Source organism: Urocitellus parryii, chromosome Y (assembly GCF_045843805.1).
Source record: "Urocitellus parryii isolate mUroPar1 chromosome Y, mUroPar1.hap1, whole genome shotgun sequence".
NCBI lineage: Eukaryota > Metazoa > Chordata > Mammalia > Rodentia > Sciuridae > Urocitellus > Urocitellus parryii.
In genome coordinates, this window is record NC_135548.1 from 21,705,101 (window position 1) to 21,849,279 (window position 144,179).

The 144,179-nt window shown below is 36.8% G+C and overlaps 2 protein-coding genes and 1 pseudogene across 2 annotated transcripts; 2 read left to right on the forward strand and 1 right to left on the reverse strand.

Moving 5' to 3' along the window:
- Positions 1-5,362: 5,362 nt before the first annotated feature.
- LOC144250970 (isocitrate dehydrogenase [NADP] cytoplasmic-like) lies at positions 5,363-16,319 on the reverse strand (annotated as a pseudogene).
- Positions 16,320-33,407: 17,088 nt separating this feature from the next.
- LOC144251052 (1-phosphatidylinositol 3-phosphate 5-kinase-like) lies at positions 33,408-72,054 on the forward strand. Its single transcript, XM_077794179.1, is given in 14 exon segments — positions 33,408-33,577; positions 34,911-35,062; positions 39,623-39,652; positions 46,398-46,400; positions 47,909-47,937; positions 47,939-47,995; positions 48,900-49,062; positions 56,198-56,405; positions 58,314-58,403; positions 66,020-66,158; positions 68,443-68,600; positions 69,743-69,854; positions 71,191-71,338; positions 71,876-72,054. Coding segments are annotated over 14 exon segments (1,638 nt in total).
- A 7,931-nt stretch (positions 72,055-79,985) lies between these two features.
- On the forward strand, positions 79,986-115,797 carry LOC144250971 (1-phosphatidylinositol 3-phosphate 5-kinase-like). Its single transcript, XM_077794123.1, is given in 20 exon segments — positions 79,986-80,129; positions 82,765-82,872; positions 86,342-86,468; positions 86,716-87,225; positions 87,228-87,868; positions 89,341-89,441; positions 90,770-90,841; positions 91,499-91,670; positions 93,566-93,744; positions 95,635-95,748; positions 96,143-96,251; positions 96,375-96,529; positions 97,562-97,574; positions 97,576-97,653; positions 98,098-98,103; positions 100,860-100,914; positions 101,747-101,884; positions 102,757-102,877; positions 103,577-103,672; positions 115,752-115,797. Coding segments are annotated over 20 exon segments (2,985 nt in total).
- The last annotated feature ends 28,382 nt before the right edge of the window (positions 115,798-144,179 follow it).

Here is a 144,179-nt window from a genome sequence, read left to right on the forward strand (position 1 = left end):
AAAAAAAGGACAAGAAAGATATGAAATAGCTCACATAACTTAAGTCAATACTAAATGACACCGAATGACTTTTTGCTTTTTGTCCCCAGAGATTGAAACTATGCCACAAAAACTTGGCAACAGAATGGATTCTATCTTGGGCACATCCTTAGATGACCTCTATCTCTTGGTTGGTGTGTACCGTAAACATACATTCTAAATATAAATGATGTTTCTATTGAGATGTCCACTCCTCCTGAACCCCAGCAATAGTAACTTTTTTTTTTCTTTATCGGTAAAGGCCTGTAGAGTCAAAAGTACCTGAGATTGCTAATATGCCCCTGGGGTCAAAGGATGTTCTTTCATGGATATTCTATTGCCTTTGCTATTTTGGAATCCCATTATTGTAATACACAACATTATAAAAGGGCTTAATTCTCTTTTTCCAATGTATCATAATGTGTTAAATCAAGGTATTTTTAAAGGTTCATTTTTACTACAATCATTTATGAAAAAAAATTATAATTACCATAATTTCCACTATGCTTTTACTTCCTGAAAAAATAGTTATTGTCAGTGTCTTTATCAGTAAGATCGGCAGACAGCCTTTGGAGGGAAGGAAAGGCAGAAGGAAAGGCAGAATTAATGAAGAGCTAGGGGTCCAGAGACCACCCTCAGGGCTAGTGCCTGGTCAGAAATCAGGATGGCCCATTTCCCCTAAAGATGCTGACTATGGCTGTCTGGAAGGGCAGGCATGCACATTTGCTATAGAAGCCCTCAGGCAGCATTTGGAAATGTACCTAAAATTTCAGACTCTGGAAAATACCCAATCATTAACTATTAGATTCTGGCCTATGCCCCTGGTCTGTTATATTTTTTGGAGATTGTCTAGGAATCTAGATTTACCATGGCTGACTCAGCTCAAGCCAATCTTGCCAGTAATATTTAATCCCTAGATAGAAAGAAACAGAGAGAAAATTGATAATTGGTGTCTGGACAGGGGGAAAGTTAAAGAGGGATGCTAGGGAAAGCAGAGATCTAAATACACACACACACACACACACACACACACACACACACACACTCCAATAAACTTAGCACTGCTTCAGGGAGACATTGTTATATTTCCTGATTTATTTGTGGTTAATGGCCTTCATGGTTTTCATATGTAAAGTGGCTTTGGATGTGAATAAGCATATTACCCAGAAGATTCTAGGGAAGATGTCACAGACTTGCCTGAAGACTACCAAATATCTTGGCAGCTGCAGAATCCAAAACTCCTGACAACAAATCAAAGGATTCTGTTTTAACAAAGGGTCACAGCAAGCCCTGCCACTCCCTGAACTCACTAGTGGAATTCTTAAAGGAATAACAATGACACCAAACCCAGATTAACCATTTGAGGTTCTGAAATGGAAGAAAAGCAGTTGAAATCAATAGCTTAGCATAGTGGGCCTAAGAAAAAGTCTTCTACAAACAGAAAGTTGCTGATGTTAGCAAGGAACAAATTAATGATACAGCTTATTGGATGGTCTTAGATTATATGCAATAGAGAGATTCCTGCAATTCATCATCATCATTGTGTTTGTCTGCTTCACTGTGACCAAAATACCTGACAAGAACAACTTACAGGAGGAAACGTTTACTTTGGGTTCACAGTTCAGAGGTTTAATTCCAGGGTGGGCAGATCCCATGGTTCTGGGCCTGAAGGTTAGGCAGAACTTGCTGTTGGAAGGGCATGGCAGGGAAAAACTGCTCCGCTCAAGGCAGCAGGGAAAGAGAGAGAGGTTAGGGTGCCAGGAACAAGATATATAATCCCCAAGGGCACACCTCCAGTGACCTACTTCCTCCAGACACACCTCTCCTGCCTACAGTTACCACCCAGTAATCCATTCATTATTCATCCATCAAATGGATTAATCCACTGACTAGGTTACAGCCCTCAAAACCTAATCATTTACCTCTGAACTTTCTTACATTTTCTCAGACAGGAACCTATTGGGGGACACCTCATATTCCAGTCATAATAATCATCCTCTTTTTAAAACAGCTGATATTAGCCCATCAGGACTTTATGAAAAGTTATTACATCTGGTAACTTCACCTTTCATGGTTCTCAAACTTTACCTTTCCTAAAAATCACTTTGGGATCTTGTTAAACTGGTGATTCCTGGAGCTCTGCCCTCAGAGGGATTTAGTAGATGGAATTCAGGAATCTGCATTTGAATATCCAATTGGAGGTTTCCAATTGAATTCTCTAATTGAGTGCTCTGCTTATCCCTGGTAAGTCTCCTGTAGGTAGCCTTGGTTCATATTTTGGAAAGATTTATCTAAGATGCATTGAGAAAACGGCAGCTTGATCTTTGTTTAGCTACTTAACTGATCCTGAGTAAAACATTTCTATTCTCTGAGCCTGTTTCCTCCTGTGTAAACTGTAGTGATGGATTGTGGAAATTAAGTGAAAATATCTGTAAAGGACTGCATGCCTACATGTGGTTTCCCTCAACCTTTACTTAGAAACTGAAGACTTTCTACATTGCTTTTCTAAGAAATTATGTATAAGCCCTGAATAACTGAAGTCTCTGAACTTTGGAAACAGTTTAAAAGTTTGCACCAGTAATCTGTATAAGGCTAACCTTATTTACAGATCATTTGTCCCCAAACCAATTTACCTTTTAATGCTATAGACTGTCTGCACAAATGCTAAGGTCCTTAATTTTACAGAACTCAGACTGTACTTTTCCATAACTTTAGTTTACTTAGTAAAATCCCACAGAACTTAGTCTGTACATTTCCATAACTCCAGTTTACTTAGTCTAATCCCAGTTGTATATCCCCACCGCTCCAATCTAAATCTAGAGTTTGTCACCCTTTCTCCATCTCAGCACTCTTTAGGCACTTATTCTTCCCTTTTCTTCCTGTTTCTCTCCTCGTTGACCCTCCCCCCACAGAGTGTTATTAACTAACTTATTTTCTATGAGATTTAAATAGATCTGATTAAGAAAACAGTGCTGAGGACATTGATGGTTCCTCAAGGTTTATACATAGCAGATGAAGAAAATAATTTTAAATATATTACCGTTTGAAACTAAAATTTTAAAAGTTCCTACACACATTACATCTGAATAAAACTGAGTCTCTTGGGAATAACTGATATAATTGTTGAAGTAGTGGATTTCATTTGATTTACAAATGTTGCCTGTATAATTTATGTACATGGTCCCTGAGTGCTGATCCAGAATGACTGCAACCTTGCTAGTCTGCTTCTTTTTTTGGTGACATATAAAAGGTATAGTATTTAACTTTGAGGGGCAGAAGCCAAGACTGATTTATCACAATGTGCCAATTGGCTAGGCCACTGCCCAGCACATATGGACCGCACCCATCCCAAATATTTGTTGAGTAAATGCATAGGTTTGGAGTTTCAGTAGGAGATAAATTTCTCTTAGATCTTAATCAATTGTCTACATGATATTCTGTATTTTGTTTTTTCACTGATAATGATTTTATTGCTTTTGTTAAGGGTGATTCCTAATCAAAGACGGTGAAGAGGATCACTCCAGGAGATGGGAAGGTGACTAGCTTCATATAAATGAGTCAAACATTTATTTTAAAAACTTACAATTTTAATATAGTGTCTCCTGTCACATTTCTTCAATGTCTGATAGTGTGCTCCACCTAGTCCTCTCTGTCTCTTCCAGTGTGTCATGTTTGATCACCACCTTTTGACCACTCATGTTCACCATGGAGCAAGGCTGGCCCATTACAATCGTCTCATATTGAAAGTGCACTCTTCCTTTTATTTTGAACATAAACAATGAAATCTGCTGAGTAGACAATGTAGAAGCTACCATACTGTCATTTTAAAGACATCCTGATTCTTAAATCTCTCCCCTGTGCCATGAAGAGAGTTTATGAGGCTGCCACATTGGGCCAGATATTTTCCAGTAACTGCCTGAGGAAACATAAGTGCATTCATGATAAGGCACCTACACCACTGAACTTCGCCAGTTAGTCAAGAATTAAAGCATTCATAGTACTGAAAAAGATATTGCTTAGCCTGCTTTAGGACATTTGAAGAATGTGTTCATGGAAAACATAGACCCATGTTAATTCCAAATACATTTTGAAAGGCATTCCCACTCTAAAAATAATCACACTCAAGCCCGACAACGGCCCCACTGACTCGGAATCCATAACTGTTTGGAACTCAGCACTGGTTCAACTAAGAGCACCTGCTATGGTCTGATCTGAAAGAGAAGAGTGTAGGTTCTATGGGACACTGATTTCCCATGAGAGTGTCATGATGAGAAGACATACTCAAAACTATTTGTTGGATGATTTGGATTCAAAGACATAAGAAAGGAAAAACCCTCTCCCATAAAGATGGAAAAAAACATACTCAAAAGTTTGGCTGAGATCCAAGTTATAAGTCTTCATGGAATAGTACAAGGATAGGGCAACTAATTTGCAGGAAATAAGTCACCAATGTCCAGGTAAATACAAATAGAAATATGACCAAAAGAAACACGAACTCACTGAGTAATTCTACTAAAAGGAGTTGCAACTGGAAACCATGGAAATTTTTAAATAGGCAAGAGCTGCTCTAGGACACCAGAACAAAAATGCAAATTATCGTTTCTGTCATATAGTTTAGACATTTTGTAGTGTACTTGGGGCATTTTTAGCATTGAAACCATGTAGGACTCAAAAATTCTTGCAGTAGGAAAAGCATGAGAAAAATTTGGAATCTAAAAATTTCATGTCTTGAAAAATAGGAAAATTCAGTTCAGTTAGAATATATCTTAAAGCTTAACCTCTGAACATATAAATAATGTTCAAGACAATTTTTTTCCAGACAAAACAAAGCAAGGCCAACCAGGAAAACAATTATTCTTATTCAGAAACCAAACGAAAGATTTAACCCCTAATGTTTCTAACAAGAAAGCATCAAGGCTTCCCCAAGGTGAGGAAATCAAGGTCCATAAAACTGTATTTAGCACTTTGGACACATAAGAAAGGAAAAACCCTCTCCCATAAAGATGGAAAAAAACATACTCAAAAGTTTGGATGAGATCCAAGTTATAAGTCTTCATGGAATAGTACAAGGATAGGGCAACTAATTTGCAGGAAATAAGTCACCAATGTCCAGGTAAATACAAATAGAAATATGACCAAAAGAAACATGAACTCACTGGAGAGTTCAGAATGCAAAATAAATACTTCCTAGAGGTTTATCTTCTGTATTTGTCTTTTCTTCCTCCTCCTCTGGCCTGAGGATTTTGCTACCCTAAATAGCATTTTATCCATGTGCAATAATGTAAACTGTACCTTTTTTGGACTTTATTAAGCATGTTAAAATAGCTCCTATTAGTAGAATTCATTAGCTACTTGCTGATGACTTTTCACACAAAACACTGAGTAGCCTAAGGAATGTGCCTGAGTTCCTCTGGAGATCTCCTTTGGAGAACACTCTCTTGTCAGAAATCGATGTAGGAGTAGACACCATCTTACCAATAGGATTGGTGGACGTCTCCTGTCCTTTCTGGTACATGCAGTAGTGGCGTGTTACTGTCCCATGGGCAGCCTCTGCTTCTACTGCCTTGCCATCTGGACAAATCAGCACACTAGTCATCATGCCAAGGGAGCCATAACCTGTAGGTGGCAGAGCATTAAGTACTGGTCCATCTGCGAGAAGACTGGTCTCTCAGCATTGAGAGCAAAAGACTCAATCTTGTCAGGTCTTGGTAAGCAAAGTAAGCATAAGCACATGGAGTCATTGGTAGCTCCTCTGTCTTTCAGAAAATGAAGTTTCCAGATCTCAGAGTCAAAGGATCTGGAGAAGCTGAGCTGTTTCTCATTTATCTCTGGTACCTGCTTCATGATGCAGGGTTTGGGGTCTGACTGCCTGTTTTTCACCCTATTCTGTGACTTCATATCTGCTGTGACTCAGTTTTCCTACCTATAAAATGAGAATAATAAAAGGACCTACTTTACTGTGTTGTTGTGGGATTAGATGAATATACATATAATTTGTGAATATATATTCATATTTCTTAGAAAAATATCTGCACAGTAAGAGCTCAATATCTTGTTGTTATTATATGCAGATACTCTGCTATTCTGAGGAAATAAGGATTAAAGAGTTATCTCCTGCCTTCAATTTACTATAAACTCATGGGGATGGGAAAAAGGCTCATAAATACAGGATGGGTTAGATCCAAGAACATTCTAATTGTTCTTCCTTGTTCTCTGTAATACCCTCAACAAAACAATTCTTTTCCATGGTTTCCTATTCAGAGAACCATATTCTAGCAGTTAAGTTAATTCACTTATTTTTTTTAATGTACACTTTTTCACTTGAATTCAAGGGACCCTTTCTCCATTTGTGCCACCACCTATGAGTTCTCATTAAGTTAATAATGTAAACTTCCAATAAATAAACAAATGGCTACTTTTGTGTGGGCAGAGATCAAGTGGATCTACTCTAATTTCATTTTAGTTTTTGGTCATCTTTAAGCCCAGTTAAGAAATTTCTGTGTGGAATTAATAGTTTCTTCCATATCCCTTTCTTTGAGGCTTCATAGATACTCAAATTAAGTTGATTAGAGAATTCAGGACCCTACCATGGGGAATTTGTCTATTTATTAATATTAGGATATAAGCTTATGCCATTGTCAAAACTGAGGACATAAATGAAATGGCCTGAGTCTGAAGTAGTTTGTGTCTCTAGAGAAGAATGAACAAAAAGATAGCTGGGCTGGTTTTCATCTATTTAGCTGAGATCACCTGATCTACCAGACTCTGGTCTTGAGTAGGTCTCTTACCAGGGCCCATGGTACTTCAGATCTCTTGCTTCATAGTCCTTTAAACTTTTATAACTGGACATTTACATCTGAAATATTTCTTTTGATACTCTCTTCTTATTGCCATGAGAACCTTTAAACATGGAATAACTTTGGGTCCCTCTCCCAGAACTCCGATGACAAGGAATAGCTCTCCTCATCTTCTGTGGAGTCACCACTAAGCAGTGCACCTTTCTGTATGTACTTAGTACCAACCACCAAGGATCTGGAGACAGAGGAGATGGGAGTGGTGGTGGTAAAGAGTTGTGTAATTCAGTTATCTGATATAAAAGTAATCTTGGGGCTGGTCTACTGATTTTCAAACTGATTAGAGATGTTTAACTTTCAAAGAGAAAAAGTAGTACTTCCTGGGAGAAAATAAACATAATTAAAGCCTATGCAAACATTCATCTGGGGAGAATCAAGTTCCTACAGCTACCAAGAGTAACTGAAACTGAGCAGCAACTTGGTGCTGAGGAAAACAGGGAAAGGGGAATTTCTGTTGATTTGGCCAATTCCCCTGGCATGAAGTACCTGGTTCCTGGAATTTCTGTGAATGACCCTGGACTTCTTTGCTCAATATTTCTTTGTACAATCCCCTTTGTTAAAAGCTAAGCAGTAAGCTTAAATTAAAAAAAAATATATATATATATATATATATATATATATATATATATATATATATATATATACACACACACACACACACACACAGAGACATAAACACATACACATATATATTTATACACACACACACACACACACAGTAACAAAGCAGCCTGATTCAAGGATGGCAGTAGGGGCATGATCAGGATCTGTTGCCAGGTGAATGAGCTCCTGGAGATACTGCTCACAGTTGCCCGACAACCCAGGCCACTCACTTTATTGCTCCTTCTTGCCTGAGTACACTTGGTTTTCATAATATCACCAGAGGGAAAATGAATGCAGGAAAAGGGGGTGACTTCTGGACCAGGTAGTTGGCTACCTGTTGGACATTTTAAAACTTCAAGGAAAAAAAGGATGAGGTGAGTTTAACCTAAGACTGGAGCCAGCAGTGTTAAACCCCTGCTTATTTCCTCTGTGACCTTGAATAATCCACTTCCCCATCTAAACTTAATTTCTTTATGCGTCAGAAAATGAATGATGGATCTGGGTGCTTTGTAGCACTACCATTTCATAGTTTTACAACTAAGGACTACGAAATCCCTCTTCCCAAACTATAGATCTACCATGGAATGACCTCAGGGCTAGCAGGCTCCATCTACCTCCACCTGATGCTCTGGCTCCTTACCTTGGGCCACAGAGTCTGACTGCACATCACCATCATAGTTTTTACAGGCCCAGATGAAGCCTCCCTCTGATTTCATAGCTTGAGCCACCATGTCATTGATGAGCCTATGCTCATACCAGATCTTTTGGGTTTCAAATTGGGATTTGTACTGCCTAAGAAACAAGAGAAAAATTAGAACAATTAAAAAAGAAGTTGGCTTTTCAGGGCTGTCATCTGCTTCTCCCAAAGGCTTGGAAGGGGACAGGGAGCAGCCTTTTCAGTAGACGGAGCACAAATGTGGGACTCTAACACAGGCTAAATCTCTTCTCAAGCATTCTCTGGCTATGAAACCCCAATTTGGCCACCTGTCACACCTTGCAGGAAAGGTGTGATACAGTAGGCTGACCCAATTATTGCTTTAATTTCTAATTTTCAATATAGTACTGATCACATTCTTGAAACTTAGAATCTTTTAAGAATGTAGCAAAGGAAGCTGAGTATAGTGGTCTATTCCTATAATTCTAGCAACCCAGGAGGCTTAGGCAGGAGGATTGCAACTTCTCAGCAATTTAGCAAGACCCTCAGCAACTTAGCAAGACCTTGTCTGAAAATAAAAAATAAAAAGGGCTGGGGTATAGGTTATTAGTAAAGCACCCTTGAGTTCAATCTTGGTGCTGAAAAGAAAAAATAATATAATAAAGGGAATAAAAGATATTCCAATGACATGATATCATTCAGGAAACTAGATGTACTATGGGACAGTTTCTAGGCTTAGTACAGATGGATAGTTGGAAGAGGGAATCAAAATGCCTTTGGAAAGATTTTTTTATCCAGAAAAACTGCATCTGAACTGAAGAGTTAACACAGGCTCACCTCACAGGTTGTTGGGCCCGAGGTTGTTATAAATTTATACTTAAGTTCAAAAGACCATGTAAGGTAGAGTTTCAATCATTACAATGATTTTTAGAAAGAAGAAAATGGGCCTGACTCATAAACTGACATATTTGACAAATCAGAACTTTCTATCACTAACAGGGTTCTTTAGTCAAATACTAAACAATCCTGGCTCTGTGAAAAATTAAGGATGGGCCCTGTTTTAGAACATGTTTATTTTCCAAAAGCAATTTAGAGTGGTTTTATTTCACTCCTGCTAAATCTTAGTTTTGCTCTTATCTAATTTAAGGATTATTGAAGATTTTCACTTGATTTGTCACAGAATCAAAGGGATAAGGAAATGCAAATTCTATACCATAAATGCCAGCTTACTTGGAAACAAAAGAAAGAAAAAGGAATAAAGAATGGCAGTTACTTGTCATATATCTCCTGAAAGATGTCTTTAAAGCACCCAACATATTTCTTCAGAACAGTGTTTTTGGTGCTCAGATACAAAGGCCAACCCTTAGACAGAGCCATTTGGAAGGAACTGTGTGCAAAATCTTCAATTGACTTGTCTTCATTGTACATTCCCATGGCAACTCCACCACCCACTGCAGGGAGCAATGAGAGAAAAAAAAGAAAGTAAACGTGGGATAGCTGGAACAAGGTTAAAGGAATCTCCACAACCAAAATACCAATTCTTGGCTCCCCTGGCTGAGCCTAGACTTCAAGTCCCTGGCAGTCTTCCAAACTGAACAATTCAGGAGATTTCAAGGGACAGGATAGGATGAAAATCAGTTCTAGATAAGAATAGTCTAACTTGTTTTGGAAGGACCACGGAAATAAGAAAATCATATGGTCTTCAGGATCCCAAAGATACTGAAATACCAAAAACTACTAATATGGGGGCTGTGGCTGTGGCTCAGCGGTAGCACACTTGCCTGGCATGTGTGAGGCACGGGGTTCGATTCTCAACACTGCATATAAAAATAAATAAAATAAAAGTCTAACAACAACTAAAAATATATTTTAAAAAACCTGCTAATGTGACAGAAATATACTCACAAATGGGCAAATAATTTTGAATTTGTTTTTTATGTACTTTAACAATTTCCAACATGTATTTTGAACTTAAGGGTGTACTCAGCCCATAATTATTGAGAGAGATTTGCATTTTAAATACGAAATGAAAATTCTTGTAATTTCCAGAAGGATACTGAGCATGCCTACTGCAATTGGTGGAAATAATTACGCTACATGTAATCATTCATGTTTCACAACTTTTATTAGTTGAACTCTGTTATTACTGAAACTTGAACCCATACCAACTCCCAGGGTGCTGAAACTCACAGAAGTAGATTCTATTAAGATGACATTATTTAAAGGAGGTAAGGAAAAAAAAAGATATATAGGTGTTATCTTTTTTAAAAATTTGTTTGTTTAAATTTTTTAAATTTGTTTGTTTAAATGAGTGCTTTCAGCAACTTTTGGGTGGGATTGCCCTAATGAAACTTTGAAGCTGCCAGGGAAGAAAAATCAAAAAAACAAATGTTTCACTTTCACAGGATAAATTCCCAGAAGGGCAAGGAGAAAATCTTAGCAAATAATGCAACCATTTCTAAATACAAACCCCACCAGAGCAAAGGGCAGGATTGCATGACAGATGATTTGGGGCTATTAATGTTTAATTTATACCATTTGTGCATAAGATATTCCTGCAAATCTTCCCTCCATATTTTAAGACAAATGCATAAATGTCTCCTTGTCATTGCCTATATGCATTTCCAGTTAAGTGACTAACCCCTTCATGCCTTATTCATGCCATGGGAGGGTATGGAACCAACTAATTTTTAAGTTAGATTTTTGGTCCGTAGAAGTGTAGAATTGGGTTATATTTTTAGGCAGTCACATACTAATTTTGAAAAAAAAAACAGTAATAATGTTTCTAAATTATTTGTTTTTTAAAAAAAGAAGATGTACCTTATGATGGACTCATACATACCTTCAAAGTTATGTACCAGGTATGTCACCTTCTGGGTTCCATCACTTGGTGTGTAGGTTATCTCTACTTTTCCAGGCCCAGGAATGACAAAATCAGTTGCTCTGTACTATATAAGTAGGAAAAAGGTATTAAGAAAAGAAAAATATCCCAATAGGAATTATACTGAAATATATATATATATATATATATATATATATATATATATATATATATATATATATATCTGAGAGAGAGACAGAGAGACAGAGAAACACACATGAGCACAAGAGCACACCAAGATAAACAAGAGAATATAGCTTGTCCTTTTTTTTGTTGTTATTAGGGATTGAATTCAGGGTGCATAACCACTGAACTACATTCCCAGTCTTTTTTATTTAATTACTCTGAGACAGGGTCTCCCAAGTTGCTGAGGCTGGCCTTGAACTTGGGATCCTCCTGCCTTAGCTTCCTGAGTTGCTGGGATTACAGGCTACCACATCTGGCAGATCTTTAAAGAGATAGAAACGAAGATAGTCCAGAGTTCCTCTAGTTAGTGGTAATGCACATTAAAAAGTCAGTCAGTATTTATTAGAAGGTTACCATGTATGTGACAGTATTATGGGAACTGATACAGAGAACACAGAGAATAACACAAAATACTTTCTTTAGGAAGCTTACCAACCTAATAAAGACAATACTAAGTGAGAAGTGACAGAGAGTTTTCAAATGTCAGAAAGAGTCATAAACCTATAAATCAATAAAAATGCTGCAGGGTGATGAAGAGATACGACCTGGCCCATGGGCTGAGGAAGCTGTCCTGCAGGGAGGATTATAATACTACTTGTGCTGAAAATGATGATAGAGCTGATGCTTTGTCCTTACTATGTATCAAATGCCTTAAGATGATGTCATTTGATTCTCACATCAATCTTACAAAGATGTCAGTGTGATATAATGAAAATAATGCATCCTGAGTCCAGAGACTTGGGATCATTACTTAGACTTTCAGGGCTCAGTCGTTCCAGTTATCACTTGTCCACATGAAAAAAATCATCTGGAAGCTGCTGTGACAGTTGATGAACCCCCCCCCCCCAAATCCTGTTCACCTCCCTCATGAGCATAAGCCATTCCAGTGGAGAAATGTGCCTGGTACACATGAGGTGTTCACAAGTCATTCATGCACTGAAACTTACTCAAAGACTTGGGTTAATTGGGAGACTTGGAGTTAGGAATTAACAAGCACCACCCACACCTATAGGTTTATAGTAATACTAACAGTAGGTAAAAGAGCATTCAGATAACAAAAAAGATTAAATATCTATTCTACAAAGAACACTTATGACATATAAAGTCATTCACTATGGGTTGCTGATTTGTTTCCATTTCTCAAAAGGAAGAACTGAGACATCAAGGCACTATAAATGCTTTGCATAGGGTTTATGCACATTTACACAGCAAATCAACCTGGCATTTGAAAATTTTAATCTTGACTTTAAACAACAGAATGTCCATTATTACAAATGACTGATGCTACAATTAAAAAAAAAAAGACAGACTGAATTGGTAAGAACTGCCACCCATGCATCCTTGCTTGGGACTCTGGTACCTGTGTGGGGCCTGGCCAGGATGAAGGGACAGTATGAACCACAGGGTGGAACAAAGTTAACCAACTCCTTAGGGACTGAGCTGGCAACCCTGTCCCCAGAAATATCTTCCCTGGCCACACCGTTTACAGGGATGACTACATAGAAGTGTGGATTTTGGATTTTAGCATTAGGGAATTCCTGTTTTTAAGGTTCTTGTAAGACATAAGCTTCTTTCTATGAAAATCTGAAACCTGCCTCAGCACATTTTGGAATTTGTTTAATTGCCAGCTTTTCTGCTTAACTTGGCAATGAGTCTATTTGTATAGAAATACAGAATCCATTTTTGGTTTTCAAGTAGGAAAAAATGTTCTAACTAGATTGCTTTTGAATACTAAGCCAGTTATCATGTTTAATATCATATTTGGTGGTTCTCAACCCTATCTGTACATTAGAATCACTTGTGGAACTGATTCAAAAGCCTGAATTCAGATTTCAGCTGGTGGAGATGGGACTCAGATATTAGACAAAAACCAAAAAGGTAAAGCTAAACCTAACCAAACCAATGAATCATTCATAAGTGGATCTTATTATGCAGCCAGCATTGAAAACCACTGATCTGGTTGGATCATATGATACTACTAAAAAATAAAAAAAATAAAAAACAATTGGCCATTTGTGTGATATAACTAACAAAAGGATAAAGAAAGAAAAAAACATGTTTGGCAAAAATCATGTGTTGAGATGGGTATCTACAGTAAGTTTATCTGTATTTACCTCTACCTAAATGTGGGTAAATATACAGCTATACATACTAGAATTTCTAAATGTTGCAACTTTGCTTAATGGGTGTAGACACCAAACGATAAGGATAAAAACCCATATAAATCAGAATTGCTGGGTCATGTAAAAATATATGGAAAATTATGCCCAAATGACTTACTTGGTCCCCATAAGCATGATGGCCTATGATGATGGGTTTTATCCATTCCACTCACAAGTCGTGGGATATTTTTGCAGATAATTGCTTCCCTAAAGACAGTGCCACCCAGAATATTTCGGATAGTGCCATTTGGTGATTTCCACATTTGCTTCAACTTGAACTCCTCAACCCTCTTCTCGTCAGGGGTGATAGTAGCACATTTGATGCCAACATTATACTTCTTTATAGCTTCTGCAGCATCCTTGGTGACCTGGTCATTGGTGGCATCACGATTCTCTATGCCTAAGTCATAGCTAGAAAGGGAAAAATGTATCAATACTTCAGGAAAATAAATAAGTTATAATCCATGACCCCACTGGTGACAGTCAGAGGTTGCTATGCAGAACATAAAGGCCTCAAAGACACCTAAATCTGTCAAGTTTTAGCACTGATGTATCCTAAACATAGAAGATGACTGACAATTCAAGAAGGAAGTAAAGAGTCAAGAGAACTAGGCTAGTGGGCAGCTGTCTATCCGGAAATTGAATGGAAAACAACGAACTCTGCCAAATTGCCCCCTATTTTTCACCATCTTAAGGCAATAACAACACATGAACAACCCTTTGGCATGGCTTCCCTCTATATAATTAGCATACAAGTTAAACCTAAGCACTACCTAATTTTCCCTTAGTAAATATTGTGCTTGAAAAATAAAGGGGTGGAAGGCTTAAAGGATGTTTTGTATTCTGACATTAAAGTGGTGAAGGGTATAGAGATTACTGTTGTGCAAAAAATACTAATGACTGCTTCATTTATGCCAGTTAGTCATAAGGTGAACCTTCCCCTAATTCTTGGGCAAGTCTCTATGTTCTGGAAACAAGCCTGCAGTTTATTGGATAAGTAGTAGAACCCATCAACAGTTTCATATGCACCAGAAAGTTTTAGCTCAACGTACACCAACACCCATACTGCAGGTCATGCCGAGCTGAATGAATGTTGGCCGTTCATGGAACACAAAAACATGATTTTATGGAAATTAGTAAAAACAAAATAATAGAATAACTTATTTTGTTCTCTAAGAATTTAAAGTTTTTCAGCTCTCAAAAATTGCTAAACCAAATAGTCTCTAGATTTCTGTTCTTAGTTTTCACATCTTCTTTCCTTAGATATCCCAACTGCTGATGCAAACACAGAAATAGCAATCTTGATTGATTCTCAAATAAAAAAAATGTCTAATGCTTCAACTTTAGATAATTCACATAAATCTAACAAAGCCACATACTTTCTTATCTTCCTGCATAGAAAATGCTGAATATAGACAACGTCTAATCCCAACTCCACAAGATGGATGGCCACAGTTTCATGTTCCTAAGTATGATTCTCATCAGAAGAATCTACCAGAAAATTAGTGGATTTCCTGCTTCCGTTAACATTTCTAAAAGAAAAGAAGAAATAAATAGCCAGGACCACTACTGAGTCTTCATAAAAACAACAACAACAAAAACAAAATCAAAAATCAAAAAACAAAATCAAAAACAATCAATCACTACACTTCTTTCAAAAAGAAGCAGAAATAACAGCAATTTTGGAACAACTTGAAACTTATTTGAACTTGCAAGAATTCTTTAGTTTGTAGCCACTGACTTTTTTTTCTGCCTAGGCATAAAGACACCCCTTTAAAAGGCCGTATGAGTCTATACTAAAGAGGCTAGCATTATTATTCTGGACCCTGTAAACCCCTGCAAGTTCACATAATGTCATGCAAAGTTCTGAAAAAGGAGAGAGTTTGTGAAATGCTTCTTCAACCCACTTGGAAACTGTTTTTATGCTCTGTTCCCTGTATGTTTTGTGGACTCCTACAAGCACAGTCTTTACACCACATGGTGGCTGCAATACAGACATTATCAGCACCTTAATTTTAGAACAATTAAAAAGGGCGTCTAATGACAGCATGAGAACTGAAAGTCTAAACCAAAGCAAGTTAACGGGTCCTCAGGACACATTCTGAATACTTCTGGATGGAGGCAGACACTTAATTGTTGCCAACAATTTGTCTGAAACGTGTTGCTCTATATTGTACTCTACCAGGCTTTAGCCACTTCACCTTTTTAAACATTCTGCCTCTACTTAGTTTGAATGCTCAAAAAAAGAGCTGCTTATAAAAGACACAAGGAAAAAATGAGAGAATTACGAACATACTTTCACATCTGCCCCCAAACACTGTAAAGACGGGGCAAAGAGACAAAGATGACCTAAGGGAACTGGGGCTTGAGGTGGGTGTCTCAGAGAACCATGAGGGTTCTTTCAGTGCAGCAGCTGTATGAAAGGGTGAAAGGTCAAGAATGAAAAGGAAACATCCACTGACTGATTAAGAGAATGATAGAAAATTGAGATTGAAAGGATAAAATTTACTTTACTATTTTTTACATCCTCTCGTTTTTTTCTCTTCCACAAGTAATACATTGTGCTACTCATGGGCACTGATTTATTACAAATAAAACCATCACTGGAATCAAGGTAAGAAAGCCCTCAAAATTTGTTCCCCTTATGATTCTTGAGTTCTAGATAATGATAAATCCAGTTTTTCTACTAGAATGTTAAATTAGAAGGTTCATTAGGTATATTTAAGCCTGATCACAAAACATGGCTACATCTATTTTTAAAAGCCAATTGCACCCTGAAATAACTTAGATTAAACTTTCTGAATCTGCTAGCTTCATGGACGAATAATTCATTTACCTATGCAGATCCAATTCCACATAAGGAAAAATGAGTTTTTTTTTTTTTTTTTAATCAGTTCCCAAATGATTCGTGTCATTTCATCTCCTTGCATCTCTACCACAGAACCACCATAGATTTTTTGGGATATTTTTACTTCAATAAATCTAAAAAGAAGAACAGATTGGATATATGCCTTGTCATTATTTCATTATAAAGTGGAAATGAAATATAAACAATCTCGTGACTACTAAAAGAACAGTTCATAATAGTTCTTACATGCAAAGCAAATAACAATTATATTTACCATCAGAATCGAGAATTTTCTCTGTATAAAGCATTGTGTTGTGTTCTTTATATGTGGTTTGTGTCAGCCCTATTAGCCCTATAAGATGGAAATTGTTTAACCATTTTACCTTTAGAGAAAACTAGCTTTGCCCAAGGCCACCTTGCTAAAGGGTAGGGGTGTCTGACCTTGTACATGTCCTTAATAATGCAATCACTATTCTCAACTATTGGTTTGTCTTATGAAATGAGATTATTTTCACAATATCATCCTATTTGAACATATTTATCCAATTCAATTCCTCATTTTATTGGGCCCATAAGATGAGCAGAACAGCAAGTGCTAGTATTTCTCCTAAAAGGCTATTTTGGTGAAAATACCATTGAGGAGATTCAACTGGTTCTTATGACCCATATTCCAGATAACTTCAGAAGTGCAAGACAAAAAAAAAAAAAAAAGAAGTGCAAGACAAAAAATTCCTGGTGGAACTGTGCAAGATAAAGAATTCCTGGTAGAACTCTGCTTTCCTAGAGACAACACAGGCTTCAGAGATGTGAAGCTAAATACAAAAGTGACTTCTCAATTAGAGAAATCTGAATAGGAAAGGTCCCCTGCCTAGGACCCAAGCATGTCCCTGTCTTGTTTTTCAGTATTCTAACTCCTCCATGGTTCCTCTGGCCCTTCACAGGCGAGGATAAGCTACTAGTGGGTGGGATGGGGGAAACAGCATTGTTTTAGGGAGGCATGGCCCTTTAAAAAATGGCATGTGGGGGTACAAAATACCAATTAATCTAATCCCATAAAGAACAAAGCTGGATCCTTTGGAAGAAATGAAACTGTGAGCCTTCAAAGAAGACCATGGTTTACACTTATTCCCGAAGAGACACAGGCCTTGAGCCTGCTAAAAGAATCTGTTCCTTCTCATGACACTTTAATAGAAACTTTGCCCAGCAACACAACTGCAAATTACTTTTAACCCCTTAAGTTAGAATGAGAACTGAAAAGTCAGGAGAAATCAATTGAAAAAAAAAATAAATTCAAAAATAAATAAGAAGATTAGATCAGAAGCTGAAAAACAGTCTCTCTTGAACAGTTGAGCTAAAGCATTCTGGCCTTTAAATAAAAAATTTTAATACTTAGTAAGCTGTAAACCTTAGTTTCTTGTGATAAATGAGGATATAATCCCAACCCCAGGCGCACTTTCACTTCTCAAATTTGTAGTTCTAGATTCCTGTTTATTAGTATTCAGGAGGCTCCCTATATCTTACCAGGGAACTTAGAACTCAACTAGAATAAAAGAAATGAGCAAACTTGTGGATGAGTTAATTACTTCTATCAGTAATTTCAAGAACATTTTATAGTATAGCTTTAAGTGTATGAATCTGTCATGCTTAATCCTACTTTCATACCTGTCTTTGCTTTAAAACATAACAAATAAAAGCAGCGGCAAGCTTATCTTGGTTTTGATAGTACATTTTCATGGCCATGTTCTTACACAGTATTATGCAATAGTTAAGACTGGGCTATTTTTCCTTAATGGCAAATACAGTTAATAGATCAGACTCTGTACTTATTTTAAAATGTCAAAACTAAGTAACAGTTGTTTTTTTTTTTTTTTTTAGTTTCCTTCTCAGTGAATGCAAACATACTCTCTGCAATAATTTTTCTATGTGTTATAATGCATTACTGAACAATTTAAGTTTTCCCTGCATTAACTATCTATTAAATTTTTACCATCTTTCAACAACAACAACAACAACAACAACAAAGAATTATTGTTACTACAATGTAAGGCATTAGTGTGTTTCTTCTGGATTTGATTTTAATGCCCTGGGCTTTAGATCTCACTGGATTCACTGAATTCTTATACCTCTCTGGTTTTCTGTCTCCATCCAACCCCAACTTCTGAAAGAAGGGCTGTTTCAAGCCCAATAAATGAACAGCCACCAGTTCATTTATTGAATCTGAAGGTAGTTGAATTCCAATCTCCTGACATACTGGTGTAATTCCAGAAAACAAACTTGGAATAATAATACAGGGTAGTTCAAGTAAAAAGAGCCACTTGCTCTATTTTATTTTTGTTAACCTCAAATTTTTAGCCAATTTTTAAAGGCTATGTTTAAGAACTACAATAATTGCTGGCCAAATATAGTCTCTTGCAGATCAGAGAAGACGCTAGGCTAAAAGAAATAAAGCGGTTTCAATTTATCATTGGAAATATTCTTGACTCATTCCATTGCAGTATCTTAGCTTGCCCTCAAAACTAAATAAAGGCAGGATCGCCACATCAAAGAAAGTACAGAAGAAGAGAAATTATGAATTCTCACCTTTACAGTGAACGGACTTCTAGTCACACCAACTCCTCTCAATCTTGTGGACTCAACTGCAGTTTATCTCCTAAAACACAACAAAACCGGGAATAGAAAGTCTTAAAACACACACACACACACACACACACACACACACACACACACGTCAGGAGGATTTAGCTGTTTTTAATACCAGTCAGGCTGCCTGATATATCTGGTTTAAAGTACAGTGCTGAGTATCCAGAGGAGCAAAGGGCAGCTTTGGGTCCACGTCCACCTTCCAAATAAAGGTCGAGGGAGTACAAATCTTTCTACGTGCACACATCTGAGGGTGCGTCCGAGGGTGTGTCCCTGGTCCGTAGTCTGTTAGCTGGCCTAGGGGTTTGTAAGTCCTCGGGTGACGCTGTGAGCTTGCAGATGTCCCTGTGGACGTTGTGCAAGAGGGCTCCAAAGGAATCTGGACGGGTTCCTCTTTCCAGATTTCCACTCTTGATGTTCCCTATCGGGTGCCCGGACCTTAACACCCAGACACTTGGAGCTGGCGGAGTAACGCCCTCCTAGAACTTGAAATCCCTTCTCAAGGGAGGAATGCTTTCCCGACCCCCACCGCGCCCCGGGTGTCCTAGGGAACAGTCCTCGGATCCAAACCAGAGCTCCGCCCCCTCGCGCCCCCAGGCGGACGCAGCCTATGTGCCACTGCCAGTCCCTCGCAGCCTGAGTTCGCTGTCCACTCCCAAGTCCTCAGCTTACACCCTTCTTTGCACCCAGTTCCCCACTGTCGCATGTTTTCTTCCTATTATATCCAAGACGGTCTTCTAAGCATCTTTGAAACCTCCTACAGCAAGATTTTCCTTTCCGTATGCAGATCTGGTCTTCCACTTGTCACTGCATCCAACTTCCTCAGCGCCCAATTTCTTTCTCCCATGCCCGAGAGCAGGTTTCCCTACCTCCAGCACCCTCTTCTTCCTTTTTTCCCTTTCCCAAGCTGAATACCTGGATTTGTCCCTACTTGAACTTAGGCCTTGCCGCTAAGTTCCTCCCTCCAGAGCCAAGACCCGAGCTTTCTTTCTTTTCCACATTCCAGCCTTTTATGAATTAAAGCCTCCCACAGCAGCCAGGGACCCGGGCCGCCCCTGAAAGCCTGAGGTTACCTGCAGGGGAAGGTACGTTGGCGAGCAGCCGGAGGCGCCACAGTTATTCACACGGTCAAACTCACACACACACACACAGGTAATCCTCACTGGGCCCAGCTGTTTCAGCCTGTGACACCACCTCTGTACAGATCCAGGGACCAGTGGGCGGGTCAGGGCTTTTCCTCTTCCCGGCTTTTGTCCCCTCCCAAGCCCCACCTCCTCAGCTCACCTCCCGGGGCCCCGCCCCTGTCTCCAATCGCCACCTGCCGACTCCTCGGTTTTGGCTGGGCCAGGGCCTAGGGGCTGGCCCAGAGAAGCTGGGGCTCAGTACTTGGGGCGACCTCCGTGTCCTCCTGGTGGAGGAAGGGGCTTCCTTGCAGCTGGGATTCCTCTCCAAGCCCAGCTGCGGAGGAACGTGAATGCCACCTGCAGGCCGGGGAGCTGGCCGCGCTGAGGCTGCAGCAGCCCGGCCATGTACCAATCTTGAGCACTGTGAAGCGTGTTTTCAGGTCCGCAGTAAAGGCACCCAGACCAGCACCTTGGCGGGTTCCCTACTCGCTGCTGCCGGTTGGTCTGTAGATTGTAATGTGCCTTTGGAAGGAGAGTGTTCCAGCCAACATGGGGTTGCTTTGGGGATGCCAGAATGCAAAGGATGCAACAGATATAAAAGCAACCCTACCTGCCTCAGTAAATAATTTCCACCACAACCAATAACGAGATCTTTAGGGTTTTATGCACCTATAATTTCAGTTATTACCATATACTATAATAAGCCGCATTTACAATTTGCATTAAAACATAATGAAAAAGATGATTATCCGGGTTCCAAGGTAGCTGCTCTAAAGATGTGAAGCCTTAGAAAACAGTGGAATTTTTTAAAAATTCCATTTCCTCCAGAGATTCATTTTTGTATGTGTATTTCTTAGTCTAGAAAACATGGGAAAACAGTATTTTATATTGCTATTTGTAGGATAATAGCATGACCAAGAGTCAATGTTCGAAATTTTATTTTTTAAAATAATCTTTCATTGGATTATAATTGACAAGCAGGGCAAAATGCTCAAGGTGCATTTTGGACGCTAGAGGGCACTAGCATTTTTCCCCGAGAAAAGGGAGAAGAAAGCAAAAACCCAGCCAATTTATTAATTTTTAATTTTTTTTTTATTGTTGGTCATTCAAAACATTACATAGTTCTTAATACATCATATTTCACAGTTTGATTCAAGTGGGTTATGAACTCCCAATTTTACCCCGTATACAGATTGCTGTATCACATCAGTTACCCTTCCATTGATTGACATATTGCCTTTCTCTTGTCTGATGTATTCTGCTGTCTGTCCTATTCTCTACTATCCCCCCTCCCCTCCCCTCCCCTCCCCTCCCTTCCCCTTTTCTCTCTCTACCCCTTCTACTGTAGATCATTTCTTCCATTTGTATTATCTTGTCTTACCCCTCCTTTCCTCTTATATGTCATTTTTGTATAACCCTGAGGATCGCCTTCCATTACCATGCGATTTCCCTTCTCACTCCCTTTCCCTCCCACCTCTCATCCCTGTTTAATGTAAATCTTCTTCTCAAGCTCTTCGTCCCTACCCTGTCCTTGTTTACTCCCCTTATATCAAAGGAGTCATTTGGTATTTGTTTTTTAAAGATTGACTAGCTTCACTTAGCATAATCTGCTCTAATGCCATCCATTTCCCTCCAAATTCTATGATTTTGTCATTTTTTAATGCAGAATAATACTCCATAGTATATAAATGCCACATTTTTTTTTATCCATTCATCTATTGAAGGGCATCTAGGCTGGTTCCACAGTCTTGCTATCGTGAATTGAGCTGCTATGAACATCGATGTTGCAGTGTCCCTGTAGCATGCTCTTGTTAGGGCTTTAGGGAATAGACCGAGAAGGGGAATAGCTGGGTCGAATGGTGGTTCCATTCCCAGCTTTCCGAGAAATCTCCATACTGCTTTCCAAATTGGCTGCACTAATTTGCAGTCCCACCAGCAATGAACAAGAGTGCCCTTTTCCCCGCATCCTCTCCAGCACTTATTGTTGTTTGACTTCCTAATGGCTGCCAGTCTTACTGGAGTGAGATGGTATCTTAGGGTAGTTTTGATTTGCATTTCTCTGACTGCTAGCGATGGTGAGCATTTTTTCATGTACTTGTTGATTGATTGTATGTCCTCCTCTGAGAAGTGTCTGTTCAGGTCCTTGGCCCATTTATTGATTGGGTTATTTGTTATCTTATTGTCTAATTTTTTGAGTTCTTTGTATATTCTGGTAATTAGGGCTCTATCTGAAGTGTGTGGAGTAAAGATTTGTTCCCAGGATGTAGGTTCCCTGTTTATCTCTCTTATTGTTTCTTTTGCTGAGAAAAAACTTTTTAGTTTGAGTAAGTCCAATTTGTTGATTCTATTTGTTAACTCTAGCGCTATGGGTGTCCTATTGAGGAATTTGGAGCCCGATCCCACAGCGTGTAGATCATAACCAACTTTTTCTTCTATCAGATGCCATGTCTCTGATTTAATATCAAGCTCCTTGATCCATTTTGAGTTAACTTTTGTGCGCGGCGAGAGATAGGGATTCAGATTCATTTTGGTGCAAATGGATTTCCAGTTTTCCCAGCACCATTTGTTGAAGATGCTATCCTTCCTCCATTGCATGCTTTTAGCCCCTTTATCAAAAATAAGATAGTTGTAGTTTTGTGGATTGGTTACTGAGTCCTCTATTCTGTACCATTGGTCCACCCGCCTGTTTTGGTACCAGTACCATGCTGTTTTTGTTACTATTGCTCTGTAGTATAGTTTGAAGTCTGGTATCGCTATACCGCCTGATTCACACTTCCTGCTTAGTATTGTTTTTGCTATTCTGGGTCTTTTATTATTCCATATGAATTTCATGATTCTTTTATCGATTTCTACAAGATATGCTGTTGGGATTTTGATTGGCATTGCATTGAACTTATATAGGACTTTTGGTAATATCGCCATTTTGATGATGTTAGTTCTGCCTATCCATGAGCAGGGTATATTTTTCCATCTTCTAAGGTCTTCTTCTATGTCTTTCTTTAGGTTTCTGTAATTTTCATTGTATAAATCTTTCACCTCTTTTGTTAGGTTGATTCCCAAGTATTTTATTTTTTTGGGGGATATTGTGAATGGAGTAGTTGTCCTCATTTCCGTTTCAGAGGATTTGTCTTCCGTTTCAGAGGATTTTTTAATATGGATTAACGGATATTAGCATCCACGTCTACTTATTCCTGAAAAAATGGTTATAGAAGAGTGTAAGGGTGTATCTGCATCTCAAATCTCAGGTCTTTGGTCACCTGAGATTGTAAATTTTACTCCATATCACATCTGGTTCACGTGGTTTATTATCCCTTGCTGATTATTAAAAGTAAGCAATCATACCCATTCTTATTCAGGGCATCCTTCAAGTTACCTAAAATATACTTTCATAAAAAAATGTTGGTAATGGGCTGGGGTTGTGGCTTAGTGGTAGAGTGTTTGCCTCTCACGCATGAAGCCCTGGGTTCCATCCTCAGCACCACATAAAAATAAACAGGGCTGGGGATGTGGCTCAAGCGGTAATGCGCTCGCCTGGCGTGAGTGGAGCCCTGGGTTCATCCTCAGCACCACATAAAAAAAACTAAATGTTGTGTCCACCGAAAACTGAAAAATAAATATTAAAAAATCCTCTCTCTCTCTCTCTTTAAAATAAATAAATAAAAATAAAGGTATCTAAAAAATGTTGGTAATATATGAGAAAAATGAGGTAAAAATAAAATAAATATAGGATATTATTCAAAACCACGGTGAGTTTAATCATAAAAATATTCCATTAAATCATAAACATTTGCTAGAGAAGGGCTGCAAATTTGTCTCAAAGTCAATGTGATAGGAAAGATGACATGGGAATCTCATAAAACAGTGTTTCTTAGGCCACTAATATAGGAATGAGTAGATTTCAGGTTTACTTTAAATATTATTTTCTTGTAGATTTCAGTTTGACTTACATTAAAATATTATTAAATATATATTGAAAAAAATTAAATGTAATGCACCATATGCTGATAATTCTTACACAACTTTAAAATAATAAATCTATAGACAAAATGGTTAGAAATAAAACTATGAAACAATAAATTACCATTAATAAAATCAATTAAATTTAACAATGGATGTTTGACTGAAATTAGATTGCTGATAGAAATGTGAATATGAAGCTCCCTGTTTACATGCAGGCTCTTTTGAATTGAACTGGCCTATTCTATTGGATGCCACATTATGATTAATTTAACCCACCACTTTCCCCAATTTGGTTATTATTGCATACTTTGACATCATTTGCCTTTCATTTGGTCAATAAAAGAATCTAAATATTTTAATAATATCTAACGCCAAATACTGTCATAAATACAAACTGAAATCTGCGTCATGAAATCTCTGTTAGGATTTGGTTATGAGACTATCATTAAGATAATGAGATTCTTGTAAATATTCAAAAGGTGTTATTTTTTCATTTTGCTGATCTTAGAGAATCTCAATATGAGTAGGGCTTGATCACTGCTTATTCATGAAGATTAAGGGAGAGACAACAGTGAAGGTGACTTCCTGATTTAGAGTTTGGGTGACAGGATACCCTTCAACAAGGAAGAAATAAAGATAGAGTTACAGATTTGATGACCAATATAATGAGTTAAGTTTAAAGTTTCTTGAATTTGAAATGCCTGTGGGACAGCAACATGTTGATGTCTAGGAGGCAGTCATCTATATCTGGAGTTCAGGAGGGATGTCTGAGTTGAAGAGGGAAGGAAATCTGGTAATCTTTAGCATATACTGATAATAGCTGAAAACAGCATATGAGATCATTCAGGAGTACAGAATCAGAAGAAAGCCTATCTCAGTGAGAACTGTGAGGAATACTCACATTTTTAAGGGCCATATAGAAGAAAAGGAGTTCCCAAAGTAAATGGGAAGAAAAATCTGGGGGGCAGTAAGAGAATCAGCAGAGTTTTCATGTCATGCAATGTTTGCAAAAAGCAGGAAATACCACAAAGAGATAAGACAGTCTGAGAATAATTTTGGCAAGCAGAAGGACCTCATTAATGCACATTTAGTAGAATGATTCTAAGAGTGATTTTGATAGAAATCATAATAAAAGACTTTAAAGTATGAATGGGAGGTATAAAAAAGGAGACACAAAAAACTTTTCAAGGAAGTTGATTGTGCCACTTCTATTCAAAATGCTTTATAAAGTTTTAGTAAACATAATTTTCTGTTACCTATATTACTTACATATCATTTGTCTTGGTTAGAACAGATTAGATCATCTTAATTTCTTGTCATTTATGTTAGTTGTGTTGTTTCCTTTTATTTCTTCATTTTATTGTTTAAATAACTATGACAGATATCTTTAACTTACCTTTTTAAAAACAGTTGAATCATTTCTTTAGGCTACATTGCTAGAATTGGAATGAATGGATAAAGGAATTTTTAAGGCTTGTTAGATCTACCAAATCATTCTATAGAAGGGATATAACAATTTATATAGTTATATAAAGGGTAAAAGGGAGCTAATTTTATTATATCCTAGCCAGAACTGAATTTCATAATTTTAAAAAACATCTTTGCAGCTAGGTGCCATGGTGCATGCCTGTGATCCCAGTGACTTGGGAGGCTGAGGAAGGAGGATCCCAAGTTTGAGATCAGTCTCTGCAATTTATGGGGACCCTATCTCAAAATTTAAAAAAATAAAAAGAGACAGGGTCCCATTGAATTGCTTAGTGCCTTGCTTTTTGCTGAGGCTGGGTTTGAACTTGCAATTCTCCTTTCTCAGCCCTCCCCAAAACAAACAAACAAACAAACAAATAAATATTATAAATAGAGCTGGGGATGTATCTCAATGATTGCACTTCCCCGGCATGCACAAGGCTCCAGGTTCAACCCCTAGTACTGCAAAAAACCAACAAAAACATCTTTGCATTACCTATTGAAGTGAGTTAGAGCTCTTTGTACAGAACTGACCGACTCCAGGCCACTGGACAGGGAAGTTCAAGATAAGCCTATTGGTCAAAAATTAGGAAGTGCTTTCAATGACAAACAACAGCTGACATCATACTCAATGGTGGAATGTTCAAAGCTTTTCTTCTAAGATCAAGCAAGAATGCCTACTCTTGCCACTTCTATTCAACATAATATGATAGAGCAATTAGGCAAGAAAAAGGAATAAAAGGCACCCAAATTGGAAATGAAGACTTAAATTGTCCTTCTTTGCAGATGACTTGATTTTACATGTAGAAAACCCTAAAGATGACATAAAAAAACTGTTAGGAATTATGAACAAATTTGACAATATTGTAGGATACATCAAAATACAATGATCATTAGCATTTCTATTTACTAACAACAAACCCTCCTGAAAAGAAAATTTAAATAGTCTCATTTATGACAGCTACAAAAAATTAAATACTTAGGAATGAATTTACTTAAGAAGATGAAGGGCCTGCACACTGAAAACTACAAAACATTGATGAAAGAAATTAAAGAAGACACAAATAAATGGAAAGACATTCCATGTTCATGGATTGAAATATTTTAATATTGTTAAAATGTGCATATTACTTAAAGTGATCTATAGAGTCAATCTATATCAGTCAAAATTTTGATGACTTTTTTTAAAAAACAAAAATAGAAAAACAAAGCAATGCTAAAATTTGTATTGAACATGGAACCATAAAGGCTCTGAATAGCCAGTCATCTTGAGCAAAAAGAACAAAACTGGAAGCTTCACACTACCTGACTTCAAAATACACTACAGAGTTGCAGTAACAAAACAGCATAATACTGGCAAAGGAGCAGACACAAGACCAATGGAACAGAATAGGTAGACCAGAAATATATGACTTTGGATGTTTAGTATTATTGATGGTAAATGGGTTATTCAGAAAGTTGCCAAGAACACACTATGGGAAAAGGGCAGTGTCTTCAATAAATGGTATTGGGAAAACTGGAGGTCCATATGCACAAGAATGAAAGTAGGCCAAGGGGATTAAATATCCAAATATAAGATCTGAAAATGTAAAACTACTAGCAGTAAATGTATGGGAAAAGGTCCATGTCATTGGCCTGGGCAATATTTTTTTTTGGTTATGACCCCAAAGTTTAGGCAACAAAAGCAACATAGACAAATGAGCAACATATGAAACCAAAATGCTTCTGCAAAGCTAGGCAAACAATCAACAGAACAAAAAGACAAGCTACGGAATGAGAGGATATTTGCAACCTTGCATCCAATAAGGTGCTATTATCCAAAATATACAAGGAACTTAAACAACTTAATAATAAAAAAATGAAAAACACAACTATAAAATGGGGAATGTATGTGAATAGAATTTTCCTAAGATAGCATACAAATGGCCCATAGATATGAAAAATGCTCAATATTGGGGCTGGGGATGTGGCTCAGTGGTAGAACACTTGCCTATCATGTGTGAGGCACTAGGTTTGATTCTCAGCACCACATAAAAATAAATAAAGGGACATCAACAACTAATAAAATATCTTTTAAAAAATGCTCAATATAACTAGCTATCAGAAAAAAATACAAATTATAACCACAGTGAGAGATACCACCTTGCACCTGTTAGAATGACTATTATCAAAAGATAAGAAGCATTGCAGAGTATGAGTAAAAAAGGGAAGCTTGCATATTACTAATGTGAATGCAAATTAGTACACTCATTATGGAAAACAGTATGGAAGTACTTCAAATAATTTAACATAGAACTACCATATGATTCAGCAACCCCACTTTTGGGTATATGAAATCAGTGTATCAAAGATATATCTGCATTCCTATGTTAACTGTAGCATGATTTACAATGACCCAAATTGAAATCAATCCAAGTGTTCATCAGGCAGGGATGGATAAAGAAAAAATGTGGTATATATGCATAATGGAATATCAGTGAGTCTTAAAAAAATCATTGTGATAATAAAGATGAACCTGGAGGACATTAAGTGGAATGAGTCAGGCACAGAAAATTGATTAGCATACATATTGATAGTAATCAATATAAAGAAAAAGCTATTTTCAGCAAAATGCAACTAATATATGGGGAGAAATATAAATATAGTACTATAACAATAGTCAATTTATCAAGAATTATAAATGGAGGCTCAGATGAGTTTTCTGGGAGGATATTTACACAAATCATCTCTCTACAGATAAAATTCATCTGGAATGACTTTGGATGTTTAGTATGAGGTCAGAATCTAAACTGATTTCTCTCCCCACCACCAAAAGGTAACCAGTTTTTCATGTTTTTTTCCCCACAGATTAAACTGTAAGTGAATACAGATATTGGACTGAAAAACTTATTGAGGTCATGGACTATAATCATGTTCATAGTTTGATCCCTAGAGTAGTGCCTACTTAACAACACACATTGTTGGTGACTCAAAAAATGTTTGTTACAGGGTCTGGAGGCACATGCCTAGAATTCTAGGTATTTGGGAGGCTGAGGTGGAAGGATGGAAAATGAGTCCAGCCTGGGCAACTTAGTGAGCTCCTATCTCAGAATTAAAAAAAAAAAAAAAAAACATTATAAGACTGGGGATGTAGCTCAGTGGTAAAGCACCCCTATGCTGGGGAAAAACAGTTTGTTGAATAGATGTTTTATTATTATTTTTTTTAATCATACATGGAGTTTCTATATACATTAAGGTGTTCTTGTCTAGAATGACTACTTTATTCATATGCTCTCTGGGTCTATTTTGTACTTTATTTTAGGTTTATGAAATATTAATATATGGTGGACTGATTTAAGAAAGTTTTTTTTTGTGTGTGTTTTTCTTCCTAGAAGGCAGAGACTTGAGCATGTTCATAGGCTGAGAACAAAGAGTCACTGGGAAAAGATTGGTTGAAGATACAGTGCAAGATACCAGGAACAGGAGAGTAGATTGGGTGCCAGGAGGATTGAACTGGGAAAGAGCAGACCTCTCTCTACCAGAGAGGAGGGATCCAGGTAGGCCAGGGTAGAAGTGGATATGTGGATGCAGGAAAAAGCTGTGGGAGGGGAGGTTAGGTTGTTAAGGATTGCACCCAAAGTAACCTTGGCTTTTTCACTTGGTTAGATAAGATTCTCTAGAGAATGCTAGTCAAGGTAATGTGTGTGTGTGTGTGTGTGTGTGTGTGTGTGTTTGGCACCGCAGTAATGAAGAATGACAAGGGGAAGCTGAATATACTCTCTAGAATGATTGCTGAAGGGCCCAGTTGAGGGTAGTGACCAGGTTTTGTATTAGGACAGATTTCTGTGGTACTCTCTAGCAGCTGAAAAGATCATCTCAAAGAAAGCTTGAATGAGGATTTGCCAAAACTCTCTGAGGAAAAGAATCCCAAGAATTGAATAAAAATAGAACCTCCCTTTATATTTCTTTCCTTTCTGTGCTCCTCTGCCAAGCCCCACAATTTCAGTCAGCAGGTTTTGGTATGTTTTCTACCGAACCAAAGTGACGATCCAGCTAGCCTTAGCATCTGCAACTCAAAACCTGAATGAAAAGCTTAGAGCCAACATCACTAACTCTGGGTCAGGCACTCTGCCAACCGCTTTTCATGAACTGTTTTACATAATCTTAAAAAAAGAAGTATGTGAAGTGGGTACTGCTATTATTAACTCCATTTTACACACCAGAGGTCTGACGCCTGAAGAAGTTAGCAATTTTTCTACGGGAATATAGCTATGGTCGGAGTCCTGCAAGTCTGACACCGGCGTCTTCGCTCTCACCCACTGATCAGCGCTACATAAGTCAAAGTCCGGGTCACGAGAACGCCCGAGCACTGTAACCCATTAAGAGTGCTCACGGTGTCGAACACATAGGGTTACCGCGGCCCAGCCAGCACCCTTCTGGTGCCCAGGACACCAAGCACGCATCCAGTGACCCACACGCGTGACGCTCAAGTGCGCCTTGATCCTGGCTTCCTCAAAAAAGGCGGAGGAGGCCTAGCTTTGGCCAAGTGGTCCCAGACGACACTCTCTGGCTGGACTCTTTCTGCCTGAGCGTCTGATCCGAACGTCGTGTGGGCGGGGAGGAGGGGGCGGAGTCTGCCCCCAGGAAAGATTGCGGATTGGTGGGGAGGAGGAAAGGGGGGGCGGAGCCTTGGGGGGAAGGGAGACGCCGCATCTACAGTGTAAGCATCTTCCCTTCCTGCCGCAACAGCCAGTGATGGAGTACCCCTTCGATGCGCTCCGCGGCGGGCTCCCTGCACCTGAGCGGGGTGAAGCTAGGGTTGGGGTGGAGGGAGGCCGGCGGGGCCAGGCGGGAGGCCCAGATAAAGGAGAGGCCTGGGGTGTGGCCAGCTGGGGCTGATAGTGGGAAGAAGGCCGGCTTGGGTGCTGTGCGGGCCAGAGCGGTGGGGGAAAGCTGAGGTGAGGGCGAGAGATGGGGCTCCTTCGCTGGCCTGTGGCTGGGCCAGGAAAGGCCAAGAACCTGTCCCAAGCATTAGCTGGTCTTCCTAATTCCAGGCTGCCCTAAGTCTGGCGAGTGGAACGGGAGCAGAGTAGGGCATTTCTTGAAGAGGGTTCCTTGAAACATTTGAAGTTCCCTTGCACCTCTTTTAACCCTCATGCCCAAACTTATTTAGGAGGAGGAATGCCCACTCCTCTTCCCTTTGAGTGGACGAGCTCTGGTCCATGTGTCAGAGGTACATCATTAGGCTGGAAAAGAAAGTTCATAAGCTACAGAACTGGTAACAACATTGGGCTTTCAAATATGCGTATATCTCCTTAAAAGCTTGTTTCTGCCATTAAAGGCGATTTTATTTCAACTCAAAGTGTTTTGGGAAGACTTGGTTTCCAAATTAGTACTTCCCTTTCTTAAAGAATGTTCTCAACAAAAGGATGAGAATGAAGTGGGTGGATACTTTTAGGAATATGGGGTCTTCTGCCTAGTTTAGAGCTTGTTGTTATTAAGACATTCAAGAAATATGAAAAATGCTAGAATTCTGTATCAAGCAGAATCGGTTATTTCTGTGTATCTGTGTATAATACGTTAAATTATTAAGATGTTAATTCCGTGCATTCATTTAGTAAAAATTAGTACAATGACAATACAGATAGTATTTTGGCATATTTGCAGTATTTTATTTCGGATTTATTTGAATCTCATTTTCTGCCTCTCCAAAAGGTCCTACTCTGTCATTCTTACAAAAAATATTCTTAGTTTTCTTTTTCTTGAGTTTGGGCAGGTTGACTCCTCTGAGAGGCAAGACTAATTTCCTGGGAACTGCCTCTTTCTTTCTGGAAAGAGTAATATGGATCAGTTTTGGTATTCCTTTAGTATTTTTGTTGGCAAAAATTGAACAACAACAACAAAAAAACTCTTTGTTGGTGGAAGCCAACACTACTAGTATTAAACTGTCCTGCATTATTAGATAAAATTTGAGTATTTAAAAAAAAAACTACTTAGAGATGACTAGGCTGATACTTGGATATTCTAACTAAAATTTTGATATTGGCTGATAGAGCAACTTATTTCCTACGTTTAATACCCCATAGCCTACTGATTAGCTTTACTAACAAGGTAATATGTGTATACTACACTAACCTTGAAATGGAAAGAGGTGGAGTGCTGGTGATACATCAGAGGTCTTTGAGTAAGTAGATAAATACTTCTAATTACCTGTCAGGAAGGAGTCCTAGTTTTTATAATAAGCAGTTATTGAGTTGTCAAAAAATTAGAGTTGTAATGTAGTTTTTTCAGGATCCCAATATCATGTAATTATTATTGATAACTCCATGTGATTGTATTTATGTTGTAGAGACAATACTTGCTATATTTTAATATTGTAATTTTTTATCTTCATATCTCCAAAACCTAATAAAAGTTTCATGTTTAGTTGATCTTTAGAAGTAATTCAAGGTAATTCTAAGGCTCTTTATGCAGGTTTTTAACTCTGCTTCTGATATTACTTTTGTGAAAGTAGAATATAGGTTGTTTTCTGAGGTCTGAGGTTGCTATTGTCATCATGTCCTTCATCTCTAGTACTCTTTTAAAAAATACAGAACAAAAATTTGAGTTTGTACTTAATCAGTCACCATCTTATTTTCTAAGTCTTGAAGCTGGAATATGGAGTGTCATGATACTTTGGAAGGATTATTAACTACTTTCCCCAATAGAAGATGATATTAAAGACTTTTCCCTTTTTCCTTCCTCCTCCTGTTCTCTCACTTTCCCCCCTTACTCTTTTTCTTTTCCTCCCTGCCCCAGCTTCTAATAAATATTTATTGCCAAAATTCTGTTTAAGTTAGTGGTTTCATTTGTGCTTTAATTAAAAGTCAATTAAATTATAAATAAAGCAAAGTCTTGAGTAGTCTTGAGTAGCTAGAAAATAGCTTATAGGCTAGACTTGGAGGTCTGTGAAAAGCTACAAAAATAATTTCAATCTAAAGAATTTTGTGGTGAGATTAGATGCAGGTTCCCAAACTATCTTTGTGACCTCCCCCCAGGAAAGTTATTTTAGATTCAGAGTACCTTGGTTGCCTTGAAGATAAAAATGTAATGAGGACTGCTTTGTGTACCTTCCAGGATTGTAAAAATAAAATGAGATGGTGCATATGATTTCAGAGAAGCAAAGCATTTACAAGAGTGTAATGTCCTCTTTTTAAAAGTGTAAATTATATTAGAAACTAAAGCATTTTAATGACTAACTAGAGGTATGCATGGTTCTTCTGGTTGAACTATAACTCCGAATAGCAAAATATAAATCGGTGCTTTTTTGGTAAACTCTGATGTGGAGATTTACTGCTTTGGCTGAATTATGATTTTTGGTAATTTAGGGGAAAAAGTCCTTTAGGAAGATCTTTATCTTAATATTTATATAGGGTTAAAGGGGAAAATAGCAAGTTCATGTTCCTGGGAGGAAACATGATGGAGCACAGCTTATTGATTTGAATAGTTGTCAATATTCAAATAAGGTGTAACTTGAGCTAATTGTTGAGTTTATATAGAAATGTTTAAAGGATGACTATTTTATTTCCTTTCTTTAGGTAGATAATTTTTTGTTATATTTTTAGAGGGAAAAGCTGAAATAAGTAAGATGGAGGAATTTATATGTTGGCATAAAACCAGTTTCCCCCTATAACTTTAAAAAAATATTAAGTGCCTTTTTTTCCCAAAATTTTACAGATACGAAAATATTTTTCTTCTTTGCCTGCTCACATTTATGCCTTACCTGCAAATTTTTTAATTTAAAAATTTTAAAATGATTTTAATAGTAATGTTTGAAATTAGGTTGACCATCAGTTTTAGGTGTTGAGATTTGATTTAGCCAGCAGTGTTTTTAAACCTTCACTTGAGTATGCTAAGCTAAATTCACTGACTCTTTGGTTTTCATAGGTAAAAACTCTCACAGAATAGGATCTTCCAGATATATGCATATTGTTTGAAATTAACTTTTGGCTTCTGAAACAGTAACTTTTTTTTTTCTTTTGCAGACTCATGAAATGGCCATAGATGATAAGACTTCCTCAACACTGGACTCTGCTAATGATTTGCCTCGACCTCCTACCAGTCTTTCTCATCTTACACACTTTAAACCTTTGACTCCTGACCAGGATGAACCTTCTTTTAAATCAGCATATAGTTCTTTTGTAAATCTTTTTCGATTTAACAAAGGGAAGACTTACTCTTAAGCATCAGAAAACTTACAGTTTTGATTCTTTATAGTTCCCTTATTCAACTTTCATGATGTATCTTTGTGAGAAAGTGAAATATTAACAAGGTGCTTAATTCATATATCACCAGATTTTTCTGCTTAAGAAGAAAAAGCTAGATTTCTTTTTTTTTTTTTGGGGGGGTACTGTTGAACCCAGGGGTGCTTAACCACTGAACACATCCCCAGCCCTATTTTATATTTTATTTAAAGACAGGGCAAGAGCTTGTCTTGCTGAGTTGCTTACAGTGTCACAAATTTCCTGAGGCTGGCTTTGAACTTGTGATCTTCCTGTGTCAGCCTCCTGAGCTGCTGGGATTGTGTGCCATTGAGCCCAGACTAGGTACAATTTTTTTTTAAAATATTGTTTTTAGTTGTAGGTGGATACAACACCTTTATTTTGTTTAACTTGTTTTTATGTAGTGCTGAGGATCGAACCCAGTGCCTCACATGTGCGAGGCAAACACTTTATCACTGAGCCACAACCCCAGCCCCTCAGTAGAAATTTTGATAGTTCTAATTAAGTTTATTAATGGTTAGGTTTAAAGTACTGTAAAAACTTGGTACATTTTTAAGATGATAATTTTAAAAAAATAAGCTTTAATTTTTAAAACAGTTTTATTAGATTTATAGAAAAATTGGAAAGATAATGCAGAGCACTTAGTTTACCCCTACATTCAGTTTCTGCTATTATTAACATCTTAGGTTAGTATTACTATACTATCAGTATTACTGCACTAATGTAAAGATTTTACAATTTTCACTAACTACTGTATGTATTTTATTCAGAGTTTTAAAATTTTTACATAATGTCCTTTTATTGTTATAAGATTCCATCTAAGATATTATATTATGTAGACTCTTTATAAGATAATACTCTATTTATTTAGTAAACGTTTATTGAGCAGCTACTATATTGGGTGCTGTTTCAATAGTACAAGGAATCTCTTCCATAAACACAGCAAAAATTCTGGGCCTTTGTGTAAAAAGCTTGCATTCTATTTCCTCAAATTTCAAATGAAAAGTAAAACAGAAAATCACATATACCAAGGGTGTGATTATTGGCTTATAATTTTGCTCTTCTCTTTGTATTTCTTTCTTTTAAAAAAGTCCAAAAGCCTAATTTTAAATTATGCATGTAATATATACATACATATATGTAAGTATATATATGTATGTGTGTGTGTATGCATGTTTATATATAATATAGTTGTCTGGAAAATTTCATGTTTTCTCTTTGCTGAATTCTTGTGTCTCAATTTTTCAAATAATGTCAACCTTTCTTTTGCTCTACAGAGAGAGGAGAAGGGAGCCAAAAAGAGCACCCTTATTCCAGTGGAAGTTGGTCCAGCCCTCAGCTCCCTTCAAGGACACAATCAGTGAGGTCACCTGTTCCTTATAAAAAACAGCTTAATGAGGAACTTCAGCGACGCTCTTCAGTGTTAGGTAAAACAGTGTTCTTATTTCATTCTTCTAAGATTTTTCCACAGTCATTGTTTCCCAAGTTATTTATTGACTTAACTTTCTTGTTGTTTGGAATAGTCAGGTACTCTCCAGAATAAATAAAACTATTACTTAATTAGTGAAAGAATTTGTTGATATCTGAATAAAAGCTCTTAAACATGTCACTAAACTTTGATTTAGGCAAACAACAGACCTCTTGGCTGCTTTTTGATTAATTACTTGCTTGAGTTTCAGCAGAGAACAATTTGCAGCATCCCCAGGAGAACACAGGTTAGTTTCAGTCTTGTGAATGAATTCTGCGTCTGTATTTGGGTGCTAGTGAAATGTGATGTGCATGCCTCTGGCTGCAGAATTCTTCAACTCCATTGCTGGGCTACCACTTGCTCTTGGCCTGTGTCCTTTGTGGGGTGCAAACTGTCAGTGTGGCTGTATAAGCTGAGCTCTTCTTGCCTGTTTATTCTCCATCCTGGTTTATTACACAGTCACCTCCTTCATTTTCATGCTCTTCTAATGAGTGCGTGCTAGGGATCAGTGAAGTGAAGAAACTGGAGAGAGTAAATATTTTATGCTTTATTTCTGGTAGATTGCTAAACTCATTAGAATGGTTTGCCCAACCATCTATCAAGGTGATAGAAGAAGGCAGTGGGAAGTGGTGTAATAGAGGCAAAGGGATACAGCATTGAGAAATCAAGTGTCCCTGAATACCAGATCCTGTCGGCCCTGGCCAGTCTTCCCCATGAGAATGAAAAATAGATGAAAGCAATGGTGTTTGGCAGAAGGATATTTTATTGCTAGCTGAGATTTGGTTTAGTGGAAGAGGCAAGAGAAATCAAGTCAGAAGAAGTACTGCTGAAGAACTGGACCAGAGCTGGCTGTGTCATCTTTACAGGACTTCTAAGGCAGTGAGCTTTAACCCCTGGTTAACAATTGGAAGGTGGGCAAGGGAAGAGAAAGAAAGGAGTTCTCCTTTTATTTTAAAACATCTCCACTTTAACCTTTAACCTTAGCTCTTATACCTGGCCCATGGCCAACAGCCTGTTTTTGTTGAGGGAGCCCTTCTGACTAAATAATATTGAATGAAGACATTATTGTCTGAAAATTTCACCTACCACCTTTTCTTTGCAGAATTATTGAGTCTTAGTTTTTCAAAATACCACGCTTTCCTTAGCTACAGAAAGAAGAAAAGGAGACCAAGGAGAGCAGCAGTCTCCATTTTAAGCATAGGATTTCCTCACTTGTTCAGTTGAGGAGTTGGAGTAGAAACTCATCTTTTAGTAGTGACAGACTGCCTAACTTTGCCTGTCATGTTATGATACAATTGAATTTAAATATTTTTAGATGGAGCTTCTAATGTCTCATTTGTTGCAGTTTCTATATTAAAATTTTTTTTAATATCTTTATTTTACTAATTTAGTTTTTTTATGTGGTGCTAAAGATCGAACCCAGTGTCCCACATGTGCCAGGCAAGTGCTCTACCACTGAGCTACAACCCCAGCCCCTCTACCTTTTTTATTGTCTTTATTCTTGGATTCTACCTTAGATGCATTCGAACTTCAAAAGCCTGGGACTGTTTGGCCAAATAAGTTCCTTTCTTCACTAAAGAACTGTAATTATGTACTGGCTTTAGACCTTAGGAAAATAATTTAATTTTCTGGTATCTCTTTTATAAGAAGCAGCTAAGATTATTTGCCTAAGAGCAAAGAGCTAGACTAGATTTTCTCAGTGTCTGTTCGTCTTAATTCAAGGGCACTAGTGCTCATGGTTCTAGGAAGAGCCTCACTCATCCTTTTCCAGTGGATGATGTTATTAATACTATCTTGTATTTCTAAGTAGCTAAATGCAAGGGGCTTCACAGTTTGTTATTGCCAGTATGCGGAGCATTGCCATTGTAATTCTCACAGCTTTGTCTCCTTTTTCAACTTATAATTCATGGATAGTTGCTTTATATTTTGAGACTCAAGAATAATTTGGTCTTTCTAATACTTACATTTTAGTACCACTTCTGAGGTATTACTAATGCTAAATTAAGATAAAAAGTTTTCAAAGTGTTTAAAAATAAGTGCAGTTTAGATACAGTGATTATTTCATTAAATTGATTTAGGTAATTCTTTGTAAATTTGGATTTAGATATCAACCTCTCATTTCTTTGTAATCTTTTATTTCCCACCCAACTAAAACAAAGCACACCTAATATAAATCTGGCAAATAGTGAGTTTGAGGCAGATTTTCCATTTTATTTTTTAAATTATTATTATTTTGTTGTTGTTGTTGTTGATGGAGTTTTATTTTATTTATCTGTTTGTGGTGCTCAGAATCGAGCTCAGTGTCTGATGCATGCTGGGCAAGTGCTTTACCACTGAGCTACAACCCCAGCCCCAGATTTTCCATTTTATAGTAGTTCCCATTATCTGCAGGGATATACTCTAAACCTCCTTTCTTTTCTGTACCAGTAGAGGCTTGAAACCACAGATAGTACCAGACCCTATGTTTTTAATCCCCATATGTACACATCTGTGATAAAGTTTAACTTGTAAATTAGGCATAGAAAGAGAGTAACAAAAATAAATATGACAATAAATATGTTAAAAATCATGTGATTGTTGTCTCTTTCTCTTGAAAGAATGAAGACAAATGTTAAAATTTTTAGACTGCAGTTGCCTGTGGGTACTTGAAACCTTGGAAATAACTGCAGTCTGTTTAGGTTAGTGGGAGCTCCATGGGTTATAAGACTAGAGTGTTTAAGCTAATTGGATGTTCATCTTTTTTGTCAAATCACCTCCTATTCACCCTTAGATTTTGAAACAGCTGGAGTGTCTTAACTTTTTGTCACTATGACCAAAATACCTGATAGGAACAACTTTTAAGAAAAGTTTACTTTGGGTTCATGGTTTCAGAAGTTTCACTCCGTAGTCAGCCAACTCCATTACACTGGGCCTGAGGCAAGGCAGAATGTTAGAATAGAAGGACATGGTAGAGGAAAGCTGCTCAGCTCTTGGCAGTTAGGAAGTAGAGAGAGTGAGTAGCTAGGAACAAAATATAAGGCCTAAGGATATACCCCTACTGGCCTCCTTCTTCCAGTCATGTCCCAGCTGCCTATAATTACCACCCAGTAATCCACTCAGATTATTAATCCATTAAATTGATTGATTCACTGATAAGATTATAGTGTCCATAGCCTAAACATTTCATCTCTGAATATTCATGCATTAACTAATTTGAGTTTTTCAGGAACACCTCATATCAAAACCATAACACTAATCCAGGAATAGAAACTGCAGTAGTTTTGGTCCACAAGAAAAGTACAGTTACCTACTAGTGGCACTTTTGGTGGGCATCTACCATTCTGGTTACAAAGCTAGAATCTGGGCTTGTTTTATTATAGATAGATTTATGTTTAGTATTGCCATTTCAGTGAAACAGCTGGAGTGTCTTAACTTTTTGTCAGTATGACCAAAATACCTGAGAGGAACAACTTGTAAGAAAAGTTTATTTTGGGTTCATGGTTACAGAGTTGTCAGTCCATAGTTAGATAACTCATCTTTTTTGTCAGATCACCTCCTGTTCACCCTTAGGTTTTGAAACAGCTGGAGTATCTTAACTTTTTGTCACTATGACCAAAATACCTGACCCTTTCAGTTTGGAACTACAGGATTGGGTTGGGTGCAATAGAGAAGGATAGGACTAGAGTTTTAGCAATTCTCTGGCAGTTATAATATGCTTGGACATTTGTCAGATTTTATCATGGTCAAATCTACTCTCTTGGATGTTTTGAATTCTATCAGAATCTTTTTAAAAAATATATTTATTTTTTAGTTGTAGCTAGACACAATACCTTTGTTTTATTTATTTTTATGTGGTGCTGAGGATCAAACATGCTAGGCAAGTGCTCTACCGATGAGCCACAACCCCAGCCCTCTATCAGAATCTTTAGGGGTGAGTTATTTCTTTTTGATGATTAGCCCCAGAAGTGAACCATTTGATCCTATTGCTTACCTATTTGACTATAGAGACTAATATAGAGACTAAGCTAATATAGAGACTAAGCTAAACTAACCACATATTTTTAACCTAAATTCTTAACTTTAATGTGGTTTATTAGTTTTTTTTTTTTTTTTTTTTTTTTTTTTTTTGCTCCTTTTATGGCTAGTGTTTAATCCTCTGGAGTTGCTTTTTCTTCTGTTAAATGTCCAGCAGGTATTTATTATAGGTTGGGACCAAAGAGCAAAAGAAATCATTACTGAATTCTGACCATGTAGATGATGCTGCTGTTTTAGGCCTCCAAACCATCAGCTCAGATAGTTCTTCTCTTAGATGGCTTTTACTTGCTTGTGAAATAGTATTTTACATGGCAATAAGAAATACTTTCAACAGTCTGTTACCCTTATAAAGACCACCCTTAACTCTCAACCTATGTCACTGGTTGGGAGAATACAAGTAATAAAAGCACTTCACATCACATAGATGCAGTGTTTTATATAGACACAAGGAACCGTTTACAAGATTGCCTTTGTTGTTCTCTCTTTTTTTTTTAATATGACTCAGATACAAGAAGGAAAGCAGAACCTACCTTTGGTGCCGCAGTCTGGCTGGGCACAATTCAGGAGCCACTTGTCAAAAGAAACAAACTTTATTTTTAAAACTACAAACGCCAAACAAAACAGCTCCTCAGGAAAAACCCTCAGAGCCCAACTGCCACCACCGGCTTCCAGAAGCCTCTCCCCACACACCAACCAACCACCTCCCACAATCCTCCTGCTCTTGAGGCCGATTGGCTAGGTCGCGTGGGCGGAGCCAAAGAAGTCCCCCAATGAGCAGTTCCGTAGTCTGAAGGGCAGGGAAACAGCCCAATGAACATGACTGCAGAAGAGCCAATCAGCTAGATGTTGCTGGGGCCACTGTGAGCCAATCATCAGCTGGCAGCTTGAAGGGCAGGGAAACAGCCCAATGAACATCACCGCAGAGGAGCCAATCAGCTAGATGTTGCTGGGGCCACTGTGAGCCAATCATCAGCTGGCAGCTTGAAGGGCAGGGAAACAGCCCAATGAACATGACCGCAGAGGAGCCAATCAGCTAGATGTTGCTGGGGCCACTGTGAGCCAATCATCAGCCGGCAGCTGGAAGTTTGCTGGCAGCTGGAAGTTTGCTGGGGCCCCTTTGGCTGTGGCTCTCAACATCTCCCCCTCTCTGTTTAAACAACAAGCATGTGGCTTAGGGACTGTGCCTGCCTTAGGTTGTCCAATACTACATATGGTCCTTACCCGTCTTCGGATGAGCTGACCTCAGGGCGTCAGCCTCCTGTCTTAGGTTGGTACCATTGTAATTGGATCTTACCCGTCATTGACTACCGGTCCAGTATACAGCCACACCTGTGAAGAGGTACCAGCGGGGGGGTGAGGTTCTTTGCCTCACCTCTGTTGGCCCCCAAATAGCTGAACGATCATTACAAGCAGAAGGGAGGAAGATATACCAAATCAATACTCCAATACTACCACAAGTCGCTGCACCAACAGATAGTTCACAATGCATACAAGTGAGTTCACAATGCATACAAGTGACACATAGTTTAGGCAAGTTCTGTAAGCGGTTCAGTGATGGCTATTGCAGAGACTGTAGATTAGTTTTATCTTTGTCTTCACCGGCACAGGGATGAAGATAGGAATTCTGGCAATAATGGCTAAAGAAAAAATTATATAACATTCTAGAAGGTACTAAAAGAAAACAATTTTCTTAACAATTTACATTGTCTTCACCGGCACTGGGATGAAGATAGAAATTCTGGCAATAATAGCTAAAGAAAACATTGTGTAACATTCCAGAAGGCACTAAAAGAAAACAATTTTCTTAACAATTTACATTATCTTCACTGGCACTGGGATGAAGATAGAAATTCTGGCAATAATGGCTAAAGAAAACATTGTGTAACATTCCAGAAGGCACTAAAAGAAAACAATTTTCTTAACAATTTACATTATCTCCAAAAGAATTATTAAATATAATGAAAAGGATAGGTGAAAGTAAACAAACAGATCTGTTAACCTTTTTTTGTTTACATATTAAAACAATTCTTAACAGTTATTTACCCAATTTAAATTAAACCATTTAAATCACGTGAATAAAAAAAAAATTTTGGATCCATTTTTTTTTTTATGAGCGCTCATCATATATGATATATGGACATATGTACATTCAAACACATAACACAAAACACAAGTGTGCACACATAATAAATACATACAACACATAACATAATGGTAAAGGCCTTATAACTTTTTACAGGTGAAATCTCCATTGCAATGTTTAAAAACTCTATAGTAAAAAAAAATATATAGAACTGATTAACAAAACATTAACCTAGGTCTGTATGAGCTCAAAAAACAAAATAGAACTTCATGATATGGGAAAGGGCAATAATAAAATAGATATTGAAAAAAGCATCTTGGTTCTGTCGCAGATGTAAGGATAGCCAAATTGGAGTTTTGGATATCAGCTATTATTGATTTGAGCCAAATCATCTTCTTTTTGGTCTGTAGAATTCGCTTTAGTTAATCTCTCTGGAATCCAAATCGGCTGCTGTTCTCCCTGTGGAAACACACAAACAGACCCCCGACTCCAGACAATCACTGGGTCAGGATTTTAGTTAATCTCTCCGGAATCCAAATCGGATGCTGTTCTTCCTGTGGAAACATATAAACAGGCCCCCGACTCCAGACAATCACTGGGTCAGGATTTTAGTTAATCTCTCTGGAATCCAAATCGGCTGCTGTTCTTCCTGTGGAAACACACAAACAGACCCCCAACTCCAGACAATTACTGGGTCAGGACCTTTCCATTGTCCTGTTAGAATATCTTTCCAAAGTACCTTGGGCTTATGTACATTTTTTGGACACATATGCCTTTCTGCAGCATTAAGTCCTGATGAATCCAAATTTAAAAAGTTTAGAGTAAAAAGGGTTATTTTAAGTTTATCTTTGGGGAATATATACCCCTTCCCAATTCCATCTTTTTGCTTTAATAAGTACATTTTAATTGTTTGATGAGCTCTTTCAACTATGCCTTGTCCCTGTGGATTGTATGGGATTCCTGTTATATGAGTAATGCCAAATGATGAACAAAATTGTTTAAAAGAAGTAGACGTATAACCAGGGGCATTATCTGTTTTTAACTGTTTTGGAATGCCCACAGTGGCAAAATTTTGTAAGCAATGAGCTATAACATCTTTAGTTTTTTCTCTGGCATGAAGGGAGCCCATCAAAAATCCAGAAGAAGTATCAACTGTAACATGCAAATATTTTAATTTTCCAAATTCTGGCAAGTGTGTGACGTCCATCTGCCAAATATGGTTAGGTATCAATCCTCTAGGATTGACTCCAAGATTAACTTGTGGTAAAAAGGTCACACAATTTTGACATTGTTTTATTATTTGTCTAGCTTGCTCCTTAGTTATTTTAAAACGCTTTTGTAAAGTATTAGCATTGACATGGAACCTTTTATGAAAATTTATAGCTTCTTCTAGTATAGAGAAAATATGTATGTCATGTGTAGTTTTATCTGCTAAATCATTGCCCAAACTAAGGGCTCCAGGCAATCCTGTATGTGCCCTGATATGTCCTATAAAGAATGGATCTTTTCTGTCCCAGATTAAACTTTGTATAGTGGAAAACAAAGAGAAAACAGTAGAAGAAGGGGAAATCCTACCAGCATCTTCAAGGGATACTATAGCATTAACTATATACTGACTATCAGAAAATAAATTAAATACAGAATCTTTAAACATCACAAAAGTTTGTAATACTGCATTAAGCTCTACCTTTTGAGCTGATTGTTTGGGTACTAAAAATGTAAAAGTTCGATCAGGTGTAACTATTGCTGCTGTACCATTATTTGACCCATCAGTGAATATATTTGGAGCATCCATGATAGGTGTTTTTCTTGTCATTTTTGGAAAAATTACAGGATGCAATGACCAAAAAGACAATAAAGGATTAGATGGTAAGTGGTTATCAACTGAAACATTAGATTTGCACATGATTATTGCCCAAGTATTTAACTCATTAGCTAATTCATCAATTTGATTCATAGTATATGGAGTAATAATTTTATTCGGAGAAATTCCAAACACTGCCTTTGCTGTTTTTATTCCTTTGAGTATTAATTGTCCTACAGCCTCAGGATACCTAGTAAGAATAGTGTTAGGATAATAAGATAAATGTATCCATAATAATGGACCTTCTTGCCAAAATACTCCTGTAGGAATATTTTTTGTTGATAGTACAATAAATAATAAAGGCAAACTTTTATCAATTCTATCCAAATGCATATTTTCCATATATGTTTCAATGATTTTTAATGCCTTTCTTGCTTCAGGCGTTAACATTCGGGGTGAATTTGGATCTGATGGACCTTTTAGGATATCAAATAAAGGTCCCAATTCTCCTGTTGGAATACCTAGATAAGGCCTTATCCAATTTATGTCTCCTAATAACTTTTGAAAGTCATTAAGTGATTTGAGTTGATCTACTCGTATTTGAATTTTTGGTGGACGGACCATGGTTGAGGATAATAGAACTCCCAAATAATTAATTGGAAAATTTAATTGTACTTTATCTATTGCTATCTCTAGATTATAATTTTTTAATAAGTTTGTAAGTGTGGCATAACATTCTAGCAATGTGTTTTTAGCTTTGTGTGCTAATAATGTGTCATCCATATAGTGAAATATTTGTAGCTCAGGATTTTGATTTCTAAGTGGCTGGATTACTTTGTTAACATAAATTTGACACATAGTTGGGCTGTTATCCATCCCTTGAGGGAGTACTTTCCATTCATATCTCTGATCAGGACCTTCATGATTCAGTGCAGGGATAGTAAATGCAAAACGTGGACTATCCTCAGGATGAATTGGAATTGAAAAAAAACAATCTTTAATATCTATAACTAAAACATACCAAGTTTTTGGCAAAGCAGACAACTGAGGAATCCCCGATTGAGCATGTCCCATAATGACCATTTCATTATTAATGGCTCTTAAATCTTGCAATAATCTCCATTTACCAGATTTCTTTTTGATTACAAAAATGGGAGTATTATGGGGAGATACAGAAGGTTGTATATGTCCTTCCACTTATTGTTGTTTGACCAGATCATGGGCTACTTGTATCTTTTCTTTAGTCAAGGGCCACTGAGGGACCCATACTGGTCTTTCTGATTTCCAGGTAATTTTTATTGTCTCAGTGGCCCTTTGTGAAAATCCAACCCATGTCTGTCTGTTCCTTGATTTATTTGTATTGGTGCTGCTATACCTTGTTCTTGTTTTTCTAATCTTTTTCCTTTCCTAAAACCTTGTCTAGCCATAATAGTGGGTGCATTTTGATTGATATTATTTGCTAATGTCAAACCTAATTGATCTAAGACATCTCGTCCCCATAAATTTACAGGAAGATGATCCAATACATATGGCTGTATAGTTCCTTCACATCCTTCAGGATCCTTCCAATCTAATACCATTGCACTTTTAGCGGGATTATTCGCCACTCCTAGGCCTCGAAGCGTTTGAGTGGCTTGCTGTAATGGCCAATGTTTTGGCCATTCTTGACAAGAGATAATGCTAAGGTCTGCACCTGTATCCAGTAGCCCATTAAATTCATGTCCTTGAATATTTAGTTTTAGCATGGGGCGAGAATCTAAATTTAAAGAAAGCATAGCCCAATCTACACCTGTGGAGCCTAATCCCTTGGAACCTCTTTCTACAACATGACTGGAAAATTTATCATGTAGGCTTGGTATTATTAGTAATTGTGCTATTCTATCTCCTGGTGAAATTACTGATATACCCTTTGGAGAACTGGCTATAATTTTTATTTCACCTTCATAATCGGGATCAATTACCCCAGGACTTATCAAAAGTCCTTTTAGAGTAGAAGAGCTGCGTCCCAATAATAAGCCTACTGTTCCTTTGGGAAGAGGTCCTTTCACCCCTGTGGGAATGATTTGAACTCCCATCTCTGGAGTTAGTACTGCTCTGGCAGAGGCGCAGATGTCCAACCCTGCGCTCCCTCTGGTTTGTCTGATGAGGGATCTGATGCCCTGGGCACTACCCTGATGGGGTTGCTGGGGTTGCTGGGTTCCTCCAGAGCTCCGTATATTTGTGGTTTAGGGCCCCGGAGCATTGGGGCCCCCTGTCCGTTTTTTGGCAACGGAGCCCGATGCCTTTGTCCACGATATTGTGGATAAAAACCTTGTCCTTGTTCGTTTTTTGATAATGGAGTACCCTCTATGGTGGTTTGAGAACAGCATTCATTAGCCCAATGTCTCCCTCTACGGCATCGTGGGCAAATACCCAGTATTCTATTCCTTTGATACCTAGTATTGTTAAACCCTCCTCCTATGGGGCAATTCCTTTTAAAATGTCCTGCTTGTTGACAATTGTAGCATGTTCTTAGCCTGGCATCTAAAGCCTGTTTTACTGCAGCTGCCACAATTTGCCCTTGTTCATTAATGTCTCTGGCATCTAAAGCCTGTTTTACTGCAGCTGCCACAATTTGCCCTTGTTCATTAATGTCTCTGGCATCTAAAGCCTGTTTTACTGCAGCTGCCATGACTTGCTCTTGTTCATTAATGTCTCTACACAATTTAATATATTTGTTTAAATCTTCCTGTTTCCATGGTCTAATGATATCTCTGCACCAACGTTTCGCTTGGTCATAAGCCAGTTGTTTTATTAATGGCATTGCTTGTTCTGTATTCCCAAAAACTCTGGTAGCTGTTTGAATAAGCCTATCTACAAATTCAGCATAAGGTTCATTAGCTCCTTGTATTATCTTAGATAATTGACCTTGTAAACCTCCATGTCCTTGTAAAGTCTTCCATGCCTTAACTGCATCTACAGCAATTTGTAAATATACACCAGGATCATATGCAAGTTGTTGCTGCCGATCCTCATAAGGTCCCTTTCCTAACAACATATCTAGATTTCTCTGAGGATAACCAGCTGCTGCATTTCGCCTAGCCGTCTCCTTGCAAAATTCCTCATTGGCAACCTTCCATAACAGGTATTGTCCTCCAGTTAGCACAGCTTTACACATATTAGCCCAATCTGCTGGCGTCATGTTTAAGTTGGTAATGGATTTGATCAAGCTTACAGTGAAGGGTGCTTGAGGACCATAGGTTGTTACAGCCTCTTTTAGCTCCTTCACTGTTTTGTAAAATAAACCCTGGTGAATTCGCTGCCCTCCTGCCTCAAATACAGGGCATACTTGAGATCCTGTCTCAGGATCCCAACTATCAACTGCGGGGGTTGGGAGCCTCCTAGCATATGGAGGTGGTGCTGTTGATTGGACACTTATGCCCTCTGGTGATAGAATGCTGTTAGTAGCAGTCTCCTGTAGAGGTGGTGCTGTTGGTTGGAGACTTTCACTCTCTAATAGAAAGATGTTATTAACAGTCTCCTGTTGTAACTTTTCCCCTGATGGCTTTTGCTGCTCTAAACTTCCTTCCTCTACCTTTTTCTGAACTGAAGGCTTTCGACTAAGCAAGCCAGATACGAGCATCCACATTGGCAATGTGCCAACTGGCAGAGTCCCTGGGTTGTTCTTTTCTATTCTTTTTAAATCTTCACCATGATGGTTCCATTGTGATATATCTAACAACTCCTCCTTAAAAAGCCATGGGCTATATTTTTGTATTATATCAACGTATGCCCTGACTGCTCTTGATTTTACTGGGTAGCTTCCTTGCTCTAAAAATTTACTTAACACTCTTTCGGTTTGTTTTTTACTAATTGCTGATCCCGTATTTCTATAATACAACCCAGCAAGATAACACCAAACCAAACCGAGACAGAATCCAATAAAAATGGAACAACAAAATTTCATTATAGCCTTTCTATCCTCCTGACATGTGCATCCGTCCTTTCTCCCTATCTGTTCCTCAGACGTAAATAGTTTTTTCTCAAATGTGAGCGGTTTTTCTTCCGTCTCACTCATCTCCAGGGACTGAAATGTCCATCCGTCCTTTCTCCCTATCTGTTCCTCAAACGCAAATAGTTTTTCCTCAAATGTGAGCGGTTTTTCTTCCGTCTCACTCATCTCCAGGGACATGCAAGTTAAAACAAAAATGAAGCAAAACAAAAGAGTAAACTTAGAATGGCTACCCATCCTCTCGCCCTGCCCTCAGGGGCGAGCAGTTTACTTACCCTCAGTCGCTCCCCGTGCGAGCCACCAAATGCCGCAGTCTGGCTGGGCACAATTCAGGAGCCACTTGTCAAAAGAAACAAACTTTATTTTTAAAACTACAAACGCCAAACAAAACAGCTCCTCAGGAAAAACCCTCAGAGCCCAACTGCCACCACCGGCTTCCAGAAGCCTCTCCCCACACACCAACCAACCACCTCCCACAATCCTCCTGCTCTTGAGGCCGATTGGCTAGGTCGCATGGGCGGAGCCAAAGAAGTCCCCCAATGAGCAGTTCCGTAGTCTGAAGGGCAGGGAAACAGCCCAATGAACATGACTGCAGAGGAGCCAATCAGCTAGATGTTGCTGGGGCCACTGTGAGCCAATCATCAGCTGGCAGCTTGAAGGGCAGGGAAACAGCCCAATGAACATCACCGCAGAGGAGCCAATCAGCTAGATGTTGCTGGGGCCACTGTGAGCCAATCATCAGCTGGCAGCTTGAAGGGCAGGGAAACAGCCCAATGAACATGACCGCAGAGGAGCCAATCAGCTAGATGTTGCTGGGGCCACTGTGAGCCAATCATCAGCCGGCAGCTGGAAGTTTGCTGGCAGCTGGAAGTTTGCTGGGGCCCCATTGGCTGTGGCTCTCAACACTTTGGAGGTCATGATCCTCGTACAGCTGTTCAGCTTTCGAAGCCTCAGCACAGTATTAAAACGTCTCAAAGAAATCATGGAGGGAAAAAGCCAGGTAATAATTAGTGCTTTGGAAGATTTCTTCGTACATACTTTTTGGGATCATACCATTCCCACTGAAAAATGACATAATATGACTTGAAAGAAAATGTATTTGTTAAGCTGGGTGTGGTGGTGCAGACCTGTAATACCAGAGGCTTGGGAGGCTGAGGCAGTAGAATCTCAGCAACTTAGTGAGACTCTATCTCTAAATGAAATATAAGAAAGGGCTGGGGATGTGGTTCAGAGGTTGAGTGCCCCTGGTTTCAATCCCTAGTACCAAAAATAAAGAATAAAATGATAGTATATTTATTATTTATTTCAGTTGTGAAAACCACAATTTTTTTAACGTAAGTTCTTAACTTTAATGTGGTTTATTGTATCAGTTTTTTTTTCTCCTTTTAAGGCTAGTGTTTTTTTCTCCTTTTAAGGCTAGTTTCAGGCCAGGATCTGTAGATATACCCCTATGATTCTTTTTAAGAAGCTTTATTATTTGTGTGAATAAATAGGGTCAAGTTTCCTTTTATTTTCATGTCTATTTGGATATAATGGACATGAGGATAGCACCATAGTTTTTGAAAGACCATCTGTCATTGATTGCGCTGTAAATCTTATCACAAAAATCATGTACACATTAGTGTATGTTAAGCTACTTTTTTCTGTTCCATATCTCCATTTTTTTGTCCTTGCACCAGTACTATTTAAAATTATATAGCTTTTGAATAAGTCTTCAAGGATGGTAATGTAAATCCTGTTTTATTCTTCAGGATTGTTCTTGGTCATTTTGGTCTTTTGCATTTATTATGAATTTTAGAATTAACTTCTCATTTCTGTAAAAAAAAATCTTCAGGATTTTATTTGCCATTACAATATAAAAATCAGTATTTTCAAGAAGTCTTCACACATTTTTATTGTTATAGGATAGTGACCTGAAGCAATACTGGATGCCAGATAGCCAATGTAAAGAGTGCTGTGACTGTAGTGAAAAAATCACAACCTTTAGGCGCAGACACCATTGCCAACAGATTTTCTGCAGTCATTGCTATAATCAAGAAATCCCTGGAAAATTTATGGGCTATACAGGTAAATGCATTTCATTGACAGTATTACAATTTTTAAAGGTCATAAGTATAAAATAATTATAATACAGGACCAACAATAAGCCAATTTTTATTTTGGGCCTTGTGTGTAAGGTGTGGGGATGCAATAGTGAGGGCGACAGCACTTCACAGTCAAGTGATAAAGTAGATGGAAAGTTAAAAAAATAACTAGAATAAAAGACAGTGTATCATAGATACTAGCAGAAAGCTCTAGGGATGTTAAAAGTTATCAGACAAGATGGTTAGAGTAGATTTCTAATTTATATTATTATGAGAGTTCTTATTTTTAAAGTTTTTTCTTGACTTATATGACACTATGTTTTGGCAAATTGTATCTTACTCTTATTCTTCCATAAGGAATATAGTCAAATTTTAGCAATACTGAAAATTCAAGTTATTTTGAAACAGAAGAAAGCTGACAATGGTGTGTGGATTTATGCAGTGATTTGGAGTGGAAGGTGGACCGAAATTACTCAAGAAAATGCTCTTGACTTCTTTAATGTTATTTTTGTTATTGTATAGATTTTCCTTTTGCTTTCATTCACTTGAAAAAAAAAGAAACTAAAATTGCTACAGAGTTCATTATCTTTCATCCAGATTGACTAGAGCTTTTAAGAGATTTTCTTACTCTTAGTTTTTCCCTATCTTGAATTCATTTTTCATATTCAAGTCAGTATTTGTAGAATGCCAATTGATCATGTCAGGTTATTTCCCTGCTTAGTACTCTTAGGATAAATACCTTTTCAGAGCTACCATTACCCTTAGGATAAAATCTATCTCATACGGTTAGGATTGATTTCTTTCCTTTTTATTGAGGCACTTAACCACTGAGCTAGATCCCTGGTCTTTTTTTTTTTAATTTTGAAAGAGGGACTTGCTGAATTGCTGAGGCTGGCCTTGAACTTGTGATCATCCTGCCTCAGCCTCCTGTGTCACTGGGATTTTAGGTGTGTGTTCCATGCCTGGCTGGCATTTTAGTCTCTTAGGACTACCATAACAAAGTACAGGCTGAATGGCTTAGAACAATAGAAATTTATTGTCTTACAGTTCTGGAGGCCAGAAGCACCATAATAGAGGTTAAGGAATCAATGTATGGATTTTTCCAGTTGCTGAATATGTCTATATCAATTATATATTCTAGAACTGATGAAATAACCACAGAATGGGCTTTGGGGATCCACTAAACTCACTGTCACATGTACCTGAGCTAAAACTCCCATCAGTTGCCATGCCTCCCTAAGCCTCTGCTGTGACTGGTGAACAACAGTGATGTTTGAGTCCTTGGAATTAGTTTCAGTTTAGAGTTAGTGCTGGTAATCCCTGAAAAAGTTGACTGTTTCCTTGCTTTAATTGTATAGTCACAGTATTCAAAGACCATAAATCCCTTTGGCCCCTGATACCTGAGGATCCAGTTATCCCAATTGCATTTGGTTTTCCTGTTCAGTGGTAGCAGTAATTTCTTATCTAAAAAGAAAAGCAATAGCAGCCAGAGCCCTTCAGGGATTCTGAGTCTCCCCTCACAAATTTATGTTTCATGGTTGTGCTGAAAGGTATATCTTTCAGGGATAAGGGAGCAGGTTTTATATGGCAAATCCACTCTATTTTATGTGTGTGACCAAGTATGATTTATTATAGGCAAATCATAGAAAAAGGTTACTAATATCCATAGATAAATTCCTTAAGTCATATGTAAAAAGAGAGACTATTATTAAAAGTTTACTTTAGTTTTCTGTCAAATCAAACACTACTATCACAACTAGATTTTTTATGCTTTCCAAGTATTAGCACAATTAGCATTACTTTATAAATAATCAAATCATAACTAGGTCCCAGTGGTTTTGTCTACATCCAGATTATTCAAGTTATCAGGAAGAAAATCTTTTGTTTACTTTAGCTTTTAGTTCCTGGTGATAGCTCCAAATACAACAAGTATGAGAAGCTTCTGCTTCCATATTACGAGTATCTTGACCAAATAAACCCAGTAGCTGTTGAACAATGAATTGAGCTGTACTGAATTCCTCTGCAGGTTTGGCTACGTTAGCCAAACCAGTACATACCAATCCCTGTTTCATAATTGGCATCAGGAAAAAAAAAAAAACAAATACCTGTTTTTGTTGATTGTAGAGGTACAAGGTCTAGGGTACTCCTCTGATGATGTCTTTCTTGCTAGCAGAGCCCAAAGATCATGCAGAGCATCACATAATAAGAGAGAGGGAGTGTGGTTATGTATGTGCAAAATTGACTCATTCCTGTTTCCTAAGCTCATGTATTCCTTGCTCTGTAGTATATTAGGGAAGTTCAGGCATTTTATCTTCATTTTTAATATAAGCCACCTTTTAAAGATTCATATTTTTTAGCCAGTCAACTAAATAGACTTAAGAGCTTCTTTTAACTTCTCAAGCTGCAAGATTAAATATGGAATCTCTATTTAATGGACCCATATCAGTAAATTCAACTTGGGCCAATTTTCTATCCACTCTTATCCTATACCCTCAATAGCCATCTCACACATTCCTTGGGTTTTTGTCTATATTAATTGGAATAGTCATTTGGTTCTTCGGGTATACCACATACATCCTCATTGGTCTTACTTTGTACCTTACCTTTAAGACCTGACAGGACTTGACTATGGGATGGAGGTACTAGGAATAGATCTTGAGGGGAATTAGAAGTGTCTTGCAAGGCACCTAACTCGAGGGAGGGCATTACAAATTCCTGAAGCAAAGCAGAGTTAATTTCGGATGACTTGGAAAGGCTACTTCCGACAGGAGGTTCAGATTTGGGGGTTTAATATCCTTAGCTTCTTTTGGCTTTTCCCATATATCTTCATTCTAATTTTCAGGATCCCATTTCTTCCTAATCAGTGTCCTCACTTTATTAGCAGACATACTGCAAGCTTGGTAATTGAAGTTATGGGTTTGGTATTTTTTTAAACAACTGAAATTTGTTCTCCCATTTCTGCATTTCTGGGGGCCAAAAGCTTGGAATCAAAGTGTTGGCAGTCTTACTTCCTTCTGGAGGCTCCAAGGGAGAATTCATCCAGGTTTCTCTCCTATTTTCCGGTGGTTGCTGGTAGTTCTTCATGTTCTTTGGCTTGTGAACAGAACCTTCACTCCTGTCTCTGTCTTTGTTGTTATGTGTATTAATTCAGCCACTAGTATTTTGAGAATTGGTTAGATATTCAGCAATCTTAGCACTGAGGCCATAGGAGATAAGGGATTCTTTCAGGGAAGACAGATACTTTTAATTAGCTCAGTTCTTGAACTGGGAATTTGAATCCTGAGGTTATTCTTTTATTTCTCTACTTTGTGTAGTGCAATTAGGAACAATAAGTATATCTTAATATACTCATTAGTTTGACAAAAATGTTCAAAGATTAAATACATAGTAACTCATAATCTTGCTTCTTATAAGTATTTGATTAGGAGTATCTATACATAGGTGATATTTTGCATGTTTGCATTGCTAAGCACACCATAGATTATCAATATTCTCTTTGCTGTTAGAAATAAAATCATTAGTGCCTTTCAGTCCAATCAGAGAACCAGTTCTAGAAACATGAAAGCCCATTCAGGAACCTTATCCTTAAAATTCTTTTCCTTTGGAACCATTCTTTTTACCAGTTTTAGTTATGTTTGTGTGTCTGGTGACAAAAAAATACCTGACAAAAACAATATAGAGGAGGGAAAGTTTATTTTGGCTCCTGGTTCCAGAAGTTTAATCCATGGTCAATTGAGTCCACTGCTCTGGGCCTGAGATGAGATGGAGCTTCATGGCAGAAGGGAGTGGTGAAGGAAAGCTGCTTAGTTCATGGTGGGGTCAGGAAGCAGAGAGGAAAGACATGAACCTAATGACCCACCTCCTTCAGCCACATTCAAGTTACCTACAGATACCAGGAGGTCCATTTAAACTAGGCTAGACTGATCAGGTTACAGCTCTCACAATCCAGTCATTTCACCTTATTACTGCATTACTACAGGAGCTTTTGAGGGACATCTCATATTCAAATATAACAGTACCAAAATCTGCATTAGTGAGAATTCTTTAACAAAACAGAATGAACGGAGTTATGCACACACACTGAGCAAATGAGTGAGAGAAGTTTATCTGTATTTTAAGGAATCAGCTCAAGTGATTTAATGATTGTGAAGGGCTGGCAAGTATGAAATTCTCAAGGAGGCTAGCAGGCTGAAAACTTCTATAGGATTTCTGCCTTGCAGTATTTCCTTTTTATTCTGGAAACTTTAGTCTTACCTCCTCAGACCTTTAACTGATTGGATGAGACTCACTACCTTGTGGAGAATAATTTGCTTTACTTCAGTATTTGTAAATATTAATCATACTCCCTGCACCCCTCAACCCCAGATAACTGTTTAGATTACTTGACCAAACCCCTTGTCTAGCCAAGTTGACCCAAGATTAACCATCACAAATGGGAATAATATATTTAGTGCACAATTGCACATTGAGACGCTGAATAAAAGTAGAATACCTGGAACAATGTCTGGCACATATCAAAGGATCCATGAATATTAAGCAATTATTATGGTAATAGTAAAAGTAATATCTATGCATTCATCATGCAGCATTTTAAATTATATATGTCCATCATCTCCAGTATACTGTGAGTTCTCTGGTGGCAGGACTGTGTCTCATCAGCCTTAATTTTTCCATCATATAATACACTTATATGTGTAGTGGCCTTTGCTGATGAATGCTCTAATGAAATGAAACTTTCCTGGTCAGGCTTGACTGTCTTTATTGGTTTGATAACTTTAGTTTTGAGAGCTGACTGGTTCAGGGAGATTTCCTTTAATAGTGTAAGAAACAAACCCGCTTTTGTAATGGTAAACTGTAGGTCTTTCAGGAAGGAAGAAATTTCACATCCTCACTGAAATTCTGCCTTGGTCAGTTGATGGTAATTATCCTAGTGCTTTGATTATCCTAGACTGGTGTTCACTTTGTTGTTACTGTTTTCTGGGGTCCTGATTGAAGTGGATGCAGATCTATTTTTCTTAATAGTTTTAATAGATTTTATCTTTTAAATTGTGGTGACAGAAATTAGTATATCAACAACTGACATTTTATTTTGATTAAGATACATGTATAGTTTAATAAAATTAAGTATTATATAATAGTAGTTTTAAAATAAAACAGAGGTATTATTATAGTTGGTGAAATTATGGCAAAAGCAGTACAGTGAACTTTTAGAAATCTTTTCTGTCACTTCAGATTTTTAGTAGTAGTGGTAATAAATAATTAAGGTAGAATTGTTAAATTACATGTAAAGTTAAATATAGTCTTGTGTTGCTTAATGATGGGTAAGTTCTGAGAAGTGCATCACTTAGGTGAGTTTATCTTTGTGTGAACATTATGGAATATACTTAAACCAACCTGGATGGTGCTGGTTAATAGATCCCTATGGCCCCTTTTTTTTTTTTTTTTTTTTTTTTTGGTAGGGTGGATTGGGTTTTTGGGGTCTTGCAGTTGCCCAGGCTGGGTTTGAACTTCTGGCCTCAGGTGTTCCTTCTATCTAGCCTTCTGAGTATCAATTATAGCATTTTGAACAATAGAGAGACTGCTACTGATCCAACATGGTATACTGTTTTATGGTAAATTTTTTTATAAGTAAAAGGTTGTTCATTCTAAAATAATGATAAAAAGTGTAGAATCATAATGACATAAGTCAGTGACATAGTCATTTATCATTATTATCAACTTTTATGTAATATATGTAATTGTATGTGCTATGCTTTTATAAGATCTACAGAGTAGTAGATTTATTTATAACAGCATCACAAACATTAGAAATGTGTTGCCCTACAACATTATGATGGCTACAACATCACCAGGTGATAAGAATTTTTCAAGGGCCAGAGCTACAGATAAGTGGTAGTATTCTTGCCTCAGAAGTGTGAGGCCCTGGGTTTGATCCGCAGTACTGCAGGTGGGGGGAACAAAATGAAGTTTTTCGGCTCCATTATGTGACAATTATTGTATTATGTGATCTTGTTAACCAAAACATTATGTGGCATATGACTATTTCACCTCCATTTTTAATACACCAAATTGTTACGGAACCACAAAACAATGTTTTACAAAAACAAGGTAGAAATTACCACTTATTTTTGGGCACGACTACATCCTAAAAAAAAAAAAAAAATAGAAGTATTAAGTAATCTTGTTTGTTCTCCCAAGTACATTTCATTTCTATTTTAACTTTTCGTTATAAGAATTTCAGCAAAGTTTATCTCAATATATCATATTGTGTTTAGGCCATTTTATTAGTTTATTTCAAAATTGTGTACCCTTCTAGAGGCCACTCTTCAGGGCTTCATAATAGAAACTTTAATTTCCTCACTTGTTGCCTAGGGAAATTGTGTTGTTTACATTTACATTGGTTTATTTACTGTATTGAATTTTTTTCTGCTTGAAATTCCTACCTTTGATAGATCCCTTATTTCATTTTTACAATTTTGAAAAGATATCTTACAAACAGAGTTTTCCAGTATTATTGGGTCAAATTTTCTTACCTTGTTATAAATATTTGAAGTAATTTGGACACTTGGATAAATTTCGTTTTTCTTTTTTTCTTTTTAAAGTATTTTTTGTTATAGATGGACATAATATCTTCATTTTGTTTATTTATTTATTTTTTTATGTGGTGCTGAGGATTGAAACCAGTGCCTCACATGTGTGAGGCAGGTTCTCTGCCACTGAGCCATAACCCCAGCCCCTGGATAAATTTATTATAGTGATGATTCTTAAAATATTTAACAGAGCCAGCTGAAGCATTTTACTTCTTTAAAAAATTTGGGAGGCTGGGATTGTGGCTCAGTGGTAGAGGGCTCGGCTCGCATGTGCAGGACCTGGGTTTGATCCTCAGCACCACATAAAAAAAATAAAGGCATTGTGTTGTATCCATCTTCACCTAAAAAATAAATATTTAAAAAAAATTTTTGGGGGGTAGTCTTTTAAGACTTGAAGACATTTCCCTGTTATTAGATTATCTGTTAACCCAAGGATTTAAAATATTTTAAATAATATACTGTTGCTGTTTTTTACTCATTTTCCTTTTTTTTTTTCTCTCTCTCTCTCTTTTTTTTTTTTCCTCCCAGGAGACTTCCGAGCTTGCACCTTTTGTAGAAAAATAGCCTTAAGTTATGCTCATTCCACAGACAGTAATTCCGTTGGGGAAGATTTGAGTGCTCTTTCAGATTCTGCTTGCTCTGTGTCTGTACTTGATCCCAGTGAACCCCAAACACCTGTTGGGAGTAGAAAAGCCAGCCGTAACATATTCTTAGAGGATGATTTGGCCTGGCAAAGGTACTGGCACTTGAATATAATTTTATTTAAACTTGAGAAATACTAAGTTTCTTGACTTATAAGTGCTTTCGGTTGACTTTTATACAAATTATTTCAAATTCACCATTTTCTCCTTTCTCTTTGGTTCACCTCCAGCAGGATCATAGATGTTTATGGGTAGTGAGGTTATTGACCAATTAGAGTATATCTCAGTAAGACGAGAGACTATATCTTTATTGTTCACTCACTGTTTTACTGTTGGCACCAAGAATAGCACATGGCATGTATATAAACTTCATGATATTTGATGAATAGGCAATAGAAGTCACTGAGATTAATAATTCCTAATGAAGTCTTTTTAGGGATAATACTAATGAGATTTGTATTCATATTTCTAAATGAAATTAGATTTTTTTCCTTCCAAAGGTACATTTCCTGTCTTTCTGCAGGTCTAAATGGACTGGTAGTAGGGAAAGTTACTTGGAAGTTACTTAGAATTATTTGAGTTAGTGTCCTAGGTTCATCAGTTTCTGATTGCTTTCTCTAGCAACATAATTTTCTTAAGCATAATACCAAATCTGACCATATCAAAGAACTTGGAGTTTTAACCAACATTTTTCTGATGAGATATTTTGTCAGTTACATCTTAAGGAAGTGAGGAATTTTACTGTACATTATATTTAAACAAATAAAAAAAATGAACCAATCACCACTATAGTTGAACATGTATGAATCTTAGGGACATAATATAAAATGGAAAATATGTTTTATATAATCATACATTCACAAACCTTTCATTTATGTAAACTTCAGAAGTATACAAAATAAATCATGGTGGGAACATAGGTACTTTGGAATCAGTGATAGTGTTATTTTTTTCTTAAATTACTTGATGAATCTTTTGATGTTTGTAGTATCATGATTCTTTATATCTTACATACCTATTATAAATTTAAAAAATTGATTATATATTTAATAATATAGTACAAAGTGTAGAAAGTCTTCAATTCTTGCTTATTTTAATTAGTAATATCTTTTAATTGTGTATGATCTGGCTATATGAGCCCTTAATTGGCAGGTACAATTTAATAAAACAAATTTTATAAAACAAACCAGGTATGATAGCTTCCTGAGAGGTGTTTGATAGATGTCAAAGGTAGAATAATAGTTTTAGATTTTGTGCTAATTATTTAATATTCATTCTCTTTTATTCATTATACCTCTTTGGTAGGCACTGTTTTTTCCTTTTGACAGATGCAGATGCTGAAGTTCAGAAAGATTAAATAATGAATTTGGTCACACAGCTAGTAAGAGGTGGAACCTGCTCTTAGACCTAGGTTTGCTTTTTATTTTAGTATTCCAGTGGGCTGTGGGGACAGAGAGTAAAGTTTTAGAACTCATATTTCCCAAATCATTTCCATCTTATATGTGATTTGGGAAGTTATCATGTAAGTCACTGATCCAACCAATTTCATTATTTTATTGTTATTTTGTGAGGGGTGTACTTGGGATTGAACTCAGGGGCACATGGCCACTGAATCGCATCCCCAGCCCTATTTTTATATTTTATTTAGAGGCAGGGTTGTACTAAATTGCTTAGCTTCTCGCTATTGCTGTGGCTGGCTTTGAACTCACAGTCCTCCTGTCACAGCCTCCTGAGTTGCTGGAATTACCAGCATGCACCACCGTGTTTGGCTATTGGTGTTCTTAATGTTTGGTATACTTAAAAAACTTTATCATTCTTTTGACATTTGATATGATAATCACACAGTTTTCACCTTAATCCAAGCAAGTGCAAAAGTGATCCATAATCCCCCAATTTCAGGGGAAAAGATTTAATTTGCTTTTAAATGTTAAAACATCTCATTGGAATTGGATTTGTCTTTTACTGTTCCAAGCGATCTCAATATTTTCCTATTTTCTTTGTAGTTTGATTCATCCAGACTCCTCCAACACTGCTCTGTCAACAAGACTTGTATCTGTTCAGGATGATGCTGGGAAATCCCCCGCTCGAAATAGGTAAATGCTAAATGGAAACACTGTATTCTGTGTCTGCTTTTTATTTCCTGTCATGGTAATAACAACAAGCATTAAAAAAGGTGATTGCTTGTTATAATCCCAGTTCTAAAAGCTGAATTAAACTATCATTTTCTTTTTGTTGGTCAGCTCTTGCTTTCATTCTTTGAGTAGCTCTTTCCAGTATTCATCAATGGCTTAAGATATTGGGACCTACACCATCCTCTGTCTTCTAGTTTAGTAAAAAGACCTGAAGGATGTGAGAGAATGATGTGAGAGAACAAAACCTTGTGGACCTTTTGTATAAGAGTGTACCAAGAAAACAGGAATGACAAGTTCCCAGCAACTAATAAGAACAATCCTGTGAGTCTGAAGTAGATCAGTTTTACAGTTAATTGTCAGGACTTTTACTCTGAATGAGATGGGGAGAGTGTTTTTTTCTTGAATTTTTAATTGTTTTAAAAAACTTTCAAACTTGCAGAAGATTTGCAAGAATAGGAAAATAAGTATCCATATATTCATTAAGATTTACTTATTTATGTTTTTGCCTATTCTGTCATTTTACACATGCACATACATTTTTTTCCTGAACCATTTGAGAGTATGTTTCACGCATTGTTATCTTTTATTTCTTTAGTTCATCAGATTTATTTTACAATGGTAATTTTAGGCTGATAACAAAATTGAGGAGAAAGTACAGAGGCCCTTTTCCATTGTTCTTCATATGCTCAACCCTTCACTACTGTGAATATCTGGGACCATGGTGGTATATTTATTATAGTATATTTATTATAGAACCTACACTGACACATTATCATTCAAAGTTTGTAGTTTCCATTAGGGTCTACTGGTATTGTAGGTTGTATGGATTTGGAAAAATGCAAAATGACATGTATCTACCATTGTAGTATACAGAGTAGTAGTTTCACTGCCTTAAAAATCTGCTGTGTTTTGTCTGTTCATCCCTCCCTCTAACCCATGATAATCATTGATTTTTTTAATTGTCTCCGTAGTTTTCCTTTTTACCAGAATTATATTCACTGAATGTATGTAGATTTTTAAGATTGGCTTCTTTCACTTGGTAATGGGCATTAAAGTTTTCACTTTATCTTTTATGACTTGATATTTTTAGTGCAGAATAATTTTCCATTGTCCAGTTGTACAGTATCTGTTTACCTACTGAAGGGCATCTTTATTGCTTCCAAATTTTAGCAATTGAAAGAGTAAGATTACTATAAATACCTATGTACAAGTAATTTTCACTTTATTCAGATAAATACCAAGGAGCATGATTGCTTGATCATTTGGTAAGAACATGATTAATTTTTGTAAGATATTTTCGAACTGTTCTTCAAAGTGTCTATATCATTTTTCATTCCTACCAGCAAGAGTTTCTCTTGCTCCACATGATACCAGCATTGGTGTTTCCAGTATTTTGGATTTCGGCCAATGTTATAGATGTATATTGGTATCTCATTATTGTTTTAATTTGCCATTTCTTAATGGCATACGATGTTGAACATCTTTTTTATTTGCCTTGTGGTTTGTATATCTTCTTTGGTGAGATGTCAAAATCTTTTGCCCATCTGTAATCAGTTTGTTTATTTTCTCATCATTGAGTTTTAAAAACTTTTTTTTAAATACAGCAAAAAACTTTATTGTTTTTTAATTCTCATTGTCAATTAAAAAAAATTTTTTTGGCATTACTCACATTTAACATTGACTCCCAAGGTGCCTTCCTGCTGAGTTATAACATCAGCCCCCATGCCCACTGTTTTTCCATTCTTTATTTTGAGACAGTCTCACTAACGTGTGTCCTCTTGCCTCAGCCTCCTGTGTTGGTGGAATTAGAGGCATGTACTACCACACCTAGCATATTGTTGTGTTTTAGATAATAGTCCTTTATCAGATGTGTCTTTTGCAAATATTCTCTCCCAGTGTATGGCTTGTCTTTTCATTTTCTTGACATTGTCTTTTGCAGAGCAGAAGAATTTAATGAAGTCCAGATGATCAATTATTTCTTTCATGCACTGTGACCTGAGTGTCATATTTTTAAACTCATTACCATATCCAGGATCATCTAGATTTTCTGTTATGTTATTTTCTAGGAGTTTTGCCTTTTACAATTATGTCTATGATCCATTTTGAGTTAATTTGTGAAGGTATCAGTTCTTTTCTAGATTTATTTATTTTTTTAATATGTGGATGGACAGTTGAGTTTTCAGATTGGAAACTTATTTGGAAAGATTAATTGCTCCTTTGTATTACTTTTATTCCTTTGTCAAAGGTCAGTTGACAATTTATGTGAGTCTATTCCTGCGCTCTTTTATGTTTTGTTGACGTATTTGGCTATTCTTTTACCAATACCATTGCCTTGATTATTGTGACTTTATAGTAAATCTTAAAGTCAGGTTGTATCAGTTCCCCAACTTTTTCTCCTTTTATAGTGTGTTGACTATTTGGGATGTTTTGCTGCCTCTTATATTATTTAGAGTTACTTTTTTGATGTCTACAAAGTAACTTGCTGGTTTTTGATTGGTATTGCAATGAATCAGATCAAGTTTGGAGAAACTTGACATCTTGACAATATTGAGTTTTCCTATTCATGAAATATCTATTTATTCTTTATTTTATTCATGTGTTGTAGTTTTCCTCATTTAGATCTCATACAAGTTTTGTTAAACATTCTTGCACTGTTAATTCCAACATTTGGGCCGTACCCAATTTTTTCTTATATTTGTTCTATATCTCCAAACTGTTTTTTTTTCCTTTTAGTATGCCTTCTGGGTTGGTAACTAGACATGATATAGTAGGTGAAAGAAACTGCAGTAAATAGGCCTTTCTTTAGTCATGTAATGATAAGGCATGGATGAGGGGAAGTATCTTCAGACTCCTTTGGTTAAGTCTCAGTTTTTTGGTGAGCCTGTGCCATGGGACTATAAACTTTTTAAGTACTTCCCTATTCCTCTGTCCTTGTCCCCACTCCTTTGCCCTCCTTAGGTGGGACAGGATGGTTGGAAGAGGCTAGAGTTGTGTATTTCTCTTCCCCTACATGGTTGATTTAGAGGGGGCTGGTATTGGGTATTTCTCTTCTCCTGGGGAGGGGGGAGTGTTTAGCTCTGCTATTTTACTAGGTTAGGCTCTAATAAAATAGTTTCTTCTCAGGGAAGGCCTTATTAAAAAGATCTGGCATATTCAAAATTATATTTTTTTCCTCCCTGGGTGGGGAGCTGGAGGGCCTTTTTCTTTGACATTCACCACTAGGACCTGGTAGCACTCCTGAAAATGAAACTCACAAATACATGCCCCACTCCCCAATACTTGGCCCACCTAGAGTTTTCAGGCTTATTCACACTGAGCTATCTGTAATTTGTCAATTATAGTTCAGGTTTTTCTACCTAAAATGAGTTGTTTTTCAGGGAGGTTTCTACTTGTGAGTTTCTGCTCCAGTAAATTGTTATTCTTTGTACGCACCTGTCTCATTCTTATGATTCAAGTAGCAGTTTGTCCTGTGATCCCATTTGTCTGACAGATCTATGAAGAATTGCTGACTTTTCAGTTTTTTTAGCTTTTTGGTTGTTGGGACAGAGTAAAAATTTCTAAGATTCTTACATGTCAGGCCAGAAACAGGAAGTCTTATTTTTTACTTATTAATATTTAAGTGTGTTCCCTTAGAACAAAAAATTAAGGTCCCTTACATAATCATGTATAAATTCTGGAAATTATAATGGTAAGAAATTTCTGTCATCTGATGTGTTGTATGTATTCTGTTTTTATCAATGTTCCTAATAATGATCTTTGCATACATTTTGAGTATAGACATAATGACATTTGCTAGTCAATTGAATGTAGGCCACAACAGGAAGAGAATTCAAAGATGACTCAGGTTTTTGACTTGAGCAATTGCAATCGCCATTAATTGAGATGGAGGAAGACAGGGAGTAACAGTTTGATTTTATTTATTTATTTTGGTACTGGGGATTGAACCCAGGGGTACTTAACCACTGAGCTACATTCCTAGCCCTTTTTATTTTGAGACATGGTCTCACTAAATTGCTGAGGCTGACCTTGGACTTGTGATCTTTCTGCCTTAGCCTCTGGAGTTCCTGGGATTATAGGCATATGCAGTTCTGACTAACAGGTGTCAAGCTGAATTAGACACCTTCTAGAGATCCAAGGAAGATGTCAAATAGACAGTTTGATATATGAGTCCAGAATTTAGGGAAGAGGTACAGGCTGGAAATATAAACTTGGGTGTCATTATTATGTGAATGGTATTTAAGGTTATAAACCTGGATGGGGATCGTCAGCAGAGTGAGTGTGAAAAGAGGAGATAGGACCAAGGACTGAGATTGGGGAAGTGAAGAGGACCCAATAAAGAAGGAGATGGAGAGGCCAACCAGGCCAGGTGTGTTTGCCTTACTAGACAAGTGAAGAAAGGTTTTCATGGAATTAAAATGCTGAAATGTTAAGTAAGATGAGTTAAAGCATACTAGGTAATTTCAGTGGGTTGGTTGGGGTTTAAAATAGGATGGAGGAATAATTGGAAATGGGAATTTTGCTATAAAGAGAAGGAAGGAAATACAGCAGAGGAATGTGGAAAGTTTTTAAAAAAATAAGATAAATTGTAGTATTCCTGTGGGCATGTACTCAAAGAGATAGCTGTGTTTACAATATATCTTCATGTGTTTTCAAGTAATTCTAAGATTGATGAAGGTCTTTAGGAGAGATGTAATTTATTCAATGAATGGCAGCCCTTATGCTTATAATTTTCATCAGCATTCTTGCCACTAGCATATTCATTAGCGCTTTTGACAACAAAATTAACCAATTTGCTTTTTTCTTACTGCCACTATAATAGCATAAATGCAGGATGGTTAGAACATTAGACAAAGCAGAATGCATGAACTAATGCTCCAACTGGAAAAGAGATTTTAATTGAGTAAGACATAGTGGCAATCTTTGAACTGAAAGAATATGCCAAGAAATGAATAGCTGATTATTTTTAAAAATATTGCTTAAAGGTTATTTGATATATTAATCATTAATAGTGACTTTCTGCTAAATCTCTGAATAATTTCTTAAATTATTTAAAAATATTTTTAAATCTTTATATTGGAAAGAAGATGATTTTCATTTGAGACCTAGTTTCTTTTTTTGGTTGGGGGGGGCGGGTTCCAGGAATTGTACTCAGGGGCACATTCCCAGCCCTATTTTTTGTATTTTATTTGGAGACAGGGTCTACACTGAGTTGTTTAGCACCTCACTTTTTTCTGAGGCTGGCTTTGAACTCACGATCCTCCTGTCTCAGCCTCCTGAGCTGCTGGTATTACAGGAGTGTGCCACTGTACCCGGCTGAAACCTAATTTTGAATGGCAGCCCTCATGCTTATTAACTGAGTTGCCCTAAAATTAACTAAAGCTCTAATTCTGGCTTTCATTATCTATAACATGGAACTATAAATACCTACTCTACAGAATACAGTGAGGATTAAATAAGGTATGTGTGTGTGTGTGTTGCCCTAATGAATGGGTTACATAGTATCTAACACAGAGATGCTTCTGCCTTTTATCCTTTGTTTGGAAGCTAAAATTTGGTTTCATTTTTCCTAGGTAGAAGCAAAGTAAATTTTTAGCTACATATTTTTTTAAATAGCTTGCTTGATGCTGTTGATAATACACTTATAAATCATTTAAGTAAATCATGTATAAGTACTTTTGTCATCAGAAGAAACAAATATTCACTAGTTTTTTTAACTGATGAAATGAAAATTTAATAATAACTGGGGACAATATTTTAAATGTAGGTCTGCTAATAAGAAAAGAGGAATTCTTTTTTTGAACATAACATTTCACTTAGTTGGGGTTCAGAATTGGTGTTCCTTGAGCTATACAAAAACAGGATGGATTTGACCTCTGAACTATAGTTTTTTCCTTCCTGATTTGTAATATTATTTCTATGTTTATTTACCATTTTTTATATTTCTCTATAAAACCCCCTAATTTTTAATATTTTTAACAAGTGTTTATATCTACTTCCTTTGAAATATTACTGATATATAACTATATAATTATTTTTCTGTAATATTTCCATAGTTACTTTCTACTTTCTTTTAAACTTACTTCTAAATGATTTTAGACTCACATAGAAATTGCACAGATAGTACAATTTCTGAGTATCTTTCACCTAGTTTTTCCCAATAATGACATTGTACATAATCATCATAACTACTTTTAAAAGTGCCTTTGAGAGCTTATTTGGAGGTTCTAGGAGGGCAATGCAGCTACTAATATACCCTTGACTAAAGAACAGTCCTCCACTATTGGAGAAGGTCATCCTCTTCAATTGAGCACACAGTGGGGAGGACATACAAGAAGTGGTGATCGAGTAAGGGGGCACCCACCTAGGCAGCCAAATCAGCTGAATCAGCTCTGGCAATCAATGGGTTAACAGATGTCACAGCTGGATTGTCCTCACACCCATAAATGAGATGGCATCAAACTAAAAAGCTTCTTCACAGCAAAGGAAACAATCAAGAGCATGAAGAGGGAGCGTATAGAATGGGAGAAAATCTTTGTCACCTGCACCTCAGGGTGTTAATTTCCAGGATATATAAAGAATTCAAAAAAACTTAATACCAAAAAATCAAATAACCCAATTAATAAATGGGCAAAAAACTGAATAGACATTTCACAGAAGAAGACATATGAATGGTCAACAAATATATGAAAAAAATGTTTAACATCTCTAGCACATTAAAACTACACTGAGAATACAGTAAACTCTAGGAAGAATGGCAGTTATCAAGAATTCAAGTAACAATGAATGTTGACAATGGTGTGGGAAAAGGATATACTCCCACATTGATGGTGGAACTGCAAATTGGTGCACACACTCTGGAAAGCAGTGTGAAGATTCCTCAGAAATGGAACCATCATTTGACCTCATTTCACTCCTTGGTTTATACCCAAAGGACTTAAAATCAGCATACTATAGTGACGCAGCTACATTAATGTTTATAGAAGCACAGTTCACAATAGCTAAGTTATGGAGCCGACCTATGTGCTCTTCAACAGATGAATGGATAAAGAAAATATGATACATGTACATAATGGAATATTACTCAGCCATAAAGAAGAATGACTTTATGGCATTTGCCAGTAAATGGATTCATCTGATCACTATCATGCTAATTGAAATAACCTATTCCCCAAAACCAAAGTTCTTTGATATGTGGATGATAAGCCACAACAAGGAGAGAGTAGGGGAAGAATAGAATTTCATTGGATTAGACAAAGGGGAATGAAGGATAGGAAAAAGAAAGACAGTGGAATTAATCTGACATAACTTTATTATGACCATACCACAGTGAATCTCACATTATGTACATCCATAAGAATGGGGTCCTAATTAGAACAAGATATATTCCATGCTTGTATAATTATATCAATATAAATTCTACTGTCTTGTATACATAACTAAAAAGAATCAATAAAAAAATGAAATTGCCCTTAACATTGGCAAGTAAGCATTTATTTAAATATGAATGTTTACTGTATTCTATTTATAGATGAATTTACAACTGCTATTTTACTTTTTGTTTGTTTGTTTGTTTCCAGATCAGCCAGCATTACTAACCTGTCATTGGATCGATCTGGTTCTCCTATGGTACCTTCATATGAGACATCTGTCAGTCCCCAGGCTAACCGAACATATGTTAGGACAGAGACCACTGAGGATGAACGCAAAATTCTTCTGGTACTAGTACACTGTCTTTGACCCATTGCTAGTTTTGATCATAAGGATGTCTATTTCATTGATTTTTTTTTAAAGAAACATAAATGAAATAGCATATCAGTTAAACAGAAATGATTAGCTTAACTTTTTACTCAGATCACCTGAGAAACTGGTCAGTATTCTTTCTGTACTTATTGCATTAGTATTTTTTTTTACCCCTTTCTTCTGGCAAGATCAGAATTCAGTTTCCTACATAATATAAGAGAGCTTAACTCTTAGGTTAAGCTTGCTGTTTAAAATTTGAAGCATTTTTTTTTAACTTTTTTTTATAGAGAGAATTTTTTTTTAATATTTATTTTTCAGTTTTCGGTGGACACAACATCTTTTATTTTTATGTGGTGCTGAGGATTGAACCCAGCGCCCTGCACATGCCAGGTGAGCGCATTACCGCTTGAGCCACATCCCCAGCCCCCTGAAACAAGTTTCTTATACACATGGAGAAGCCTTTGAGACAGTTTATTCAGTTTATGTGAGATAATATTTAGTTTCTTCCATTTGCTTATATATAAAATCATGTGTTCAATCCACAGAGTGATTCAAAGAAATGAAAGATATGGCTTCTATCCTCAACTTTTAATTCAGGAGGTAGAAATCAAATCAATAGAAAGGTTTTTAATGGTAAAATAAATACATATATGTCTTAATACTAAAAAGGGTCACGAATGATATAAAATTTAAAAATTGATCATTAATTAGGGTGTCAGAAAAGGTATTGAGCTCTATGTTTTGAAGGACGAAATGGATTTGGATAAGTAGTAAAGAAAGTGAATCTTATTATAGATGTAAGGAAAGGTATAGAGATAAGAATAAGCATGGCATTTCCATGGAATAAAGTAGGATTTATTAATTGGGAGAAAATTTAAGTTGGAGAGTGTGGGCATTGAGAGTGCAATTATTTGGGACTACCCAGTGAAAGGCAATGAATTTGGTCACTCAAGTTTAGATTTGAATCTGTAGTTTCTGAGCAATGGATAAAGTTTCTTTTTGAAGATTTATCTAGCAGTTGGGTGGTGCTGAAAAGGGTGGAATGAATATGGTGGCATAAAGGCTACCAGGAACAGTTACCTTAGATTATTGTGATTTGCCTGTTGTCACATCTTCTACCGTTATCCAGTTTCCAAAAAAGAAGAATATATTTTGTACTTAACTAGGAGATGGATAATATGTGCCATTGATCCAAAAATATAGTACTTGGGATCATTGATTTTTAACAGAAAAGTCATGCTTGGAATTAGTTCAAGTTGTTCCTCATGTATGCATCATTTATATTAAATCATATAAATTAGTTGCTCTAAATTGGTGAGGCCAATTTGGAAAGCAGTATGGAGATTCCTGGGAAAGCTGGGAATGGATCCACCATTTGACCCAGCTATTGCCCTTCTCGGACTATTCCCTGAGGATCTTAAAAGAGTGTACTATAGGGATACTGCCGCATCAATGATCATAGCGGCACAATTCACAATAGCTAGACTGTGGAACCAACCTAGATGCCCTTCAATAGATGAATGGATAAAAAAAAAATATGGCATCTATACACAATGGAGTATTACACAGCACTAAAAAATGACAAAATCATAGAATTTGCAGGGAAATGGATGGCATTGGAGCAGATTATGCTAAGTGAAGCTAGCCAATCCTTAAAAAGCAAATGCCAAATGTCTTCTTTGATATAAAGAGAGCAACTAAGACCAGAACAGGGAGGAAGAGTATGAGGAAAAGATTAATATTAAACAAAGATGAGTGGGGGGAGAGAAAGGGGGAGAGAAGGGAAAGCATATGGAAATGGTAGGAGACCCTCAATGTTACACAAAATTACATATAAGAGGTTGTGAGGGGAAAGGGGGAGGGAAACAAGGGAGAGAATTGAACAACACAGAGGAGGTAGAGAGGGAAGATGGGAGGGGAGGGGAGGGGGATATTAGGGGATAGGAAAGGTAGCAGAATACAACAGTCACTAATATGCCATTATGTAAAAGTGTGAGTGTGTAACCAATGTGATTCTGCAATTTGTATTTGGGGTAAAAATGGGAGTTCATAACCCAATTGAGTCAAATGTATGAAAGATGATGTATCATGAGATTTGTAATGTTTTGAACAACCAATAAAAAAAAGAATCTTTAAAAAAGTTAGTTGCTCTAAAGAAATGCAAATCAAAGTTCCTTTTATGAATGTGAAAATCACAGGAAAACATCTGTACAGGTAAATAGCATTCTTATGAGTAACACTTGCTCTCAATGTATTGCAGGACAGTGTTCAGTTAAAGGACCTGTGGAAAAAAATCTGCCATCACAGTAGTGGAATGGAGTTTCAGGATCACCGGTACTGGCTGAGAACCCATCCCAACTGCATTGTAGGAAAGGAATTGGTTAACTGGCTAATCCGAAATGGTCATACTGCTACCAGGTATTGTGATCTTAAGAAAGAGGTTTTGATATTATTCGTTAATTTATTTTAAATGAGGACACATATTTGAAGATATAGGGATAACATTTCTTTGTAGATTCCCTTTTTTAATGTATTTGATGGTTTGGGGGAACTAATTAGTCAACCTTCCTTCCATCTGGTTTTCCCCAATAGAGAATAGTTGGAAGGAGCCAAATATGGGGGGAGGGGTCAAAGTTTATCTTATTAAAAGTAGAAGCATGTGGTAATTCCTCAAACTTAGAACTCTTTAGTAAAGCAAGATTGGAGAACGTAGCTAGATTCTAAGGTTAAAAGATTCTTCTGTTACTGTTTCCAATCTAGACATTATAACCTGTGTTGAGAATTGGATTTATAAGCCATGTCTGGAGGATCACAAATCAAAAGAATAACAGAAAGGGCCTAAAACCTTTCAAACTAACAAACATATTCCCGTAGGTTTTACAACTTGCTCAGATGAGCTGCTTCTCCTCTTATGAGAAGAAACAAATGTTTAAATAAGTAAAGAGAGAAATAACTTTAAACAGGGAAGAACTGGATTCCATTTTTTTGCTATATCTCTTTAGTTTTGTGCCTTTAGTAAAATTATTCAATCTTTTTATGACTTGAGCCCTTTAGTTCCAACATGGGAGAAATATTTTGGTCCTGTGAATGAACTTTGGGAAATAAATAAATGTTGATTAAGTGTTTTATAAACTGAAATGCCCCATAATAAAATGTTTCTTTCATACACAGATAAACACATACATACATTTTATATTTATATCTGTAATATTTACTGTTTTTTCATCAAGACTGTAAGTTCTTTGTAGGAGGCATGCTGTTTTTAGCATATTTTTACTCTTCCATTATGGAGAGGGGTGTGTGCATGCATTGAGTATTTCCTGTAATTAAAATAAGGTTTTTAGGACTGCCTTACCATAGGTTCTCATCCTTTACTATGGTATCTAGAGGAATTTTTTAATTTGCATCCAGTCTCCCCAGTCTCTTGTTTTATTCCTTATCTGTCCAAGGATAATTTGAAATTCAAACTCTGAACTGGAAAAAAAAAAGATTATGTCTTATACTATAAAATTATTCTGACTGACTTTTAAAATATTTCATATTTCTTGCTCTTAATTCAGGGCACAAGCTATAGCAATTGGACAAGCAATGGTTGATGGACGTTGGCTGGATTGTGTTAGTCATCATGACCAGCTTTTCAGGGATGAGTATGTACTCTACAGACCACTGCAGGTAATCTTCATTTTTTACTCCTAATGAGAATGTAACAAGCTTGTTTTGAAGTCTTTCTTCATCAGTGAGAATAAAAAATAATTGAATTAACCAAAGAAACTTTTTTTCTAATAGATTTTCCTTGCTGTTTGAGGAACGTTACAACTTTTTTTTTTGTAGTGAGCTATACCACTAGTCCCAATGCTGTTTTCTCCTTTTTAAATATATTTTTTTTAATTTTTATTTTATTTTATTTTTTTAAGTTTTTTTTTTTTTTTAAAGAGAGAGAGAGAGAGAGAGAGAATTAATATTTATTTTCCATTTCTCGGCGGACACAACATCGTTGTTTGTATGTGGTGCTGAGGATCGAACCCGGGCCGCACGCATGCCAGGCGAGCGCACTACCGCTTGAGCCACATCCCCAGCCCAAAATATTTTTTTTTTAAAGTAAGGTAATAAAGATGAAAACCTGCTATTAGGATTAAATACTTTATTTGGTGTGGTTTTGCTTAAACTTGGCTTAGTTTTATAGTTAACTTATAGTTTATTTGTCATTTAATAGCTTTTAGTTTTACTGTTTATGTTTTTATAACTAAAAGTTGCATGTATAACAAAATGATTGAAAAATGGAAAGTAAATAGAAACAGATTTTGACTCTTTAGTACTCTTAAACTGTGCACTGATGATAAAATAATATCTTTTTCTAACTCAAGGGAAATGAAAATTACTTAAAGATAGAAAATTTTAAAAATATTTATATAACCATATATGTATATTTATATATATAAAGTACATACACACACTAAATATATATGTTGTGTGTGTATGTTTACTAAATAACTTTAAAAAAAATTTTTGAGGTATTAGTGATTAAATGCATGTCTTTCCTGACCCCTGCCAGCCAAGTGTTCTACCATTGAGGCACATCCCTAGCACCTAAAATGAGAAACTCAGTAGTTAGAAATGACCCTGAAGACTGGTGTATATTTGTTAAAGTATGACAGTTATTTTTTCAGGATGTGACCCAGAGTTTGTTTAGGGTTAGACTAGATGCTGTGTAGTCTTTTCTGATAACTAAAGGATGACATAAAACCCTGTAAAATCTATATCAAAGAAATATTGTGTTTGTAACATGCTAACCTAAGACTTCTAGTTAATTAAAATTACAGTTTTAACAATGGAATTGCCTGTATGATAATATTTTATAGCTTAGTTCTTGTTAATTTGTTTATTTTTCTAAATAAATTTACTCAGTTATGTTTATAAAAATATTGGGTACAATTTATTTCTTGTGTGATACCCCCAACATCGTTGACATTGAGGGTCAGTTGCTTGGATCCTGTCTTGATACTTTCAGAGTACAGAATTTTCTGAGACACCTTCTCCGGACAGTGACTCCGTGAACTCTGTGGAAGGACACTCTGAGCCATCCTGGTTTAAAGACATAAAGTTTGATGACAGCGACACAGAACAGATAGCTGAAGAAGGTGACGATAATTTGGCTAGTGAGTTTTACTTTCTAACATTTTAGTTTTTATGGATCATTATGTGTGTATGATAAAATGAGTGCATTACTTATTTCGTTGAAAAAAAATCTGCTTTAAAATTTATGGCTTCAACCGGATGTAAACATCTAGTAGCAATCCTTGTCTTAGATACAGTATTTTCTTGAGATACTAACTTGTTAGGCAACATATGTTTTCAGATTTTACCGTAGTCTACAGTTTGCAGCAGCTTAAAAATAACTCTGAGCAAATAATATCATAGCAGATAACTTTCTCACCTCTTCCCTATGATATCAGACTTTCTTTCTGCAGAACCTCCAATATACTTATTCATTTTAAAAATTTATTTTATATTTAATTTTGTTCAAATTTTATTAAGTCTACACAGAAATGCATGAAAATACTGTATCCATTTTGGTATTGCACATTGGGCTTGTATATTAAAAACATTTTTCTCCTTTCCTCTAATACCCTGATAAAACCCATTTTTACTCCCCTCCTCTCCCTATATTTCTTTCCCCTCCCCAACACTAAAAGATTCTGCCAGTCCTAGCAAGCACACCTCAGTCAGCAGTTTCTAATCCACAGTGGACAGTTACTCAGCTGCGTCTATCAGCCTAAACGTGGAGCTGGACAACGTGAACTTCCATATCAAGAAGCCCTCCAAGTACCCACATGTGCCCCCTCACCCTGCTGACCAAAAAGGTAGGAGGTAGTCACCATCTGGAATCCAAATAGGCTGGAGAGCTGGGCTCTCATGCCAGCTTGTCCTTCTGGCTTCCTCTGTTCCAGTATGGCTGAGGGGATTTGATGTGGGTTTTGTTTCACCCTTTCTCATTTTCCCCATACCTCCTCCCTACATCGTTTTGGTTGGTTCTTTTTGTTTCTTGTTTTCTGCCTCAGTATCACCATGCCCAGTTTAAAGCTTGTAGTCTTTTAAAAGGACCTACATCTGACTGCTTTTCCCATAATGTGCAACTTCCAAGGTGGCATTTCTTTGCATTTATAACATGGATGTTCTGCTCTATTCTTTTCTCTTTGTTTAACATTTTAAAGCCTATTCATCTATGCTATTTTATAATAACATATTTATTTAAACCTGTTCAGATGATTGAATTAAATTGGGGGAAATTATTCACACATTTAAAACATCTTTCTACTGGAGTTTAAAAGGCCTATTATACATATAATATATTTACTAAAAAATTCTTCTCTAATAAAAAGTGAATTAATTTGTTATTTTTAGTTATGTTGATATTAGTCTACTTATATAATAATAATAATAATAATAATAATAATAATAATAATAATAATGGCCATATCCAAATTGCATTTTTTGTAAAAGGAAAAATTAGATAAATCATTTTTAAAATCTAAGATAGCAGTACATAAAAAATAAAATGCCTTTAAAAAAATGGATGGTGAGATTTACATTATTGGATATAATCAAAACCAATTTAAATTATAGCCCTAACATGGCATTATGTAAAAGTACATAAATGAAAAAAAAAATGAATGATTAAATGAATAATTATGGGAGTTTATTATGTCATAATAACTGAAAAGTCATTATTATAAAGTATTTTATTGTATGATTTTACCTGAAGTTTGAATTTTAAGCATTTAGTTTTCTCAGGTCAGATTGTCTCTGAACTTAGATCTGGACTGCTTTCCTAATTCTTTGTTCCTCTCTGTTTTGAGCTTTAAAAAAATGTAACAAATGGGAAGATTTTGAACTTAAATATCTTTATTAAAATAATTTGAAAGAAATTTACATTTCTAAACCAAATTTCTCTTAATTGTCAATGTAAGTTATTATCAAGATGTGGTAGAATGTCTTTAAGAGTTAAAATAATAAGCTGTATTTTATTTAAAAATAAGAAATTTAGAGAGTGTGGGATAGGAGAAGATTCGACTAGCAAGGAACATAAGTAAGGTATACATCTTTATGGAAACCCTCAAAACAGAAATTGGATGAATGATGGAGAAAATATGGGTGTGCATGAAAGGACAGTGAAGCAGACATGACACTTTTGTGAGAATTAACTGTCACCTGGAGGATATTATGATGCTTTTGAGTATTAATTTACAGATGTGGATCAGAGGCAGAGTATACCATGACAGAGGACATCTGTTCTGGACATATGTATTGGCAGTTTCATTTCACTAAAAGCAGAATATAAAATACATTTGTGACTTGCTGATGCTTTTACCTCTTGGAAAGTTAAGAAAGTTTTGAAAATCTTGAAGAAAGTGATCTATCATCATAGAATTCATAAGGACAAGGGGCACAGTCACACGTGTATTTTAGGAAACCTAACTTCAGAGTGCTGAGAGGGGAATGGATCAGGAGGTTCCAATAATGCCTTTTTTTACAGCACAACCTCACATTTTTCAGGGAGAATAAAAAGGGAAGCACCTGAAGTTGAAAAAGCCATCATACTCCTCTGAAACTTCTTTGATCTCAAACCTTTAAAAAAGTTGTGAGTGGCAATGTTCTTATGATAATGAATCTAAAAGAGGGACCAGCACTCTTAAGGAAAATGACAGGATAGCAGGAGTCTAGATGGCACTAAAGATTGAGATGTTACTAAAGGTTGGAGAAAAGGCCAAGGATATCTGAGAAAAGATATTGCCATAGCAAGAAAGAAAAATTAGAACGGTTATTTAGGTAAGTCAGTATAATATTGAAAGAAACTTTTATTTTTCTCTGTCAAGATTTATGTTGTCAGGAAAGAACACAAGGTTAAGGGGAAAGCAAAGCCCAAGAGAGAGAAGAGATAGAAAATGTTCTGCTATTTTCAGTGAGTCTGTTGCCAGGTTTAGGCAGACCACATGCAAGATTGTTGAAAGAATTTGGGTCTGAGGTCATGGAGCCAGAGATGATTATTTTGTAAGAATTGTGTAAGGTAATACAGAATCTAGATGACTATTGATAGATGAGTTACATTTTTTAAGATGGTTTCTTAATGTCGTATTGGGAGTTGGAAAAATTGTAGAAAAATTTAGTGAATTGGGTGTACTGTAATATTTAGAAAAGGATTGTGGTAAAGGGCAGCTGCATTGGTTTACTAAAATAAGTCATTTTGAAAACAACCCCATTTTCATCTTATGTTAATATGAGGTCATTAGATAAGGAGAATATCATATATACGATATTATATGATGTTAGGCATTTGATGGTTCTCAAAAACATTTTAGACAACAATGAATTTTGCACTAGAAATCTGTTAAAGAGGGAGTTGAAGGAGGTGATCATATTTATTATTTAAAGTACCAGTTTTGGAGCTTTTCAAAAATTGTAAATTGACAAATTATAATTGTGTTTATGGGGTACAGAGAGATGTTAATAACATGTATACAATGTAAGTCAAGTTAATTAACATATTCATCAACTCATTTATTTATCATTTTTTGTGGTGTGAACTCTTGAAATTTACTATCTCCTCAATTTTGAAATGATCCATACACTGTTATTATATTATAGTTATTATAGTCATCATTCTGTGTAATAGATCTCAAAAAATTATTCCCCTGGCTAACTGAAACTTTATATTCTTTAACCACTATCTTCTTTACACCCTAGAATTTCATATTCACCATTGTACTATGGAATTTTTGTATGAGAAACACACAAATAGCATGGTGTGTTTAGGAATGTAGGAGCTCAGCAGTGCCACAATTAATATTAGCATACTAATTTATAGCTTATTTTAATGGTCGGACAAAATGTTAAAAGGGCAATTAATAATTTGATAGCATCAGGAAAGGGATTATCCTAAATTATACTGTAGGGCTTTGTCAATTTGTATTTACTGTTGTTCAGTACTTATTTTAAGTTTACACTATGATGGGATTGCAGAAGTATGCCTCTGTGTCCTTCTTTTCTTACTATTTTTTAAAATACTAAGAATCATTCTTTTTCCATTTACTTTATGAAGTTGAAATGTGATAAAAATATTTTGTTCTTTGTTGTTAAAATTATCCTATCAGAAAGTAAAGATTCCTAAAGTGAGCTGGTAATGGTAGTGCATACTTGTAATCTCACCTACTGGAAAGGCTGACACAGGAAAATCTCAAGTTTGAGGCCAGCCTGGGCAACTTAGTGAGACTCTGTATTAAAACAAAATAAAAAGAGTTATATATATGTACCACTGAGATATATATCTCTATCTTAGACTTACCTAGCATGTGCAAGGCCCTGGGTTCAGGACCCAGTATGGAAAAAAAAAGAGTATGTGAAAGATTAGAGTTCTTCTGCCTGTTTTCATTCCCTTTAAATAAATAGAAGTGGGATTAACTGTGTTTGATTTTTTCCATTGGAATTAAAAGCAATGCTCTTTACCAATTATCCTCTATCTTTTATGACTGAGGAAATTTGGGTTTATAAAATATGTTGAGGCCTGGAATTGTAGCTCAGTGGTAAAGCACTTACCTCGCATGTGTGAGACCCTGGGTTCAGTCCCCAGCACCACATAAAAATAAACAAATAAAAATAAATATATTGTGTCCATCTACAAAAAAACAACCACAAAAAACCAAAAACTTTGAAATATCTGCACTTAAAATATGACATTTGATTTGGTTAATTTTTCACTATTGGTCTTCGAGAATTGTACAATTGAAATGTGTTTTATTATGTGGTGCAAGCAGAATTCTGAGCCATTCTTGGAAAGTTATCGCAAGTATGACCTAGAAAGAAAGAGAAAATAATGGCTTCCTTGAGCCTCCAGATATAATTTCCCATATACAGGAAAACATGAGGGAGAGATGCAGATTAAACATACCATGAAGGAATAGTTGCTCAGATCCAGATGTGGGATATTGCACAAAGACATTTGGCCTGGGTTGCTTAAAAGTTCTTTATCATGGAAAAGAATAAAGGTAGGAGATCTGTTCTAGATTAAAAGAGAATGAGCAAGCATAGGGCCAAATATTATGTATGAACTTTTTTGGTTATATGAGGATATTTTGAGAACAGTTGGATAAATTTCAATATGGACCAGTTCTATGATATTAAGGTATTGTCAGGGGCTGAGGATATACCTCAGTGGCAGAGCCTAACTTGCATGAGGCCCTGGGTTTGATCCTTAGTACCAGAAAAATGAAAAACAGATATTGACAGTTTTTTTTAAGTCTGTAATTGGTGGTGTGGCTATAAAGAAGCGTGCCCTTATTTTAAAAGGATGCATGTTGAAGTACTGGTAAAATGTGATGTGTGTAATTTTAAATGGTCAAGGAAAAAAGCATATGTATATGTGAAGAGAAAGATACGGCAAGTCCTTAGCAATTGTTGAATGTAGGTAGATGGTATACAATATTTTCTGTATGCTTGAAATTTTTTCATAATAAATGTTTGGGAAAATCCACAATTTCTGGAGTCTCCTTTGTATTTAAGCTTTAGAGTGAAAAGTAAAACTTGTAAAAGACTTATAGTACATTAGTTGAACTAACAGAATTTAGCATTATTCATTTCTGCAAGGGAAATATAGAAATAAAGCATAACATTGTCTTTATTGTATTTGGCATGGTGCACTTGAATTTTCTAGATAAAATGTTTTCTCTGCTTCCTGGTTGGGAAGATGATCATAGTGGCTCATAAACATAGGTCCTTTTAAAGCCCATTTGTTTATAAATGAACTTAGAAAAAATTTTGTGGAGAACATTCACCTTAAAGGAGTTAAATTGTGTTGTGGCTTGCTTTGCATAGTATACAGAACCCCACTTGAGCTATGCTTGGTCACCCTCCTAGAGGAAAGTTCAAAGGGAAGTAAAGATTAAGTTTCACTTTAATATTTTTAAAAGCATTCAGCGCCTGTTCAGGAGTTACCTCCTGGCAAATGGCAATGTTGGGTTAGAATTTTTGAAAAACAAAATCTAATTCAAAACTATTAAAAATCTGATAAGTTATATCTTTATTTTTTTTTTGCCAATGTCACTTTCATATGAATTTGTTTTATAGTTTATATTCTGCAATTTTAAAAAACCTTACATTGTTTTCTCAGATGGCTTTTCTGGGAACTACCTTGTATATAGACAAAGTCATTATGTATTAAAATACAGTTACATATGAGAAAAGCAATGTAATATTTTAGGCTTATGCAAATTACTAAAGATTTTAGTTTTCATAAACTTTCAGTTTTGGTATCTGAATATTTACTATTTGGAAAAATGATGTTAAAAATGATCTGACATTTGAACTGAGGTGAACTGTTTCATGGTTCTGTTGAGTTATTAAGTTTAGTATGAAGTGCAAGTATAAAAAAATTTAGTCTGAAGCTTTCTTGAGTGCACAAAGCAGTGATGGGTTTTATATGAGTAATACATTGTTGTGTGTGGGTGTGCTCTCTATATAATTATGCCGGCCCATTATAGTCATGTGTCTTTCCTTCCTCTCTGTTCTCTCCTTCGTATGCAGAGTATTTGATTTCTGACGCTGGAGGACAACAGCTCTCAATAAGTGATGCCTTCATCAAAGGTAATTTTATCAACAACTGTCCATGTGATGGTGTTTCTTTTGCTCAGGAGGGTATCCTTAGGCTTAGCACATTGACTGACAGAGAAGTACTGAAAATATGTTTGATTAGTACTACTAACACAGTTTTAATGCGTATAATGGCTTTGAGAATGTTGAAAGACAAGGATATAAACTTAGATTTGGTTTGAGAGAAGGATCTGAAAAGTAATTGTTTAAAAACTTTTAAAAAGAATTTGAATTTTATTCTTTTAAAGGCATGGATAGTGTCTTACATCATGAATACAGTATTAAATATTGATATACATATCATCAGGGATTGTTAGCTTTATCAAAAAGCCTATAGGTAGATTTCATCCATTTGAGGATGCTGCTTTCCCATGTAGACTTGGGAAAAGAAATAGACAAAAGAGGCTAAAGAACTAATTTTGCTGATCAGTTTCTTGGGGACAACAGGAATATAGAAGAATATAAGCCTATTATTACCCATTCCTTATTTAGCTTACTGTAAAGTAAGAACATACCCAGTTAGTTCACAATACTTCTTAGTTTAGGTCTTGAATATGGGAGAAGTTCCCTTCCCAGTGTCTTTTTGGCTTCTGGAGTTTTGGATAAAAGAGAAGGTAGGGCAAGTTAGTGCAAGGGAACTGATCACTTGGCAATCCTTCTAAATTCATTTCTAAGCATCTGGTTCAACTGGAAGTTTGTAGACTGGCAGTTTATATGATTGAAATGTGCAGGTCTTGTACCTCCCACATCATGTACACATATTTTATGTAATGACTGTTGGACTGTTTAGTGGAAGTTTTTTGCTAGATTAGTATGCTTTAAAAGCGAAAGGATTAGAGGATTTTTCTAAGCATTACCTATCTCCTTTCTTTCCATTTATTTAGTCACTTCAGTTATTTAGAGTAAGCATCTTTTCTACAAAACATTTATTATCTGTTGAATTTGTCTTGATTCATTTTTACCCTTTAAAATATTTCAATGATTTTATAAAACTTTGTATAATTTGCTATGTATCATGTTTTAATATTTCTTTGTAGTTTATTTTCAGGTCTATCTTGTTAACAAGTTTCTTTAAAACTCTCTGCTAATATTGAAAAAGAAACACCATAAAGGATTGTCTATATAGATTTCTACATTGTCACCTTCTGTTTTGGGATATCTGAGTTGAGCTTCTTTCTTGAAAGTTCAGTACCCCCACTATTATATATTATTCTGCTAGCATTCAGATTTCAGTTGAATGCAGTCAGTTTGTAATTTTGTAGGGGAAATTAGCATACACAACTCTCTCTCTTTTGTGGTGCTGGGAATCAAACCCAGGGTCTTGCACATGCTAGACACGTGTTCTGCTACTGAGCTATACACTGTCAATCTCTGCTTCTATATTTTTAATGTATTTATATATGTACATGTTTATTATTATATATATTTTATATAATTTATGTATTTATTTTACATCTTTGCCCTTTCATACCTGTATTTTATATTGGCTAACTTAAAAAAATTTCAAAAGAAAAGTTGGTAATTTCTAAATATGTGAGTAGATGGCATAAAACATGGCAATAAAATACTGACTTCATATTTTATGTTTACTTAGAATCCTTATTTAATCGTCGGGTGGAGGAAAAATCCAAAGAGTTGCCTTTCACACCTTTGGGCTGGCATCATAACAACCTGGAGCTCCTAAGGGAGGAGAATGTGGAAAAACAAGCTATGAAGAGATTGCTGTAAGGCAGAGAGCTTTTAAATTTTAAATGTCCATTTTTATGTTCAATGACTTAGGCATATGTGTAGTTCCTCTTCCTTATAAAGCAAAAAATACAAAGATTACTTAGAAAATAAAGCCTATTCTGATTTCTGATGAAATATCTTATTAAAAAGAGACTTGTCTGTTCACATTTGAAATTTCATTTTAGCAAATTTTAGCAAATTAATGGGGAATGTTAGTTGGATTTATTCACAGATTTTATTTATATACAAAATCATTAAGGTACAGATACACCGAGAAAATATAAATTGACCTAGAAGATTCATCTGTGAGGTGTAATTGAAATGTTTATTCCATTGTAGACTGCTTATATCTTGAGAATTATGTGTTTGGTTATATTAACTATGCACATTTCTTTCTTCTGACATTTTCATAGTTCAGCTAATCATAACCACATGATGGCACTACTCCAGCAGTTGCTCCATAGTGACTCATTGTCACCATCTTGGAGGGACATCATCGTGTCACTGGTCTGCCAGGTTGTTCAGACAGTGCGACCTGATGTCAAGAACCAGGATGATGATATGGATATTCGTCAATTTGTACACATTTAAAAGGTGAGCTCTGCTAATACTCTGCCTATGCTAGGAATCAGTGAGGCAGGCCTGGTAGCATTTGTGACTTAATGGAAATGTAAAAAGAGTCATTACCCTGAGGGTTGCTGAGTGTGGGAAGTTTGGTGTCTGCTCTGTTAGCAGTGCACTTAGGGGTCATGAGGGCCACTCAGAGGAAGTGAGAGGTGGACAGAAGGTGTGAGTTGGGTGGATAATCCCCCAAAATAGTTTCTCCTTTCTTGCTTCCTCTTCTTAAGAAAGAAATCAGTTATGAGAAAATCTTGTTTCAGATTACTGTCACCATTCTGAGGAAAAGAGTGGGTAATTAATTTAATTAGATAGTAATGGAATACTTTGTATTTTTTACTATGATATTTAAAATAATAGTTTTAATTGCCAAAGCAACTAATTTATTCAATCAGTGAGTATGTTAGAGTACCAACACTATATAAGAAAATTGGGAGTAGGATGATAATCATGCTGAGATGCCATTAATCATTGGTTGATAGGAAGATTTATATCCTGGAATTTCTTGTCTTTATTTGGATGTATAGTAGAAAATGTTAGCACCATCTGGCTGGATACTAAGGATTTATCACTTAATTTTATTGTTTTTTTTTTAATTTTAATTATTCCATCAGATCCCAGGTGGAAAGAAATTTGATTCTGTGGTTGTCAATGGCTTTGTTTGTACCAAGAACATTGCACATAAAAAGGTAATGTGATTTAGTTCAACAGTGAAATTCAGTGAACTATGGCTCTGTGCTCTGTTAACTAGTCTTTCTGAAACATGGCAAAAAAGGAGAATAAGACATTGAGGGGCAACTAGTAATCTTTGTCACAGGGGTGAAAGTTTGGAGGTTTCTTGGAAGGTCCCTGTTTTAGTCAGCCTTTTCGCTGCTCTGACTAAAGGACCCAACTAGAACAACTGTAGATGAGGAAAAGTTTATTTTAGGGCTCTCAGTTTCAGAGGTCTTAGTCCATATAAGACTGCTCCATTTCTGGGAGGGGGCCGCTCCAGGTGAGGCAGGACATCATGGCATAAGAGTGTGGCAGAGGGAAACGGCTCATGATTTGATCAGGAAGCAGAGAGAGAATCCATTTGCAATATACAAATATATAACCCATAGTCAAACCCCCAGTGTGACTCCAGTTCCTCCAGCCATATCCCACCTGCCTCTAGCCACCATTCAGTTAATCCCATCAGGGATTAATTCGCTGATTAGCTCAATGTTATAATCCAATCACATCTCCTCCAATCCTTCTTGCATTGTCTCACATGTGAGCTTTTGGGGGACAACTCATAACCAAACCATAACAGTCCCCCAGAGCTGATGATGAATGAACTGGAATTTGGATAATAGCATTCACCAGATGGAAGAAGGAGGCTCAGGCTTCCATATAGGAAGGTTTCAGGTTTCCCTAGGGATACTAAAATCTGAGGGTGCTCAAACTTCTCATATAAAATGGTGTAGTATTCGCATACTTTGAATTATCTCTGTATTACTTATAATAGCTAGTACAATGTAAACACTAGATTAATAGTTGCTGTACTGTATATTTAGGGAATAGTGACAAGAAAAAAAATCTGCATATTTAGTTAGGTACAGTCCTCCTGCCCATGAATATTTTCTGTCTATGATTGGTTGAATCCATGGATGTGGACCTTGTAGATACAGAGGGCTTCAACTGTAAGGCATTTTACCTCTAGAGAATTGTTAGTGATCAAAGATAAGTAAAAGTTGCCTGAATTCAGTATTATTTTTCAGCAGTGGTCCAAAGTTAGTATTTATATAGACACTTATTAAAGAGGCACATTACCTTTTAAAGTAGTGCTTTAAATCAGATTAAGTAGGGTTTTTGGTGGTTGTTATTGAATTAAGAGGTCAGTGTGTCATGCTGTTTTCAGGAACTTAAGAAAACCATGTGTAACTGTGGTAGAAATGTATGCATGAGTGACCAACTTGTCCTACTGACCATATTTAGAGAATCTTTAATTTGCTAAAAGAACCTTGAATATAGTTCCCCAGCTAGTGAGTCACTGTTCTCAGCACTGTTTGGGGTCTCTAAGATGGGTCAGTCTGAAATCTTGATTAGAGAACTCAGTCCCTTTTGCCTGTGACTTTAGTCACATGTTTTTGAACATGCTTGAAGACTTTCTCTATGAACTTCATGATACCCAGTTCAGTTTGCCAACTTGTGATTGTTTAGAAATTTATTTCATTATAAATATTCAGGAGGCATTTTAATTCTTTTCTTCATTTTCTATCTTGAATTAAATATGCTTTCAAATTTGCTGATCTCTTTGAGTTTTTAAGATAGCCTATCTGTAAGACCCATTCCTACCTCTTCTTACAACATTAGGGGGAAAAAAGTTAGATTATAGAGGAATGGATTCAATTAGTGTTTCAAAAGAGTAAATTTTTAAAGAATTTTTCATTGATCAGAAAAGATTACTTGTTTTTAAAAAAATGAAAAAATAACCCAGAAGAATTAAATTAATACTGATATAATGAGATATTTTAAATTAGCGGGAATTAGGAACCATGTGAACTTAATTATTAAAGAAGGTCTGTAAAGTGCAAACCTTTAACAGCTTTAACAGTCTGTTCTTTTTTTCTAGATGAATTCTTGTATTAAAAACCCCAAGATTCTTCTGTTAAAGTGTTCCATTGTGTATCTCTACAGAGAAGAAACTAAGTTTACTTGCATTGATCCTATTGTGCTTCAGGTAAGCACTCACTACTGAAAGTGGTAATTTGAAGGAATGGCTATGTACAATGATGCTTATCTCAATTATTTTGAAAGGAAACTTGTTGCTCTTGTTTTATTTAAAATTTAGTTATAGAAGACACTTCTATGAATTAAACTTTACAGATAGCTTACCAAAATCTCTGTCACTCATTATTTTTAAAGCTTCAGAGTGTTAAGGGGAAATGTACATGACTGGGAATTTATGGAAGAAAAAATGAAAATCCAAATATTGTTTTCCCTGGACCATTGATATACTGAGAGAGTTTCACCAACTTTTCAGATCTCTAAAAGACTTTCCAGTTTGTAATACAGTCACTTTTACTAAAACACATTTCTAGAACATAGCTTGTATGTAGTTAGAAACTTGGGGAATAGTGTCAGATGGAAGCTGCTGATTCTGGGGCTTTTCCTAAGTATGGGGCTCCAGAATAGCGGAGTAAGATTATAGCCCTCATTTTGGCTGCAACATAAGCAAAAAGTCCCTCAGCTCTATTTTAAGAAATTGAAAGTGAGCATCTGTTGGCAGGACTTTCTCCCCAGCGAGGTGCACCTTCAAGCTCTGGGTGGCTTCTTGGTAGCTCTGCTGCTCTGAGCTCCATTTCCATTTGTACTGCTATAGTTTTGTGCATTTAAAATTTCTCTTGAGGCAGCCTCCAGCCATGATGAACAATGTACCTGGTCTTTCCAAGTTCTCTGTTAAGGTTCCAATTAGTGATTTTGTTATTGTTGTTGCATAGGTTTTAAGTCTTCTGCCCCAACTCTTTTCTCCCATAAATACTATTGTAGTTTGTGGTCATTCAAAATGGAAAGTTTTTACCAATGTAAATATAATACTACAGGGAAACATTTATATTCAATTCAAGAAACATAGGAAAAGCATTTCTTAAAAATTCATAGATAATCACATTTTTCCAGGAGTCATAGGAACAATCACTTTTGTTTTAAATTCATAGGTATCACAGAAAAAGTGAGGAAGTAAATTGTGGTCAAAGGCACAGTGCTTTTATTTATTTATTTATTTTTATGGAGATTGATTAAATGCAAGGCACTTAACCACTGAGCCACAACCCCAGCCCTTTAATACATTTTATTTAGAGACAGGGTCTCACTGAGTTGCAGCCTCTCTAGGTTGCTAATGCTGACTGTGAACTTGTGATCCTTCTGCCTCAGCCTCCCAAGCTGCTGGGAGCTGTGTGCCACCACACCCAGCACACAGTGCTTTGGAAACTCTGCTCTTTTACTTAATGAAGTGCGTTATCTGGAACTCTGTCATCTTTGGAATTAAGCTATGTTTTCAATAAAATGGAGGGGTTTTGATTAGATTTATACCAGTCTTTCTAGCTCTAATTTACTGTGACTTTTTGAGATTTCAAAGAAAAAACACAATTATTATTGTTCATGTAATCCAAGATGCTTTGATGTTGGGTTTTGGCTGCAGAGGATTAAACTCCAGGCCTTGCATTTGCTTATCACACCCTCTACCACCTGGCTAAAGCTCCAGATACTGCTCCGGAGGCTTTTTGGTCTCACAGAAGATGTCATATGACTTTCACAGGATAATAATCATAATTTTATTGATTATAGGGATATATCCTGATTGTAGACATATTCAGATGTCTAGAATTGTATGACTTGGATCAACGAACTAGTGTAATTGAAACTAAACAGATATTGTTTATAAAAATTTTATGCTTCATCTGTTTTTTTAGTACTCCATTCTTTCAGTCCTATTAACAAACTAAAGTCTTTTCATGTTAGAGAGGTAAGCTCTGGACAAATATGTAGTTAATAAACATGGATTGATTCAGATAACAGAAAGTGTCTTATCTTTTCATCAATGCTTTTAAACATAGTTTAATGATACCTCTAACATTTCAGTTTGGAATTGATGGAAATAAAGTACCAGCTGATATGATTTTTCCCCTCCTTCCTCTCTCCCAATTCCAGTAATGAAATTAGTAATCAAAGAAGCCTAAAGGTAGATAGTCAGAAAAAGGAACATACAAGGGCAAGAAGATAATTAGGTTGTGAAATTATATTGTCTTTACAAGGCCAAACACACTAGGTCTGATGGTTTGTTATGTTCCCCTTTGTGTCTACCTTTTCTTACTCTTTTCTAGCTGAGCTTGGACCAGACCCCCTTTTTAAATGCTGTTTCAGGTACACTTACAGTAGTTGATTGGAGTTGGGTGAATAGGAAATTTATTTGTCATTCCTGTAGGAGAGGCAAAATATTTTTAAAAAATCAACTTATTTTAATTATGCTTTATTGGAGCTTCATAAATAACTTTAAATGCTATTAAATTATAAATTAATAAGCAGAATAGAAAATTAATACATTTCACAAAAGACATTCCATTTTGTTAATAATGGAATATTATTGAAAATATATACAATAATGGAATTTCTCCTGAAATTCTTCTAAGCATAATCGATGGTTCAGAATGATGAATGAAATTCTTGATTGGGTGTGAATTAATTTGGTTACTGATTTATTGTGATAAAAACCATTTAGGTGAGATTGATATTAATAGTCAAGCTGTCCTAATATTTTAATATATCCTGATCTTAAATTGTATGAGGTATAAGGCTAAAAGGACCATACCTCCTAACAGGCAGGTTCATTAAAGGGAATAAACAATAAGCTCTTGCATTTTTGGTGGCTGTGAACATTATTATAGTCTTGCTCAGAAAATACTTTGGACATATGGAATAGGAGTGGCAAGCTTGCTCAGTTTCAGTTGTCTGCCATCTAGAGCCCAGAAGTTTTATGAAGTAGTTAATGAATTGTTTTGTCTTAATTCTGGTTGTTGTTTTCAATGTTCATTTGCTTTGAAATCAAATGTTTGTTATTAAATCATATTAAGCATTAGTTTTAGATCTCTGTAGCTATTCAGGGTGGAATATGATCAGTTGGGAGATTGGAATTAGGAAAGTAGCTGAAATAGCATCTGTTTGAGAGTCATTTATTCTGATATCTAGAAAAAGGGTGACTTTTGTTGGTTTCAAAAAAGAGGATTATAACCGTATTAAAAAAAATTCAGTAAGTGGGAGCTGTGAGGTTAGAGTTTGGTTGGTCTTGCTGTAGTTTTTTTAAACTAAGAGCTAATTAAATGTATTAGTACTTATGGATAATGATGCACTAAAAATCTTTCAAAGTAAAATTAGTTGGAGATGGCCATTTCTCCTAATTTTTTTCAGCACAAGTAATGTAGTTCAGAATGATTAATGAAATTCTTGGTTGTGTTTGAATTAATTTGGTTATAGATTTATTTGTGGAATAAAAATATTTAGGTTGAAAGCAATTTTAATTGTCAAATTATCCTGATATTTAAATATGTCCAGATCTTGAATTGTAACAGGCATCCCCATTACTTTTCCAGGTTAAATTCACTAAGGTTTTAATTTTTTTTCTAATTTTGTAATACAATGTTTTCCTCTTGTAGCAAGTTTTAGAAGGAATCAGTCGGATGACCCAGGATGATTTAGTGATGTCAATGGACCAGCTACTCACAAAACCACACTTGGGCACTTGTCACAAATTGTACATGCAGATATTTCAGTTGCCTAATGGTGAGTGATCTTTGGCATAGATTCACTTGAGATTGGGGATTTCAGAGATTTAATGACCTCCTTAGTACTGCAGCATTTAGTTAGTAGGAAATATCAAGCAGCAGTGGTTAAGTGAGTGTAGGCAACTGTAGTCTTATTCTTGGAAGGGTGGTTTTTGTTTTTAAAACATTAAGGTAGTGAATTAATTCTGTTGGGACTTCTGGATTATCACCTAACCCTTCTTAACTTTTTGTTTGTTTATTTGTAGAACAAACCAAAACACTGATGTTTTTTGAAGGCTGCCCGCAGCACTTAGGCTGTACAATCAAGCTCAGAGGAGGCTCTGATTATGAGCTGGCTCGAGTCAAGGAGATCCTAATTTTTATGTTCTGTGTAGCCTATCATTCTCAACTAGAAATCTCCTTCCTCATGGATGAATTTGCTATGCCTCCCACATTAATGCAAAGTCCTTCATTCCATTCTCTGATTGAGGGACAGGAGGAAGATGGGGCTGTGCAGGAGCAGTATAGCAGAACCTCCCTTCCCCTGGATCCTGACTACCCTCCTGAGTTTCTGCCCTCTGATGATAACACTTTGCTGGAATCCAGGATTATGTTTGAGAAGGGTGAGCAGGAAAATAAAAGTATTCCACAGACTGTTGCCTCTTTGAAGCATCAAGAGTATGCCACCTCTGCTTGCCCAGCTGGTGTCCCCTGTGCTCTTTTCCATTTGGTACCAGAATCATTGTTGCCACTTCATGTGGACAAACAAGATGCTGTCGCAATCAACAGCCAGAGATTTTGCAGCAAATAGAGGAGCAAGATCCCAAAAGCCAGATGAGAACCTTTAGAGAACCTCTACAGGATGACACTGGATTATATGTTACTGAGGAAGTTACCCCCTCTGAAGATAAACGAAAGAATTATTCTTTGGCCTTTAAACAGGAGTTAAAAGATATGATCCTTTGTATCTCCCCAGTAATCACATTCCGGGAACCTTTCCTTTTAACTGAGAAGGGCATGAGATGCTCTACTCGAGATTATTTTCCAGAGCAGATTTACTGGTCTCCTCTTCTCAATAAAGAATTCAAAGAAATGGAGAGCAGGAGGAAGAAACAGCTGCTCAGGGATCTCTCTGGGTTTCAGGGCATAAATGGAAGTATTCAGGCCAAGTCGATTCAAGTCTTGCCCTCACATGAGCTAGTGAGCACTAGGATTGCTGAGCATCTGGGTGATAGCCAGAGCTTGGGTAGAATGCTGGCTGATTATCGAGCCAGAGGAGGAAGAATTCAGTCAAAACATTCAGACCCTTTTGCTCACTCAAAGGATGCTTCTGGTACTGCCAGTGGCAAATCAGGAAGCAAAACTGAGAGTGATGAAGAGAGAGGGCTGATTCCAGGTGATGCATTGTGGTCCACAAAGGTAAGCCACGGCACTGGCTTTACACTTTGCATTGTTATCTAGCTATGAAAGTGATCTTTTTCTTTTGTTTTCTATAAAGAAAGATTTGTTTATGGGCACATTACTAATAATGGTAGTAATTAATGAAGAAATCTACTTTAAGATGAGAAAATGCAATTGCTTAATAAAAAAGACATTCAGATTCATTCCTTATCAAGGAAATGCTAAATAGTAATGGTGTTAAACAATTTTTTATTTGTGAGACTGGCAAAAAGATCCACGATTAATGAGGGTATGGAAAAAACAACTTGCATAAATTTCTATACACTTCTGTAAATTTCTTGAAAGTGATAGGGAGGTATCTTAATGTATGGGTACATTTATATGCCTTTGACCCAGTCTTCCTCCTTTTTATAATCTATTGCTGAAGAACCAATTAAATCTGTTTGTATAAGGATGCTTGCATTTGCTAAGAATATATGTACTAGGATATTTATTGAAGCAATGTGTTTAGTTGTTTGTAGTGAAAACAATGATTTGGATTGCATTTAATGACATGGATAGAATCGATGATACATTTTTGGTTTTTTTGGTGTGTGTGTTTGTGGTAATGGTGACTGTACCTAGAAATGTTCTATCACCAAGCTAATCCTCAGCCCCCCACCTTTAATTTTTTTTTGCAACATAGTCTAGCTAAATTGTTAAGACTGATTTTGAATTTGACAATTTTCCTGACTCAGCTTCTTGAGTTACCAAGACTATAGGCAGACACTATGACATCTGGCTTTGTGATATATTGTTGTGTGTTAACAAGGAAGTTGTATTTTAATATATGTAGCCCCATTTTATAATTTTTATAAAACAAAATCATCTGTGTGTTCATACTTATGAGGGTATTTGTGTGTGTGGATGTTTTAGAGAGCTAGCAAAGAGGATGGACATATGTTTTTAAACTACAAACCACTGAGCTTGGGAGGTGGGGTGGAAGGCTTCTCCTCAGATGCACAGAGGCTTCGTGTATTTTAAGAACTTCTTTTTGGATTTCTGTAGCATAAATTTGAATTTCAACAGATAGCAGTTGCTACCTCATAGAGATCAAAAACAGGCATAAAATATAGGTGAGGAAATACCTTAGAATTTAGAATTCTGGGCATCTCTGATTAATGTTATATTCAGTTATCAGATCAGACTTTCATATGGACATTTTAGTTTCATTTTTCTCCCCAAATAATACAGTTTTGAAAGAGTATTTAAGAAAACAAACTATTTAGTATTTTTTAATATTTTAATTTAGACTTTTTAGATTGTCTTTCTTCAAATATCAACTTTTCTTCTTCCTTAAATATAGTTTCTTGTAGTATTAAATTCTCAGCAGAACTACTTCAGTGATGACAGGAGACTTTACCAATACAGTGGAATATATTGTATGTTAGAAGCAGGTAGAATTAGATGTATTCTGACTTCCAGTGGCTCATGTGTTCCTTCTCCTTCAGGTGGACTGTCTGAATCCTGCTAACCATCAAAGACTGTGTGTGCTTTTTAGCAGCTCATCTGCCCAGTCCAGCAATGCTCCCAGTGCCTGTGTCAGTCCTTGGTAGGATTCTTCTCCCTGTAAACTATTGCACTTAAGAACAGAATTCTAGCAACTGACAAAAATGTAGACATTCATACTTGTTTTTAGGTATATGGCACATTGCTGGTCATAGCTAAGTTGACAAAACTCTGAAATTTGTAAATATGTAATTTGTTTATGGGAAGAAATAAATGAGAATAACCTGAGAGTGAAAAAAAATGTGAGGGATAGAATAGAAATTTGTACTTACAGAAAGAAAGTTGACACACACAAGTTGAATTTTGATGATAACAGTTAGGCAAATTTTTCTTCAGATACCATTTTTATAAAAGCAATCAGCCTTTTGCTATATTGTTTTTATTTTTGGTGCTGGGGATTGAACCCAAGGGCTTTGCACATATTAAACATGTGCTCTACCATTGAGCATACCCACAGCCCAGTCTTTTGCCTTATTAATGGGTTTTATTCTAAAACATAATTCTCTGTTGAAAATATAAAACACATTTTATAATGTTATAAATTATTGTTTCAAATCACAGGCACATGATCCTCACATAGACTATATAGTTTTACATGACATAGCTTACCTTTAGTTTAACATGTACCTTGTAGCTCAGTGGTAGAGTGTGTGTTTATATTTGTGAGTCTATGGGTTCCATCCCCAGTACCACACACAAAACAAGACAAAGTACTATAAGGATGTAATTATACTTTCTGCAGTATTGTTTCCATGACAAAACACTTACTTCCAGAAGTGATATTCTGGAAGTGGTATAGCAGTGGTATAGGTCCAGTAGGCAGATGGGGGTTGGGGAAGCCCACAGGGATTTTCTCTGGGAGAAAAGGGACTCCTTAGGTCAAAATTTGAATAAGAAGTGGGTTTTTAAAGGCATATAACCTAACTCTTGTTTGTGAGCATTTGTAGATTAGATAAAAAGTTAGCAGTTGGATGCTTAGTAAGAAGAGCTGCTGTTCTCCATGTTCAGTAAAGGTGTGGACTAGAGAGCAGACGACAGAGTCCTCTTTTTATGTTTAGGAGGCATAAGGTTTTGTAAAGGAAACTTTTACCTCTTTCTAACTCAGATCAGTTTTACTTAATTAATATTATAGTTTATGCATCTTCATTAAATAATTTCATAAGGTACTAATGGACTGGTAGTGGAAAAGATGGTATGGTGTTGCTAGTCCAAACTTGTTTTACAAGATGATGTAAAACCTGTTCTATAACGACAAATATTACCTCCTTTAATACTTCATCATAAGCCCATTTTATAATCAGAATGTGTGGTCTCATGAAGTGTATTTGCTGTGTGGTCCTTATGTTTCTAAGAAGTGATCTCTTCTTTTAGGATTGCAACAATGGAATTTTATGGGAAGAATGATCTTACATTAGGAATATATTTAGAGAGATACTGTTTCAGGTAAGAGCTAATTTCCTTGTGTTCCATTATGGCTTTTTGAAGACCAGAATTTCAACCTAAAACATAAGTATGAGTTTGATGTCAAGTGTTATATGGTCCTCACTTTAACACCACATTAAACCATGCCATGCAAAGAAGTAATCTACTTCATATTCAAATTGGGATGTCTTATACGGCACTTTTCTCATATATTTATCAATCTAATAACCTTGCCATCCCTAGGGATTTTTCAAATGTCTTGTCCAATAATGATTAAAATGACAGGCAAGGGAAGTGTTGGAGGCAGCTAGCTAGACCTCATTTTAAATCTTAGTGCTATCATTCCTCACTTACATGACAAAAGGCAAATAATTTAATCTCTATCATTCCCCCTTTAAAGGGAATACCAGTCCCCCAAAATGTCTAGGTTTTAATGGATAAAATGAATCATCTTGAAATTGTTGGACAAATAGAAATGACTTAACACACAGTAGTTGATGACAGGGGTTCAGCTGCAGCTCAGAGCAGCAGGAGTGCTGTACACTTTGCTCACTGGTCATCAATACTCTAGCAAGAATGCTGCTCTTTATTGACAGTGGTTCTGAGTAACCAATATTCATTATTCTTGGCTTCTATGTTTTATGTTTAATAAGAGAAAGGCTCTTTTGTTTGTCAAAGGCCTTCTTATCAGTGCCCTAGCATGTTCTGCGATACTCCTATGGTGCATCACATTCGGTGCTTTGTCCATGGGCAAGGTTGTGTGCGGATCATCCTTAAGGAGTTGGATTCTCCAGTACCTGGATATCAACATAAAATTCTCACGTATTCCTGCTTCAGAATCTGCAAACAGGTAAATATACCTTGGTACTATAATATATGACATTTATTTCTGTATTTGTATAGTTTTTTGGGGAGGTAGTAATCTATAATATTTTGAAACTGGTTGTAATTGAGCTCTTATTTTATCTTCCTTTGCTATATGTTCAAAATAATGTTCATTTTTTGACAATTTCACTACTGAAATATATCAGTCATTAAGTAAAATTCAGGTGCTTTGTTCAGTAAATATATTGAGACCGTATCTTGACAGTTATTAATTATTTTATTTATTCATTCAGCAATCACTCATTTTGCACCATCTGTGTGTCAGGAGGTACTGTGCTAGGTCCTAGGAATGAAAAAAGAATACAGACTTTTCATCTAGGGGATAAGACAGATTTGTAAAGTTAATTATTGCAGTATATCAGGATGTTTGCACAATAAATCTGAGCTTATATCAGTATTTCTCTCTGAAGAGGTATGAATGAGACAGTGTTGAAAGTGAACCCTACTGATTTTCATGTACAATCTTGAAAAAGATATGAGTTTTATTTCTTTCATGTGCCTTTCTTTACTTTTCTAACTCTGGGGCAAATATTTGGCAGCATGATCATGTTTTTCATACATATTTTTTTATCCAAATTTCGGCGAGTATATATCCAGTTTAACTTCATTGTTACCATGGCTTTTTTTTTAGTTTATTTTTGGAAGGAATATATGACAATTAGAAAATAATAGTATAACTTACGATAATATCTGCCGTCAAATCTAGTTCCTCCTGCATAACCAGCCTAAAATCATTCTACCATTTATCAGTCTTACTTTCATATTTATCTTATAGGCCTTTAGTTCTCATTAGATAGTTGGTAATATTTTTTGTGAACTCTGTAGATTGGTAATTGCATTAAAGGAATAACTTGAATTTGAACTTTATATCTTGCATACTTCAGTATATGCACTTTATTTTAAAGACAAAACTTTCTGCTTTGGGGATTCTGATAGAAAAGAGTTTTGTTATACAAAAATGAAGAACTTCTAGTGTAAGAAAAGTTACAACTTAAAAAAAAAACAAACATAAATATACTTAATATTAAATATATTAAATTTCTAGAAACCATGGTTATAGAAACAATAGGCAAAGAGCATAACATAGCAACTTAATACAAATGGACAGTAAATGTGCAAATAAATTTCACATTAGTAATCAAAGCAATGAAATCAAGTAGAAATTAAATAAAATGACTTTTTTTTTAAGAAATGGAATTTCAAATATTTATAATTCCTAGGATTGGTAAGAAAGTAGAGATTGATATTCTGAAATACTGTTGGTACTGGAGGTTTTATAAACTAGTACACCTGTTTTGGAAGACAGTGTGTCAAAAAGTATGAAAGCCCATAAGAATGTTCATGCCCTTTGATATTTTATTAATTTATTTCAAGGATGTAACTATGAATGTTTTTATGTATGTACAAGGATGTTCAACACAGCATCATCCAAATAAGGTCGAAATTATAATGTCTTACATGCACATAAGTAGGGATTGGGTTTAATATTCTAATGTAATAGGATAATCCTACAGCCATTTAAAAAGTTGTAAAGATTATCTTATGATAAAAATATTCATGATTTCTTGCTCAGTAAAGAATAAAAGCTTATAAAATTGTAGGAAAAAAGTTTGTACAAGTAACATTTACTGTGTAAATATATATTCATATATAGAAAGTAAACATACAGGTGTATTGTTGTTGGTGATGTGATTATCCATGATATTGCTCTCCCTCACAACCCTCAGCTCCATTCACCTATAAACTTTTTTCTCCCTGTTTTCTGCATTCAGAATATATTGTTTGTATTAGAAAAGACATTTTAAAAAATGAAGTTCTCATTATTATTAGATAACTTAAATTATTTTTGTCGAATTCCAGGTAACACCAGTTGTTGCTCTTTCCAATGAATCCTGGTCTATGTCATTTGCAAAGTACCTTGAACTTAGATTTTATGGGCACCAGTACTCACGTAGAGCCAGTGCTGAGCCTTGTGGTCACTCTATTCATCATGATTATCACCAGTATTTTTCTTATAACCAGATGGTGGCATCTTTCAGGTAAGGAATCAAAGGGATCTTGTACATTGTCATATTTCCTGAAGGTTTTGCAACATTTCTACTGTTACTGGATTGAATTAAATTGTATGTGTCATCTCCCACCTCCACCCTTGCAAAAGCACAGAACCAGACACTGCTAAGAGATATCAGTGTTAACTTAATCTACCTAAAAATGTATTATTATCCTTACTTATAGACTTTATATACCTTACAAGTGAGGATAATAATATTGTATGTTCATTATAGAGCTAACAAGTTTTGGGGTCTTGATTTGAACCCTGGTTGACCTATCGGTTTCACTTTAAAAAAAAACAAAAAACTTTTTTGTAGTTATAGATGGACAGAATGCCTTTATTTTATTTGTTTATGTGGTGCTAAGAATTGAACCCAGTGCCTCATCTATGCTAGGCAAGCGCTCTGCCACTGAGCTACAGCCCCAGCCCCTCGGTTTTACTCTTTGTTTTGGCATTCAAGAAACTCTGTCAGAATTTTTGCTAAGGTATTAACTACCATAAAGATAATCAAATACTTGTAATAAAGCTAAAATTTCAAGTTTAATAAGTAAATAATCACCACTGTGGTATTAAATAATTTGAGGAAGGGTTCAGGCTCTGGCTTCAGAATATATCCAGGATCTGAACACTTTTCACTACCCTCAAAATTTAGTAGTCTCAGACAGTTTCCTTTTGGCCTTGTCCCACAGCCTGTGCTCAGTATGATCTTATTAAAGGAAAAATCAACCAAGGTCATTTCTCTGGTCTAGATGCTGCACAGAGTCCCCGTTTCACCCTGAGTGAAGGCCAGAGTCCATTTACTGGCCTATAAGTCCTTACAGGCTCTGTCTGTTTGCCTAGGGCCTATCACTGTCCCCTCACACACATGCTAGCCCCTTGGCTCAGCCTCACCTGTGTCAGGTAGGTTCCTGCCTGGGAGCCCTGTGCTGGTTCTTCTTTCTCTAAGCTCTTCATTCACAGGTATCTGCCTGCTGTTTACTTACTTTGCATGAGTGTCTGTTCCAGTTTTCCCTACTCTGATCCCCTCTCATGACTAGTATTCCCCTGCTTCTCTTTCTTGTTTTGTATTTCTCTGACACTTAGCACTTGATGTATGTGTTTTAAATATTTATTTGTTTTTTTTAAAGAGAGAATTTTTTAAAGTATTTATTATTATTATTTTTTTTTTTTTAGTTTTCGGTGGACACAACATCTTTATTTTATATTTATGTGGTGCTGAAGATTGAACCCAGCGCCTCTTGTATGCCAGGCAAGCACGCTACCACTTGAGCCACATCCCCAGCCCCAATTTATTTGTTTTATTTTAAATATTTACTTGTTTTTCCTGAATCATGAGGAAATATCTTCAGTATCTAAAATAGCATCTGGGACATTTTAGACTCTGAGGGAACATTTGCTAATTAGAACTTATTTCTTAAGCAAGAGCTTTAAACGTGAAAGTACTGTGTAGGTGGGGCATAGCATTGACTAGGCAGTACCTCAGGCAGAAAGGAAATATTCTCATGAAGATTCCTCAGGAGTGGAAAGGTAAAGAATATCTATACCTATACCTATTATAGGAAGGAGTCTCTTCCTTACTCATAGAGAAGGCTTATATCAAAATCAGTTTTGTTTTTATAACAAATGAGGATAACTTCAAAAGGATACTGATGGCATCACAGTGTAGTGATGAAACAAAACAAAATCTAAAATTGGGGAAAATATTTATGATTGAAATTTGTCTTCAATAACTTTGATTTTTAAAAAATACAATTTTATAGAAACTTTATTTTTCTTTATGCCTTATTAGGATTTAATTGACCATCTGGATATATCTCTGCTCAAGGTATTAAAATAGTTTTCATTTTTCTGCTGTTACTTGTATTTCTTCTCTCAGTTATTCTCCCATTCGGCTCCTTGAAGTATGTGTTCCACTCCCTAAAATATTCATTAAGTGCCAGGCCCCATTAAAGGTGTCCCTTCTTCAAGACCTTAAGGACTTCTTTCAGAAGTAAGTTTCAGTTTCTTTGGTGATCCTCTTTTTTTAAAAAAGTCTGTGATGTACAGGTATCAAGTATCAAGTATCAAGATTTGTTCATTTAACCGTCTTTGAAAATGTCGATAACTTTTTTGAATTGTATGTTATATGTGCTTTATGGAAAAAAAAGTAGACAATACAGAAAAGCATTTTTTAAAAAGTTGAACTCTGACAATGCAAACAACTGTTAAAATTTTGAAGTATATCCTTCAGGTTTTTTTTGGTGTGCACAATTATATGATTTTTAATTAGATAGGACTTTTTTCAGTTATGGTTTTGTGTCTAGTGTCTGCTTTTTTCCCTGTTTATGTGGAGTGGAAAATTTGATCTCACCTTCTTTAAAGTATGTAATGTTCTCTGGTTTTAGAGTTTCACAGGTATATCTAGCTGTTGACGAAAGACTTGCATCTTTGAAAACTGATACATTTAGCAAAACAAGAGAGGATAAAATGGAAGATATCTTTGCACAAAAAGAGGTAGTTCATTTCTTTAATAGAAAATCAAAAAGTCAATTGTCTACTTACTAGAAATTGTTTTTTGTGGGGAAGGGTTATCTATATAGTGCCTATTTACTGAAATTTTATCTTGTTACCTCCTAGATGGAAGAAGGTGAGTTCAAGAACTGGATTGAAAAGATGCAAGTAAGGCTCATGTCTTCCTCTTTAGACACTCCTCAGCAACTGCAGTCAGTCTTTGAGTCACTTATTGCCAAGAAACAAAGTCTTTGTGAAGTTCTGCAAGCTTGGAATAACAGGTATATGATTTTGCAATTTAATTAATATTATTGCCAAATTGGCTGTGCCGTGACATTTGATAAATTTAAATAATTTATTAATTATAGACATTTCATCATATTTTTTAGTTATAAAGAAACTTCACCTACCCCCTCCTTTCCCTTTTTTTAAATCCTTTAAAATGTATGGTCTAACCTTTAGATTGCTTGTGAAGATATAAAAACCAAAGAAGGGAACAACCTTCAGTATTGTTTCAAATGTGTATGCTGCTGAATGGAATTTGACAGAATTAGTGTGCAATGAGTAATAATTGGAATAATTAGTGTGCAATGAGTAATAATTGATATGAGAGTATTTTAGTTAGCTTTTTTGCTGCTGTGAACAATTAGAGAAGGAAAAGTTTATTTGTGGCTCATGGTTTCAGAGGTTCTTAGCCATGGATGGCTGACTCTATTGCTCTGGGATGGAGGTAGAACATCATGGCAAAAGAGTATGACAGAGGGAAACACCTCAGGAAGTAGATCCAGAAAGCAGAGACAGAGACTTCTCTCACCAAGTACAAAATATATATCCCAAAGGCATACCGTCAGTGATCCACCTCCTCCAGCCACACCCTACCTGTCTATATGCCACCCAATTAATCCCTTCAGGAAATTAATGCTCTTATTAGGTTAAGGCTCTTATAATTCAATCATTTTCCTGAACTTTCTTGCATTGTTTAATACATGAGCTTTTGGGAGATAACCCATATATAAACCATAACAGGGGTGAAAATTCCAAATATATTACTGTATTTATCTTATGTCATTATTTAAATATTTATTTTTAGAAATATTTTTCTTTATACTAATTTGCTATTCTTTTATAATTGTAGTCATATCAACAAGAGCTCTTGATTTGTTATTTAGATATGATAAGAATTTAGTCCTAGATAGGTACAACTTTAAAGTCTGTTGCAATCCAAATAGGAAACAATTGTGATTTCAGAGTGTAAAAAGAAAATTTATAAATATTCAAAGTGCTAAAAAACAAACCATATTCTTTGACTGCAGGTTGCAGGACCTTTTTTCAGCAGGAAAAAGGTAGAAAGAGACCTTCAGTTCCTCCAAGTCCTGGAAGACTGAGACAAGGAGAAGAAAGCAAGGTAGGAAAATAAACTTTTGTCTTTGGTCCTTCACTATAATTGATTCCATTCATAACACTTAGAAGTGGTAGTTTAATACATAATTGATTAATATCTAATAGATTTTCCATCTTGAAGTTGTGAGGTTTCAAGGAGATATAGGACTTGGAATACTTTTATGTACTAGCCTGAAATAAATGATCTGTTCTGTTTCATTTATTTGAAATATTTATCATAAATATGTTCTCCACTGGAGTCACTGAGATACTCTCATGGTGATAGCAAGTGCTACAAAGGAAGAGATGTGGGTACTCAAGAGTGTGTAATATAGTCCTCGTTTGTTTTACAATGAGTATTTATCTCTGTGCTTTAAATGAGAAGTTCTTAAGGTGTCTGAACTGGGTAAGTTCTACATCTTAATTTAACTGAATTAGTTTTATTTTGCTGGGGAACAAATTGCCATAGATTAGTGTCTAAAAATATAAATCTATAATTTCATAGTTTCTGTGGGCCAGAGATCTGGCAAGCATGGCTAGGTTCTCTGCATAGAATTTCACATATCTGAAATGAAGATTTTGGCCAGTGCTTCTGTCTTACTTGAGGCTCAGGGTCTTCTTCCAAGCTCATTCAGATTACTGGCAGAGTTCATTTTCTGGTGGTGATAAGAAGCAGATTATGCTAAGTGAAGTTTAGCCAATCCCTAAAAATCATAGGCTGAATGTCTTCTCTGATATAAGGTGGGTGACTCAAAATGGGGTAGGGAGGAAGAGCATGAGAAGATTACCACTAAATAGGGAAGAGAGTTGGGAGGGAAAAGGAGGGAGAAGGGGAATTGCATGGAAGATGGAAGGACACCCTCATCATTACAGAATACATGTATAATGATGTGAGAAAAAAAAGAAGTGTGTCACATCAGATTGGGTAGAGAGAAGTAATGGGAGGGGAGGGGAGGGGAGGGGAAGGGAAGGGGGGTTAGGAAGCACAGCAGAATAAAATAGACATTATTATTGCTATATGTATATGTGTGACTATATGACCAATGTGATTCTGTAACCTGTACACTCAGAAAAATGAGAAATTATACCCCATCTGATTCAAATATATGATATGTCAAGATCATTGTAGTGTCATGTGTAACTAATTAAACAAATAAAAAAAAAGATTATGTCTGGCTGTGGAAATTCCCCATTTAAAAAAAAAAAGAATGAGCTTCCCTTCTGTTGGTGGCTATTGATTTGGAGGCCATTCCTAACTCCTCCAGGCTATCTGCATTCATTGACCTGTTCAAAGCCTGCAACAATAGTCAAATCCCTCTTGTGTTTCAGATCACTTACTTCCTCTGTCTCTTATTTATAGACTCGGTTTTGGTTTTAATGACTCATGAGATTACATCAGGCCCACCTGGAATTTGAGGTTTGAGGTCAACTGACTTGGGACTTTAATTACAGCTGCAAAATTCCTTCATAGCAGTAACTAAGTCAGTGTTTGAGTAGTTGGAAGAAGGTATATACACACCAGGGGCTGGTGACCATCTTAGAATTCTCATCATGCTGCCCAAATTTCACATGAGTTGTTACCAGTATTTTTCAGGTCCTCATGCTTTGATATCACAACAGCTTTGAGCGAGTGTCTTCTTTTTATGTAGTGTTTTGTATCTGTAAAGGAATATTTTCATGCACTGATGGATCCAGGAAACTTTTGCTTTTTAGTAATATATAATGATTTTTCCTTTTGTCTCTTAAACAAATGTGTAGGAATCCTGTTCCCTTACAGTTTAGGTGAGAGTAAGAAAAAGATTATTAACGATCATTTAAATTTTAGTATTTTCCAACTAGTTCAGGGCTATTAATAAGCACAAACCCCTGGTGACCTTTCCATTTGCCCACTGAACGCACTGCAAAGGTAATGGTGTAAGAGGTTGATACAGAATTGAAAAGATACCATCATTCAACAGAAAGTTATCTTTTTGAAAGATTAAAGATTGATTTGAAATTCTGTTGCACTGCCTTTATATTTAATTATTTGATAAAGAGTTCTCAAGTGCTTATGATGTGCTGGGAACTTTTCTAGGTTATAGTGGATGCAATTAGGAATAAAGGTCATATAGTTACTGTCCTCATGAAATATTTTTCTAGTAAGTAAGAGACTGATAGTACACATGTGAACCTATAATTATAAAAAGGCTCTGAAGGAAGAAATAACCGGAGATAGTTTTGCTGAAAGAGTAGGTAGTGGTGGTGGGTTATTTTATCTAGGGCGTCCAAGGAGGTCTCTCTGATGTGATGATATTTAATCAGTGAACTTAGAAATGACTTTATTGAAATCATGTGGCACTGATAGTCATTCTAAATATATTTTATCCACAGATAATTAGGACTTGAGAAGGTTCAATGGATAATAAAAGTTTACCAGCTTAATGATAATCTTATGTATTTCTAGATGCCATAAAGCCAAGAAGTAAGCTTCTGTTTAGAACAATATTCTCAAAGTGTGGTTCAAGGACTGTTGAGGGTTTATGACCTCTTCAGGGCTTCTGTAAGTTTCTCTTTATTAACCACATATCTGTATGGAGCCAGAACTTTAATCATAACAGTGTATTCATCAGATTAAATGCAGAAGCCAAATAGGAATCTAGCTAGCTAGACACTAAAGATAATTGAAAAATGCAAAACAGTGCCACTTTTTCACCAATTGTTTTTAATTTTGGAAAATAAGTATTTTTAATTCACTCAATGTTTTTATACTTGTGCTAATATTATAATGGACTTATTACTATATTATTATTTTAGGGTACTGAAGATTGAATCCAGGCGTGCTTAACCACTGAGCCACATCCCCCAGCCCTTTTACTTTTTTATTTTGAGACAGGGTCTTACTAAGTTGCTTACAGCCTCTCTAAGTTGCTGAGGCTGGCCTTGAATTTGCAATCCTCCTGTCTCAACCTTCTGAGCCACTGGGATTATAGGCCTGTGCCACCAAGCCCATCTTGGGCTTATTGTTTTTAAATGAATAAATGAATATTATAAAATATTCTCAGGTTTAATTTCTAATAAAAAGTAGATTGATTAATTTCTAATTAAAAGCTACATTAAATTATAAAGGTGGTTCTTTGTTATTTTTAGTATAACAGGTCTTGACATGAAAAAGTTCAAGATTCATTTGGTTAGACAGTTTTAAAAATGTGATTTTAGTATTCCCTTAAGAATACAGTATTTATTTCTTTACAGAGAATGGATGCGTCTCCACGGAATATTTCTCCAGGACTTCAAAATGGGGAGAAAGGTTGGTCCTTGAGTCTAGTGACCACTTGCCATTGGAAAGTTTGCATAAGTTGTTGTTTTATAACTGAATGAATTGTTTTTAACTGCCAATTTTAGCATTTTTCCCCAATACAATTACTCAGAAACTTTTAACCCCTTACTTATAGATCATTTGTAACTCTATCATCTTAAGCTTATCATATAATATATTGTAAGAAGATAAGTTAGGAGAGAGAAACACATGAAATATAGAGAGGACTGCTATTGAAGGAAGAAGGAATAGAGAACAGGAAATTGAATTTCTATTTTGCTCATTCCTGAATCCCTAGGTTTCACTAAAAAAATCTTCTAACATTTAATTTATATTTTTAATGTCACTAAAATATTTCCTAGGCTTAAAATATCTTTTCTAGTATCTTATTAGATAATTTGGTGTTATTGTAGAAACCTTGTGGGAGAATTTACATAGACTATTTTTGTTGGGCAAGAGCTCAACTCAATTTTTTTGGTATTTTTCTATAATAATTATGATCTAGTATCTTTTCTCCCCCAGAATGAGCATCTGATTTTTTCCCATAGTGTCCTAAGACATTGTGTTATAGTGGAAAGAGTATTGTGTTAAAAAGGAGTCAGATTTGATTGATATAGTCCCCTGAGATTTGATTGTGGTCAAGTCATATATGGAATTTTGTTTCCATTTCTGTGACATGAGCTACCTGACCTTGATAATTTTTAAAAAGCTAAAATTCTGTTTTAGCAATTAAAAATATGAATTGGCATTTAAAAACATTAATGTTAAGTTGAAATAGACTTAATATTTTTAAATGACTCTTAGGATTGTATTTTTTTTTTAGAGGATCGTTTCTTGACAACACTGTCCAGCCAAAGTTCTACCAGCTCTACCCATCTCCAGTTGCCTACTTCACCTGAAGTCATGACTGAGCAGTCAGTGGGAGGCCCACCAGAACTGGATACAGCCAGTGGTTCCGAAGGTACAGTTTAAGTCACTTTTTCTATATTTCATTGACTCTAAGGCTGTTAGTTGTCTCTTTGGCTTATATGGGTCTCTGAGTAAGAAAAACAATCACTGCTAATTCTTTGACATAATGCTTTCTTAACTCTTAGAATATTTATTTTATACTTACCAAAAGTGCTTTTTAAGATAGAGCTTTTCATTCTATCATTTCTTTATTTAGTTGCACTACTTGACATGTAAGTATTACAATAACAAAATGTGATTCAGCTTTATCTACCTTCTGGCGCTCTTACTTCTGTAAGTTCCATGAAGTATAGGGTTGCTTCTTTGAAAAAAGGAAAAGAAATAAGAGAAATCACTGCCATTTCTTCCAAAAAAATATTTACTTCCTAACAGTCAATTAGTGCCTTGTCCTTTCTTTCCTTGCTTTCTGTTTAAGTATTAAATTGCTCAATATAAAATTTGGAATTACTTTACAATTGCTACTAATCTCAGGTATAATAACCACAGTGCTCATTACTTAGTTGGACCTGAACTTCATCACATGAATAGTTGTAATGAAGTTCATGCATATTTGGGCAGTTATACCCTTATGGCTACTCACTGTCTCCTGCAGCAGAAACCATTGATGGTAGAATAATCTCAGTTTCAGAGGTGCTAAAATGTAAAGAAGAAAACCTGTCTCTAGAGTCAATGATATGTTTCACTGTGCTTTCTCTTTCATTCCATAAGAGTCATTTTTCCTAGATTAGAAATTTTGAATCACATCTGATAATTATGATATTGATATGTCTGCCAGTATTCCCCAAGGGGAAATAAAGTTGACACTTTAATTTTTTTTATTCTTCCTGAATGTTAGTGTACAAGTGGAATATTTTTTTATTCTAGATGTGTTTGATGGATATTTGCTGGGATCCACAGACAGCCAGGTGAAAGAGAAGTCAACCATGAAAGCCATCTTTGCAAATTTGCTTCCAGGAAATAGCTATAATCCTATTCCATTTCCTTTGTGAGTATGATACAAACTTTGTGTTTTTTTTTCCACTCCAAACTCTACCATGTCTGTTTTTTCACCATTATTAATTTCTTAATTATGTAAAATGCTTTGTTTTCCTTAATGTCATAACCTTGCCCATTAGGGGCTGAGTAAATAGCACCTAAATAAAATGAATGAATGTGCCTTAACAGTACCTAGAAGAGTTAGACTGAAAGTCAGGGGAGCAAAATTTACATTGAGAGGGAGTCGCCATTGAGTTTTCATGTAATAACAGTAGAGTGGCTGGGTTATTCTTGTTGGACTAGTAGTATGTCTTCTTCACAGTTTCTAAAAGACTTTTCTCTCAAGCTTATACTGGAACAAAGTATTTTAGACTTCTCTGGTTCTTTGGAAATTCTTTTTGAGATTAATATGGCCAAAATTTTGGTGCTATAGAAAGTTTTCTGGAGTCAATATTCTATAGTCCTGTGATTTGAAACCTAATTCTGACAATTTTCCGGTTGCCTTCAAATTTTTTTCTTGATTGCTTTTTTGTTTCCTTTTGATTCAAGTTCTCATAATTTGCATACATTTTTGCTTAATTAATTATAATTCTGTAGTATTTAGGTAAAATTGTCCTGAAATTTACTTACAGAGTGTTAATGGATTTTGTATTTGATTTTCTGCTAATTTTAGTTTTATTTATTTAATGCATTTTAAAAATTTAAACAGTGATCCAGATAAATACTACTTAATGTATGAACATGAATGGGTGCCCATTGCAGTCTGTGAGAAAGAACCTAGCTCCATCATTGCTTTTGCTCTCAGGTATTGTTCTTGGGACTTTTTCCCCAATGGTTATATCTGTGTATTTTATGTATGTCTATAATTCTTTTTTGGGAGATTGTTCACATAAAGCATAACAAAATGATTAATAAAATACTTTTTGTTTCAGCATGGTGGTCTGTTCTCTTTGTACCTGAAAACCTTCTCTTTATTCAAATAATGGGGTATAGCATGAGTCTTAAGCAAGTTCCTAATAACTGAACTGACTAGAGAGTTTATTTACTGCCCTTGAATCCTGTAACTGTTTAATTTGTACCCCTGTATCCCTTACTTTGATTTACTTATTAACATAATATGTGGGACATATTTTCCTAATAACAGGTGAATATCTTGTTTTTGTATTCTGTTCTCATTTCCTTTCGGCTTCCTATACACACTAGGTAAATTTTCCTACCTTGAGAATGCTATTTCTATTCCTTAAGTCGTAGGTATATTTGACTTTCTGACATAGTTATCATGTGTCTTAAAGAAGTGACCCACTGGGCTGAGGTCCTGGCTCAGAGGTAGAGTGCTCGCCTACCACCTGTGAGGAACTGAGTTCGATCCTCAGCACCACATAAAAATAAAGCAAAGATATTGTCTCTACCTATAACTAAAAAATAAATATTAAAAAAACAAGCAACCCACTTTAAAAATATTGATATGTCTAAAAAACCTCAGCTTTTTGATCATAAAAGTATCTTGACAGTGGTTCAACCATTTAAATAGAATCCAAGGTGTTGAATCAAATTTTTTTTTTCTATTGTAAGGTGTTAAATTTTTCCTTTTGGATATTTGTTACAAGGTGTATATTTATTCAACAAGTATTTGGCATTGTATGTACAGGGGTAAACAAACTTTTTTTTTTTTTTGTACCAGGGATTGAACCCAGGAGTCCTTAACTGTTGTGCTACTCCCCAGGCCTTTCTTTTTTATTTAGATATAGGGTCTTGCTAAGTTGCTTAAGTTGTATTCAGAAGTATATTTTTTTTCAAATGAAAACAACACTGAAAGCTTTATATTTAAAAGTACCACAGGTTTTATGTGTACTTGATGTCCATGTGTCATTGAAATAGTAGATCCAAAGCTGTTTGTAAAACAGAATGACTGTACTTTTTATATAGGAATAGCCCTAACTTAATGATGTTGATTTTAATGAAATTCAGTGGGAGTGGCTTTTTTGCCCTTCATTTTTACTATGCTACTGAAATATTCTCCCCCTACCCAATTCAGAGAACCAACTGTTCTAAAAAACAGGAAGTGAAAAGAGGACATACAATCTGTGGAATCTGTGGGGGATTATTTCCAGAAACACTCCCCTCACCCCACAGATACTAAAATCTGGAGATATAAATCTCCTCTATGTAAAATGGCAGTGCATTTGCATATCATCTATGTACATCATCCTGTATCACCTCTAGCTTACTTATAATACAGTGGAAATGCTGCATAAATAGTTGTTTAGGGAATAATGACAAGAAAAAAATCTGTACATATTCAACCCAATTTTCTAAAATGTATTTTTGATCTGTGGTTGGTTGAGTCTGTTAAATATGAACCCTTCAGGTACAGAGGGCCTATTGTGCTGCTGTTTCTGGTGGTTCTTTCCCTGGTTTTGGGTAGTTTTCTCACTTATGTGATCAGTATTCTGCTAGACACCTGAGTTGAGCCCTTAGCAAATCTTTGGGGTTCTCTTTCTCTTCGATTCTTACCAGGCTGGTACTCTCTCATATGAATTTGAGCTGCCTTGATTTCCCCAAATCTCAGTCCTGTCTTAGCCCAGGAAGTGGAACAAGTTTTTCTTAATTGCTCCCCTCTGTGCTTCACCTAGAACCTTCCCAGGTGTAATCTGGGACAAACAGGGCTCACCTTATTTCCCATGTCTAAAGGATTATTGTTCTTTCTAGGATGATATATAACTGCTTTTATTAATTTTGTTTGGTTTTCTTGGCTGTTTTTGGAGGGAGGTTAAACCTCCTGTTGCTTTGTCTTGCTCAGAAGTAGAGGCCTTCTTGGTAATAGAATTTTAGAAAGATTGGGTAAATGCTGTATTGAATATTTGATGTATTTGATACATTTTATCTGTTGGAGAGATAATTCTTTATTTGTAACTATTTTAAAAAATCATTTAAAAATCCAGTCTCCTCTAATTGAAGTCCTTATTTTATGCAACAAATCAGAATTGACAATAACAAGAGAGGGATAATTTAGTCAATATACAAAAATATGCCTGAGGTACCATCAGATACTCAGTACTGTGGACATGAATGCATGTCATTGCCTCAACAGAGCAAGCTCCTGGGAGTGGAGAACCTGGAATTGCTGCCAGCCTTGCATTTCAGCTTCATGTCTGGGAAGTGCTGCTGAACTTCAGAGTTTTTAAGAATGTCCAGTATAATTAGTTGGAGTTTAGCTTATGGGCAGCAGGGCTTTATCAGTACATCTAGATTTTTCCACATATAATTTGATGAACATTTCTGCTGCAAACATGCTACTTTATCTGTGAAAAACTTCCTGGCAGTTTTAGCCTCACAGGATCTGGCTGTCATCACACCTTCAGGAACATCACTTACACATAGCACTCCTGAGAAGGTGTGCATAGGCAGAGTCTGCCTGGTATTCTAAGTGATTCTTCTAAGCAACATTTGTTTGCCTGGCCACACCACTGCTCTTTAGGGGCCCTGGTTTATCTTTACTGGACTCATTTCTAAATGCTCATAGGTGGAAATATCAAGCATTAGCCTAATTTCAGAAGATTGCTCTTTTCTTCTGTCTTTTGGAAGTGAATGCAAGTGTGACACTGAACAAACTGGATGAGACATTTTTGGGAAATCCTAGTTCTTTGGCTGTGATTGGAGTTGATACTCGTTGTCTTAATGATTAATTCAGGCATGGGAGCTTCTGGTGACACATTCTGCCTGCCATAGGAGTAGTAATTTTACCTTCTACTTGTCATTAATGTGTGTGCTCTTCATAATGCTATTTCAGCAACACTTTTGTTCTATACTGTCAGTGAAGACACCCTGGTGGATAGAAATTCCTTTAGAATAAATCCATCCATGGCTGTTTTGCTTCATATCATTTTAATACTAAGTTCTTCCTCCCGCCCTTGCTTTCAGATTTTGCAATTTTTTTTTCTAATTGCTGTGTGTATGTGTGTGTGTGTGTGTACAGGGATATGTGATTCACTGGAAAAATTATCAGCATAGCTGGATAATTCTAAAATACTTTCTTTGTTCTGCTTCTAACCAAATTTACTTAACTAGGAAAACCTACATTGTATATAATGGAAGCTATTTTATGTTGATTCATGTAGTAATATAAATAAGTTGATGATTTTGAGATATTCATGCTTAAATTATCTCATAGATTAGATTTACAAGCTTTAATTTTGGTAATTATATTTGCTACAGCATTCACTGATTTTAAATATTGTAAACAAGAATTGACAGTTCCTACCATTGTTCCATAAAAATATATACAAATGTATGAGTGAAGAATGTTTTTGTTTTCAGGGCAGCAATAAAATAGGTGAAATTTTTAATGTGTCCTCAGATTACTCAGAATACCAAGTAATACAAATAGTTTATTCATATTTGCATATATTTTAAATCACTGTGTGAACTGGATGTGTTTATTTTCACTTCATTTGTATTACTGGTAATTGCATCTTGAAGGAGGAAGAGTTCCTTCTGTCCAGGGTTCACAACTCCCCTCTTCAGCTTTTGGTTCCTTACTCTCCTGTCTTATTGCCTCTTTTCCCAAAAGTGGCCCTTATTCTTCCCATGCTTTTTCATTTCTATGTCACTTTTCATTACAGAACTTTGAGAAGGCTCATACCACATTTACTGCTACCTTGTACCAACCCCCCCAACCCCCTACTCATTGCCTTCTACCCACTACTGATTTCTCCTTTGAAGATTATTTTTTATTTAACCCACTTGTGAAATCTAATTGAAAAGACTTTTTTTTTTAAGCAACTAAATCCAGGCAGTGCTTGCACTCATTCAGTCAACAAACTTGGCTACAAACTCTTGGCTAGGTACTAGTGCTGCAGAAATGAAAGATGCCACTACTTGCCTTAAGGAGCTTGCAGAGCAGTTGTGGCAATAGGTGTAAAATAATCATAAGTGAGATAAAGACTGATAAAAGTCTGTTTCTTATTTTTGTTTTGTTTTGGATGGCAGTAAACATTTTTCAGAGAATGTTGGTTCAGTTTTCAACATGACAAATTTGTTGACTTGAAGAAAGTTATCTGTAAATGAATTTAGAGATTTGTTTTCACATTTTAAATTTCAGACGATAATGTTATTCAAATCTTTGATTTTTTAAAATAGATGTAAACTTTACACAGCTACTTTAAAAGTGATATACCCCCTATTTCTCCTCCCGCCCCAAACTTCAAGGAGAAGAAGAAAATATATTTAACTTGAATACCTAATTTCAAGCATCTCTCACAGAACCTGATGTAAACTAAGGTAGAAGGATAGTGCAAAACCCTTGTGAAGACAACCTACCTTAATCTTGCTGAAAACCTGCTGTGAGCAGCTCAAAACTATTTTATGAAGGCCAGGATCAACAAATACTTATTTTTTGTTTTTCACAGTTGTAGTTGAACTGTAGGCCAGTTGACTAGGCCACAGACCTTTAGGACTATCCATGGCAGTTTTCGTGTTAGAATAAAGAGACCATAAGCAATTTCTTTGTATAACTTAGACATTTTCTTGTCATGTTTCCTGATTACAATGACCATTACTGGTTGATCCAACCCTTTCCTAAGCCCAAAGCAACTCTGCACACCGATATGCTGGAGACCGGCAGCCTGTGAGGCCATCCAGTTTGAGTTCTCTGTCCAATGAAAAGACTTTAAATTGGATGGTGCCTATGAATCCAATAAAATTCACTTTCATGGACTTTTTAATTTCCAGAGTGTAGTAGAAGCAGTGTACATAAGCTGAGATGGTGGAGACAGAATGCTAGAGGGTTGAAAGTATAGTGGGCTCAGTAGAGAATAAGACAGCTTTTAAAGGATGACTCGCTGCCCTGGCCCAGGCACTTCTGTATGTTGCCCAGGTACACTTCTCTTATGAATGGCACTGAACTTTCTAGTTCTTGACACAGCCTGATAGGTCCAGGGTTTCCTGTCTTCCTACATACAAACGATAAATGCCTGTCATATAATGAGGCACGGCTGCTCCTTACTGCCTGTAAGAATCTGCACTATATTTAGGCACCAATAATTCTAAAAGGAGTGAATGATTCCCTGCCATTCCACACATCAGTGAACAGCAGGTCAGTTTGCCAGGCCATTAACAATTAGCCTTATGTTAGTTAACCATTTTTTAGTAGCTAATGGCCGAGTTTGCCAAGATAATATAGTGTTAAATAGTATTGGCTGAGATCCTAGGCTTTTTAAATATGTAAACCAGTACTTTAAAAAATATTACAAAGAAAACCAACCAGGTAAGCTTGAGAAGGAATTTTATTATCCACATTAGTTTAGAATAGTTCTAATATAAATTAAAGTGCCTACTGTTTTATATTAATGTGTTTTACACATATAAATAAAATCTGGGCTAGCAAATATGTGATTTTTATCCATATGCTTTGTTTGAAGATTATTTTTGTAAAACGTTTTCTTTGCTGAGATTAAAATTTCATGTTACCATGTGAATCAATCAGTAGTTCATTTATAAAATGTAAATTAATTTTTAAGAGTGCTAACATAGTTTAGCTGGTATTTTTTTATTTGCTCTACAACCCACACAGGCAATTAAGTAATAAGTATGAAAAAAAAGTCCTTGTCTGAATCATCTATTAAAATCTAGTTTCCACTCAATAGTAATATCATTTTATTTCTTGTTCTCATAATAGTGAGCCTTGATCATACCCCTATCTATGTCCTCTCTTCTCTGCAGTACTTCAGTCCCTGCCTCTCAATATGTGCTCCCTTGTACCCTCTTGAGTGGAAAAGGCCTCTTTCAAATAGCTCAGATAAGACTGATGTTTGCCCTCAGCAGTACCCACCCCACTCAATCCATATGTTGAAATCTTAACCCCAAATGTGATGGTGTTGGGAAAGAGGGCCTTTGGAAGGTAATTAGGTCATGAAGGTCAAGCTCTTGTGAATGGGATTAATGCCATCATAAAAGGGACCCCAGAGAGCTCTCTTATCCTCTTTGGCCATGCAAAGATACTATGAGAAGACAGCTATCTGTGAAGTAGGAAGCAAAGCCCTCAACAGACACCAAATCTGCTAGCATCTTGATCATGGGCTTCCCAGCCTCCAGAACTGTGAGGAATAACATTTTTGTTAAGTTATGCAGTCCATGGCTGCCTGAATGGACACTAGTGGGAAGGGAGACAGTTCTTCCAAGGAGCCTTCGTTTGCTTGAGGTGTGGAGCTGCCTTTCAAGGTGGTTGAGAGGATTACAGAATGTGTGCATGCACTGGCCAGGACAGTGCCTGGTGTCAGTACGTGGTGTATCTGGGGAGGAGGTTGGAGGCCAGAGTTAACTAGGGAAACACGTTCTATACATATCATAGGATTTCTTGGGCAACATCCAAATTCCCATTCTACAGTTTTACCACCCTTATTACCAAGTCTTTGACTTCACCATGTTTGAACCCAGTCTGGGTGCTAAGCTTTCTATTTACATGGTAAGAAAAATGTATATTAATAAATTACAGAGATAATGTTCTTTGTTGAAATGTCTTTATTTTGGTACAAAAAGGAAAAGTCGGGTTAAATGTACACTTATACAATTGGTGGCCAGAATCTTATAATTATTTAGCTAATAATTCATAAAGGAAGACTTCTGGAGTAAGTGAATTAGTTAGTAACTAATTCAGCCATTGTTCTTCATAGGTAAACTTTAGTAATAGTTGCCTTCTGCTCATTGAAAATATATTTGCTATGCTGAAAGTTGTCAAAGCAGCAAAGCAATGATGTTTAACACATTAGGAGTTTAATAATGGAAAACGGACCTTAAGTTCTACATAAAGAGACCTTTGGTAAGGAGTATTCTACACAAAATATTTTAGACCCAGTTTCTAGCATTGAAAAAATTCATCCCAAACCAGTTTCCCATTGGCATTTCCTGATACCATCCATGTGATTTGTATGAACATGTACAAGTTATTTGACCACAGAATTCTGTAATGTCTTATAAGACAGTAGTGAGGGTTCAGTGAACAGTGTGCATCAAGTTTCCCTGGCACAGAATAACTTTCCAGTCAATGTTATTTTCCTTAGCAAGTTCCTGTACATCATGAGAATTGATGTTAAATGTATGAAGAAGCCTCAGGGAGATACACAGCAGAGGAAACATCTGAAAACAAACTTTAAACTCACAAGATGCTTATATGTGAATTATGATAGTGCCTGACATAAATGATGATATTTATAAATTAGTCATCACTTTTTCTTCTTATCTTGAGCTTTATAAAAATCCTGTCTACAAGTTATACACATCAGGACTTGATCATCTTCATGATTGAAAAATACTTTGTATTTTATTGGAAATAAATAGTAGATTTTTATGTATATGATTCAGTGTTTCGAGTTGCTATTGCATTGTTACTGCCCTTGTAACTTAAAAGACTTTTCCTAAATGCCCCTGGCCTTTTCCCCTGATTCTCTTAATGTCTTTGGAGATAAAAGTGAGTTACTGTGCTGGTAGGTGCAGCCACTGGTCAAATTTCACAAGTGTGGAACTGGTCTAATTAAAAAAAAAACTCCACATGCAGGTAGGTCTCTCTGCTTTCTTCACCCAGGGCTTGTGAAGTGTGCCTGTTCCAGAGAATCCTCTTTCCCTTGTACAGAAGGACCCAAACCCTCTATTCATCAGGCAGGGATTGTTATATGGTGGTCTTAAGTCACCTATCAACTCTGTATCAGTAGTAAAGGTGACAATGGTCTCCATCTGCTAAACCCATGTGTACATGTTTTGATTGTGAGGAATAGAAAGCTGCTCCTTTTCTTCTTGAACCCCAGCACGTCTCAAGAACATCAAGGTTAAAAAAAAATTTGAGGGGCTGAGGTTGTGGCTCAGCGGTAGAGCCCTTGCCTAGAATGTGTGAGGCCCTAGGTTTGATCCTCAGCACTATATAAAAATAAATAAAATTAAAGTATGAAAAACATTGAGAAAATGATTTGGGTTCACTTAGTAAACCAGCATCTTTGGACAAAGTCCTGTACACTTTGCAATATAGCACATGATCTTTCTCATTTCCTTTTCGCATGTTATTTATTTTAAAACTATTATATGTTGGGCCACCACTTATCTGCTCTGTGATATGGGGAAAGTTGTTTATCCCCTCAGAACCTAATCTGTTAATACTGTTCATCTCACTGGGTTATTGTGAGAATTAATAAAAAATATATGAAGTGCCTATTTCAGTGTCTGAATTATTTCTGTTTATCGCCCAAATATATTAAATCCAGTAACTCCACAGCATTTTTTTATTTCCTATTTTTAACATTTTCTTGAATTTGGCATAATTTGATAGTAATAAAATACATGATTTATTTCATTAATTTTTATAATACAAAATAAATATTCTACATATTCTAAATATTCTTAAATTTTGAATAACTCACACTCATGAATTAACACGTGGAAGAGCAGTGTGGGAATGGAGGGCTTCATCATTGTTGGAGGTAGAATTCTGCATTAACTCCCAGTGGCCTAAGCCCTTGCACATGGCCTGTACATCCCAGTGGCCTCCCCATTGAGTCACTTGCCCTAATCAGTTGACTTTGAGGTACTAAGAAGGGAGATTATCCTGGGTGGAACTAATTGAATCTGGACAAGAACACAGGGACTTCAGTCCTACAACCAGAATGTCACATGCATGGAATCTTCCCTGCACAGTGTGTCAGTTGATTGTCAGATCTAGGGCAGGAGCTTGAGTGTGAGCGGATGTGAAATAAAGGTGTACCCAGCATCTGTTCAGCTGCTAATGCACAACAAGGCAGACATTTAGTGGAGTGGCACACACAGCCAAGTAGGAACAGTATGTAACCTTTTGAGTCTAATTTCTTCCAGTGATCATAGTGGGTTTTTTGTTGTTGGTGGTACCAGGGATTGGACCCAGGGGTGCTTAACCATTGAACCACATCCCCAGACCTTTTTGTGGGGTGAATCAATGCTGCAGGTTGAGCTTTATGAACCAGGGCACACACAGCATTATGATTATTTTGAGACAAGGTCTTGCTGAGTTGCTTGGGGTCTCTTTGAATTTATCATCTTCCTGCCTCAGCCTCCCATCCCAAGTTGCTAGGATTATAGGCGTGCACCATGGCGCCCAACTGATCATAGTGCTTTTGAGGTTCATCCACATTGTTATTTGTGTCAGTAGTTTGCTTTTATTGCTAAGTAGTATTACATTGAAGGGATATTCTTGTATTACTGTATGGACATTTTTGTGTTTATCCATACAGTAATGGACATTTGGGCATTACCAGTTTAGGTGTTCTGGATAATTTTTTTTTTTTTTTTTTGTAAAACATTCACTTAACATCTTTGTGTAGAAATAGATTTTCCTTTCTCTTGGGTAAATATACAGGAGTGGAATTGTTTTCCAAAATGGTTCTATCATACTCTGTCTTTAAATAGCTTTAAATAGTACTGTAATACTCTATGGCTACAAAATAAGAGAATCTCATAATAGCTTCCCAGTCTGTCAGTGTAGGAATTGCCTACATAATACATGGAAGGTATGGATGGAGCAGGTACATATTGATGTGGTTAGAGAGTTTTGCCTCAACTTCCCCATCCCACCTCATTCCAGTCTCAGCTCTCCTACCTCTTGAAAGTAGGCTGTGAATTCTTCTTCTGCTGGGCCCTTTTCTTATACAGTGATGGAGCTATTCCAGGGAAGCTCTGCTATCACTCCATACTTATGGATATTTGGATGATAATACCCGTTACCCCAGATGCCAGCTTGATTGGGGTTTATTAGCCCCACATTGACTAGCACACTGCATTATTCTCCAAGGTTCACTTCATGCTGCTAATGTGCCCTGGTTTTAATGTATTGTTTTAATGTATCTTTATCTTTGTTACCACTGTCTTTGTTTTTCTGGACACTTTCTTCTCCACCTCCCTGGACACTGAGAATCATAAATTGAATATCACCCTTACGTGCCAGAATTGGTTAGACCAAGATTTGGCAAAACATAAAGCAAAACAACAAAACCCCTGAACTGAGAAAGAGTCACTTTTCTAGGAATGATTTCTATTGCAGAACTGGAAAGCCTCCAAAGACCATACTTCCAGATATCTGAGCTTTGGGTTGGGGGGACTTCAGAGAAAGTCTAATGAAAAGAGAATTTAGCAAATATAATTGTAAAGCTGACACTGAGAGGGAAACCTGAGGACTCTGAATCCTTCATCAACTAGTTCCAGGGTGAGAAGAAATGTACCTTCCTACACTGCTTTCCTATACCTAATAAATTTTAAATGCAAAACTTCCCTCTGCTTGTTTGTCCCTCACAGTGTGCCTTTTTGCTTGGGGAATAAACGTGTCTCATTTCCTCAATATAGACCATTCATTTCCTTTATAAGCTGTATCGTTGGCATTGGTTTTTGTCATCACACACTGAAAGCTCCTACATTTTAAGTAATGTATTTTAAAATCTTACTTACTATGCTTTATGACATCTTCTGGCAGACAGAGCACCAAGAGGCAAGATGAACATTCAAGTCTAGACCGAAATGTGTCCTTGAGTCAAAATCACTTCTTGACCATTTTCCACTTTTCAGTTGGGGGTAACAACTGCTCTATTTACCTGCACAGCATTGTAAGGGCATGAAGGAGATAATAGATATATTGAGCATGTTTTCACAGAAGCGCCATCAAACTGCAAGCCTTCATTCTTACTGGTGCTCTCTGGCAGCTGGAAGCTGTCCATTTCCAGAAATTTCATTGCTCCTCCTGTGACCCAAGAGAGGCGGAAGTCTTACTCATGAAAATACCAAACCTATGGCTTGTTCTGTGACTTCAAATAAAATAAGAATTGATATCTTATTTAGATGGGCTCCAGTTTGTGTAGACAGAGCAATAAATAGTTTATTCATCCTGAATCCTTCCTCTGGGAATTTTCTTTTGAACTGCAGCCTAACATCTCATTTCAAAGTGGGCAAGGAAAACATCAGCTCCTGAATGACGCTTCATTTTTAATGCACTGCTTAAAAACACCGCACCTGGTGCAAAAGAAACACATCTGTTCGTGCAACTATCCAAGCTGGGTCATATTCAGCACATTCAGAAACAGCTTCACACACATAGGATCCACATGATCCTGCCTGGTGGTGCCAGGGTTTGAGAACCACAGCCGCCAATGCCCTTTATACATTTGACTTTTGATGCTGAAAATCCTATATGAAAGTAAAGAAACAGTAGATTTTTATATCCCTATTTCCAAATCAGCTATTGCTGTTTAAGACTGATAAACCTTACTTGTAAAGCCAGGTCAAGCAGATAGAACACAGTCAAGGCAGCAGCAAACGTATAGATATTCTTTTCTGCCAGCCACATCACACAGGAGATGTGCTAAAGCCCTTCTGATGGTTCAGTTCAATTTTAAAGGCTCTGTTTTCTCAGCCCCGTTAGAAGATAGAGATGAGAAAATGCCATTTGATCCAGAAACTAGGGCTATGGTTACATTTTTGATCAAGAAGAGAGAGTGAGAAGGGTCTCTGGGGTGGGGTTCAAGAAGACATAGAAGTCTTTCTAAGAACTGAAAGTTCTGTAGCTGTCCACAGTAACACCACAGGTAAGGCAGGACATCAGGCCTTCTCCTGCCTGTGGCTACTGATGATGGCATTCTGCAGGCCGCCACTAGATTTTTCCTTCTCACCAGGATTCCCAGAACAGCGTTTACAGGGCCTCCATCAATGTCTTTAATTACACACCATCGTTCGTCTCATTGATCTTTACATTGTCCCCAAAATATAGTCTACAGGGAGATTTAAATTTCTCACTACCTCTTGTCATAGAGTTCCCCTGTAGTTTTTAATTTGCTCATTTATTCAGTAGATATTCATTGAGGGCAATGTTCCATGTTTATCCGTAGGGGTGGGACAGATGATGATTATGTGGAGTTGAAACTGAAAAGCTGAGTGCATGCAGGAGTCGGGCTCCCATACACACCCTGGGGCTCTGCATTGCACTGGGCTGTCCACTTCCCTTCTTAGTGCCAGGCCTGATGTGGGTGTGAAAGACCCGCTCACAGCACAGCCTGCTTTTAGTCTGTCTCTGATATGCTCAATTCTGCATACTGTGATTTCAGAGACTTCAGGTTGAAGGTATGTACCACAGTGGAATTTCCTGGTTAAAAATTAGGGAAATATGACATGAACAGTCATAAGATTGGGAAGGGACATGGGGCTCATGTAGTTGAAAGAGCTGGGTGCATTCATAATTGTTTTAGTCAGGTTTTTTGCTGCTGTGGCTGAAAGATCTGACAAGAACCATTTTAGAGGAGGAAAAGTCTATTTACTTATCTTTAAAATGTATTTCTTTACTCTAATGAGTTATATATGACAACAGAATGCATTTCAATTCATAGTACGCAGAGCACAATTTTTCATGTCTCTGGTTGTACAAAGTAGAGTCACAACATTTGTGTCTTCATACATGTACTTAGGGTAATGATGTCCCTCTCATTCCACTGTCTTTCCTACCCCAATGCCCCCTCCCTTCCCTTCCCTCCCCTTTGACATATCCAAAGTTCCTCCATTCCTCAAATTCTCTCTCCTCCCCCCCCCACCCCGCATCCCAATTTTGGATAAGCATTCACATATCAGATAAAACATTCGGACTTTGGTTTTGTGGATAGGCTTACTTCACTTAGCATAATATTCTCCAACTCCATCCACTCACCTGCAAATGCCATGATTTTATTTCATTTTGATGCTGAATAATATTCCATTGTGTATACATACCACACTTTTTTTTATCCATTCATCTATTGAAGGGCATCTAGGTTGGATCCACAATTTAGCAATTGTGAATTGTGCTGCTATAAATATTGATGTGTCTCCATTTCTATAGTAGGCTGTTTTTAAGTCATTTGAGTATAAACCAAGGAGTGGAATAGCTGGGTCCCACTATCTCACTAATGGTGGTTCAGTTCCAAGTTTTCCAAGGAATCTCCATACTGCTTTTCCTATTGGTTGCAACAATTTGCAGTCCCACCAGCAATGTTTGAGTGTGCCTTTTCCCCCACATCCTCACCAATACTTATTGTTGTTTGTATTCTTAATAGCTGCCATTCTGACTGGAGTGAGATGAAATCTTAGAGTAGTTGTGATTTGCATTTCTCTAATTGCTACAAATTTTGAACATTTTTTCATATATTTGTTGATTGATTGTATATCATCTTCTGAGAAGTGTCTGTCTAGTTCTCTGACCCATTTATTGATTGGGTTTTTTGGTTTTCTGGTGTTAAGATTTTTCAGTTATTTATACATCCTAGAGATTAGTGCTCTATCTGATGTGTGTATGATAAAAATTTGCTCCCATTATGTAGGCTCTCTGGTCTCCTCACTGATTGTTTCTTTGCTGAGAAGAAACATTTTAGTTTGAATCCATCCCTTTTATTGATTCTTGATTTTATTTCTTGTGCTATAGGAGTCTTATTAAGGAAGTCAGGGCCTAATCCAACATGATGAAGATTTGGGCCAACTTTTTCTTCTATTAGACACAGGATACCTGGTTTAATTCCTAGGTCCTTGATCCACTTTGAGTTTAGTTTTGTGCATGGTGAGAGATAGGGGCTTAGTTTCATTTTATTGCACATGGATTTCCAGTTTTCCCAGCACCATTTGCTGAAGTGGCTATCTTTTCTCCATGTTTTTGGTGCCCTTGTTTAGTATAAGATAACTGTATTTATGTGGGTTTGTCTCTGTGTTCTCTATTCTGTACCATTGGTCTACAAGTCTATTTTAATGCCAATATCATGCCATTTTTATTACTATTACTCTGTGGTATAGTTTAAGGTCTGACATAGTGATGCCACCTGCTACACTCTTCTTGCTAAGGATTTCTGGAAAAGTCTATTTTGACTCATGATTTCAGAGGTCTCAAATAACTCCATTGCTCTGGGCTTCAGATGAGACAGAAAATTATGGTGAAAGGGTGTAGTGGAGGAAACCAGCTCAGTACATGACAACAAAAAAGCAGAGAGTGACTAAGCTCAGTTCACCAGGGACAATATATAAATCCCAAATTCATGCCCCCAGTGACCCAGCTCTTCCAGCTGCATCTTGGAAATGCTTACAGTTACCACCCAGGTAACCCACTTAGGTGGATTAATTAATTGATTATGTTAAGGCTCTCATGACCCATTCATTTCACCTCCAAACTTTCTTGCTTGGTCTCACACATGAACTTTTGGGGGACACCTCATATCCAATCCATGACAATGATAGTGCCCTGAATTTGTACCTCTTTTTTTCATCCTTGCCTTCCAAGTGTGGGCTTCATGCTCAAGCAGGCTGTTTTAAGTTGTGGCAAAACGGCTTCCAGCAGCTCCAGGCAGTTTTAATGAAGAAAAGAGTGTCTATTTCAGGAATTATAGGGAGTGCTCACTGGACAGCACCAGGCTAGATATCCATGCGTTCAATCTATTCAGTGGGATGATGGAATTGGCTGCACTCTAAATCAGACAAAATGTCACTCTCAGCTAAGATGAAGGAAAAAAAAGAGGAATGAGATATTTAGTTTCTCTGAGGAAAACCTAACTATCTTTACTAGAAAACAGGACCAAAAACACCCACATGGTTTTCTACTTTGTGACATAAACAGTGGGAGATGGCCTTTCTGCATAATTAGGGCCTCCTGGTGATTTTGCCCTCAAAAACATCACTGGGGTCCAGAATTTGATCATTAGAATTTCTGATCTAAAAATCTCATTTATTATTGCTGCAGGAGGCATTTGGTCTTTGTGATAAAAGCTTGTGCCAACTGAACCCGTAGGGACTGATACATAAACGGGAGCTTTGCTAATCCCAGTAAGAAATAGAACTTCCTAGTTGACAAGAAAATCTGAACTACATTGACCAGATCCTTGTATAAAGTCATGTGGGACATAAATTAAAATCTTTAGCTGAGCGTGACCTGAGACCCAGTGTAATTAGTTACACAATGGTTCTCTGTAGTGCCTACCTGCTGAAGTTTGGCATATGAGTTCCTTTACTATGGAAGATCTGCCCAGAATGTGCCGTTCAGGTAAGCTCATCTGCAGTCTTCATCACACTCCAAGGAGGTTCTGGGTAACTTTTGCTAGATCTGGCCTTTTGGACTTTTTGGTCTCCATCACTGTATTTTCACAAGGACCACTTCCTTATATTGACATCTCATGTAATTTAATAATCTCCCTTTGCTTTGTGATAAGGTATTAGTCCATCATAATTACTGTATCTTGATTTAATTAGGAAAAGTGTCAGAAATTTCAGTCTATGTGTTGATTGCAAGAAGTGTTTAAAAAGCTACTTGCTAGAATTTTCCTATAGTTTCCAACTTGCAGAACATTTTGTATCTCCTTAGAGCCAGCATGACAGGCAGAAAACACTTTCTGTTGGTGTGAACTATGGCCAAGACTGTCTTGCCTTCTTGGAATTTTGAACATCATGTTACTAAAATTCAATTGAAAATTTTCTCCTTTTATGTTAAAACTAGTGCAAAATAAATTTAGAAAGCATCAGATGTGGCCTTATTTTAGAAAGATTAGAACTTATATAAGTTTGCAAATACTGATAGTAACTTTCCTTTACCCTTGATTCAAATTCACCAATTGTTCATGGTTTGTGCCACAGAAAACTCCATCCACCACACTCTCTCTACAGGGTAAGTTGGAGACAGTGTGTCCTTTCCCTAGATCCTCCAGTGCATATTTCCTAATAACAAAGACATTTACAGAGTCTTGGGGCAAGCAAAGATTAAAATCAGGAAATTGACTATTAATATCATGTTATTAGGCAATCAACAGTCTATTTAGTTTAATTGCCTTAATAATGCTATCTTTAAGCTTTTCTCTGTTTCAGGATATTTCCAGCATCACACCTTAGTTCTAATTGTTGGTTCAATTTAGACTTTATGCTCAATGTCTTTCTTTGTTATTTCTAACTTGGCCTTTTTGAAAAGTACAAACTAGTTACTTTATAGATTGTTCCTCAGTTTGACTTTTTCCCATTTTTCTGCATAAATAGATTCAAGTTATGTATTAATTGTGCATTTTCTCCTGTTTTTTATTGCATGATTTTGGAATGCCCATGAAGTTGTCTGTGGGCTAAGGTTAGGCATCAGTGTTTGCACTGATATGTGATATTTTGCTTCTATCACTTACATTTCTTACAAAGTTCTGGTCATGTGCTTCTCCTTATTATGCAACAGTAGGTCATATTTGTAAGGACTGTGTTACAAAGTTGTATAACAGTCACATGGAACCTGGGAAGGAATTTGACCACCACCTGTGAGCTGTATAATCTTTGGAAAGTAGTTTAAGATTTCTGAATTTCAGTTTCCTCTGTAAAAGAAGGGAAATGATATTATCCTTAAGTTTCAGTAAGACAATATACTTTTTCTCTGGAACTAGCATAATATATATATATATATATATATATATATATATATATATATATATATATATATATGAACTAGCATAATATCTATTCCCCTTTTTCATTCCTTTAGCTTTTTTTTAAAAAAAAATAGGAAGCATTTATCAGGCTCTGTTTACACAGTAGCCATAGGGGCAGGGAGAGGGCAGTATTTTCTTAAATGGAAAGAGAGCAAATATTCACCAGCAAAGAGGAGTCATGTGGGTACCAGGGAGAAAAGGACTCTGGGGACAAGGAGCAAGGACAGAGGGCCGGGTGTGGCAGCATTCTTGACACAGAGAGAAAGATACAGAGACATTGTCTGGAGCATTGAGTGGGTTGGATGAGAAGGGGAGAGCACAGAGCAGGAGATGGGGACCAGCATCTGAGTTGGAGTTTATTCTAAGGAAAATGAAGGCATCGTAGGGTTGGAGACAAAGGAATGATTTGCTATTAATTATATTTTAAGTGAATCCCTGCTGTGGGTTAAGTTGTGTCCCCCTAAAACAATTGTTCAAATCCTAATTCTGTGGGGCTGGGGATATAGCTCAGTTGGTAGAGTACTTGCCTCACATGCACAAGGCCCTGTGTTCAATCCCTAGCACCACCAAAAACAAACAAACAAATCCTACTTCTGTGGATGTGGCTTTGTTTGGAAATAGTTTTGAAGATATAATCAACTCAAGATGAAGTCATACTAAAATAGGGTGGACCCTAGTTCAACAAGGAGAGGGGGATTTGGACACATTGCACAAAACCACGTGAGGAAGGAGGCAGGGATTAGAGTGACCTGTCTTCAGGCCAAGGAGCACCATGGATGGCCAACCACCAGCAGAAGCAGGAAGAGGCAAGAAAGGGCTTTTCTGTGGAGCCTTCAGAGGGACTGTGTCCTTGCCTACACTTTGTTTCAGGCTTGCGGACTCTGGAACTGTTTGAGAATGTATTTCTGAGAAGCACCCTTTCTGTAGTAGTTTGTTAAGGCAGCCCTAGTGGACCATTGCAGTCACTTCAGGTGGCATGTGACAACTGTGGATGATACGTGTGAGAGCAGGAGGCTATTATAGATATGAGACAAGAGACAGTGGTGACAAGGATTAGAGACAGATATGTACAATGTGGTCATGTTTTGCAAGTAGAAGCAACTCTCTGATATTGGATTGGGCGGCCCCAATCAGAGATGTATTCCAGAGTGAAAGGGATTATATTAATAAATACACTGGACAACAGATGTTAGCTGAGGTTTCCTTCCATGCACCAATAAGATAAATGTAAAGATGAAGGATAGGCGGAGCCAGTGATGTACCCAAGATTTTGGCCTGAACTGTTGGATTTATAGAGTTAACAGTTACAAGATGAGGAAGTCCACAGAAGGTTTGGATGGGGGAAAAATTATATTGAGTGAAAAAAAATCATAAACTCAGTGTGGAGTCTGTAAAGTTTGAGGTCTCTATTAGACATGCAGGTAGAGATCTCAGTAGGCAGTTAAGTAAAGGAGCCAGTGTTAAAATGGAACAGTTGGGTGTAGACACATATATCTGGGTTGTCACTTAATGATATTTAACAGGACAAGATTTTATGAGATCTAGAAACCTGGAGAATGAAAGACAGAGAAGGCATTGAGTCCTTCCATGTCAGTGCAGTGTCTGCCAGATTGCCAAGTATTGGGAGATACCCATACTTACATTTGTTGATTGTTTGAAAATTATATTATTTGTACTGATTGAATCGTACCTTAGAAGTAGGGAGACATTCTTTCTATCTGCCATGTTCATGTTAGGGAACTGAGAATTGGTTCTAGTTTTCTGTTAATTGTGAGTGCCAAAGCCCCTCAGTCCTGTAGCTTTTGCTTCCACAGTTCTTGAGTGAGACCTAGAGTTCTGACTTCATGAAAAGCAAGGCAAGAAATTCTGCGGCAAGCATCCAGGGGCCACATTTCTGGAGATACTTCTTTGACAAGTCTCTCTAGATAAGCTCCCCTGTAGAGCATTCCCATCAGCATGCTTCACATATTCAAGGTTTCAGACCCTGCTGCTACCATAGCAGATGTAGACATGTTCTGAACAACCACAAGATGGCAAATATGGAGGAAATGTGGCCAGTATTTCTGAATTGGTAAATTTGTCCTGAATAGAAAAGTCGTGGGATGAATGAACCAGAGTTGTGTGGTGGAGGATAAAGAGGGTGAGGCTCTGTACCCTGGCCATGCTCAGTCTGGGACCTGCTTCCACTCCAGGTGGCTCACTTGACAGACAGCTTGAGGCCCCCCAGAGCCCACATCCCCACTTCTGATTTCCCTTTCACATCTGCATGTGGAACCTGGTTAAGATATCTCACTCTGTTTTACCTAGACCTCTAGTAAATTCAGATTGATGACTAATCAGAAAAGCAGCATGGCGCCCCCCAAGCTCGGCCATCCTGTAATTGGCTCTTTTTCCATTATTATAAAATCCCAGTGAAAATATATTTAAAAATGCACTACAGTAGCAGAAGAGTATCTACAACTTCAATTACTTTAACATGTTATTAATACTCCCAATTAGCTAATTAGAGTCTGTGCTTGATTGGAGGATGTTAGAGGTTAAATTCCTTTTAAACTCTGCAGAGGTACCAGAGAAAGTGGGAACATTTCTGATTATATTTTAGAATCCTGGCCTCCTTCTTACAATAATAATTATATAACTGGCATGTTTTAAAAGAATGGAATTTTTAAAAGAGGATAAAAGCAGAAAAAAATAAAAATGCATTCCTTTTCACTAAAAGATTGCAAATTTTTTTAAAAGGAGTATATAAATAGGACTGGGGGTGTAGCTCAATGTAGAGTGTGTTTAGTATGCATGAGGCCATGAGTCCAATCCCCAGCAAACAAAGAAATTAAGAAAGAAAACATTTAGAGAATTTTTTTCTTTAAAAACATCTAAAATATTTTATTTTGATAACATTTAAATATGTTTTATCCAAAATTGTGTTAGCAGCCATATTTAATGCTTTTCTGGAGATTCTTGATTCCTCTGAGAAGAAGAGGGGACAGTACCACAGCTGTGTCCTCTAAGGGGGTCTCAGGACTGAAAACCCTATAGAAAGGAAATGTACCCTGGATTGAATTGATTTGGTCTTAATTACACATGAAGTGATAAGCTTTATCTCCCTCACTGACTCGTTCATTCACCATTATCCAAATGAGCATCTACTTTGCACAGGGTACTAGTTAAAAGACAGATAAAAAACTGGATACAGTTCTTTACCTCATAAGATCCTGTTACACTTACTTTCTTTTTTGCAAATTAATTTGTTTATTCTAACTTGTTATATATGACAACAGAATGCATTTTAATTCATAGTACACATATAGAGCACAATTTTTCATGACTCTGGTTGTACAAAGTAGAGTCGCACCATTCTGGCCTTCACACATGTAGTTAGGGTAATGATGTCCCTCTCATTCCACCATCTTTCCTACCCCCATGCCCCCTCCCTTCCCTTCCATATCTAAAGTTTGTCTATTCCTCCCATGCTCCCTCCCCCATCCCAATTTTGGAGAAGCATCTACATATCAGAGAAAATATTCAGCCTTTGGTTTTTTGGGATTGGCTTACTTCACTTAGAATAATTTCTCCAACTCCATCCACCCACCTGCAAATGCCATGATTTTATTTCCTTTTTATGCTGAGTAATATTCCATTGTGTACATAAACCCCACTTTCTTTTTTCATTCATCTAGGTTGGTTCCACAATTTAGCTATTGTGAATTGTGCTGCTATAAACATTGACATGGCTGCATTACTATAGTATGCTGTTTTTAAATCCTTTGAGCATAAACCTAGGAGTGGGGTCAAATGGTGGTTCCATTCCAAGTTTTCAAAGGAATCTCCAAACTGCTTTCCATATTGGTTGCACCAATTTGCAGTACCACTAGCAATGTAAGAGTGTGCCTTTCTCCCAACATCCTCACAAATACTTATTGTTGTTTGTATTCTTAATAGCTGCCAATCTGACTGGAGTGAGAAGAAATCTTAGAGTAGTTGTGATTTGCATTTCTCTAATTGCTACAGATGTTGAACATTTTTTCACATATTTGTTGATTGATTGTATATCATCTTCTGAGAAGTGTCTCTCTAATTCCTTGTCTCATTTATTCATTTGGTCATTTGGTTTTATTTGATGTTAAGATTTTTGAGTTCTTTATATATCCTAAAGATTAGTTCTCTATCTGATGTGTGCATGGTAAAAATTTGCTCACATTCTGTAGGCTCTCTATTCACCTCACTGATTGTTTCTTTTGCTAAGAAGAAGCTTTTTAGTTTGAATCCATCCCTTTTATTGATTCTTGATTTTATTTCTTGTGCTATAGGAGTCTTATTAAGGAAGTTGGGCCTAATCAAACATGATGAAGATTTGGGCCTACTTTTTCTTCTGTTGAGCTCAGGATCTCTGGTTTAATTCCTAGGTCCTTGATCCACTTTGAGTTTAGTTTTGTGCATGGTGAGAGAGAGGACTTTAGTTTCATTTTGTTGTGTATAGATTTCCCAGCACCATTTGTCTAGTATGAGATAACTGTATTTATGTGGGTTTGTCTCTGTGTCCTCTCTTCTGTACCATTGGTCTACAAGTCCATTTTTGTGCCAATACCATGCCGTTTTTTTTTTTTTGTTGTTGTTGTTACTATTGCTCTGTAGTCTGCTATAGTGATGTCACCTGCTTCAGTCTTCTTGCTAAGGATTGCTTTAGCTATTCTGGGTCTCTTTTTTTCAGATGAATTTCATCAATGCTTTTTCTATTTCTATGAGGAATATCATTGGGATTTTGATTGGAATTGCATTAAATCTGCATATTACTTTTGGTAGTATGGTCATTTTGACAATATTAAATGTTCTAATCCAAGAACAAGGGAGATATTTCCATATTCTAAAGTCTTCCTTTTTTCTTTCTTTAGTGTTCTATAATTTTCATTGTAGAGGTGTTTCACCTGTTTTGTTAAGTTGATTTCCAAGTTTTTTTTTTTTTTTTTTTTTTTTTTTTTTTTTTTTTTGTGTGTGTGTGTGTTTCACACTATTGTAAATGGGGTTGTTTTCCTACCTTATCTTTTAGAGGACTTGCCACTGATTTACAGAAATGACTTTATGGATGTTGATTTTATATCCTGCTAATTTGCTGAGTTGATTTATGAGTTCTAGAAGTTTTCTGGTGGAACATTTTGGATCTTCTAGGTATAGAATCATATTATTGGCAAATAGTGATAATTTTAGTTCTTCTTTTCCTATCCATATTCCTTTAATTTCCTTCATCTTCCTAATTGCTCTGGCTAGAGTTTCAAGAACTATGTTAAATAGTAGTGGTGAAAGAGGGCATCCCTGTCTTATTCCAGTTTTTAAAGGGAAAGCTTTCAATTTTTCTCCATTTAGAATTATGTTAGCCTGGGGCTTAGCATAGATAGCTTTTCTTGTTGAGTTATTTTCCTATTATCACTAGTTTTTCTAGTGTTTTGAACATGAAGGGGTATTGTATTTTGTCAAATTTTTTTATGCATCTTTTGAGATGATCATATGATTCTTATCATTAAGTCTATCGATATGATGAATTACATTTTTTGATTTCCATATGTTGAACCAACCTTGCATCCCTGGGATGAACTTCACTTAATCATGGTGAACTTTATTTTTGCTATGTTTTTGTATTTGATTTGACAGAGTTTTACTGGGAATTTTCGCATCTATGTTCATTAGAGATATTGGTCTGAAGTTTTCTTTCTTTGATGTGTCTGGTTTTGGAATCAGGGTGATATTGGCCTCATAGAATGAGTTTGGAAGTGTTCCTTCTTTTCTATTTTATAAAATAATTTGAGGAGTATTGGTATTAGTTCTTCTTTGAAGGTCTTGTAGAACTCAGCTGTGTATCTTTGTGGTCCTGAGCTTTTCTTGGTTGGTAAGTTTCTGATGGCGACTTCTATTTCATTGCTTGAAATTGATCTGTTTAACTTGTGTATATCATCCTGACTCAGTTTGAGAAAATTATGTGACTCTAGAAATTTGCCTATGCCTTTGGTATTTTCTATTTCATTGGAGTACAAATTTTCAAAATAATTTCTAATTATCTTTTGTATTTCTGTAATGTCTGTTGTGATATTTCCTTTTTCATCATGGATGTTAGTAATTTGTTTTCTCTCTCCTTCTCTTCTTTAGCATGGTTAAGAATTTGTCCATTTTTTTTACTTATTCAAAAAATAACTTTTTCTTTTGCTCAGTTTTTTTTCCAACTGTTTGTCTTGTTTCAATTTCATTGATTTCAGTTCTAATTTTAATTAATTCCTCTCTTATACTGCTTTTGATGTGATTTCTTCTTTTTCTAGAGCTTTGAGATGTTGCATTAGGTCATTTGTTTGTTGACATTTTCTTCTTTTAAGGAATGAACTCCATGCAATGATCTTTCATCTTAGTACTACTTTCATAGTGTCCCAGAGATTTCAATATGTTGTATCAGTGTTCTCATTTATCTCTAATAATTTTCAATGTCATCTTTGATGTCTTTTGCATCCCATTTTTCATTCAATAGTATATTGTTTAGTCTCCAGGTGTTGGAGCAGCTTTTATATTTTATTTTATCAATGACTTCTAATTTTATTCCATTATGATTTGATAGAATGCAGGGTAGTATCTCTAGTTTTTTATATTGACTTACCATTGCTTTGTGGCATAATATATGGTATATTTTAGAGAAGGATCCATATGCTGCTGAGAAGAAAGTGTATTCACTCTGGGGTTGAGGTTATGGCTCAATGGTAGAGCATTTGCCTAGCATGTGTGAGGCACTGGGTTTGATTCTCAGCACCACATATAAATTAATAAATAAATAAAGGTCCATCAACAACTAATTTTTTTTTAAAGTGTATTCACTCATTGATGGATGCAATATTCTATATATGTCTGTTAAGTCTATGTTATTAATTGTATTATTGAATTCTATACATCTTTTGTTTAGCTTTTGTTTGGAAGATCTCTCCAGTTTGAAAGAGGTGTGTTAAAGTCACCCAGAATTATTGTGTTGTGGTCTATTGGACTCTTGAATTTGAGAAGGGTTTGTTTGGTGAATGTAGGTGCTCCATTGTTTGGGCCATATACATTTATAATTGTTATGTCTTTTTGATTAATGATTCCCTTGAACAGTATGAAATATCCTTCTTTATCCATTTTAACTAACTTTGGCTTCAAGTCTACTTTATTTTATGAGTATGGAAACCGCTGCTTGTTTCCATAGTCCATGTGAGTGGTATGTTTTTTCCCCACGTTTTACCTCCATCTTTTCCTATGAAATGAGTCTGTTAAAGGCAGCATACTGTTGTATTGTTTGGTCTTTGTTTTTTTTTTAATCCAGTCTGCCAGTCTGTCTTTTAATTGGTGACTTTAGGCCATTAACATTAAGGGTTATTATTGAGATATTATTGACATAATTTGTATTCCTGGGCATATTCATTTATTTTTGGTTTTTAACTTGACTTGGTTTCTCCTTTGATTAGTAGTTCCTTAGTATAATACCACCTTTTGCTGATTTTCACCATTGTTTTTCATTTCCTTTGCCAAGGATTTTCTAGTTGTAGATTCTTTTTTTTTTCCTCATGGAAGGTTTCTATTTTGCCATCAAATCTAAAGCTTAATTTTGCCGGATATAAGATTCTTGGTTTGCATCCATTTTCTTTCAGAGCTTGGTATATGTTGTTCCAGGATCTTCTAGTTTTCAAGGTCTGGGTTGAAAAATCCAAATCAGTATCTTTCCAGCTTCCCTTCTCATCCAATAGATGGGGTGTCTGTTACTTGTTGGTATCTCTAACCTCAGGGTGGTGAAAGTTGTTGGGGTAAGAAAGGTATTCCTTCTTATAACATTTATAAAAAGTTATTGATGGATGATGATTGGTCTTGGGGGCATGGTTCCTGGAGGTGGGGTATAGCACTTGCCCTTCAGATGGGAGACTCACCCCAAGGATTTCCTTTGGGGCCCACTCATGTGATGTGGGCCTGGCCTTATCTCCTTATATGGCTTGTAGACTCCACAATTCCTAGTCTATAATTTAGTCTCTAAACTGGATCTCCCTCCCTCCCTGCCTTTCTACTTCCCAATCAGGAACCTGTCTCTCTGGAGGTCTTATGGGCTGTGCTCTGGGGGCGTGCACCTGTCATGGAAAGCTGTTCTATATTGAGCCATTCAGGACCCAGTTTTGAGACCAAGTTTTGCAAGCTATGGACTGGCTGCATAGTCACAGGCACTGTGCCAAGTTAGCAGCTATTGGGAGGTGGGGGAAGTTGGGGACTTTTGGTACCTTGATACTGCTTCTAAGCCGCAGATGGCCACATAGGAGTCCCAAGATAGAGGAGGCTGCTTTCAGCAATGGGGTGTCTGAGAGTTGGGTGAGGCCAGGCAGTGGTGTTGAGTGGCATGTTCATAGATGCAGCTGTGGTATGCAGTATTGTGGCTGGAGGCTGTCGCTGGACCCAGTGCAGTGTCCCCAGGTGCAGGCTACCGCATTGGAGGGGACAGTGGCAGTGGTTGCAGTGCCCCAATATGGAGGCCATGGGAGGAGCCCCACGTTGGTAGGTGCGGATCCACATAGGAGTGGTGGCTAGCGCTCCTGTGCATACAGTGCAGCCAGATGTCCTGCGCAGGTGGGTGGTCAGGAGTTCTGCATGGGTGCTAATACCAGTGGTCTACTCAGGCACCTGGAGGACCTGTGTGGTCAAGTCGCTGGGTGTCCTGAGCTCTACAGTTACTTTCTTAAGATCAGCATGTTGCGGTAACTTCAGAAAGTCAAGGGGATGAAGGTGCAGGTTAGGTTTGTTGGGGACAATCAACACCTGTGATAACAGATCTTCCTAGACTTTTTAATTTCCTTCAAAACATTTATAAAAAGTTATGGATGGATGATTGACAGGTGGATGTAGAGATACTATCATCATGACTTTCAGCAGCAAAAGATAATTTACCTAAATTTTCATTTTGAAATGCTTAAAGAAGATGTAAACAAATGGTATAGAGAGTTCTCCATGCCCTTAATCCTGCTTCGCCAAATGATAATATCTTAAAATAACAAAAATTCAATATCACAAGTTAAAGTTAACACTGGCATTTTCATACTAACTCAAGTTCAGAATCTTTCTTAATTTCACTCGTTTACAAACACTTTGTGTGTGCTTCTGTGATAATTCAACACTTGTATAGACTCATGTAAGCAACACCATAATCAAGAGGTGTTGATTGTCAATGCTCTGTCACCAAAAGGAAGTCCCTCCCATTGTCCTTTTATATTTAACTCCCTCCCCCAGCTCTGTCCCTCAGGAGACTCTGATGTGCTCTCCTCATTATAATGTTGCTGTGAGAGAATGTAGCAGAATTGGAATTATACAGTATGCAAACACTTGGCACAGGCTTACTTCTTTTGAGATGCATCCAGTTTGTTGCATGTGTTAGTAGATTCTTTTGCCTTTTATTATTGCTGAATAATAGTTCATTGCATATATGTACCAGATTTATTCTTTCATTCACCTAATGAAAGCCATTTGTGGCATTTGCAGGTTGAAGTTAATATAAATAAGGTTTCTATGAACATTTATGTACAGGTTTATGGGTGAACATAAATTTTCATAGGATAAATACCCACAAGTGCTATTTTTGAATTATATCATAAGTCTCTGCTTTAATTTTACAGGAAACTGGAGACTTTTCCTCCAGAGCAGTCATACCATTTGTATTCCCACTAGCATTATAGGAGAGATATTGAATTTCTGAATCAGCCTTCAAATTTATCAGTAATTTAATTTTATTCACAAGAGCAGGCAGATTTATAATTTTTGTTCATTTATTTTTGATGGTGGAGATTAAATCCAAGAACTCTTGCATGTTAGGCAAGCTCTCCATCACTGAGCTACACCCTAAATCTTTTTATTTGAATTTTGAGACAAGGTATTGCTAAGTTGCCCAGGCTGGCCTTGAACTTACCATCCACCTGCTTCAGCTTCCCCAGTAGTGGGGATTAAAGTTGGATGCCACCAGATCGGTTGTGTAACAACCTTTCATCGTGATTTTGCTTTGAGTATGTAATACCTAACCATGAGAAACATTAATGTACTTATTTGCCACCCTTACATCATCCTGGTGAAGTTTCTGTTCATGTATGTTGCTTGTTCTCTCAATGGATTACTTTCTTATCATTTCATTTAGAATGTTCTCCATATATTCTTGATATAAGTCATGTGTCAGATATGTGACTTTCAAATATTTTTCCCAGTCTCTGGCTTTTCTTTTTGTCCTTTCAACAAGGTGATTGCATTGAATAAATTTTAAATTTTGGTGATGTCCAATTCCTTAATTTTCCGTCTTATGAAACACAACATTGGTGTCTTGTCTGAGAGCTCTTTGCCTAGTCCTCCTTCATGGAAATGTTCTCCCATTTTCCTCTAAAAGTTTGATGACTGGAGGTATGAATAAAATGAAACAAAAAAGGCACTATTAATACACTAAAGAAATGAATAAACTATATTATGTGCACCCACACATACACACACACACACACACACACACACACACACACACACACAAATAATCCCCACATAGTCACCTACATATTACTCCTCAAGCTTTCTGCAGAGAGGAACACACTTCGAGGAGAGCATATCTATCAGACTTCCCAGGGGAGCACATGTGGGCTGAAAATTGTCTAATACCTTAAATTGTATGAGGACTTAAAATGCATCTCTCTCATTGACAGCAATGATACCCTGCATTTAGTGAACTCTTTGAGACATGGAAGTTCAATGGTATTTGTTGAATAAACAACCCTGTGACTGAGGAATAGACAATTAACATCATAAAAATCGGTGATGTCTTTCTGTTTTCAAGGTTTATATCCTTGCAGATGCTAAGGTAGTTGGTTACTTAAACTATAGGGAGGGCATTTTTCAAATTGAGACTTCATCTTCAATGAAACAGAATGAAATGTCAGTGTTCTTCAGCTGCTATTTTTTAAGTACCCTGAAATTGGTCAATATGCATATTTTGGGGTGACATAGTCTCAGATCCTGAATCACCCAGTACATGTATATAAATATTGTAATGTATTTCATATATAGTATAGAATAATATATAATGTGTATAACACACAATAAATGTGTGTATATGTATACACACACATACACACACACACTTAAAATGAACAATTTCAGGGGAGTTTATAGATAGTTCTCAGTTTCAGTTTTTAGGGGAAGTCTAGAAATCTCTTGCACATCTTATGCCATGTTAGTTATGAAAAACTCAGCAGAAAAACTAGACGGGAGTGGGCATGTTCTGATGCATTCCGTCAAGTGAGGAGTGAACAATAACATGGAACATTCTGGAAATGAAAGTTCTGTCTTAGTTGGGAAGGATTCATGACTCAACAATTACAGACAGAGTCATCACAGGCACAAAGTTATCCAAGATGTAGCATGCAAAATGGAAATTTCAAGTAGAGGTCACACAAATGACGTCACCTCTCTCGGATAGCAGCAGTCTTGTTTTCATACCACACAGTTCCTAAGCTCCTGGCTTGGCATGGTTGCCATGTAGGAAGAGTTCACTTGCCATCCTGGGCCAAATGATCTGCATTGACCAAAGAAAGGCTCACAGATCCAAATGACAATATGCAAGTTACAGAGGATTTGTCTTTTCCTAATTCTGCTCACTGTTCTCTAGCTCCTTGGCTATTGTGGATACAGCTACTACTGTAAGGAACACAGAATAGATTTAAAATTCAAATTCACTCAAAACCTACTGATCTGTAGGTCACAACTCACAAATAACTGAAGGAAAAATAAATATGTGTTACTGAATAACACTGAGACCTGAGGTTGTTTGATTATTTTACATTTTAAATTACATGTGTTTTGAAATTTATTTGGATTACAAAGTTATACACAAGTTGGAAACAAAGTCTTCACATTTGCACATATTGGAAAACAAAATTATTTCTATTATGGGGAGTCTAATACACTTTTAGTTTTTTATTGTATTTTAAATACCACATATATTAGCTAGATTTGATAAATACTGAACTATGTAAAGAGAAAGATGGTGACAGGGGAGGAAATATCCCTGACAAAATGAACAACTGCTTCAGGGCAGCATCTGAGAATCACATTGAAAAGTGACTCTGAGCTCTCGGTGGGAATGGGGAAGCCCACGGGCAGGGCAGGGTGTGGACAGAAGCAGGCATATCAGGCCACACTGGAAGACCACAAGAAGTTTCCTCATCTGACTCATGGTCTGTTTCCTAGGCACCATGGAGTGGCAGCTAGATGTGATGTCTTGTTTTGCTTTAAAAATATTTGGGGCATAACATTTTACAGTTTAAAAATATAAACTATCTTCTTATATAAGAGAAGCATCTTATTTCCTGAGGTTTGGTTTAAGGTTGGCTTGACAATGTCTATTCATTTTTGAAAACTAAATAATTTAAATTCCTTTTATTGGTTTCGAAGTTCCTCCATAAACTTCTACATTTTTCAATTTTGGAAACTCTCAAGTTTAAAACACCGAAGCAAGCATTATTAGGGATTTTCCTTTAAAATTAAGAAAACATTAATTTAGGAAAAGACAGGCTTTTCTTTCCATAAATCAAATCCTGGCCATCAAACAGTCTTTGAGATACATTTTCTACAGACAATCTCTGTTTATGCAGCATGTGGATGCAATGGGCATGTGATACTTATTTCCTATTTTATTTTATTTATCTATTATAAATATAAATTTATCTATTATAAATATAAATATAAATTTATATTTATATTATAAATATAAATATAAATTTATCTATTATAAATATAAATTGTGGTTGCTGGACCATTCAGCAACCACAACAGATTTGCATGGAAGGTACAACTTTCATGACATGCCCTTTTGCTAGCATGGCAATAAATTAACAGCTCTGGAAGCAGAAGAAAGTGACAAGAATACAGACCTGGTGGGGCTAGTGGCCTTTCTTCTTGGATCTGAGCCTCCAGTGGCTCGAAGTTCCAGGTCATCTCTCTTGCCCTGACCCCTTTCCTTTCTCTGTGCGTGTTCTACTGTCTTCAGTCCTGGACTTCAATTCTTCCCCTCTTCTTGGGATTTCTGTCCCTGTCTTGCTTCCTAGGCCGTTCTCTGCCTTCCACATTACTTAATGACACATGGTAGCATCTGAGTAGCCCCTCTGGGACTTTGCTGGCTATCTTTATCAATGTGATCATCCCTCCTCTGGTGGCCCTGAGCTGTAGCCTACCTTGATATCCAGATGCAGACACCCCAACAGCTCAAGTGTAGCATCTGGGCTAATGAAAGCCCACACCAGTACTGAACTGGGGGTTAGAAGATGTTGTTTATGGGCCAATGTGTTCACAGCTTTTATTCCTGGACCTTCCTGTTGCTTATGTGCAAACAGTGTTTCTTCTCCTTGAGATCCTAAGCACTCTCCAGTGCCATTTAGAAGAGGTAGAAGGAAAGAGTGATAAGAGACAATTTTTGCAATATTAAAATCCCCAGTGTAGACAGAACTAAAATTATATAAATAGGTCAAAGGCAGTGATAGGCAGTGAGGCTTCTCAGCTAGAAAGGTCATGCCCAAATTAAAGAGAACCACAGGAGTGTGGAGGAGGGTGGTAACTCTGATCATCGCTCCCCTTTAAGTGACCAGGCTTTCATGAGAGTCTCCTCTACTCCTGAGAATGGATGCTTCTTCCCTGGCTGCTGGACTGCTCTGCCTGATCTGGTTGTTTCTGCAGAATAAAAGACCTGGATGCCCCTGTGAGTGGGAGGTGCCTTCTCTTTAGGGAGGTCACCATGCCACCACTGGGCTGGTAGCAAAGAAAGTCAGGTCCTCAGGGTAGAAAGTGGATCTTGAAGGCACAACCCTATATTTTGTGGTTTTATTCTCCTTGGCCCAGACTTTGCAAATCCCTAAGTGTTAGCCAGAAATGGCCCTAGGTTGGAGTTATGCAGGGAGGTGGAATTTAGAGAAACTGCTCTGTAGAACAGATAACTCTTGCCATTGTTGGATAGGATGACTCCATCTAGTTTTGAAATTTAGCCGGTATTTGTAACTCCAAGTTTGGACCAGAATAATGCTGCCATGGAGCCCCGGTATTTGTGACTCCAAGTTTGGACCAGAATAATGCTGCCATGGAGCCCATGTGGATATGCTGTCCACAAAGAGAAGAAGAAGCCCTTCAGACACAGGTGTTGGGGCAATACAGAGAGGGCCCAGCTACCTGTCTCTGCAAGGTCACCGTCTTTCCTTGTCCAGTCAACACATCATTGGGCAACACTTAACGGAGGGGCCTTTCCTCATCAGGCCATTCATTCCTTCCTGGCTTGCTAAATAAGTGACATGTGCTAGACATTAAGGCTCTGACCAGTCAGCACTGACCATCATTTTGTGTCAGGCACCAGAGGGGCCAAGCCTGCTTTCCTGTCCTCCAGGTTCATTTGTTCAGCAGGTTCCATTCACAGCCACGGGTGGAAGCCAACATCACACAAAGTGGAGCTTCATATAAAAAGTTAAAATGATATGGAAATTCATGATTTTGAGGGTCCAGAGGTACTAAGGAAAGGGAGAAATCTAGTTAGACCTTAAAGATGAATACCCATGTGAGATGTAGGCAACAGGGAGTATTTTAGGAAGGAGACAAAGATAAGACTATTTATGGGAACAAAAGGGTCAGAGACAACTAGAGATAAGCATGTGGTCTTACATGGCTAGAAAGAGAATTAGATACATGAAAAAAGTAAGATTGAGATGAATGGGGCAGGGTACGGGTGGTGGAATGACAGGACAAAGACGTCCTAGTGACAGAAACCTTAATGCAGCCTGACGACATGAAGGTCAGGCTAGAGGTCATCATGGTGCCCTTAATGAGGTTGCTGCTGGCTTCCTGCAGCCTGAAAAGGACAAGTGTAAATAATCATTGTAGTTGCAGAGTGAACCCTGAGAAAGCATTACCGGGGAAGATCATTTCTGAAATTGAGACTATTAAGTGAAAGGAAGATAATCCCCACTTTCCTGGAAGTGGCAAGAAAATAGGTACAATTGGACTAAGATCGGGATATTTATTTCCATACTTACATTTCATGTTAACAGTTCTTAAAATGCAATGTGTAAAGAAATGAATAAAATCGAATTGAAATCGAAAATAGGGCATGGGAAGAATGCAGAGGGAAAATGGATTTTGTTGTAAATAATGTAATTTCAAAATTTCAAGGAACCTATTTATGCATCTTCCATGAGCTCCATCATCTCTGTTTCCCACACCAATATTAGGGTATCTTTTTGATAAAAATAATAATAATAATAATAATACAAACTTAGGAGGGTAATTGAGTTAATTTCAAAGGGAAGTGCTTCATGCCATGAAGATAGGCAATCTGCACCACCTACCTATTATTAAGATGATTACAATAATAACTGTAAAGAACTGTAGGATCCAGGATTGCAGTCTTGCCTGAAAGAGAGGAGGCTGGAGAAAGCCAGGTATTAATGTTCCCACAGCTTCACAGGTAGGAATGCAGATGCAGGCAGGGCTGCCTTTTCTAATAACTGCAATTCAGTTCTTGAATCTGTAGACAGAAATAATCATCAGATGATAATTAGGGGAAAGTGCTGGAAGGAACCCGGATACCCACTCTTTGTGAAAGTTTTAGCTTTGAGATGGGACTAGGGGCTTTCTTTTGTCCTCACCTGGAAGAGGAGAGCAGGCAGGGTTCTTATTCAAAATGTGGGCTGTTGACCATTCCTCCTGTAGGATTTAATGTTTGTGTTTAGGAACTGTTCTATAAAAAACTGAGGAGGGACAAAAGAATGGATCCTGGACCTCATGTTATGGAGAGGAGGCAGAGAGAAGAGCAGGAGGGATAATGAGTGTGACAGGGGCCCCTTAGCTTGTGTGTTTTTAAGATGCTGTGGTGACTCACTCCAGGGCTGGAAAAATAAAATAAACAGAGAGCTTTTCCTGGACACAGATTTGTTTTCTGAATGCTGCTCAGGTCTGGGGCAAGGATGCCTGGCTAATACTGACTCCCTTTTTTCTTTATGGAGGAAAAAAAAAATAAAGCAAATATTTAGGAATGGTAAGAAACATTATGAAAATCAGTATAGAGATTCCTCAAAACAGAGAAAGTAGAACCACGAGGTGATCTAGCAATTCCACTAACGAGTCTATATTCAAAAGAGATGAATTTATTAATGCCAAAAAGATCATTCCCCTGTTTACTGTGACACTATTCTCAATATCCAGAATATGGAATCAACATGTATGACTTCCAGTGGATGAGAGGATAAAGAAAAATGATGCATTTTTCACAATGAAATCCTATCTGAATGAAGTCTTAGCCAGCTGTGATGGTGCACACCTGTAATCCCAGTGGCTCAGGTGGCTGAGGCAGGAGAAGCACAAATTGGAGGCCAGCCTCAGCAACTTCACCAGACTCTGTCTCAAAAAATAAACAAATAAAAGTCTGGGGATGCAGGTCAGTGGTTAAGCACCCCTGTATATTCTGGTATGGGGTAAAAAAATGAAGTCTTATAATAACATGGATAGAGGTCCTTATGTTAAGTGAAACAGTCAGGCACAGAAAGACAAGAGGACCTTAGAATCGTGCTTCTTGTCAAATGGACACAGGAGAAGCCTCACCTGTGAGATGGTGTAGGGTCTTGCTGTCTGCACATTCAGTTGTGTCTTGCTTAGGTGATTTCTGCCAACTCCATCTGCACAAGTCACTCATCTTCTTTGTCAGTCCTCTCCTCCACAGCTGGCACTGTGACCCTCTCCCACAAGTTATCCCCCAAGGCACATTGAAGAATATCCTGGAAATGTTGACCAACAAAAGAGTAACACTGTAGCACATGAGTATGCAGGAGAACTTGGGAATGCAAGATTTACCTTTGATTCTTTCCTCCTATTCTATTCTGAATCCTCTTTCCCTCCCTCTCCCACCCCTCTCTCCAATTCCCTGGTTCTTGTTCAAGGTGCCATCATCTCTGACATGGAAAACTCAGTGGTCTGTCCTCTCTCCTTCTCTCTTTCTCTCTCTGTTGCCTTTTCACACAACACTGTGAGAATAATCTTAGCCCAATTTGAAGCCGAGCATTCATCTTTCCTGTGTAAAGCCTCGATTGGTTTTTCCTTGCACTGTTACACAGTCGAGGCCCCTTGCCATGGGTGTGTGCCCCATCTGTATGATCTGGCTCCTGCTGGGCTCTCCACTTTACCCAATGCAGCTCACTCTTTAGAGCCTTCTCTCCAAGTGCTTTGCTCTTCCTTGAAATGTACAAGTTCATAACTGTCTTTCAAGCTTTGAATCTGCTGGGATTTCCTCTGACCTTAAACCTTTTCCCTGGGGGTGTCACATGGCTGCCTCCTCCCCTCTCCAACCTCAGCTCTTCCAGACAAAAACCACATACTTCTCAGACTAAGGGGCATCCCAGATCCAGTCCTGGACACACCCTGGTTTATTTTCTTTCCAGCAATGACAATAATAATTTCTGTTTGTTCTCTACGTTTTCTGGGCAAGATGTGGGTCTTTGGCTGCAAAGCTATCCTCAACCTGTTCCTATCTGTATCCACAGCTTCTAGACAAAGCTCCCTGCAGCAGAGTGGCTGCTCAGAAAATATGTGTTGAATTTTAAAATGAATGAATGATTTGAAACTGTAATGGATAGATGGGTGCTCCAGGTCCTGAGCCCCCGAGGCTCTGTCTCCTGTATCCCTTGTTAGTAAATCAATGATAAGAAAAACAATAGGCAGTAAAACCATCCTAACAACAATTGAACCAAAGAATCAAGAAATGAACAATGGAAAGCATTCTAGCCAATACCACTGGAAATAACTTAGCACATAAAACATCAGTAAATTCAATACAGTGGGTCAATGACTCTGATTTTCTCCAATTAATTGCTGTGCTCTTCCTGTTCCAGCCTGTGTTGCCTGGACTGAGGGCTGTCCAGCTCTGTCGGCCACAACTCGCTTTCCTCGGGGGCCCATTCAATTGTCTCTTCCATCCAGAGCAGTGCCCTCCCCAGGATTCAGCCACCTCGGCCACCTCACCCTTCCCGTGGAAATATCAGACAGACGCAGAACAGAATTGCAGCCGTCTGTCTGGGCTGTGGGAAGAACAGCTGGATTCTCACACAGGGCCCCCACCATTTCCAAGACGTGTCTGAGTTTCCTCTCTGGAAGCCAGCGCAATCACAGGTACACAATAGAAGCAGCACCGATAAAGTCTATTCTTGTCAGCCTCGCCAACAGCCTCATTATTTGGTGACCGTAAACATGGCTTGAAGTCCCTGCTCCTGCCAGGCTGAAGTCTTCGAATGCTGAGGCGGAGTGGTTGAAAATCCAAGATTACGGTGGAAGGGGATGAGGGTTATTTATAGCTCTTCTTCATCCAGTAAAAGCCCCCGGCCAGAAACAGCTCTCTGTTTGAAGGAAAGTGAATTTCTTCCACAGCTGAAAATAAATGTGTTTAGAGGGGAACACCAGGCAGAGTTCTGGGAGAGAGAGAGAATGCCTTGCAGGTCTGGGGGAGACAGGGGTGCATACCTGCATCTGTTCTTCAGACCAGGGAGGTCCCTCTCTGATAACAGTCAAGGCTGGGGCTCTAAGATGGAGCTGCTTCTCTCACTGTGAGAGGGGATTCTTTATGTCATTGTGGAAACAAACCTCTCCAGGTTTAGTCCCTTTCTAATTGGTAATTGCATCATTTTGAACATCTGGGTCCTGTTTATTTCTGACACCTTAAAAAAGTGGAGCATGCATCCTTGAGATTGGAAGACCAACATATACAAGGACATGAGGACCTTAGCTGGGTGGACGGAAGTCTCCTTATCTTGGATTGTCTTCCTCACCAAACTGATCTTGAGTTACAGCTTCAGGTAAGAAGAATAAATTGAAATGAATGTCCTTACTTCTCTATTTTTCTCTCTTTGCAAACATTCAGTACATGTACATTATCTGCAAATATTCAGTGGCATGGTCCTGGCCTTCAGCTGCCTCATATTTCCACTGGGGAAAAGCAAGGAATCATGATGCAATGTGATGCGTCCTAGAGAATAAGCAATATGTAGGGGTGGGAAGCCCAGCCCTTGAAGTGCTGTGCTGTGCTCTTAGCTTTGGAGAGGACATGACAAATGTGGAAACCACAGAAAGTAGGTCAACTGAGCTTCCCAAGCCTCAGTTGGGGATGGAGAGATTGAGCCAGTGGTTTTGCTCATTGCAAAAATGGTAGATAGGAACATGGAAATATTTTTGGAGATGATTAATTGTGAGGATGGACATGTGGGCAAATTGTCCCAAGAGTATAAAGATGTTTACAAATCTTATTCCCCAAGAATGTAATGCACATATGCAAACTCATTTTTTTTTTTAGTTGTAGATATGCAAACTCAATTTTTGAACGAAGCTAAAGGCTCTACAGTGGCTGCAGGGAAACAGACTGAAGAGAAACTGTTAGGCTGAATTGCCTTTGCTTTCTTGCATCTTTCAAGCAACATTTCCCAGAGTAAAACCTTGGAATTAACCATTAGAAACACCTGGGATGTTTGCTTAACATGCGGATTCCTAGTGCCTTCAGCTCAGGTCTACCCTCAAATCTGCATTTTAACAGACACAACTGTGTGATTCTGAGCAGTAAAGTCTTTCACAGCTCCTAGGAAGGTCTGTTGCCCACCCTTTGAACCTAGGGACACTTCCTGTTTATTTGGACTTAATGTGATCCCTGTGATTTAAATGAGAGGTGTTGTGTATCTGCATCCACAGAGAGGCCTAAAGATTAGAAGACTGATTCTCACTCTTTCTTCCTGCAAGTTCCACACATGGACATTCAGCTCTTGATAACCATAGCATTTCTGCCACCTGCTTCCTGTGGATTTGTCTTACCTGACCCAAATGACTGCCAGTCTCCCAGGCCTTTGGGCACTAACTTCCTGTCTCATATTTCTCAGGTGTCTGGGGACATGCAATGTGCTTGATGAGTATTTGTTTGTTGTGTAAGGGACCAGCAGAACATCGGAGGAAGAGACCACAAGAGACCGGCTTCATGCAATAAGCATAAGGGGATTTTTATTGAGGATCCTAATTCAGCGCACTGAGGCTCTAGGCCCACTCAGGAAGATAGAGTAGCCCAGAGCCCTGGGCAGGGGTTGAGCAGTGCTTAAGTACACTTTTTGGGGAGGGCAGCGACTTCATACACATCATAGTCTCCTTTAACAAATCACCATACACCTCGGGAAAATCAAACAATAATTCTTAGACTTGATTAGTACATTCATTGACTGGAACAGGCTGGGCAGGGGTGTTTGGTCACTTCTAAGCGGGGTACACATTCAAACTGATTGGTTTCAGGGCCTGGATGCCTACTTGCTGGGCTACACAGGGTCCTAAGTTATTAAACAACCAGATGGACAGTAGGGCATTGTCTTAACTGCCTCAGAAATGTAACCCAGGCTTTGCAGTTTAGAAGCAGGTTTAAAATGCCTGGCCCTTTACATTTTAACTCAGGCTTTGCAGCTTAGAAACTTTACCCTTTCAGTTGGTTATGGAATCATTTTTTTTTTCCTTTTAACACAACTGCGTAAGCTACCTGTCATTCCATCAAGATCAAAATGCTTTTTGTCTTTTTTGCATTTTGAGTTAGGTTGATCTTGTACACTCCTGTGACTACATCATCTGGTCCATTTTATTAAGAAATGCTTTGTTAGCTTTATCCTCAGCTTCCACACTTCCCTCCCCTGCCTCCCCATGGTTCTTCCACAGAAAGCCCTTTGTGTTGAGCAAACAGCCTCTAATCTGCACATCTCTTTCCAAGCTCTAACAGGGCTGCCAGGTGAGCCTTCCAACACTGGCCTGGAACAGCTGTTAGTGTGGTCCAGAGCATTGGGCAGGGACTGTGTATACAATCCTCTTTTCTGATGGGCACTGGGTCCACCATACTCAGTGAGGAACGACAAGCACAAATGTTTTCGCTGCTGGCTAGAAGTCCTAATGTAGCTGCCTGCTGATGGATGATAACTTGCATAATGACAACAAGCATTCAGATGCTGCCAGGCATGAGTGAGACCCTGCGAGCTCCCGGTGTGATCCCTTGCTGGTTGGACAAATCCTTATCTTCTAACATGAAGGCCACAAAGACAGCAAGAGCCAGAAAGTATCTGATCCAAAGATGCTCATTACAACCCCAACAATTTTAACACAGGGAAGTGGCCAGGGAGTAACTCGAGGCTTTCCATTTGCAAATTAACCAAGAAAACCATACACTGAGGCTCAAGGGCAGCTGAGGCACTCATACATTGTATAGCAGAATTGGATATGTTGATATTTCATGTTTTATGGCTAAAAATGGAGTCAGATATAGAGCTAGTGGAATTGACTTCTAGAAAACATTTATTAAAGAGAGTATCTGTTCTAGTGAGGCCAGATTCTAAGCAATCCATCACTGATGTGCACTATCTTCCTATCAAATTTGACTCACAGGTGTTAAAAAGAAAAGAAATGCATGTGATCTTTGAAATTAGAAGCACCTGTCAAAGCGATTAAACATAGTAACATCAAATGGAGGATTAGTGATAAACAATCTTTTGCATCAGTCTGATGGATGAAAAAAATCAAATCACTTCCATCAATTTTGATGCCATTGACATCATCAGAACACGTGGCACTTCTGATGTGATCCATTTCAATGGTGAGTCACTGCCTTGGCTGTTGGCTACTCACTGGGATCCATCCTCTGTAGAGCAACAAGATTTCCAAAAGAAATCTTGTAGTTCTCTTCATTGTCTTTGGTTGCTTTAGGGATAAATCTTCAAACTGTTATAAAATAGTCCATCATCAATTCCCACTTCTCCCCAAATGCAGAAAAAAGATAAATGTACTCCAAAAAAAAAAAAAAAAGAGGCCCATAAGAACACTCGCTCTTTGTCTCCCACATTGGACTGCCTTTGGGCTTGGTGGACTATTATACCTGATATTGAGATCTGTAGAATGTTCATCATGAAAAAATGTTACCTGGAACTCTTAAAAAAATGGTTGTAGAAATTTGAGAAACTGGTAAAGATTATTAAAGCCCAGCAGCAGATTAGAGGCTATGAGAAATCTTATAACAATAAAAGAACACATTTTGCTTATGCTTATTTAACCAGCCATTTCGCAGGCATAGCTAAACTCAGAATAAAGTTTTTGGAAGCACATCTTGGTCTATGTGCTTCACAAATCAACAATCTGGAGCATTCCAAAGCTCTCTGAATTCAGATCATTTATGATTTTCCTCTGGATACCTACAGAAGGGGCTTCCTCTGTGTTTTTTTTTTTTTTTTTTTCTTATGGCATACACCCACATCCCTTCATACAAGGATGTAGGGCTAACTCTCATTGTAACTTTCTTGTGCAAGTTACTTATCACGTACAAATAAGTTGAGATTGCTGAGTGATTTACAGATTATATTGAGCAAATGGGGAAGACTTCACAGCTCATATAATTGGCAAATCCAGAGGTTGATGACACACTCAGTGGTTCTCAATGGAGGTATTTTTTCCCTCACCAACATTTGACAATGTTTGAGACTTTGTGTTGTCAAAACCAGAATCTACTGAGCAGAGACCAGCCTGGGCCACCCCTCACAACAGGGACATAAGAAGCCCAAAAGGTCAGCTGTACTGTCACTGAGAAATTTGGGTAATGACTGGGTCCAAACACTAGAAGTCATTAGAAACTCTTTGGTATTCATCTCTCATTTATGTTGTCAAGCTTATCTCTGCTGCACAGGAGAGAACATGGCTACTGTCTATGCCAGGTTCACTTTCCAGTTTTGTGACCTAAGAGGAGATGTCTTCCTCACAAGCTTCAGTTGGGAAAAAAAAATGCAAGAGAATTCATTTAATTGGCCTAAGTTTGATCATCTGTTAGAGAACTACTCCTCAAGGCTGTTACAATGACCAACAGGGGCTTTGCACTTGTCCTTAGGAAGGTGCTGCATCTGCTGAGCTGAAACTTTGCTCACTGGGGTACCAATAAAGTGAAAGGTGCTGAGCAGAATGGAAACAAAGATTAAAAATGGCCAGTGTTAACTACATTTCTTATTCTAGAGTAGGCTCAATTTTATATTAGATAATTTTCAGTGAAGGCATATTTTATATAAAGAATGATATAGCAGGTACTAAGGAGCCTGTCACCCAAATTGGTCACCTGCTTAGTTAAAGCTCTCCTGAATTTTATCAAGGTGTGTCTAATGCAATGTATCTCCCAGTTTCTGTCTTCCTGAGAATCCAACATAGTCTTTCTGCGATTATTAGAGTTGGCATATGTAGCTTTAGTTCCACCAATCTTCAACTCTTTCTAAAAAGAAGCACAAATATTATATAAGTGACTGACTGGTATCTTTTGTATATCAGTCAGTCACTTATATAATATGTCATTTTATTTTTTTTCTAGTTTACATAAACCTGACAACAAATTTGAGGTATTTATATTGTCTTTTCCATTTTCTTTTTCCCCTTTTTTTTCTTTCACATTTTAAAAATGAGCCTTTAGGCATATAAACGATTTTCCAAGTTTATATACCTAATACCAAGCAATATACCAAGTGCAAATATTCAAGAATAAGCTCAATTTTGGCAGATAGATGTATACTGTTTCAATGGTTATGTAGTGCACTATGTGTTTTTATTTTTCTAGGAAATAGAATACTAAACTTAAAGTAGATGAGCATTAGAGATTTCCATTGCATGTATTGAATTTTTGAAGTTGGAAACATCGATAAAATTGTAGTACTGCATATTACGTATGAGAACTCCATCAGAGCAATTTACTGCACAAAGTGAATTGGAAAACAGAGATTACTTGATGATTTCATCCTATGAAATATT